This window comes from Rattus norvegicus, chromosome 1 (assembly GCF_036323735.1).
Source record: "Rattus norvegicus strain BN/NHsdMcwi chromosome 1, GRCr8, whole genome shotgun sequence".
NCBI lineage: Eukaryota > Metazoa > Chordata > Mammalia > Rodentia > Muridae > Rattus > Rattus norvegicus.
In genome coordinates this window covers 148954271-149098449 of record NC_086019.1, presented here as the reverse complement: position 1 = coordinate 149098449, position 144179 = coordinate 148954271, and the positions used below count along the sequence as shown (strand labels likewise).

At 36.9% G+C, this 144179-nt stretch overlaps 1 protein-coding gene and 2 pseudogenes across 2 annotated transcripts; all 3 read left to right on the top strand.

Moving 5' to 3' along the window:
- Positions 1-11829: 11829 nt before the first annotated feature.
- Vmn2r116l-ps1 (vomeronasal 2, receptor 116 like, pseudogene 1) lies at positions 11830-15189 on the top strand (annotated as a pseudogene).
- A 52797-nt stretch (positions 15190-67986) lies between these two features.
- Vmn2r116l-ps15 (vomeronasal 2, receptor 116 like, pseudogene 15) lies at positions 67987-90132 on the top strand (annotated as a pseudogene).
- Positions 90133-92167: 2035 nt separating this feature from the next.
- Positions 92168-137007, top strand: Vom2r42 (vomeronasal 2 receptor, 42). Of its 2 annotated transcripts, none has more exons than XM_039090204.2 (6): positions 92168-92373; positions 114065-114344; positions 116677-117483; positions 118196-118423; positions 118929-119052; positions 135737-137007. In XM_039090204.2, exons 1-6 carry the CDS (start codon positions 92168-92170, stop codon positions 136642-136644), a joined length of 2553 nt encoding a protein of 850 aa, XP_038946132.1. In that variant the 3' UTR covers positions 136645-137007. The 2 variants fall into 2 exon arrangements, with proteins under 2 accessions (XP_038946132.1, NP_001092981.1); NM_001099511.1 differs by having other exon boundaries at positions 114065-114292; positions 116616-117483; positions 135737-136644.
- Positions 137008-144179: the final 7172 nt, after the last annotated feature.

Genomic DNA, 144179 nt, shown 5'->3' with positions numbered 1-144179 from the left:
TAAGTAGAGAGAGAGTGGGCAGCCTTGTCTAGTCCCTGTTTTTAGTGGGATTGCTTCAACTTTCTCTCCATTTAGTTTAATGTTAACTACTGGTTTGCAGTTTATGGCTTTTATATGCTTTATGTGTGGGCCTTGAATGCCTATTTATTCCAGGACTTTTATGATGAAGGGGTGTTGAATTTTGTCAAATGTTCTAGCATCTAATAAAATGATCATGTGGTATTGTTCTTTCAGTTTGTTTATATAATGGTTCACATTGATGGTTTTCCATATATTAAACCATCCCTGCAAGCCTGGGATGAAGCCTACTTGATCATGGTGGATGATGGTTTTGATGTGCTCTTGGATTCGGTTTGCGAGAATTTTATTGAGTATTTTTGCGTTGATATTCATAAGGGAATTTGGTCTGAAGTTCTCTTTCTGTGTTGGGTCCTTGTGTGGTTTAGGTATAAGAGTAATCGTGGCTTCACAGAAGGAGTTCGGTAGCACTCTGTCTGTTTCAGTTTTGTGGGAGAGTATTGGTATGAGGTCTTCTATTAAGGTCTGATAGAATTCTGCACTGAACCTGTGTGGACCTGGGATCTTTTTGGTTAGGAGACCTTTAATGACTGCCTCTATTTCTTTAGGAGGTATGGGGTTGTTTAAAGGGTTTATCTGTTCCTGATTTAACTTTGGTACTTGGTATCTGTCTAGGGAATTGTCCATTTCTTGCATATTTTCAAGTTTTGTTTTTATACACTTCTGTAGCAGGATCTGATGATTTTTTTTGAATTTCTTCTGATTTTGTAGTTATGTCTCCCTTTTCATTTCTGATTTTGTTAATTTGGACAGACTCTCTGTCTCCTCTCATTAGTCTGCCTAACAGTTTATCTATCTTGTTGATTTTCTCAAAAAAAAAAAAAAACAACTTTTGGTTCTGTTGATTCTTTCTATGGTCCTTTCTGTTTCCACTTGGTTGATTTCAGCTCTGAGTTTGATTATTTCCTGCTTTCTACTCCTCCTCAGTGAATTTGCTTTTTTGTTGTTGTTGTTGTTCTAGAGCTTTTAGGTGTGCTGTCAAGTTGCTGATATACGCTCTCTCCTGTATCTTTCTGCAGGCACTCAGAGCTATGAGTTTTCCTCTTAGCACAGTTTTCATTGTGTCACATACATTTTGGTATGTTGTACCGTCATTTTCATTAAATTCTAAGAAGTCTTTAATTTCTTTATTTATTTCTTCTTTGTCAAGTTATCATTGAGTAGAACATTGTTCAACTTCCATATATATGTGGGCGTTCTTCCCTTATTGTTATTGAAGACCAGCTTTAGCCCGTGGTGGTCTGATAAGACACATAGGATTATTTCTACCTTTCTGTATCTGTTGAGGCCTGTTTTAAGACCAATTATATGGTCAATTTTGGAGAAAATAATATGAGGTGGTAAGAAGAAGGTATATCCTTTTGTTTTAGAATAGAATGTTCTATAAATATCTGTTAAGTCCATTTGGTTCATGGCTTCTCTTAGTCTGTCTATGTCTCTGTTTAATTTTTGTTTCCATTATCTGTCCATTCATAAGAGTGGGGTGTTGAAATCTACTACTATTTTTGTGTGAGGTGCAATGTGTGTTTTGAGCTTTAGTAAGGTTTCTTTTATGTATGTAGGTGCCCTTGATTTTGGAGCATAGATATTTAGGATTGAGAGTTCATCTTGGTGGATTTTTCCTTTGATGAATATGAAGTGTCTTTCCTTATCTTTTTTGATGACTTTTAGTTGAAAATTGATTTTATTCAATATTAGAATGGCTACTCCAGTTTGTTTCTTCTGACCATTTGCTTGGAAAGTTGTTTTCCAGTCTTTCACTCTGAGGTAGTGTCTGTATTTTTCTCTGAGGTGTGTTTCCTGTAGGCAGCAGAATGCAGGGTACTCACTGTGTGTCCAGTTTATTAATCTATGTCTTTTTATTGGGGAGTTGATACAATTGATGTTGAGAGATATTAAGGTATAGTGATTATTGCTTGCTGTTATATTCATATTTGGATGCGAGATTATGTTTGTGTGCTTTTCCTCTCTTTGTTTTGTTGCCAAGACGATTAGTTTCTTGCTTTTCCTAGGGTGTAGCTTGCCTTCTTATGTTGGGCTTTACCATTTATTATCCTTTGTAGTGCTGGATTTGTAAAACGATATTGTGTAAATTTGGTTTGTTATGGAATATCTTGGTTTCTCCATCTATTTTAATTGAGAGTTTTGCAGGATACAGTAACCTGGGCTGGCATTTGTGTTCTCTAAGGGTCTGTTTGACATCCGTCCAGGATCTTCTGGCTTTCATAGTCTCTGGTGAGATGTCTGTGGTGATTCTGATAGGTCTGCCTTTATGTGTGACTTGACGTTTTTCCCTTGCTGCTTTTAATATTCTTGCTTTATTTTGTGCATTTGGTGTTTTGACTATTATGTGACGGGAGGAGTTTCTTCTCTGGTCCAATCCATTTGGAGTTCTGTAGACTTCTTGTATGTTTATGGGCATCTCTTTCTTTAGGTTAGGGAAGTTTTCTTCTATGATTTTGTTGAAGATATTTACTGTTCCTTTGTTTTGGGTGTATTCACTCTCTTCTATACCTATTATCCTTAGGTTTGATCTTCTCATTGAGTCCTAGATTTCCTGTATGTTTCGAGCCAGTATCCTTTTTCCGTATTACATTATTTTTGATAGTTGTGTCGATGATTTCTATGGAATCTTCTGCTCCTGAGGTTCTCTCATCTATCTATCTGTTGTATTCTGTTAGTGATGCTTGTATCTATGGCTTCTTTTCTCTTCATTTGGTTTTCTATATCCAGGGTTGTTTCCCTTTGTGCTTTTTTTATTGCTTCTATCTCCATTTTTAATTCCTTCTCCTGTTTGATTGTTTTCCTGTAATTCTTTCAGGGATTTTTGTGATTTCTCTCCATAGGCTTCTGCTTGTTTATTTGTGTTTTCCTGCTTTTCTCTAAGGGAGTTCTTCATGTCTTTCTTGAAGTCCTCCAGCATCATCATCAAATGTGATTTTAAATCTAGATCTTGCTTTTCTGGTGTGTTTGGATATTCAGTGTTTGCTTTGGTGGGAGAATTGGGCTCTGATGATGCCATACAGTCTTGGTTTCTGTTGCTTGGGTTCCTGCCCTTGCCTCTTTCCATCAGGTTGTTTGTGGTCTTACCTTGTCCTGCTATTTCTGACAGTGGCTAGAGTGTCCTATATGCCTGTGTGTCAGGCGTGCTGTAGACCTGTTTTCCTGTTTTCTTTCAGCCGGTTATGGGAACAGAGTGTTCTGCTTTCAGGCGTGTAGTTTTTCCCATCTACAGGTCTATGCTGTTCCTGTGGACCTATGTCCTGAGTCCACCAGGCAGGTCGCTTGGAGCTGAATAGTTGGTCTTACCTGTGGTCCTGTGGCTCAAGTTGCTCGTGGGGGGCTGCTTTTGAGCTGTCAGTGAGGTTGGCAACCAGGAGGGCCTGTGCCACCTTTTCCCTGATCTGCTGTGCACCGGAGTCCCAGATGGCGTTAGGTGTTTTCCTCTGGAGTCTGAAATGTGGGCAGAGTGTAGTCTCTTCTGGCTTCCCAGGCATGTCTGACACACTGATGGTTTAGCTCTCCCTCCCACGGGATTTGGGTGCAGAGAACTGTTGACTGGGTCCCTTCAGGTCCAGGCGGTGTCTGGAATGCAGAGGACCTGCTGCTCGAGTGCCCCTATCTTCTGGTTTCCAGAGGCCCTATACAGTTTATTCTTGGGCCAGGGATGTGGGTAGAGGTGGGCAGTCTTGGTGTTCTCTCCTGCTCTGCAGTCTCAGGAGTGCCCACCTGTCTGGGTGGTGAGCTCTCTCTCCCAAGGGGTTTGGAAGCAGTGAGCTGTCTGCTGGGATCAGTGAAGTTCTAGATTTTTAATATTGGACCAACCTTGCATACCTAGGATAAAGTTTACTTGATCATGTTAAATGATAATTTTGATGTGTTTTTGGATTCAGTTGGAGAGAATTTTTCTGAGTACTTTTGAATTGATAGTTATAACAGAAATTGGTCTCAAATTTTCTTTTCTGGTTGGGATCTTGTGTGGTTTAGGTGTCAGAGTAATTGTGGCTTCATAGATTGAATTAGGCAGTGTTCCTTCTGTTTCTGTTTTCTGGAATAGTTTGTAGAGTGTGAGTGTTATCTCTTCTTTGGATGTATGATATAGTTCTTCACTAAAGCCATCTGTCCTTAGGCCTTTCTTAGTTGAGAGGTTTTTAATGAGATTTCTATTTACTGAGGAGATGTTGTCATGTTTTGATCCTTTATCTACTATTGATTTAACTTTGGTTTGTGTTAACTGTCTAGGAAATCAACCATTCCCCCTAACTTTTCCAATTTTTGTTCAGTATATATTTTTGTGGTATTTTTTTGGATTCCACCTGCTTCAGCTCTGTTACCCCTTTCATTTCTTTCTCTTTTTAATTCTTTTATTGAATATGGTTTTATTTACATTTTAAATGTAATCCACTTTCCTGGTTTGCCATCCAGAATCTCACTATCCCATACTCCCTCACCCCTACTTCTATGAGGTTGCTCCCTCACCCACCCAGCCACTCCTTCCCACCTCCCTGCCCTTCCCTGGCATTTCTCTACACTGGGGCATCAAGCCCTGACAGGACCAAGGACCTCTCCTCCCATTGATGCCCAACAAGTCAATTCTGTGCTACATATTCGAATGGAGCCTTAAGTCCATCCATCCCTGTGTTCTCTTGTGATGGTGGTTTAGTCCCCGGGAGCTCTAGGGGACTGGTTGGTTGATACTGTTTTTCTTCTCCTGAGGTTGAAAGCCATTAAGCTACTTCAGTCATTTCTCTCACTCCTTCATTGCGGACTCCATTCTCAGTTCAATAATTAGCTACAAGCATCTGCCTCTGCATTTGTCAAGTTCTGGCAGAGCATCTCAGAAGACAGCTGTATCAGGTTCCTGTAAGCATGCACTTCTTGGCAACTGTAATATTGTCTGGGTTTGGTAGCTCTTTATGGTATGAATCCCCCAGTTAGAGCAGTCTCTGGATTTTGTTCTTTTGGTTACTGTCTCTATACCCTTTATTTAGATTGTCTAGGGTTTTACCTAGTTTGCTAATTTTCTCAAAGAACAAGCTTTTAGTTTTATTGGTTTTTTGTATCATTCTCTTTGACTCTATTTGGTTGATTTCATTTATGAATTTTGGCTATTTCCTGCCTTCTTCTCTTGAGTGGGTTTGCTTCTTTTTGTTCTCAAGCTTTCAGTTGTGCAGTTAAGTTGCTAATGTTAGAAATCTCTAAATTCTGTACCAGGGCACTTAGTGTTATGAACATTCCTCCCAGAAGTGCTTTGTGACCCATAAGTTTGGTTATTCTGTGTAATTATTTTCAGTGAATTCTAGGATTGTTTAATATTTTTCTTTTTATATCCAGATCAAGTTATCATTGAGTAGAAGTTACCATTTGTATGTGGGTTTTCTTATTCGTTGTTGTTGTTGCTGTTCTTGTTATTGTATGTGGTGATCTGATAGGATGTGTGGGATTATTTCAATTTTCTTGAATCGCTTAAGCCTTGCTTTGTGACCAATTATATGGTCAATTTTGGAGAAGGTTCCGTGCGTTATTTTGTTTTAGAATGAAGTGTCATATATATATATATATATATATATATATATATATATATATAGACATTAAATCATAAATCAATTTGGTTCATAACCTCTATTCATTTCACTGTGTCTCTGTTAATTTCTGTTTCAATGACCTGTCCATTGGTAAGAGTACGGCATTGAAATCTCCCACTATAGTATGATGTTGGATGTGTGTTTTGAGTATTGACTGGCTAGTTTTTTGTGTCAACTTGACACAAGGTTGAGTTATCGCAGAAAAAGGAGCATCAGTTGTGGAAATGCCTTCGTGAGATCCATCTGTAAGGCATTTTCTCAATTGGTTTTCAAGGGTGGATGACCCAGCCCATTGTAGGTGGTGTCATCTCTGGGCTGGTGGTCTTGGGTTCTATAAGAGGGCAAGTTGAACAAGTCTGGGGAAGCAAGTGAGTAAGAAACATACCTCCATGGCCTCTGCATCAGCTAATGCTTCCTGGCCTACTTGAGTTCCCGTCCTGGTCCTGACTTCCTTTTGTGATGAAACAGCAACGCAGAAGTAAGCTGAGTAAACCCTTTCCTTCAGTGTGCTTCTTGATCATGATGTTTTGCAGGAATAGAAACCATGACTAAGACAAGTATTAATAAAAATTATTTTATGAATGTGATTGACTTTACATTCGGGACATGGATGTTCAGAATTGAGATTTACTCTTGCTGGATTTTTTCCTTTAATCTTGCTTGACAGCTCTTGGCTGAAAATCTATTTTATTGGATATTAGGATGGAATCTCCAGCTTCTTTTTTGGAACCATATACTTGGAAGACATTTTTCCAGCCTTTTACACTAAGGTAGTGTCTGTTTTTTTTTTATTTTTTATTTTTTTAATTGAGGTGTGTATCTTGTATGTAGGGAAAGGCTGGATCCTATTAGCATATCCGGTCTGTTAATTTAAGTCTTGTTATTGGGGAATTGTGTCTGTTGATGTTGAGAGATACTGAAGAGAGATGATTGTTAGTTCCTGTTATGTTTATTGCTGTAGGTGCATTATTTGCATGTGATTCTATTCTTTATGCTTTATGTGAGATGATTAATATCTTGTTTTTCTTTGATGCATGTATCCTGCTTTCTTGGAGTTTTTTTTTTTAATTGAGGTGTGTATCTTGTATGTAGGGAAAGGCTGGATCCTATTAGCATATCCGGTCTGTTAATTTAAGTCTTGTTATTGGGGAATTGTGTCTGTTGATGTTGAGAGATACTGAAGACAGATGATTGTTAGTTCCTGTTATGTTTATTGCTGTAGATGCATTATTTGCATGTGATTCTATTCTTTACGCTTTATGTGAGATGATTAATATCTTGTTTTTCTTTGATGCATGTATCCTGCTTTCTTGGAGTTTTTTTTTTGTTTTTTTGTTTTTTTTTTATAGAACCCTCTGTAGGGCAGGATTAGTAGAAAGATATTGTTTAAATTTGGTTTTGTCCTGAAATATTTTGGTTTCTCCATCATGTATATTGATTAAGAGTTTTTCTGAGTATATTAGCATTGGCTGGAATTTCGTATACTGTCAGGAGCCGCATGATCTCTCTCCTTAATATTATGGTTTAGTGTTCCTGTTGAGAATTCTTCCATATCATTGTCACAAGTCTACCTTCTCTTCCTTTATACTTTATCTGTCTTTTATAGTGAGGCTTTTCACTCCTTTATACCGAAAATTCTTGCTACCTCTTGCTTATACATATCCCTCAGGACATCTTCCATAAAGGAACTTACCAAGAAGAGGAAAAACTAAAAACATCTAGAATTAACTTTCAATGTTAATTCAAACTAAATATAAGCTAGGACTTATGTATATTGTAATAATGAATCATTATAGAAATAGCTCTTATATTATAATAGACTGGAATTCTTATTCAACATAACAGTAAAGGTTATTACACCTTGCAATCATTTAAGAATGATGTTAAGTGAACTCAACCTGTTGTTTAACCTGCCATGAAGAAAAATGAAATTTAAAACTTACTATCCTAAGATTTCCTAGGTAATCACCTTGCAAACTAAGATTATGAAAAGTTTAAATTCAAATTATACTTTCTAATAGAAAATGTTCCATGTCTTTTATTCTTCAAAAGTATTTGTGGCTACTCAAATGACAAAAAATAAAAGAATGAAAGAAAGAGAGAAAGAAAGAGAGAAAGAAATCAAAAGACAGAGATCAAAGACACCATCTCTTTCAGGTCTGCAAGATATCTACCCGAGAAAATATGCAGCATATTGAGTCAGATAGGGAAAATCTCATGTTTTAATTTTGTGTGAACTCATCCAGGTGTCACTTTTTTTTACTCTAGTTATTACTAAAGGACACATATAGTTCTCTTAGCAATTTACTTTTTGTTCCTTGTTTGCCTCTGGATTTGTGTGTTTCAGATATTTTACGTACTTACATTTCAAATGTTATCCAATTTATCACTCCCCCGTCCCTCTCCCCCTCCCTCTGCTTCTATGAAGATGCTCCTACTGCCACACACACACTCCCACCTCAACGCCTTGGCATTCCACTACACTGGTGAAATAAGCCTTTACATGATCAAGGGTTTCTCAAGCACTCTCTCTCCTTGGCCTTGAAATCTGAGTTCATATGTTCAGGTGACAAATAAGGGACAATAACGTTTATCATGGCTAACCTATTGCTTCATATCCCTAATAATTATATCCATGTCAGTAGACATGAATATCGGGCGGGATTTCTCTTGGACAATTTTTTTAATGTATGTTTATTGGATTTTTTTTATTTACATTTCAAATGTTATTCCCTTTCCCGGTGTTTCCCAACCTTAAGCTCCCCATCCCATCCCCCTTCCCCTTCTACTATAAGGGTGTTCCCCTCTCCAACCACCCCCTCTTCTGTCACTCCACCCTAACAATCTCCAAGGCCTTCTCTTCCCATTGGTGCCCAAGAAGACCATCCTCTGGTACATACGCAGCTGAAGCCATGGGTCTGCCCATGTGAACTCTTTGTGTAGTGGTTTAATCCCTGGGAGCTCTGGTTGGTTGGTATTGTTTTTTCTTATGGGGTTGCAAGCCCCTTTAGCTCCTTCAATCCTTTCTCCTACTGCTCTAATGGGTAACCCATTCTCAGTTCAATGGTTTGCTATATTTGCATCTTTATTTTTCATGCTTTGGCTGAGCCTCCCAGGAGACAACTATATCATTCTCCTGTCATCATGTACTGGGCTTCATCAATATTGTCTAGGTTTGGTGGCTGGATCCCCAGGAGGCACAGGCTCTGAATAGCCATTTCTTCATTTTCTTCTCCAAAATTTGTGTCCATATTCCTTCTTCTGAATATTTTTGTTCCCTATTTTAAGAAGGACATATTTGATGTGTGTTCATAGGCTGTATAAAACACCAGGAATTTATTTTGTAGGTATTTAGAAAATGTAATGTAAACTTATGTTATATTCCCTTTCCTGTCAGTTAAAACATGTACAAAACTATGGAATTTTTTGTTAATTTCCTCTCTGTATGCTAGATTTTTTTTTTCTGGCTGGAGATTTTACAGTTTTAGAAAATATACTCTCCACTGCTCTGTTCTCATAGTGACACGTAAAACCAACCATTTGATTTTCTCTGTTTATTTTGTCATGGAAGAAATAAATAAGAACCTTTATATTTTACCCAATATTTCTCTGCTAGTAAAGACTGAATGTGGCCCATAAAATCATGATGAAAAAAGAGAGTGGTCTGGTCTTGAAACAGGAACTTATTGCTAATTACTGTGGGGAGCAGGTGTGGTGGCAGTCCTAAGATGGTGCCCGGGACTGCAGCTAAGTCTCATGTCTAGCACTTCCTCACACACCTGAAACTAGCCACGTCCATTGTGAGAGCTGTTCAGGCACACCATGACGCAAGATCAGGCCATGTGACATGGACCTATGAACTGAGATTACGCAGTCTGGACTGAGGAGGCAGAGTTGAGGGAGGACATAAGGGAGTGTGCTCGGAGGTGAGGGGGAGGAGGAAAAGGAAAAGAGAGATTGCTGCTTGCATGCAGAAAGAAAGGTTCCTGAATAAACTGCTTTGAGAAGAACGTTATGGTGTCGCTCCTTTCTGTGGGAAGGAGACTGAGACGACAAGTGGTGGTCTGTACAGGGACATTTGTTCAGAACTCATCTCAGTCAGGGTGGCTAGCTGGTAAGTTCCCAGGTAAGTGGGATGAGAAAAACTCTCACATTGAGACTATAAGCTTCCTGGTTTGGGGACAAGTCGCAAAGCTCTCAAATTGAGACTATAAGGTTCCCGGTTTTGGGACAAGTTGCACCAAGCACAATGGGGAACTCAACATCAGCTCAGACAGTTCACCAAGCCCTCAAGGATTTGTTAAAAGCTAAAGGAATCAGGCTAAAGAAAGAAATAGAGAATTTTTTAAAAGCATTGGACCAGGTTGCTTCGTGGTTTCTGGTGACAGGACATCTTACAATGCCCAGTTGGAAGAAATTAGGGAAAGATTTGAGGTTTGCCAAGGAGCAGGGGGTTTTACCAAAAGGAGTGCTGTCAGTGTGGAAATTAGTGAAAAATTGCATAGGGGATGAGGAAAGGTGTGGCACAGAGCTCCAAAAGGGAAATGAGGCACTAAATCAGGTTAGGGAGGAACATTCTCAAAAATTAGAGAACGAAAGAAATTCTAGCAAGGGAGAAATGTCAGAAGACGATCTGGAGAGCATCGCCGACAGCTTGGGGAAGGTGAAACTGAAGGTAGAGCCATCGTCTCCAGGGCCGCATCATCTGCCTCTGTACGCTCCAGGCGGGGCAGAGGGATGTAGCTTACACCCGGGAATCTGGAGAATTTTTGGCATTACTGCAGCCACTGTTACTGTTATAGCAGTTTCTGCCGCCACAGCCATTGCTGCGGCCATATCCCTTATGTCCATAGTACAGACTGCAGCAGCTGTAAGTACTTTATCTGCAGGTGTTGCAGAAGCTTTAGATGTTCAGGGGAATATTAATAGTCAGTTGAAAGCGGGAATTTTGCTGCTGTATCAAAGGGTGGATTTGCTCCAGGAACAAGTGGATATTATGATGGAGTTAATACAATTAGGTTGTGAGTGGAAATATTCAGGACTGTGTGTCACCTCCATACCATTTGTGAATGTCAGTTGTGCTCCTCAAATAATCCTGTAATATATCTCAGTATCTTACCGGAATTTGGTCTCAACACTATGGACTAGTTCAAGAATTGAGACAATCCATCGTCCATATCAATTCCACTCGAGTGGATGGTCACTGTGGAAGTGGTGGAAAAGGGGAAGTTTAAAGGTGTCAGCCGGAGTTACAGGATCGCAAAGTCTGCTGCAGCACAAAGAGCCCTCTGCAGCCTCAAAGCTAACCAGCCTCTGGTTCCTAACAGTTGACACTTCCAGACTCACAGTAGGCAAGGCAGTGGACCAGAACATAGCAGCACACCACAAAGGATGATTCAAGTCGACACAGAGCATGTCCTTAGCTGGATGACTGGCCAATTAGATTGTCGCCGTTGCCTCACGGCTGAAAGAATGGGCTGGACTTGCTGGACTTGCCCTATGCCTGATTCTTATTAGCGTCCTGGCCTTTTGGTGCATGTGCTGTATACAGCTTCATCAGCACAGAACTCAAGCCTTAATGATACAGGCTTTTGCAGTGGTGGAGACGGGACAGTCTCCTCAAGTGTGGCTTGGCATGCTAGAGAAGTAGTCAATGACCGGTAAGACTCCCTGGGTGTGTCACCAACCTAAGACAGGGATCAAACCTAAACTTTTTGTCTCCCAATGACGGGTAAGGGGCATTGCTACCGGGGGCAACCTAAGACAGACATTCTCTCTGCCAAAAACATAAAGACAGGGGAGATGTGGGGAGCGGGTGTGGCGGCAGTCCAAAGATGGCGCCTGGGACTCAGCTAAGTCTCATGACTAACACCTGACTTCCTCACACACCTGAAACTAGCCACGTCCAGTGTGAGAGCTGCGCAGGCGCACCATGACGCAAGATCAGGCCATGTGACATCGACCTATGAACTGAGATTACATAGTCTGAACTGAGGAAGCAGAGTTTAGGGAGGATATAAGGGAGTGTGTTTGGGGGAAAGGGGGAGGAAGAGACAAGAAAAGGAAAAGAGAGATTGCTGCTTGCATGCAGAAAGAAAGGTTCTTGAATAAACTGCTTTGAGAAGAACATCGTGGTGTTACTCCTTTCTGTGGGATGGAGACGGAGATGACAAATTACTACTGCACAAATCAAAGAAGATGTTTAATTGTACTGACAGCACCTATATGGGCAGCATATACAAAACTTGGACCATTTCTGTAAGTCTCCAAAATTCCAGAAATAAGTCATGATGGATTAATTTTAATGAAATTCTGTCTCACCTCAGTCTGACTTTTTGAGTACAAAGGCAGGTTAAAGGACAGAGAAAGGGCTTATCTGGTCTGTCAAGCATAAATACACAAATATGTTTTGTGACAAACAAAACAACTTTATTGTAAATATGCATGGGAGACAGCAGTAATGTGAAATGTTATACCAGTAGATTTAGTTTACTTGTACTTGTTTAGAGGAACACAAGAAGTTGGATATAATTGTAATAATGAGATGAAGAATAAACACTTTCTAACATGACTAGCCTTTGTTCAAACACACACAGATTTAGGGGGATCCCTGGCATTCCATCATATTCATATTGTTGACTTTGTTCTATATCTTTCAGCTTTACAGTGGTAATTTTTATCTTCTTCTGAGTGATAAAGAACAATATCCTCATCTCTCCCAGATAGCTCCCAAGGAAACATCTCTACTACTAGCCATGGTGTCCCTAGCTGTTCACTCCAGAAGGAACTGGAAATGAGTGAGCATTACAAATGTTCACTATGGAATTCAATTACTTTCTGAATTAAGAGCAAAAATTCAAAGAAACACTGTCAGCTTAGAATTTATAATTATTATCCAAAATGTTAAGGAGATATTCTTTAAAGTATGTGGTATGTATTATAAACAAATTACAGTGTAATCAGCAAAAGTTGTGATAGTTTGTGGAAACAAAATTTCTACTGTACAGTTTAACTTCCTTATGAGGAAATTCGAAAACATTTGGTGAATCTATTTTATTTTGTCACAGTTCGATGTGATCACAACTAAAGGAGATTTCTTGATAAATTCCTCCCCTGAGACTTTAATTTTATCACACCAGCATCCTCACGTATCTGGTTCTAAACAATTAATCCAAACAATACACCTTTCAAGCTACAGTAGTAAATTTTCCTTTGCCAAACTATGGTGGAATTATTTTAGATATTCTTTGCAACGATCTAATTGTAAGAAGATGAAGAATTGTCCAACCCAAATTGTATTTAAATGGCTACTCAGGCCACCATTTCTAATGCCCATGGGTGAAACATGTTATAACTTAAACAATGCTGTGTATGCTGTGGCCCACTCACTCCATGAGATGCTTGTACAACAAGTAGACACGTGGTCAGAGAATGCAGGGAAAGAACTGGAATTTGACACTTGGAAGGTAATGATTCTTACACTAAATGGCATGTACATAATAGAGTTTGAATTCTTAATAAAACCACATGGTCTAAAACCACATAAATAAGTAATTTGTCCCAAAAATGTATATAGTTCTCTACTCTAACATAGCATAGGCTCAAATCATGTTAGTGTCATAAATTATGGCACAACCAACACTAGTATGCAAGTAAGCATTCATAGTCTAAACTCATGAAATTTTGTCCAGACATTTAAATCACACATGTGTCTCATGTTTTCATTTTTCTCATGAAATTATTAAATAGCAGTGAGAAAATAACTAGTCTTTTATATTATTGAAAAGTTGCTGATCAACTAAGTATATCGCAAATAATATCAAATACTTTTTCAATATTTCACCTATTAAGAATTTCAATTCCATTGTTTGTGATCAAATAACATTATCACAGGAAAAAATAGAGAATGTGTCATTAATCTCTGAACATAAAATTCAGGAGTGTTCATTATAGAGCATCAAATCCAGCAATAAAATTGTATTGGTAAACATAGTGCAAATTTACTCTAAATGAAATTTATTTTTTTAGTACTGAATACTTCTGGTAAAGTTAGATTTTTGTAAAGGATACTAAAAATTGGGGATATTCTGAACTTAGTACTTTCTGTTCTGTAGTAAGCAGAGTTAAAACTAAAATAACAAATATGCTTTTGATGTTCTCTTTTCTGAAGAGCTTACAATTTGTAAATCCTTCTGGAGACCTAGTCAACGTGAACCAGAATTTAAAACAGAATACAGAGTATGACATGTTTTATATCATGGATTTTTCTCAATGATTATGGACTGAAGATGAAAATAGGAAGATTTTCAGGCCATTTTCCAAGTCGACAACAGCTGTACATGTCTGAGGAAATGATAGATTGGGCTACAGATACGGATCTGGTAATTTAAGACTAAATTGTGATCTTAATTTTAATGCTTAACATGTAGCACAATTACTTAACATATCACCTACTTTTGCTTTGCCATGAAATAAATGTTTGATATTTCTTCATTTATTGACTTACTTTACACAGTGCTAGATATTCTCTCTTTCCTTACACTTTTTTGATGTTTCTTAATAAAAAACATCATACATTCATACATTTTTATCTGTACAAAACAAAATAGTAAAATTTAATATGGCACATGTGAGTTAAATGAGGTCTTTCCATGGATTTTTTTTGTGTGAATCACTGGATGTTTTATCATTATGATATTGTCCTTATTTATATAACACATATTATTTTCCCCAGATTATACCCTCAATATGTAGAATGCCTTGTAGTCCAGGACTCTAAAATTATCCTCAGGAAGGAAAGGCTGTCTATTGTTTGGATTGTAACTCCTGCCTAGAAAATGAAATTTCTACCATGAAAAGGATATATTTTATCAAAATAATCAGATTGGTTTTCTCCCATATTTATATAGTTTCTAAAAGTTCTTTGGGGAAAGGAAAAGGTATATGGTGCCATGAAGTAAAAATTATCAGAAATACTATTATTTAAAAAAAATCTCTCGGGGTTGGGGATTTAGCTCAGTTGTAGAGCACTTGCCTAGCAAGCGCAAGGCCCTGGTTTGGTCCCCAGCTCTGAAAAAAAAAGAAAAAAGAAAAAAATCTCTCTCTCTCTCTCTCTCTCTCTCTCTCTCTCTCTCTCTCTCTCTGTCTGTCTGTCTCTCTCTCTCTCTCTCCCTCTCCCTCTCCCTCTCCCTCTCTCTCTCTCTCTCTCTCTCTCATATATTTTTGTCTCATCATTCAAGAACCTGGGAACACAATATTCTTTCCTCGATTTTTCCTTAGGATACTAAAGATTGCAGCATCATCACGTTTGTACTTTTCAATTTTATTAAAACTATAGATGCTATGCATTTTTCAATACTTTAATTTTATTAACTTTACATTCTTATCACAGCCCCCATCCCTCCTCTTCTCACAGTCCCATTCACACAAATTCCTTTCCTTAACAACCCTCCCCTTTCCACCAAAGAAGGGCAACAGCCCCTTGGATACTACTCTACCTTGTGTCACCTGGTCCCAGCAGGACTAGCACTGAGGCCCAGTGAGGGACCTAAACAGGGAAAAGAAATCCAATGGCAGGGCACAACGATGGAGAAAGATGCCCCTTCACTTATGATAGGACCCGGATGAAGACCAAGCTATACATTTCCTATGAAGAAAGCCTAGTTCTAGCCTCAGCATGCTCCATGGTTTGTGATCTAGTCTCCACGAGTCCCTAGGGACCCTGGTTTTTTGACTGTGTAGGCTTTCTTATAACGTCTGTGACACTTCTAGCTCCCACATTTCAATTCCAAATTCTCTCCAATACTCCCTAAACTCAATCTGATATTTGGCCATAGGTTTCTGCATCTATTTCCATCTGCTGCTGTATGAATGATCTCAGGAGACAGTTATGCTATGTTCCTGTGTGCAAGCATAACAGAGTATTATTAATAGTGGCAAGGTTTGGCTCTATCACAGAAGTTGGGAAAGTCATTAGTTGGTTCTTCCCATAGTCTCTGTTCCATCTTTACCCCTATACATAACTGTAAGCAATAAAAATATTTGGTTAAATTTTTCTTAGGTGGATTGATGTCCCTTTCCTTCCTCTGGAAATTGGGCCTAGCTACAGCAGGAGGCCAATTAAGTTTCTATAATCCCACTACTTGGAATATCAGCCAAATCAACACTGTACATTCCCTGTATCCTCAACCTTCCCAGGCCTACATCTAGTCCCAGAGAAACTACTCCCCAATTTCCATTCTCACTCCCAGGCCTCTCCAACCCTATCTCCCGATATTGGCCCAAAATCCCTGTCTCCCACTTACTCCCCCTACACAATTCTATCTCAATGGACTCCCTAAGACTATTTAGTTGCATCATCTGTGTAATATTGGTACATTTTTCCTTGGGCACTCCTTATTACCCAGTTTCTTTGTGTATGTTTACTGTAGCATGGATATGCTGAACTTTATGGCTAATATCCACTTATAAATGAGTACATAAGATGCATGTCTTTTTACTCTGTCCTATCTCACTCAAGAGGAGATACTCAAATTCCAAACATTTGCTTGAAATTTCCAAGATGTGATTTTTTTTTGCTAGCTGAATAGTATTCCATTGTGCAGTTGTACCATATTTTCTTTACCCATTCTTCATTTGAGGGAAGCCTAGGTTATTTCCAGTTTTGGGGTATTATGAATAAAGCTTATATGAATATAGTTGAACAAGTGTCCCTGTGGTAGAGTGGGGCATCTTTTTGGTATATTACCAAAAGATGTATAGCTGGGTCATGAGGTAGAACTATTCCTAGTTTTCTGAGAAAACAGAAAATTGATGTCCAAGGTGGTTGTACAAGTTTGCATTCTCACCAACAATGGAGAAGTGTTTCCTTGCTACAATTCCTTGACAGCATGTGCCACCACTTGAGCTTTTGGTTTGTTTGTTTGTTTTTTTAATCTTACCCATTCTGACAGGTGTAAGATGGTGTCTCAGGATTCTTTGATTTGCATTTCACTGAAAACTTTGGATATTAACATTTATTTAAGTGCTACTCAGCCACTAAAACTTCCTCTGTGATAAATTCTCTTTTCAGCTTTCTGTATCATTTGTAATTGGGTAAAGTGGTTTATTGTTTTTTTAACTTTGTAAGGTATTTATATATTTATATATTAACCTTGTGTTGGTAATAATGCCTTGGAGACATTAACAGTTTAGGAAATTTTTGTTAGGCAATGTATGTCTATTTTGCACATTATGAGAAAGACCCATCTGTTTACTTCTGCTACATTAAAAAATAGAATAGATAATGTGAAGAATGTGATAGGGGCTTAAAATTTCAAAATATTCACATATAGTCTTGAACTTTGTTGTATTAAAGAATATTACTTGGCTACATGCAACCATATATAACTCTTAAGCCCCGAACACACCAAAAACACACACACACACACACACACACACACACACACACACACACAACCCAGAGTGCAATTTGGCAACCAATGAATTTTATTTGGATTTTATACCAGAATATGGGTGAGGAATTATTTATAAGAGCAAATACAACTCACTAAAGCACCCCAACAGTACAGATAAAACCACACAGAGTTGGGAACGTGGACCATACTGAACAACTTTCAGGACACTCAAAAGGTTGGATACTTCCTCCATGATGTTTTGTATTTTTGTCATTCTTCTAAGCAGCTGATCTCAAGAGTCTTTTTTGCAACTCTTGTTCACTGAGATTTTTTTCCTCTAAGGATTCTTTTCTCTGAGAAAAAACTCTCAGCTACTTTAATAATTATTTTATTTATTTACATTCCAGCCATTGCCTCCCAAATTAGGTCCCCCATTTCACAGTTCCCCATCTTACTCTTCCTCCCCACTTGCTTCCTAGAGGGTGCTCCCCATATCCAAGAAGTCTCCCCCTTCCCTAGGGCTTCAAGTCCCTGGACCATTAGGCACATCTTCTGCCACTGAGGCTACATCAGGCAGTCCTCTGCTGTTTAAGTACCAGGGGTCTGAGAGCAGCCCATGTATCCTTCCTGATTGGTGACTCAGTCTCTGGGAGTTTCTTGGAGTCCAGATCAGTTGAGATGGCTGGTCTTCCTACAGGGTTGAGCTCCCCATCAACTTCTTCAATCCTTCTCCTAATTCAACCAGAAGAGTGCTGGACTTCAGCCCAATGGTGATGTACATCTGTCTCAGTCAGCTGCTGGTAGACCCTCTCAGAGAGCAGCAATGCTAGACTCTTGTCTTCAGTCTCTTCTTCATTTTTGTCCCTGCATTTCTTTTAGACAGGAATAGTTCTGTATTGGAAGTGTTGACTGTGGGTTAGTAACCCTGTCCCTGCACTTAAAGCCCTTTCCAGCTACTGGAGGTAGAGTCTTCCAGTTCCTTCCCCCAATTTTTGGGCATTTTTGGTAAGGTAGCCCCATTGAATCCTGAGAGTATCTCACCTCCGGGGTCTTTGGTATTTTTTTAGAGGGTCACTCTATCTTTCATTCCTTCTCCGATCACTCTGGGCTTCTCTCCTGTCCCCTAACCCCCATACTTTATCATGTTTCCCTATTCCCTGTTTCTCCCTCCCTCTGCCATTCACGATTATTTTATTTCACCTTCTAAGTGGAATTGAAGCATCCTTACTTGGGCATTACTTCTTGTTAAACTTCATGCAGTCTGAGGGTTGTATAAGGGTATTCTGTGCTTTTCGGCTAATATACACTTATAGGTGAGTACAGACAATAGGTGGCATTTTGGTTCTAGGTTACCTCACACAGGATATATTTCCATACATTATTCTGGTAAATTCGTTAAATAATCATTTTAACAGCCAAACAGTATTCCGTTGTGAAAATGAACCACATTTTCTGCATCCATTGTTCAGTTGGGGGACATCTGGGTTGTTTCCAGCTTCTGACTGTTACAAATAAAGCTGCTATAAACATAGTGTAGCACATGTCATGGTATGGTGGAGCATCTTTGGGTATATTTCCAGGGGTGGTATAACTGGATCTTTAGGTAGAACTATTTCCAACTTTCCAAAGAAATTTAGTTCCAGAGTGGTTGTTCCAGTAAACAATTTCAGCAGGACTGGAGGGGTATAACTCTTTCTCCACATCCTCTCTAGCATGTACTATAACTTAAAGATTGTATCTTAGTCATTCTGATTGGTGTGAGATAGAATCACATGGCCATTTAGATTTGCATTTAATTCGTAACTAAGGATTTGAACATTTCTTTAGCTGCTTCTCTGCCATTTGAAATTCTTCAGTTGTGAATTCTCCCTTTAGCTCTGTATTCCATTTTTAATTAGGTTATTTGGGTTTTTGGTGGTAAACTTCTTGAGTTCTTTATATATTTTGAATGTTAACCCTCTAGTAGATGTAGGATTATCGGAGGTTTTTTTAAGTAATGTGCAGGTTGCTGATTTGTTCTAATGACTGTGTCTTTTGCCTCACAAAATCTTTTCAGTCTCCTCAGGTCCTATATATCAATTGTTGATCTTAGAGCATAAGCCATTGCTGTTCTGCTTAGGAAATTTACCCTTGTGCCAGTGAGTTTGAGGCTCTTTCTCATTTTCTCTTTTGTTGGATTAATTGTATCTGTGTCAGAAGTCATAATGGGACAAGATAATAACTAGCACTTGATATGCCTGAGATGGACTGCTTCAGATTATTTTATAATATGAGACAGGTTCACTCTTATGAAGAAAGAATGTAAAGGAATTAATTTTTTGAAAGATTCCTGCTATTAATATGCTTTTCCTGTTATTATTAAACATATGTAACAAACATTAAGTAATAGCCTACCCCTTTGGAACAGATCTCTGCAGATCTACAAAGATGTACTGTCTTGTAATGATGCTATATGACAAATAAATCATGTCTTGAATCTTAATGATGATCCTATAAGAATTCCTATAGGATATAAAATTATATCAGTGATTATTAAACTATTTTATAGTATGATTGTTATCAAGTCCATTTCTGCTAGTCAAACCTGCAATGAGAACTCTGCCTGTCTTCCAAGTGTGACCAGTTAATTTTTCTTCAATAATAACCAGACTTTCTCCTACTCAGAACACATTCCAAAATGATGTAAAACAATTAACCAATGGTCATAAAAAATGAGCTAACCATTTGTTATAGGTGCTATAACAGAAGACAAAATATTGCCTGGCTTTGTCTGTACAAAACTTCACTAATAACTGAGTTATGGTGTTAAACCTTCTGTGAACCTGTAGAGCTGTAACAGGTGATGGATTTTTAGCCAGATAATTATTCCTAATGGATATGCACTTGAGTATCCTCTGTTGTAAACATCTATTTCAATTTATGGTTTGATTTTGTGTGTGTGTGTGTAGGGGTGTGTGTGTGTGTGTGTGTGTGTGTGTGTGTGTGTGTGTGTCAACTTATGGTGAACTTTGAAACACGTGATCATGTATTTTGAAAGATGTGTAAGTATTCATACAAAGGAAAGATAGAAAAGAAATTTTTCGCTTAGAATTTTTTTCCTTTACCTCTCCTGGAAGAATTTTTCCCTTACTTGAATTTTTTGCCTTTCCCCACTTACAGAAGAATATTTTCCCTTTTTCCTGCTTAGGATCTTCTGCATTACCTCTGAGATAGCTTTCATAAGAGACTTTTAACAACTTAGTAATAAACACTATAATTACTTTTTAAAGTGTCCCTTTTTCTTTCTGTGACTTGCAACTAGCAAGCTGAAAGTCAGACCAGAAATTCCTGCTGAAATAGTACAACGGCTATTTATTTAATCCTTTGCTGTTTTAGGAAGAGATGTTATTGCCAGAGACTGCAGTTGCTGGACTCAGAGGAACACAGAAGGCAGGTCAGCTACCATAGTATAGTAATTTAGACTGATACAAGAAAACATTTTATTATATAGCAACTTTAAATATCTCTTCAGACACAGTTTTAACCTTTGCCAACACTCTTCCCCCTCTGCTGCCTCAAGGAGAACAAACAGGAAAGAAAACCCTGGCAGCGCTGGGTCCAGACATGTCTGGTTTTATGTTGATGTTCTAGATCCACTAGGACTTGAGCTTTGTGCAAGCTAATAAATATGGATCTTCTTTCATTCTTCTACATACAAACCACCAAGTAGTCAAGCACCGTTTACTGCAGATGCCTTTTTTTTTCTCCACTGTATGTTTTTGGTCTCTTTGTCAAAATTCAAGTGGCCATAGGTGAGTGGGTTTATGTCTGAGTATTACATTCTTTTCCATTTATTGAGCTGTCTGTCTCTGTGCCAATACCATGCAATCTTTATCACTTTTTCTTTTTAATATCACTAGAGGTCAGAGATAATGATTCCAACAAAAAATCTTTTATTGTTGAGATTTTTTGGCTCTCATGAATTTTTTGTTTGCCCAGATGAAGTTGAGAATTGCTCTTTCCATGTCTTTGAAGAATTGGGTTGGAATTTTAATTGGAATTCCACTGAATCTGAGGATTGCTTTTTGCAAGATGGCCATTTTCACTATGTAATCATAGCAATCCATTAGTATTCAGATCTTTCCATTTTCTGAGGGTTTTTTTCCAATTTCTTTCTTCAAAGGTTTGAAGTTCTTGTCATATGATCTTTTACTTTCTGGGTAAGGATTACAGTATGATATTTTATACTATTTGTGGTTATTATAAACGGTGTTGTTTCTAAAATTTCTTTCTCAGCCTTTTTACCATTTACATAAAGGAAAGCTGGTGAGAGAATATTAAAATCTGCCACTTTACTGAAATGGTTTATTAGCTGTAGAAGTTTCTCTAGTGGAATTTGGAGGTTTGGTTTTGTGAACTATCATATTATCTGCAAATACTGATACTATATCTTTTTCCCTTTCAATTGGTAACCCATTAATATATTTTTGTTGTCTCATACCTCTAGCTTGAACTTTGGGTACTATATTGAATAGATAGGGACAAAGAGAGTGTGCAGCTTTGTCTTGTCTCTGATTTTAGTGGAATTCCTACTAGTTCTTTTATGTTGGATGTTAGTGTGCTATATATTAATTTTATTATGCCTTGTATTCCTGATCTCTCCAAACTTTTAACATAAAGGGGTGTTGGATTTTATCAAAGGCTTTTTCAGCATTTAATCCGATCATTATGTGGTTTTTTTCCCCTTGAGTTTGTTTTTATAGTGTATTATGTTGATGGACTTTCTTATATTGAATAAACCCTGCATCCCTGGGACTAAGCCTACTTGATAATTATGAGTGATGATTTTGATGTGTTCTTGGATTTGGTTTGTGAGAATTTTATTTAGGATTTTTGCATTGATATTCATAAGCAAAATTGATCTGAAGTTCTCTTTCTTTGTCAGGTCTCTGTAGTGTTTAGGTATCAGAATACCTGCAGCCTCATAGAATGAATTAGAGTTCCTTCTGTTTCTATTTTGTGGAATAGTTTCAGGAATATTGTTATTAGCTGTTCTTTGAAGGTCTGATAGAATTCTGCACTAAAATCAGCCTTATTCTGTTAGGAATTTTTTATTAGATATATTTCTTTACTTACATTTCAATTGTTATTCTCTTTCCTGGTTTCCTGTCCACAATCCCCTAAAACCTAACCCTAAACCATATGGATATTACAAACATACATCCCCATTACTGCTCCCCCATATTCCCCTGCACTGGGGGTCCAACCTAGGCAGGACCAAGGACTTCCTCTTCCACTGATGCCACAACAAGTCTATTCTCTGCTACATATGCAGTTGGAGACCTGGGTCAGTCCATATATAGTCTTTTGGTACTGGTTTAGTCCCTGGGAGCTCTGGCTGGTTGGTATTGTTGTTCTTATTGGGTTGTAAGATGTTCAACTCTTTAAATCCTTCCTCTAATTCCCCTAAAAGGGGTCCTGTTTTCAGGTCCAATGCCTGCATTGACCTCTGTATACAGCATGCTCTGGATGTGTCATCTCTCAGGAGAGATCTATATATCTGGTCTCTTTTAGCATGCATTTTTTAGCTTCATTTATCTTATCTAGTTTTTAGTGGAGATATATATGTATATATGTGTATTTAGGGCCACATGTAGGGCAGGCTCGGAATGGCCATTCCTTCAGTCACTACTCTAAACTTTGCTTCCTTATCTCCTCCTGTGGATATTATTTACCCTTTTAAGATAGAGAGAGCATTTTGGTCATCCTTCTTCTTGAGCTTCCTGTGGTCTGCAGATTGCAACTTGGGTAATTCAAGCTTTTTTACTAATATACATTTATCAATGAGTGCATTCCAATTGTGGGGTTTTTTTGTGATTGGGTTACCTCACTTAGGATGATATTTTCTAGTTTGTTCCATTTGTCAATGAATTTCATGAAGTCATGGCTTTTGATAGCTGAGTAGTACTCCACTGTATAGGTGTACCACATTTTTTTAATCCATTCCTCTGTTGAAGGGCATCTGGGTTCTTTCCAGCATCTGGCTATTATAAATAAGGCTGCTATGAACACAGTGGACCATGTGTCTTTGTTGTATGTTGGATAATCTTTTGGGTATATGCCCAGGAGAGGTATTCTGGGTACACAGGTAAAGGAATGTCCAATTTTCTTAGGGACCTCCAGACTGATATCCAGAGTGGTTGTACCACTTTGCAATCCCACCAACAATGGAGGAGTGTTCCTCTTTCTCCACATCCTTGCCAGCATCTGCTGTCTCCTGAGTTTTTTTTTATCTTAGCCATTCTGACTGGTGTGAGGTTGAATCTCAGGTTGTTTTGATTTGCATTTCCCTGATGACTAAGGATGTTGAACATTCTTTAGGTGCTTTTTGGACATTTGATAATCTTCAGCTGAGAATGTTTTGTTTAGCTCTGTACACCATTTTTAATAGGGTTATTTGACTCTCTGGAGTCTACCTTGTTGAGTTCTTTGTATATTTTTCATATCAGCCCTGTATCAGAGGTAGGATTGCCATTTTGTCATAATGAATGTGTCTTACACAAGACTTGCAGTTTTATGAGGTCCCATTTGTTCATTCTTGATCTTAGAGCATAGGCCATTGGTGTTTTGATCAGGAAATTTTCCCCAGTGCCCATCTGTTCGAGACACTTCCCCACTTTTTCTTCTATTAGTTGGAATGTATCTGGTTTGATGTGAAGGTTCTTGATCCACTTGGACTTAAACATTGTACAGGGTGATATGAATGGATCAATTTGCATTCTTCTACATGCTGACCTCCAGTAGAATTAGCATCATTGTTCAAAATGCTATCTTTCTTCCATTGTATGGTTTTAGCTCCTTTGTCAAAGATCAAGTAACCATAGGTGTGTGCGTTCATTTCTGGGTCTTCAATTCTGTTCCACTGATCTATCTGCCCGTCTCTGTACCAATACCATACAGTTTTTTATGAATATTGCTCTGTTATGCTGCTTGAAGTCAGGCATGGTTATTCCCACAGAAGTTCTTTTATTATTGAGTATAGTTTTCAGTATCATGTTTTTTTTTTTTTTTTGGTTATTCCAAATGAATTTGCAAATTGCTCTTTCTATCTCTATAAAGAATTGGGTAGGAATTTGATGAGGATTGCATTGAATCAGTAGATTGCTTTTGGCAAAATGGTCATCTTTACTATATTAATCCTGTAAATCCTTGAGCTTGGGAGATTTTTCCATCTTCTGAGATCTTGCTCAATTTCTTTCTTCAGAGCCTTCAAGTTCTTGTCGTACAGATCTTTCACGTGTTTTGTTAATGTCACACAAAGATATTTTATATTATTTGGGACTACTGTGAAGGGTGTAATTTCCCTAATTTCTCTCTCAGCCTGTCTATTCTTTGAGTAGACGAAGGTTACAGATTTGTTTGAGTTAATATCATACTCCGACATTTTTGCTAAAGTTCTTTATCAGGTTAAGTAGTCTCTGGTGGAACTTTTGCTGTCACTTAATTACACTATTATATCATCTGCAAAAAGTGATATTTTGTTTTCTTCCCTTCAAATTTGTATGCCTTAGACTTCCTTTCATTGTCTGATTGCTCTTGCTAGGATTTTGAATACTATATTTAATAAGTAGGGAGAGAGTGAGCAGCCTTGTCTAGTCCCTGATTTTACTGGGATTTCTTAAAGATTCTCTCCATTTAGTTTGATGTTAGCAACTATTTTACTGTATATTGCTTTTACTATGTTTAGATGTGTGTCTTGAATTCCTGTTCTTTCAGGACTTTTATCACGAGGGGGGGTGTTGAATTTTGTTAAATGCTTTCTCCACATCTAATGAAATGTTCATGTGCTTATCTTATGTTGGTTTATATAGCAGGTTACATTGATGGGTTTCTGTTTATTAAGCCATCCCTGCATTCCTGGGATGAAGCTTACTTGATAATGATGGACGATCATTTTGATGTGATCTTGGATTCTGTTTGTAAGAATTTTATTGAGTTTATTTTATTTGTGTCAATATTCATAAGGGAAATTGGTCTGAAGTTCTCTTTCTTTGTTGGGTCTTTGTGTGGTTTCAGTATAAGAGTAATTGTGGCCTCATAGAATGAATTTGGTAGTGCTCTGTCTGTTTCAATTTTGTAGAATAGTTTGGACAGTACTGCTATGAGCTCTTCTATGGAGGTTTGATAGAATTCTGCACTAAAGCCATCTGGTCCTGGGCTCTTTTTGGTTGGGAGACTTTTAATAACTGCTTCTATTTCTTTAGGTGTTATTGATTTGTTGAAATGGTTTATTTGTTCCTGATTTAACTTTGGTAGTTTTTATCTGTCTAGAAAATTGTCCATTTCCTCCAGGTTTTCCAGTTTTGTTGAATGTAGGCTGTTGTAGTAGGATCAGATGATTTTTTTTAAATTTCTTTAGATTCTGTTGTTATGCCTCCCTTTTCATTTCTGATTTTGTTAATTTGGATATGACCTCTGGTTAGTCTGGCTAAGGGTTTATCTATCTTCTTGATTTTCTCAAAGAACCACCTCCTGGTTTTTTTGAATCTTTGTATAGTCCTTTTCATTTCTACTTGGTTGATTTCTGCCGTGAGTTTGATTATTTCCTGCCTTATACTCTCTTCAGTTTATTTATTTCTTTTTGTTCTCGAGCCTTTAGGTGTTCTGTCAAGCTGCTGACATATGCTCTCTCCTGTTTCTTTTGCAGGCACTCTGAGCTATGGCTTTTCCTCTTAGCACGGCTTTCATTGTGTCCCATACATTTGGGTATGCTGTACCTTCATTTTTATTAAGTTCTAAGAAGTCTTTTTAATTACTGTTTCCATTTCCTTAGTGTTTATGAGACTGTTTTAATATTTTACCTGATCCTGATTTGATTGTGGTACATGATATCTGTTTAGAAAATCATCAATTCCATTTAGGTTGTCCAGTTATGCTGAATATAGTCATGTTTAGTAAGATGATTTTTTAAATTTCCTTTGATTCTGTTGTTGTCTCCATTTTCATTTCTTATTAGATAAATTTGGATACATTCTCTGTGTCCTTTATTTATTTTGCCTAAGGATGTATCTATCCTGTTGATTTTCTCAAACAACCAATTCTTAGTTTTCTCGATTCTTTGTATTACGTTCTCTCTCTCTCTCTCTCTCTCTCTCTCTCTCTCTCTCTCTCTCTTTGGTTCTAATTGGTTTGTTTCAGCTGTGAGATTGATTTCTTGCCATCTACTTCTCTTGAGTGTGCTTGCATGTTTTGGTTCTAGAGCTTTCAGATGTGTGATTAATTTGCTAGTGTAGGATCTCTTCAGTTTCCTAATAAAGACACTTAGTGCAATGAGTTTTCCTCTTAGCACTGATTTCATTGTGTCCCATAAGTTTGGGGAAGGTGTGCCTTCATTTTCACTAAATACTAGAAAACCATTAATTTTCCTTTTTTATTTCTTCCCTGATCATTTGGTGCCATGAAGTGCTAATAAGAAGGTATACTCTTCAGCGGTGGCTGAAGAACCATTTTGGAGGCACAGATGCCATTGAGGGAACTAGGAATCAGGAATTTTGTGCTAGAACCACAGTTTACTGCTCAATGTGAATCTATGTTCACAAAAGATTTAAAGAAATGGATATTCCAGAAGAAACCATGAGACCAGTATGGAATAATAATGGCTTTTCTAAGCCCTTTCATGCATCAAGTTCTCTTTAATGTAGGAAAGACATTGGCTGATCTAAGTGATCATAGAAAATGGGTAAATATATTTGCTGGAGTGCTGGAAGACTAATGTGAGAAGATTTGTGTCAATCTGGAGTTCCTAAGGAGAAAAATGATAAAAAAAGTTGAATTCTGTGTTATGGAGCTTCTGAGGAGCATTTTAAATCCTAGGGAACAAATCTCATTTGACATCAATAATAAAATAAGTGAAGTAAATGTAATAAAGTATCTTCAGGAGTTGGGTATTTACCTCCCTTCTAGTTAAAAACAAGTACATTTCCTTCCAACAAAAAGTTATATTAGCCATGCAGATAATTTGTCCAGCTACCCTGTAGTGAAAAGATTAGTAATAGATACAGGTACAATGCTATCCCAGAGCCAATTTGATCCAGATAATCATCAAGTACAGCAAGGTTGATTATGGCCATATTGATCATTGTTGCTTACTAGGTCTGAATTGATTAAATGAAACTTCCTGAGTTGATTGGGTGGTGATGTATAGGAAGACTCTATATAACAAATCACAGATTACATTAAATGTAATGCCTCAGGCTGAAAGACTGAAGATTACAGGGAAGTAGTTAGGTTAGAACTGCTTACCAATGCTTTGTAACAAAACTTCATCTCTGAAGCAAAGCAATTGATAGAGCCCATTCAAATTTAGTATCTCATTAGTTCTAACTTTCTGGGATCACTTGACCTTTGCTGAAAATTGAGTAAAATGGATTTTCACAATGCTAAATGAAGGTTGTTTTTGTTACCCTAGTATTTGTTATGCAGAGGTGGTTTGGGATGTTTTCGTGTCCTGCCTATCTGCTGAAAATGACATAATTATATAGATGACATAATGTAAACCACTTAGTGATTTGCAGATTGGGAAAGCCTTTGGAGAAACAATTAAGTATATTCATTCTTCCAAATAACTTGTAAGAATATTGGTGCTAGTTTAAAAATGGTGTGCTATTTGGTGGAAATGAAATACTAATGAAGACCATCAGGTTATAAACTAAAAATACCTGTGCTTTGAGTAGACTGGCTTCCTATAAACTGTCAAGGAATCACCTGAAACAATACATATTATAAAAAGCTGTTCTTTGTTTTTTGCCAGGACTATATAGATGGTGAAACACTAGGGATAAAAGTAATGCACCCACAGATTTTGACTGAAGAACATGAAGAGATTAATCTTGCTCTAGACTGAAAATGTCTATTATCATGGCTTACTTTTACATTGTCAAGAAAGACCATGACGTCCCTTGTGATATGCCACCAACATTGCTCCTAGAATATTGACAGTGCATATTAAACTAAAGTACCAACATAACAGGCTTGCCTTTCCTTCTTGTGCAATAGTGTCTCAGTTATCAAAGAAAAGACCAACTCTTTCCAACAGAATTCAATGTGCACTCAACCAGAAGGAGTTTAAGTCTGGTGCTGTAACCCAAAGCAAAAACCTGAGGCTAAGTAAGCTACTTCTGTGGCTTTTTTTAGGTGATGTGATATGCCTGTAAAACTCTTTTTTATGTAAATGTGCATATACATATTCTTGAGTATTATTGTCAGCCTCAAGTCATAATCAATGGTGAAAATCATGAAAACAAGAATTTGTTCTTATGACACTGTGACCTCAATTTTAGCTATTTGTGGACATATATAGTAATTTCTTCTAAGGCACAGGGATGACTGATGAAGAGGAGTCAAAAATGTAAAATAAGAGGAAGAGCTGGGGTAATTTGTAACAGTGTCATTGGATATTAAAACTTTTCAACGAGCAGGAAGTTACTAGGCAGGAAAGTAAATAAAAAGCAATATCTTCAGAAGTTCCTGAAACTCAGCAGACTCACTAGGCACCTCCTTGTGAAAGGAAACTTTAAAAGCTGAGTCCTTCTCAAAGAAAAAAGAAACTTTAGATGAAAAGAACCCTCTTAATGAAGAAAAGTTGCAAATAAAGCTCTTGAGATCATACCATTCTGCCTGTCTCTCAGGAGGTCACATATGAGACTCCGGTCCAAATTCCCATGCCAGCTGGAACACGCAGAGACACCAGCTGACTCTGGACCCACCGGCCATTCTGCACAGCTCCACTTTCCTTGTGTTCTGATTCCCCACCCATGGATGCTGTGCCTCCCATGAGGTCTGCAGTAACCAGGTTCACAGGAGGTTACTTTAACAAGAGGCTCAATAATTTAGGCTGTCACCTCCATCTACACCTGTGGCATATCCTGCCTCTCATCCTCAGAGGAATCCCAGGAGTTTCACATGGCAAGGAACATAGGAAATCTGCCCTAAACAGGGACTCAGAAGGCCTTCTCTAACCATAGCTCTGGGGTCTCCCCATCTCCAACCAGAGACAACATTGAATATCTAACAGGAGACCAGCTCTCAGCTATCTCACAGAGCATTAACTGTCTCCTAGTAGGCCAGTTCTAATCACAGGCATGCAGGCCAGATAACACCAGAGATAACCAAATGAAGTCAGGCAAGTGCAAGAACATGTGACAGAAGCCAAAGCAATTTGGCATCATCAGAACCTAGTTCTCCCACCACAGACAGTCCATGATCCCCTAACAGGGCTGAAAAGCAAGTTTTTAACATAAAATCCCATCTCATCAAAACAACAGAGGCCTTTAAGGAGGACATAAATAACTCACAATGTTAAAGCCAAATTTATACAATATCTTTGTATTAATCCAACTCTATAGAGGATAATGGAATGGAAACCCCAAAACAGGGATTATAACTACACCCAAGGAAAAACAAGATATTAATCACCTCACAACAAATCCCAAAAGAGTACCACACAAACATAATACCACCTCTAACATCAAAAATAACATAAACTGACAATAATTGGTCTTTAATATCTCTCAACATCAATACCTTAATTCCTCAATAAAAAGACACAGGCTAATAGACTGGATATAGAAACAGTACCCAGCATTTCACTGCATACAGGAAGCACAAGTCAGTATGAAAGACAAACACTACCTCAGAGGAAAAGCCTGGAAAATGTTTTTCAAGCAAATGGTTCCAAAAAACAAGCTGGAGTAGCCATTCTAATATCATTAAAATAGACTTTCAACCAAAAGTTAACAAAAGAGATGTAGAAGGACACTGATACTCATCAATAAAAAAAAATCCACCAAGATGAACTCTCAATTCTGAACCTCTATGCCTCAAATGTAAGGGCACTCACATTTGTAACAGAAACTTTACTACAGTTCTAAACACACACTAAAACTCACACAACAGTAATTGGAGATTTCAATATTCCATTCTTCAGCTGAGGGGCAATTAGGTAGTTTCCAGTTTCTGGATATCATTTGCACTGGTAGAAAAGAAAACACTGAATAGCTTTCAACTAATTGACACAAGAGAAGACTTTATGAACAGAAGACTTTTAGTGTAGGTATGAACAATTAATGATTGGAACCTTATGATACTGAAATGCTTCTGTTTTGCAAAGAACAAATTGATGTACATAAATTGGCAGCATACACAATGGGAGAACATCTTTACCAATTACATATCAAACAGAAATTTTTATTTCAAATTTACAAAGAACTAAAAACTGAATATCAAGAAAATAACCCTATTTGAAAATGGAATACAGATGAATCTCTTGTTCAATAGAATGTTATCACAGTATCTTGTATCCCAGGTAAAACGCTACCAGAATCCAGCAATACTCCTTAAATTCTACACAGCTTCGAAAACAGTACACTCTCCCCTTGTCTCCTGAAAGTTATGGCAGGAATCAGAATCCCAGAGACTATCACCATTCCCAAGTAAGAACCTTTTTATAGCTGATGCTACTTCTTAAAAGCCTACCAGATTTCCATAAAACATACCCTCCACTATTCTTTATACAACAAGCTACATTTTAGCCAAAAACCTAGAGGCCATGCCAGTTCCCAAAATCCCACCGATCATATTGGCAACCTAGAAGGTAGATCATATTGACCTGAGGACTCACTTGTAACCACAAAGGCTACTTGTGACATAAGATCAGAAAACTAACAGAAAAGAAGGAAAAAATCTGTCCAACAGACATAAACTTAGAAATTTATATATAAACTTATACTTATCTCAATCATACCTGGAGAACTAACCAGAAACTGGACACAGCCCAGGTGTCCTTCAACTGAAGAATGGATATAGAAAATGTATTTCATTTGCACAGTGGAATCTAAAACAGCTATGACAAACACGGACATCAAGAATTTTTCATGCATATGGATGCAACTAGAAAATATTCTGAGTTTGATAACTCAGATCCAAAAGGACATTCATTTTATTTATTCATTTATAAGTGGATAGTAGCCAAAAAGTACAGGTTTGCAATGCTACAATCAACAGACCCAAAGAAGTTAAAAAGGAAGGAGGACCCAAGTGTGGATGTTTGAATCTTACATAGAAGTGGTAATAAAATAGTCATAGAAGTTGGAGAAAGGGAGAGAAATGAGTGGGAGAAGGAATGCAGGGGGAGAATGGGAAAGGTCAGGATCAGGTGTGGGGAGAGACCAGAGACAAGAGGGCTGGGAGAATGAATAGAAATCAGGAGTTGGCAGGTAGGGACATCTCTGAGACTGGCCAGAGGCCTGAGATGGTAGAGGCTTCCAGGACTCTACGGTAGAGATTTTAGCTGAGACTCCTAGCAGTGGGATATGGAACTGAAAGTAGCCACTCCATTATAGCTAAGCAGGACCCACAGTGGAGGAATTAGCATATCAACCCATCAACAAAAGTTGAGACAAAATCAGTCCTTTCTATATGCATTGTCAAAGATGGAGGTAATCTGTAATCTGCACATGTATAGGAGATGTGCAGCTAGGCCTTCTTGTTGAACACAATTGGAATGGGTGATATCCCTAATTCTACTTACTAACTCTGGATCTGTTTCCCTAGCTGGGTATTCATGCCTGACCTCTGTAGGTGAGAAAGAATGCACCTAGCTCTTCAGAGACTTGATTTGCCAGTGTGTGTGTGTGTGTGTGTGTGTGTGTGTGTGTGTGTGTGTGTGTAACCAAGGGCTTCTCCAAACACTCAGAAAAGAAGAGAAGGGAGACATTGAGAAAGAGACTTTGTGAGGAGTGGGCTGAGAGGAGGGGCAAGCAGGCATTGGATTGTAAAGTGAATAAATAAATAGCTTAATGAGAAAATATTCAACAATAGCCAAGGGAATGTCTTATTACTATACTGGCTAGACATTTCAACACATGTAAACCACAAGGAAATGACTGTCAATCCAATGTTTTGAAGAGGATAGCAGTCCTTAATAAGGAAGTGAAAAAAAAAACCTGAGCATGGAGGAAACTATGTTCAGAAATGAAGCCAACAATTATGGCAAAACAAGACAAAGCAAAAAATAAAAAAGGCAGACAATTAATTAAGCACTTAAAGATTGCCAAGAAAAAGCAGGAAATAATGTGAAGATAATGAATGAAAAACCTCAAGACACAAAAATAGAAATAAAAGCATAAAGCAAAATACAACCAGAGATAATACTAGAGTCATAAAACTTAGATAGGTGAACAGGAATTAGTGATGCAAACATCACCATCAGAATACTGGAGGTGGATTAGAAAATCTCCGAGTCATAGAAGATGCAATAGAAACAAAATGAAATATTAGCAGAAGAAAATGTTAAATCTAAATAATTCCAGACACAAAACATCCAGTAAAACTGGGACTATATGAAAAGACCAATCCAGGAAGGGGGAACATCCTTAAAGAAGATTAGAAAGGGGATGAAGTAGGAGGGTTATGGATGGGAAACCGGGAAAGGGAATAACATTTGAAATGTAAATAAAAAATGTCCAATAAAATATATTTATTCCTCTGAGAAAAAGTAAGACCAAACCTAAAATTAATACAAATAGAGGAAGGAGAAAAATCACAGCTTAAAGAGCAAGAAATTATTTTCTATAAATTCACAGAAGATAAATTTCCAATCCTAACAAAGAACTTGCCTATAAAGATATAAGAAGCATACAAAACACCAAAATTCACGCAGTATTCAAAATTTTAAACATATAAAATGGGTATGAACATATCAACAGTATTGAAAACTGCAAGAAAAATGTCAAGTAACATTTATGGCTGACCTGTTAGAATGACACCTGATTTCTCACTGCTGATTCTGAATCCAGAACACCCTGCACAGATGTCCTTCAGACACAGAGACCATAGATAGCAACCAAGCTTACTATAAGCAGAAAAACTTTGAATCACTGTGAATAAAGAAACCAAGGTATTTCATAGAAAACTTAAATTTAAACAATACTTACAAACCCAGCCCTGCAAAAGGTATTAGAGAGAAAATTCCATTCCACAATGACTAACTATACCAATGAAAATGCGAGAAATAAATAATCTTACACAATCAAAGCCAAAAGAAGGAAAGTATACACTCACTCACACTTACACACTCACTCACTTCTAGACACAAACACACTATCACCAGCAACACTAACAACAAAATAATAGGAACTTACAATCACTAGACTTTATTGTCTCTCAATATTATGGACTCAATTCTGCAAGAAAAAGAATGGCAAGAATTAATGCAAAAAACAGGATCAATCCTTTAGATACATACAAGAAACATATCACAACATTAATATAGACATTTCATCAGAACACAGGGTTAGAAAAACTATTTATCCAGCAAATGGATTAAACGAGCAAGCTAGAGTAGCCTTTCTAATAATAAACAAAATAAACTTTGAAACAAAATCAATCAAAAGAGATGAGGAAGGCAACTTAATACTCATCAAAACAATGATTTATCATAATGATATTTCAATCCTTAACATCTATGTGTGAAACACAAGAGCACACACATTTGCAAAGAAACATTAAACTTTAAATCACACATCAAATCAAAAGCATTAAAAGTTGAGACTTTCAGTGACGTTGAGAAATATTAGTGACCACCGATATTTTGATGCTGTTTTTGTTATTGGCAATGGAAGTGGTGGTGGTGGTAGTGGTGTGTGCAAGTGTGTGTGTGTGTGTGTGTGAGTGTGTGTGTGTGTGTGTGTGTGTGTGTGTGTGTGTGTGTGTGTGTTTTGAGGTTGCAAGATATCTCCCCAAGCTCTTCTAGCTTTTAGAATCTCGGCTGAGAAATGAGATGTAATTAAATTATGATAGGTCTGCCTTTGCATGTTACCTGTTTCTCTGGCAGCTTTCAATATTGTTTATTGTTTTGTAGATTTTGTATTTTGAGTAATATGTGGTGGGAGAATTTTATTTTCTAATCCATTGTAGTCAGTATCCTATAAGCATCTTTGTGTAATTATAAGCATCTTTTTCTGAAGTTTAGGAAAGTTTTCTTCTATAATTTTGTTGAAAATACTTTCTGGGCCTTTGAGCAGGGACTCTTCACTTTCTTCTATTCCTATTATTCTTAAGTTAGGTCTATTCATGCTATCCTCAAATTTCTGGACTTTTGTGTCAGGAATTCTTTTAGATTTAACATTTACTTTGACTGATATATCATCAATTTCTTCTAGTTTATTTCCTTCATCTTAGATACTTTCTTTATTTCCTGTATTCACGTGGTGATGCTTGCATTCCTGTTCTCTTCCCTAGACATTTCATCTCAAGGATTCCATCTTTATGTTTTCTTTATTGCTTCTGTTCCACTTTCAGGTCTTACACAGTTGTACTTATTTCCATCATCTATTTAATTGTATTTTCATGTGTAGTTTAATGGATTTATTTGTTTCACCTTGAAAGACTTCTATTTCTTTATTGTATTTTATTTTATTTCACTACGGAATAAATTAACTTCCTCTTGAAAGGCCTCTGTCATCTTTATAAAAAGGACTTAAGGTCATTTTCTTTGCATCAGTTGTGTTAGGACATCCAAGACTTGCTGGAGTAAGGTAGCTGTGCTCTGAAGTTGTCATGTTGCCATGTCTTATGTTGTTTTTCTTCTTCCCAGGGTTTTTAGCCATCTGGGTGATTTTAGTCATTGGATGGTCCTGTTGAAGTAGGTATTGTGAAGGAGGATAAACTTCAATGATTCTAGTGTGGCAGGCTTCTGGTGGGTGGCCTTGTGCTATGGAAGCTACCATCTCTGAGCCGACCTCTTGTTCCAACAATGGACAGAAAAGCATGCTCTTGTAATAATGAATCTGCAGTTGACTCTCTATACAACTGACACCAAAGTGGTCTTCTTGACAATGAGCATTATACCTGAGGGCCAACTGCATGGAAATTTCTGCCAATAACAACACTGCCTTCATAGCAGCCATACCTCCACATCTTTTGCAAGCATGACCATTATACCCAGTTGCCCAGCCACCAGCTCCAGTCCTACCCTTCTCTCTGTTCCAGAAAGAAGCAGATCCCCAAGAATCATTCCTGCCTTGAATCAAAGCCACCACGACAACCACCAGCAGCCACATGCAGCGCCCTAGTCTGTCACTTAATACATTTTGTGCATGTCCTATTTGTACAGTGGCAGCTGTGGCTCCAGCTGCCTGACAGTCAGCTATGCCAATTTATTCCAGAATTCATACTGTCCTATGTTGACATTTATCTTTCATTTCTTTCCCTTCATTCTCATGTCCAGCAATGGCTATGCCAGTATCCATCATTATGGTGGTACATCTGCCTTCCCCATCTACTAACTCCTTACAATGGTAATGGGAATGCAGACCATGTCCTAAATGGGCAATATATATTTGAAAGTTCAACTCATATTAAAGATGTCTGTGTGATTTTTTTCACTATTTGGTTACCTCACTCAAGATATTATTGAGTTCCATCCAGATGCTTACGAATTTCATGAAGTCATTATTTGTGATAGCTGAGTAATATTCTGTTGTGTAGATCTACCACATTTTCTATATCTATTCTTCTGGGTTCTTTCCAGCTTCTGGCAATTATAAGTAAGGCTAGTATGAACATAGTGGAACATGTGGCCTTATTGTATGTTAGAACATCATTTGGGTATATACCCAAGAGATGGACAGCTGGGTCCTCAGGTAGTACAATGTCCAATTTTCTTAGCAACCTACAGATTGATTTCCAGAGTGGTTGTATCCCCACCACCAATGAAGGAGTGTTGCAATCCCACCAACAATGAAGGAGTGTTCCTCTGTCTACACATCCTCACCAGCATCTGTTGTCATCTAAGGATTTGTTATCTTAGCCATTCTGACTGATGTGAGGTAGAATCTCAGGGTTGTTTTGATTTGAATTTCCCTAATGACTAAAGATGTTGAGCATTTCTTTAGGTACTTCTTAAGTATTCAATATTCCTCAGCAGAGAATTTTTTTTGGCTCTGTACCGCGTTTAATAGGGTTATTGTGAAGTCTAACTTCTTGAATTCTTTGTATATTTTCGGTATTAGTCCTCTATCAGATGTAGGATTAGAAAAAACTTTCCCAATCTGTTGGTTGTCATTTTGTCCTAAGGAGAGTGTCCTTTGCATTAGAGAAGGTTGGTAGTTTTATGAGGCCCCATTTGTGGATTCTTGATCTTAGAGCATAATTCATTGGTGGTTTGTTCAGGAAATTTTCCCAAGTGCCCATGTGACTGAGACTCTTCCCCACTTTTTCTTCTATTAATTTGAGTGTATCTGGTATGATGTGGAAGTGCTTGATCCACTTTGACTTAATCTTTGTACAGGGCAATAAGAATGGATTGATTTACAAAATTCCAATTCAATTCTTCATAGAGTCAGAAAGAGCAATTTGCAAATTCATTTGAAATAACAAAAAAAAAAAAAACAGGATAGCAAAATACTATCCTCAACAGTAAAACGACTTCTGTGGGAATCACCATCCTTGATCACAAACAGTAGTACAGAGCAATAGTGATAAAATCTGAAAAGTATTGGTATAGAAACAGGTAGGTAGATCAGTGGAATAGAATTGAAGACCCAGAAATGAAGCCACACACCTATGGTCATTTGATCTTTGACAAAGGTTCTAAAACCATCCAGAGGGAAAAGATAGCATTTTCAACAAATGGTACTGGGTCAACTAGAGGTTAGTATGTAGAGGAATGCAAATGGAACCTCATCAAATTCAGAAAAGAGAACTATTTTCCTACCTTAATGATAATGGACTGAACCTCTGAACCTGTAAGCCAGCCCCAATTAAATGTTATCTTTTATAAGACTTGCACTGGTCATGTTGTCTATTCACAGCAGTAAGAATCTAAGACAGAAGTTGTTACCAGGAACTGATATATTGCTGTAACAAGCCTCACTGTGCTTTTGTTTGGAAGTTAGGAAAATGGCAGCATCCAGACAGGCATGATGCAGGAGAATCTGGAAGTTCTACATCTTCATCTGAAGGCTACTAGCAGAATAATCAATTCCAGGTGGCTAAGAATTGGGTATGAAAGCCCACACCCACAGTGACACACATAGTGCAACAAGGCTACATCTCATAATAGTCCCATTTCCTGACCCAAGTATATATAAACTATCACACAAAAGAAGCAAACATACTCAAGAGTTGTAGATGACAGGAAATAATCAAACTCAGGGGTGAACTCAATCAATTAGAAATAAAAAGAACACAAAGACTAAACAAAACCAAAAACTGGTTCTTTGAGAAGATTAACAGGATAGACAAATCTTTAACCATACTAACTCAAAGGCAGAGTCATGGTATACAAATTAAGAAAATCAGAAATGAAAGGGGAGACATTACAACAGACACTAAGAAACAAAATCAGGTCTTATTTCAAAAGCCTATAGCCTGTGAAATTTGGAAATCCAAATGAAATTGATTTTCTGGACAGATACCACTTACCAAACTTCAATCCAGATCAGGAAAATTAAACAGCCTAAAATGCCTAAGGGAAAAGCAGCAGTTATTAAAATCTCACAACTAAAAATTCTCGGACCAGATGATTTTACTGCAAAACTATACCAGAGTTTCACAGAAGAGCTTATATCAACACCACTCAAACTATTCTACAAAATAGAAACAGAAAGAGCACTGCCAAACCCATTCTATGCGGCATAGTGCTCATAATATATAAGCCACAAAAGGACTCAATACAGAAATTTTCTGACCAACTTCCCATATGAATTTGATGCAAATATACTCACTAAAATTCAAACAACATCCAAAAACACATCAAAAACAGCATTCAATATGAACATGCAGGCTTCACCCCAGATGCAGAAATGGTTCAACATATGAAAAAAACATCAACAGAATCCATCATACAAACAAATTGAAATAAAAAAATCATATGATCATTTCATTACATGGTGAAAACAACCTTTGCAAAAACAATACAACAAACCTTCACGTTAAATGTCTTGGAGAGATCAGGGTTACAAGGCACATATCTAAACATAATTAAAGCAAGGCACAGTAAGTCAACAGCCAACAGTGATTAAAATGGAGAGAAACTCAAAGCAATACCATTATAATCAGGGACAAGATAAGGCTACTCAGTCTTTCCATAACTATTCAATGTAGTAGCTGAAGTTTTAACTGGAGTAATAAAACAAGAAAAGAACAAGGGGATACAAATTGGAAAGGAAGAAGTCGAAGTATCACAACAACCACAATTCTACCAGAGAACGTCTACAGATGAAAAACACTTATAGCAATGTGGCTGGACACAATGTTAACTCAGGAACATCAGTAGCCAGCATTTATACAAACAATAATTTGACTGAGATATAAATCATGGAAATAACACCCTTTACACATATAATATACTTTGGTGTACCTCCACTAAACGAGTGTATGAACTGTATGACAAGAACAGCAAGTCTCTGAAAAAAAGAAATTGAAGAAGACATCAGAAGATGGAAAGATATTCCATGACATAGTATGGTTAGATTAACATAGTGAAAATGGGCATTTTACCAAAAACAATATACAGATTCAATGCTATTTCCATCAAAATTCCAACACAATTTCTACAGACATTGAAAGAACAATTCTCAAATTCATGCAGATAAACAAAAAATGCAGTGTAGCTAAAAACATCCCTGTACAATAAAAGAAGTTCTTGGTATCACCTGTATCTCAAACTGTACTAAGAAAAATAAATGATATGATAGTATTAAAATATACATGGTATAGAAATAGACAGGTTGAACAATTGAAATTAATAGAGGACCTTTAAATAAACCCACATACCTAGAGAAGCTTGACTTTGGATCAAAGAGCATAAAACCATACAATGGAGAAAGATAGCATCTTCAGCAAATTGATGCTTGCATGTAAAAGAATGTGTATACATATATAATCACCCTGCACATAACTCAAGGCCAAGTGGATCAGAGACCTCAACATAAATCCAAATACACTAAATTTAATAGAAGAGGACTTAAGAAGTAGCCTGAAAAGCATTGTTAAAGGGTGAAAATTTCCTCAACACAACACCAATTGCTCGGGCTCTAAGATCAACAATTGATAAGTGGGACCTCATGAACCTTAATTCTTCAGTAAGGCAAAATGCAGAAGGAACGACTGAGACTGACTCTGCATAAACATCAGGGTGGCACTCTGCCATGGAGGCAACTCCTGCATTAGCACCTAATTGAGATTAAGGATTGGTGATGCAGACAATGCCAGCCAACCAAGAACTGCTGCTTGAAAAGATGCTTACTTGGGACCAAGGCAACAGGGTTAGAGGGTATAAAAGGCACCCTAAAGGCTTAATAAAGGAGGTTGCTTGCTACAGCATCAATACCAGCTTGCTTCAGTGTTCTTATCAGCTCCTAGAATCTGAGTCATTAATTCTGTGCCACGTCATCTCCAACCCCCAAGAGCACTGTACAGCAGCGGGCATTCTAGGGCACAAGTAGCATCTGCCACCTAACATGGTCTATAGACTACATTATCCTCCATTTGAGGCTGCATGTAAACCTCCTTTTCTGGGAGCTCATTTTGCTTGTTGCCACAAGGACTGTGTTCATGGGTAGACCTGATCTGTTGTTCTTTTTCTCCTGGAGGCACTGCTGTTGAATTGGTTGCTTGTTCCAACAGTTGGACCATTAGTATTTTATGCTGTGGATCCTGTGAAGGGCCTATTTTCTGTCTTCTTAGTCTTTTGTGTCCTTTCATCCTGGTGACTGTCACATTTTCACTTTCAGTTTTGGTTGGAAAGTGAGCATGCAGACACCCTTTCTTTCTTCTTTTCCTTTGTCTGGCTCTCCTGGCAACCAACATAGTTTCACTTTTGGTTTCAATTTGAGGCTGAGCAAGAGGACATCTTTCATTTCTTCCTTGTCTTCATCCACTTATATCTAAGAGCTATTTGCTTTCACTTTTTCTGTGGATTTATATTGGTGCCTCATAGAGAAGCTGTTTTCCTAGGTGGTGGTACAGGGGATCAGGTACTAAATGTCTTTTCTCTCCCAGGGACATCATACAAGCATAAGGCATTGGAGTAACACCCTATAGAGTCCTCTGTTTAGTACAAGACTTTAAACACCTCATCTGTCATATCTGTTGTTGCTTTGGGCTTCTCATCATTATGGTTTCCCTCCCCTCCACCCTCAAGGAACCTCTTTTGGTCACTGAACACACTTCAAGTGACACATGAAATTTAGGGTAATATAAGAGTTATTTTCAAAATGATGCATCATTGCAATGCACAGATGTCTTGGATTACCTATAATTAGAATTACAATTTTAAGTCAGTTCTAAATATTCTTAGTTACTAAAGTAAGGGAAATCCTCATTATAAGAAGACAGTTATGGCTGGGCACATAACTCAGTGACCATTTTTATTACTACTATCATTTGTTAAAATGTGTGCATTTTTACACTCAGTATCTTTAGGTTATTTTTCCCTAGTAGCTGGGTTATATTGCATTGGCTTTACTGTCATACTATACAAAAAAATACTAAATATGTTCATTTTTAGTTCTTTCATAGTCTTTATTTTTACAAGATGTGTCATAAACAACTTGTTCATTAAATATTACGATTATCCTATTCACTATCCTTCGAACTGTGTGACCTTTATATTTTAAGCTCTTCGAGAATATTTTATGGGAAAATTTGTTTTGGATAAGTGATCCTGAAATGAAGTTGAGTCAGATTATCAGGGTACAAATGTTCATTTTCAAAAATCCTTACTTTTCTTTTCCAGGATCTAAAATTTCCTGTAACCAATACCAATGGTGGAGTTGTGTGAGATGATGTCACAGGTGATGGGCGAAAAGGAAGTATGGGCAGGAGAAAAGTTTAAAGGAAGATGAGGAGACTGGAATGGAAAGGAGGAAGAGACAGGAGGGAGGGAGAGAGAAAACGTGGCAGGACAATATGGCAGGTGACGTTAAGATTCCACGCTCTACCTTTACAGGTTGTTACAAATGTTTTTAAGGGATGGATGGTACTGGGCTCCGTATGTTTAGGCAGGCAATTATATCTTATCATTTGGGTCAAAGGTTATTGTGTTGTGTGATTTTTCATGTGTATATTTAAGTGTAATGGAGTGTGGAGTGGATGGTCTGGGCCACCAAGGAATTGGAATGTGTGCTTCTGGCAAGATATACAAGAAGTTACTTGGGACACTGTGGTGCCAGATCTAGTGGGGATAAAAAACAACCCTACATTTTTAATATTTTTTATATTTTTACAATAGCAGAGTTGAATGTCCAGCTCTCATCTTTACACTTGAATGTAGACTCCCTTTGACTTGCAAGATTTGTTTTTGCTGCCCTGTGAGTTCATACCTGCTCATACGTGCTGTGTTTGGAAGACTATGTTTCCTTCTACTCATCTACCACCTCTGGCACTCATATTAATTCTGCTCTGATTTCTACAGTGGTTCTTGTGCTCCAAGGAACATTATTGAATAGGTTATCATAAGGCTTCAATATTACATGGATTCTACTTCTCTTCAGATCAAGCATTTATCTGTGTTAATGATCATATAGAAATAAACAGAGCTTCCCAGATATTATTTGGGTTATGGATATAATTAAAGAGATTTGGAATATGGGTAAATCTATATTGATAATAGTAATTTGCTTTTCTCCTCATGCCAATGTCCTGTTATCCTGAAACCTAGCTAAGTGAAAATGAAACTCAAATATTTGCTGGACATAGATAGTCTCATGTAATGCTCCATATTACATATACTGGTCTTCACTTGAACATACAACTATATCAATTCTGTATATGCACAAATACTTGCAAGTACATTCTGAAATCAGATCAACATGTGATGTTGGCGTCATTCCACATCTATTCACAGATAGTGTCTCTGACAGAAACTGTGTTTCTCAGGCTAAGTTCTCAATCTTGAAAGGTATGCATGTCAGTGCTTGAAGAATTTTCTCATGCCTTTCTAGTTCCCATTTTTATTAAGAAATGAGTTTTAATATCATAGGTTGAACTAGGGTTTGACTGATGTGAACAGACACCTTGACCAAGGTAACTCTTATAAGAATAACTTTTATTTGAGGTTGCTTACAGGTTCAGAGATCCAGTACATTATCATCATGGCAGCATCCAGGCAGTAATGGTACAGGAGGAACTATGAGTTCTACACCTTCATCTGAAGTTTGCTAGCAGAATACTGGATTACACATAGCTAGGATGAGAATCTTAAAGCCCACAGCAGTGACACCCATACTTCAACAAAGCCACACCATCTCCATACCATGAAATAGTGTCTCTCCCTGGGCTGAGCATATATAAACCCATAAAACCATAAAATCCACTCTCAGGTCCCCATAGACTTGTTGAAATATATGAGTCAATGGGGCCATACTTAAGGATAGCATATGTACAATACATTTAGTCATTCAAAATTACTTCAAAAATTCCCTATAGCAGTCTCAACAATGTTAAAATAAAGCAACTACAAGGGGAGAGGAAGGGAGGAACAGGGGAAGGAGAGGGGATGGTGTGGGGTGATAATGGAACATGATCTGGTTTTGGGTGGAGAAAAGGACTGAAGTCCTGAGGGTCAGCAGAAAGAGTGGAAACAGGAGCCCTTTGGAGGACGGAGTTTGGGAAGATCCTCCAGAATGAACCAGAGACCTGGGAAGTGAGAGACTCTAGGAACTCAAAGAGGGTGTGGATCCTAGATGAAATGCCCTACATTGGGGAGAGAGAAATTGTTGAGGCCACCTCCAGCCCAAAGACAGGCTGTCACATGAGGGATGGAGTTGTTATCCCACAATCAAAACTCTGACACATAATTGTTTCTGTCTGAAAGAAATGCAGGGGTAGAAATGGAGAAAACCCTAAGGAATAGAGAGAGAGTCCAGTGACAGACCCAAAGTGGAAACCAGCTCAAGGGGTAGGGGCTAAGAACTGACACCATTACTGAGGCTATGGGGCACTCAAAATAGGCACCTATCACTACTGCCCTCCAAAAAACACAACAAGCAGCTGAAAGAGTCAGATGCATATATGTGCACCCAACTAATGAAAAGAAGCTGCTGACACTTATGTTGAATTATGGAAAATCTGAAGGAAGTTGAGGAGGAGGGCAACCCTGTAGGAGGACCAGCACTCTCAATTAACCTGGACCTCTGAGATCTCTGCATCACCAACCAGGCAGCATACAGCAGCTGAGATGAGGCCCCCAACACGTATAGAGCAGAGGACTCAGAGGCCTGAGTTCAGTCAGAGATGTACCTAACCCTCAAGAGACTGGAGATGTCTACTGGCGTAGGTGGGGTGGGTGGAGTTGGTGGGATGGGAACATCCTCATGGAGATGGGATTGGGGGGGTGAAATGGTAGAATAGGATATGGAAGAGTCAGAGTGTGAACTGGGAAGGGAATAAAGTAACAATGCAAAATTTAAAGTCTCTTCTGATATTCATTCCATCGCTTAAATATAATCACCAAAGACAGAAAAACAGCTGATAAAACTACAACCTGTGTATCTCCATGACTGATGTAAAAGTGGTTTTAAGATCTCCAACTCATTTTTCAGCTTTGTTAATAGCAACAAACTTCTTTCTCCTGCATTGATTCAACACACTTTTAGCAGCTTTCCTCCACACATATATCATCTCTAATATCTTGGGACCTCAGAAACAACTTTAACATCACAGCTTTTATTCCATGTCTGGGATCCACACATGATCTTCTGGGAACCTCAAAAAGGCTGGCATCACTTCTACCACTCTGCCATCCACTGCACTGTAAATTCAAGATAATTCACTTCATTGCCAGTGATGTTCTTGGTGATCATTTAATGATACTGGCATCTCCAATACATGGGGGTCTTCTGCTGCAAATAGGCTTCAGCAATAGCCTCTCATTGTCTCTCTTCGTGGTCCCCAGCTTCAAGTCCTCTGCATGACCACTTCTGTTCTGTACTGTGAACTACAACTGAGACTATACCTTTACCAAAGACCTTCCATGCCCTATTACAGTGCCAAGCCTCAGCTGTTCTTATTAACACCATCAGGCCTTCAAAATAAGGACCATCTGGGTGACTCTTGCACATTTCCAAGTAGAGCTGCACCAGAAGGTTCATCCTTGACATTCTCTGAAACAAAGCTTTTCCATGTCCTCAAAAATACTTTCCAGAAGATATCATCTCAATTATGCTTGTCTATTCTTTTTGTTATTGTTGTTTGTTGTTGTTGTTGTTGTTGTTGTTGTTGTTACTCTTACTGTTACTGTTTGGGATATTTTTCTTTTACTTGATATTTCTTTATTTACATTTCAAATGTGATTCCTTTTCCTGGTTTCCCCTCCAGAAACTCCCTATCCCACCCCTCCCCCTACTCTATGAGGGTGCTCCCCCACCTACCCACCCACTTCCCCAATCCCTTCCTCCACCTCAACATAGCATTCCCATACACTGCAGCATTGAGCCTTCAAAAGACCAAGGGCCTCTCCTCACGCTGATTCCCAACAAGGCCATTCTCTGATACATATGCAGCTATAGCAATCAGTCACTCCATGTATACTCTTTCCTTGGTGGTTTAGTCCCTGGCACCTCTGAAGTGTCTGATTGGTTGATAGTGTTGTTCTTTCTATTGTGTTACAAATGCAGAGCTTTTGGGCTAATGTCCACTTATCAGGGAGCACATATCAGGTATGTTCTTTTGTGAATGGGTTACCTCACTCAAGATGATATTTTCTAGTTCATTCCATTTTCCTAAGAATTACATGTAGTCATTGTTTTAGTAGCTGAGTAGCACTTCTTCATGTAAATGTACCACAATTTCTGTATCCATTCCTGCTTTAAAGGACATATGAATGATTTTCAGGTTGTGGTTATTATGAATAAGGCTCCTATAATTATAGTAGAGCATGTGTCCTTGTAATACGTTGAAGAATCTTATGGGAATATGCCCAGGAGTGGTAAAACTGGGTCCTCTCTAGTACTTTATCCAATTTCCTGAAGAAATGTTAGACTGATTTCCACAGCGGTTGTACCATCTTGCAATCCAAGCCAACAATGGAGGAGTGTTCTTCTTTCTCCACATTCTCACCAGGATCTGCTGTCACCTGAGTTTTTAATCTTAGTCATCCTGCCCCATAAGAAGGGGAATCTCAGGGTGGTTTTGATTTGCATTTCTCTGATGACTAAGGATATGGAACATTTCTTTAGGTTCTTCACGGACATTCAATAGTCCTCAGTTGACAATTCTTTGTTTAGCTCATACCCCACTTGTAAAAAGGTTCTTGATTCTCTGGAGTTTAACTTCTAGGGTTCTGTATATATTGGATATTAGCCAACTACCTGATATAGGATCAGTAAAGACATTTTCCCAATCACTTTGTTTTCATTTTCTCCTAAAGACAGTGTCCTTTGCCTTACAGAAGCCTTACAGGTCACAATTGTCAATTCTTGATATTAGAGCATAAGTCATTGGTGTTCAGTTCAGGAAATTTTCCCTTGGTTTATGTGTTTGAGGCTCTTCCCCACTTTCTCTTCTATTAGTTTAAGTGCATCTGGTTTTAAGTGGCGTCCTTGATTCACCTGGTTTTCAGCTTTGTATGATGTGACAAGAACTGATATACCTGCATTCTTCTCCATGCTAACTTGTCTTCATACAATTTTAAGGTTATTGATCATATTCATGCTAACATTTTAAAGTTCTTGTGCTTCACCTTAATTGTTTATTATATGAGCATATTATACTGTTGTTGCTGGATTCTGGTAGAAGAATAACAAACGAGTTTTCCTCCCCTGCCTCACCCACTTAGCCCCTCTTACACATTCCCGAAATTCCCCTGCACTGGGGGTCCAATCTTGGCAGAACCAAGGACTTCCCCTTCCCCTGATGTCCAAACAAGGCTATTCTCTGCTACATATGTGGTTGGAGCCTTGAGTCAGTCCATGTTTAGTCTTTCTGTAGTGGTTTAGTCCCTGGAAGCTCTGGGTGGTTGGCATTGTTTTTCTTATGGTGTTGAAAGCTCCTTCAGCTCTTTCAATCCTTCCTCTAATTCCTCGAAAGGGTGTCCTGTAATCAGTTCGGTGGTTTGCTGCTAGCATTGATAACTGTATTGGACATGCTCTAGATGTGTCTATCAGGAGAGATCTTTATCTGGCCCCTTTTAGCATATAATTTTTATCTTCATCAATTTTATCTAGTTTTGGTGGCTTTATATATATGGGCCACATGTAGGGCTGGCTCTGAATAGTCGTTCCTTCAGTCACTGCTCTAAACTTTTCTTCCATGTCACCTTCTATGGATATTTTTCCCCTTTTAAGAAAGAGTGGAAGCATGCACATTTTGGTCATCCTTCTCCTTGAGATTACTGTGGTCTTTGGATTGCATTTTGGGTAATTTGAACTTTTTGGCTAATATCCACTTATCAAGGAGTGCATACCAAATGTGTTGTTCTGTGATTGGGTAACCTGACTCAGGATGATATTTTATAGTTCATTGCATTTGCCTATGAATTTCATGAAATCATTGCTTTTGATAGCTGAGTAGTACTCCATTGTGTAGATGTACCATATTTTTTTGAACCCATTCCTCTGTTGAAAGGCATCTGGGTTCTTTCCAGCTTCTGGCTATTATAAATAAGACTACTATGAACATAATGGAGCATGTGCCTTGTTATATGTTGGAGAATCTTTTGGGTATATGCCCAAGAGAGGTATAGCTGGGTCCTCAGGTAATAGAATTTCTAACTTTCTGAGGAATCTCCAGACAGATTTCCAGATTGGTTGTAACAGGTTGCAATCCCAACAATTGAGAAGTGTTCCTTTTTCTCCACATCCTGCTCAGCATCTGCTGCTACCTGAGTTTTTGATCTTAGCCATTCTGACTGGGGTAAAGTGAAATCTCAGTGTTGTTTTGATTTGCATTTTCGTGATGACTAATGATGTTGAACATTTCTTTAAGTGCCTTTCAGCCATTTGATATTCCTCAGCTGAGAGTATTTTATTTAGCTCTGTATCTCTTTTTGTAATAGGGTTATTTGGCTGTCTGGAGTCTAACTTCTTGAGTTATTTGTATATTTTGTATACTAGCCCTCTATGAGATGTAGGATTGGTAAAGGTCTTTTCCCAATCTTTTGGTTGCTGTTTTGTCCTAATGACAATGATTTTGTCTTACAGAAGCTTTGCAGTTTTATGAGGTCCCATTTGTTGATTCTTGATCTTAGAGTATAAGCCATTGGTATTTTGTTCAGGAAATTTTCCCCTGTGTCCATGTGTTCAACACTACCCCCCACCACTATTTCTTCTAATAGTTTGAGTGTATCTGGTTTGATGTGGAGATCCTTGATTCACTTGGATTTACGTTTTGTAAGTGGTCATAAGAACAGATCGATTTGCATTCTTCCACATGCTCACCTCCAGTTGAACAAGCACCTTTTGTTGAAAATGCTATTTTTCTTCCATTGGGTGGTTTTAGCACCTTTGTCAAAGATCAAACCACAGATGTGTGGGTTCATTTCTGGGTCTTCAATTCTGTTCCACTGATCTATCTGTCTGTCAATACCAATACCACATACCAATACCACATAGACCAACTTACACATTTAAACTCATTCTTTGTGTACATATCTGATCCCATCTTTTTCCAGTGAATTTTCTTTACTTTTGTTGAGATGGCCCATTCTTGCTAGCCAATTTGCTAACCAAATACGGAGGCTGTACATAACCAGAACCTAAAGCAAATGTGGTGGATCTAGGGTCTGGAAACATGAGTATTATGGATAAAAAAAATCAAAGAGGCCTAGAAGTGGGCTAGAATTAAAAGTTGAGAGGGAAGTAGGGAAGAACTGAGGGCATTAGTCTATAAGCATAAACAGTGCTCAAAAGTGGCTTCAGGAAAGATTCAAGCAGGCAAGCCAAAGTAGAACTGTGGATGAAGAGAGTGGAGTGTAAACCAAGAGAAGATCTAGATCACCCAAGTGTGTAGGTATTGCATTTGTATCCATTTCCCATTCCTAAAAACTTGAAAAAAGAATATGTTATCACATTTTTTACGCTATTATTTGATAATTTTCCACAAAATTCAACATAAGATATTGGTGTATGAGTACATACAAAATGTGATGTTTATTTAATGTCTTTGGCATTTTCCCTTTTTTGTTGAATATTTTTATTAACATTTCAAAAGTTATCCCTTTCCCATTTTCACATCCTCAAACATGCTATCCCATCTCCTATCCCACTGCTTTTATGAGGGCATTCCCACAACCACCAACCCATTGCTTTCCACCACCTGCCCTGACATTCCCCTACTTTAGGGTCTGGAACCTTGCACAGGACAAAGGGCTTCTCCTCCCATTGAGGCCTAACAAGGCCATCCTCTAGTATATATGCAACTGGGACAATAGGTTTGTCCATGTGTACTTACTGCATGGTGGTTTAGTTCCTGGGAGCTCTGCGTGGTTGGTACGGTTGTTCTTAAAGGGTTTCTAGCCCCTTCAACTACTTCAAGCCTTTGTCTAACTACTCAACTGGGACCCCATTCTCAGATAAGTGGTTGGCTGCAAACACTCACCTCTGTATTTCTCATGGTCTGGAAGAGCCTTTCAATAGACATACTTCTGTCAACATGAACTTCTTGAAATCAGCAATGTTGTCTGGGTTTGCTGGATATATATATATATATATATATATATATATATATATATATATATATATGTATACACACACACACACACACATATATATATATATATATATATATTTCCTATTTCCTCCTATGAATATTTTATCCTACCTTCTAAGAAGTAGAAGAACATCCATATTTTGGTCATACTTCTTGTTGAGCTTCATGTGATCTGTGGATTATATCTTGGGTAATCCAAGCTATTAGGCTTATATCCACTTATATGTGAGTATGCACCATACTTGTTCATTTGTGATTGGAATATCTCACTCATGATGATAGTTTGTACTTCCTTCCATGTTCCTATGAATTTTGTGGTTATTTTTAATAGCTTAATAGTACTTCATTGTGTAATGTACCACATTTTCTCTATCCATTCCTCTGTTGACAGGCATCTGGGTTCTTTTCAGCTTCTGACTATTATAAATCAGGTGGTTATGAACATAGTGGAACATGTGTTCTTGTTATCCATTGGACCATATTTTGTGTCAATGATCAGTAGTATAGCTGGGTACTCAGAAAGGACAATGTCCAATTTTCTGAGGAACCTCCAGACTGATTTCAAGAATGGTTGTACCACCTTGCAATTCCTAAAACAGTGGAGGAGTGTTCCTCTTTCTCCATAACCTTGTCAGCATCTTTTGTCACCTGAGATTTTTATTTTAGCCATTCTGACTAGTATGAGGTATAATCTAACGGTTGTGTTTATTTGCATTTACCTGATGACAAAGGATGTTGAACATTTCTTTAGGTGCTTTTGAGACATTCAATATTCCTCAGGCGAGACTTCTTTGTTTAATTCTGTATACCATTTTTAATATGATTCTTTGATTCTCTGTAATCTAACTTTGTGATTTCTTTATATGTTGGATATTAGCCCTCTATCAGATGTAGGATTGGTAAAGATCTTTTCCCAATCTCTTTCTTGCCATTTTGTCCTAATGACAAGGTACTTAGCCTTACAGAAGTTTTGCAATTCATGAAGTCCCATTTGTCGATTCCTGATTTTAGAGCATAAGTGGTTGGTGTTTTGTTCAGGAAATTATCACCAGTGTCCATGTGTTCGAGGTTCTTCCCCACTTTCTCTCTGCTAGTTTACCTGTATCTGGTTTTATGTGGGGGTTCTTGATCCACAGGGACTTGAGCTTGGTACAAGGCAATAAGAATAGGTCAATTTGCAGACTTCTACATACTGACTGACATGTGAACCAGCACCATTTGTTAAAAATGCTCTTTTTTTTCCACTGGATGGTTTTAGCTCCTTTGTCAAATATCAAGTGACCACAGGTATGTGGGTGCATTTCTGGGTCTAGGAATCTAGTCCATTGATCTACCTACCTGTCTCTTTACCAATACCATACAGTTTTCATCACTACTCCTCTTCAATACACCCTTGGGTCAGGGATAATGATTCCTTCAGAAGTTCTTTTTTTATTAAGGATAGTTTTCACTATCTTGTTTTTTGTTTTGTTTGTTTTGTTTTTAAATTTTTATTGTTGTCGTTATTCCAAATAATTTTCCAAGTTGCTTTGTCTAACTCTATGAAGAATTGCTTTGGAATTTTGATGAGGATCAGATTGAATCTGTATATTGCTTTCGGCAGGATGGCCATTTTTTACAATATTAATCCTGCCAATCCGTAGGCATGGGAGGTCTTTCCATCTTCTGATATTTTCTATTTATTTTTTCACAAACGTGAAGTTCTCATCATACAAATCTTGCACATGCTTAGTCATACCAAGGTATTTTATTTTATTTGTGACTACTGTGAAGGTTATCATTTTTCTAATTTTTTCCTTTGAGTAGAGGGAAGTACTAATTTGTTTGACTTAATTTTATAACCAGCCACTTTGCTGAAGTTCTTTATCAGGCTTCATAGTTCTCTGGTGGAACTTTTGGGGTCATCTGCAAATAGTGATATTTTGCTACTTCCTTTCCAATTTGTATTACCTTGGCCTACTTTTGTTGTCTGGTTAATAGGGCTAGGGTTTTGAGTACTATATTGAATACATAGTGAAAGAGTAGGCAGTCTTGTCTACTCTCTGAATATAGTGGGATTGCTTCAAGGTTCTTTCCATTTAGTTTGATGTTGTCAACTGGTCATCTGTTTATTGCATTTACAATGTTTATGTATGGACCTTGAATTCCGGATCTATCCAAGACTTTTAACATGAAAGTGTGTTGAATTTTGTCAAATGCTTTTTCAACATTGAATGTGATGATCATGTGGTTTTCTTCTTTGTTGATATAGAGGATTACATTGATGGATTTCTGTATATTTAGCTATCCCTACATCCTTGGGATGAAACCTACTTGACCATGATGGATGCTCACTTTGATAAGTTTTTGGATTCAGTTTGTAAGAATAACATTGCATAATTTTGCATTGATATTCAAAAGGGAAATTGGTCTGAAGATTTTGAATATTTTTTGGTCTTTGTGTGGCTGGCTTGGGTATAAGTATAATTGTGGCTTCATAGAATAAACTGGTTAAGGTTGCTTCTGTTTCTATTTTGTGGAATACTTTGGATAGTATTGGTATTAGGTCTTCTATGAAGTTTTTTTTTTTTTTAGATTTTACTGAATTCTTATTACGTTATGTTTTCTTTTTTTTTTAATCTTTATTGAGTTGAGTATTTCTTATTTACATTTCGCTTCTTATTCACTTTCCCGGTTTCCAGGCCAACATTCCCAAACCGCTCCTCATCCCCTTCTATATGAATGTTTCCCTCCCCCAAACTCCCCCCATTACCGTCCTCACCCCAACAATCACGTTCTGTTCTTGATCTTAGAGCATTAAGCCATTTTCTCCAGTACCCATGTGTTCGAGATGCTAACTCAATTTCTTTTTTACTAGTTTGTGTGTATCTGGTTTGATGTGGAGGTACTTGATCTACTTGAACTTAAGCTTTATACAGGGTGACAAGCATGGCTCGATCTGCATTCTTCTACCTGCTGACCTACAGTTGAACCAGCACCATTTGTTGAAAATGCTGTCCTTTTTCCATTGGATGGTTTTGGCACCTGTGTCAAAAATCAAGTGACATAGGTGTGTGGGTTCATTTCTGGGTCTTCAATTCTATTCCACTGGTATATCTGTCTGTCTCTGTACCCATACCATGCAGTTTTTATGACTATTGCTGTTTAATAATGCTTGAGTTCAGGGATACTTATTCCTGCAGAAGTCCTTTTATTGTTGAGGATAGTTTTAGCTATCCTGGGTTTTTGGTTATTCCAGATGAATTTGCAAATTGTTCTATCTAACTCTTTGAAGAATTGGATTGGTATTTTGATGGGAATTGCACTGAATCTGCAGATCGCTTTTGGTAAAATGGCCATTTTTACTATATACTCCTGCCAAATCATGAGCATGGGAGATCTTTCCATTTTCTGAGGTCTTCTTCAATTTCTTTCTTCAGAGGCTTGAAGTTCTTATTGTACAGATCTTTTACTTGCTTGGTTAAAGTCACACCGAAGTATTTTATATTATTTGGGACTATTATGAAGGGTGTCGTTTCCCTAATATCTTTCTTGGCTTGTTTCTCTTTTGTGTAGAGGACAGCTACTGAGTTTTTTGAGTTAATTTTATACCCAGCCACTAGGCTGAAGTTGTTTATCAGCTTTAGTAGTTCTTTGGTGGAACTTTTGGGATCACTTAAATATACTATCATATCATCTGCAAATAGTGATATTTTGACTTTTTCTTTTCCAATCTGTATCCCATTGATCTCTTTTTGTTGTCTGATTGCTCTGGCTAGAATTTCAACAACTATATTGAATAAGTAGGGAGAGAGTGGGCAGCCTTATCTAGTCCCTGATTTTAGTGGGATTGCTTCAAGTTTCTCTCCATTTAGTTTAATGTTAGCAACTGGTTTGCTGTATATGGCTTTTACTATGTTTAGGTATGGGCCTTGAAATCCTATTCTTTCTAGGACTTTTATCATGAAGGGGTGTTAAATTTTGTCAATTGCTTTCTCAGCATCTAATGAAATGATCATGTGGTTCTGTTCTTTCAGTTTGTTTATATAATGGAACATGTTGATGGTTTTCTGTATATTAAACCATCCCTACATGCCCAGGATGAAGCCTACTTGATCATGTTGTATGATTGTTTTGATGTGCTCTTGGATTCAGTTTGCCAGAATTTTATTGAGTATTTTTGCGTCGATATTCATAAGGGAAATTGGTCTGAAGTTCTCTTTCTTTGTTGGGTCTTTGTGTGGTTTAGGTATGAGAGTAATTGTGGCTTCATAGAAGGAGTTCAGTAGGGCTCCATCTGTTTCAATTTTGTGAAATAGTTTGGATAGTATTGGTATGAGGTCTTCTATGAAGGTCTGATAGAATTCTGCACTAAACCCATCTGGACCTGGGTTCTTTTTTGTTGGAAGACCTTTAATGACTGTTTCTATTTCGTTAGGAGTTATGGGGTTGTTTAAATAGTTTATCTGTTCCTGATTTAACTTCCATACCTGATATCTGTCTAGGAAATTGTCTATTTCCTGCAGATTTTCTAGTTTTGTTGAATATATGCTTTTGTAGTAGGATCTGATGATTTTTTGAATTTCCTCTGAATCTGTAGTTATGTCTCCCTTTTCATTTCTGATTTTGTTTATTTGGACACACTCTCTGTGTCCTCTTAGTAGTTTGGCTAAGGGATTATCTATCGGGTTGATTTTCTCAACAAACCAACTTTTGGTTCTCTTGATTATTTCTATGATCCTTTTTGTTTCTACTTGGTTGATTTCAGCTCTGAGTTTGATTATTTCCTGCCTTCTAATCTTCCTGGGTGTATTTGCTTCTTTTTGTTCTACAGCTTTTCAGTGTGCTGTCAAGCTGCTGACATATGCTCTCCTGTTTCTTTCTGCAGGCACTCAGAGCTATGAGATTTTTTTTTTCTTAGCACAGCTTTCATTGTGTCCCATAAGTTTCGGTATGCTGTACCTTCATTTTCATTAAATTCTAAGAAGTCTTTAATTTCTTTCTTTATTTCTTCCTTGACCAGGTTATCATTGAGTAGAGCATTGTTCAACTTCCATATACATGTGGGGGTTCTTCACTTATTGTAATTGAAAACCAGCTTTAGCCGGTGGTGGTCTGATAGATGCATGGGATTATTTCTATCTTTCTGCATTTGTTGAGGCCTGTTTTATGACCAATTATGTGGTCAATTTTGGAGAAAGTACCATGAAGAGCTGAGAAGAAGGTATATCCTTTTGCTTTAGGATAGAATGTTCTATAAATATCTGTTAAGTCCATTTGTTTCATGACTTTTCTTAATCTCTCTATGTCTCTGTTTAATTTCTGTTTCCATGATCTGTCCATTGATGAGAGTGGGGTGTTGAAATCTCCCACTATTATTGTGTGATGTGCAATGTGTATTTTGAGCTTTAGTAAGGTTTCTTTTATGTATGTAGATGCCCCTGTATTTGGAGATATTTAGGATTCAGAGTTCATCTTGGTGGATTTTTCCTTTGATGAGTATGAAGTGTCCTTCCTTTCTTTTTTAAGGACTTTTAGTTGAAAATCGATTTTATTTGATATTAGAATGGCTACTCCAGCTTGCTTCTTCAGACCGTTTGCTTGGAAAGTTGTTCTCCAGCCTTTCACTCTGAGGTAGTGTCTGTCTTTGTCTCTGAGGTGTGTTTCCTGTACGCAGCAGAATGCAGGGTCCTCATTGTGTATCCAGTTTGTTCATCTATGTCTTTTTATTGGGGAGTTGAGACCATTGATGTTGAAAGATATTAAGGAATAGTGATTATTGCTTCCTGTTATATTCGTATTTGGATGTGAGGTTATGTTTATGTGCTTTCCTTCTCTTTGTTTTGTTGCCAAGATGATTAGTTTCTTGCTTTTTCTAGGGTGTAGCTTGCCTCCTTATGTTGGGATTTACCATTTATTATCCTTTGTAGCACTGGATTTGTAGAAAGATATTGTGTAAATTTGGTTTTGTCATGGAATATCTTGGTTTCTCCATCTACGGTAATTGAGAGATTTACAGGATACAGTAAGCTGGGCTGGCATTTGTGTTCTCTTAGGGTCTGTATGATATCTGTCCAGGATCTTCTGGATTTCATAGTCTCTGGCAAGAAGTCTGGTGTGATTCTGATAGGTTTGCCTTTATATGTTACTTGACCTTTTTCCCTTACTGCTTTTAATATTATTTCTTTATTTTGTGCAATTGGTGTTATGACTATCATGTGAAGGGAAGAGTTTCTTTTCTGGTCCAATCTATAGGAGTTCTGTAGGTTTCTTTTATATTTATGGGCATCTCTTTCTTTAGGTAAGGGAAGTTTTCTTCTATGATTTTGTTGAAGATATTTACTAGTCCTTTGAGCTGGGAGACTTCGCTCTCTTCTATATCTATTATCCTTAGGTTTAATCTTCTCATTGAGTCCTGGATTTTCTGTATGTTTTGGATCAGTAGCTTTTTCCATTTTACAATATCTTTGTCAGTTGTGTCGATGATTTCGATGTAGTCTTTTGCTCCTGAGATTCTCTCTTCTATCGCTTGTATTCTGTTGGTGATGCTTGTATCTACAGCTCCCTGTCTCTTTCTTTGGTTTGTTTCCCTGTGTTCTTTCTTTATTGCTTCTATTTCCATTTTTAATTCCTTCAACTGTTTGATTGTGTTTTCCTGGAATTCTTTCAGGGACTTTTGTGATTCCTCTCTATAGGCTTCTACTTGTTTATTTATGTTTTCCTGTGTTTCTAAGGAAGTTCTTCATGTCTTTCTTGAAGTCCTCCAGCATCATGATGAAATATGATTTTAAATCTAGATCTTGCTTTTCTGGTGTGTTTGGATGTTCATTGTTTGCTTTGGTGGTAGAATTTGGCTCTGATGATGCCATGTAGTCTTGGTTTCTGTTGCTTGGATTCCTATGCATGCCTCGCCATCAGATTGTCTCTATTGTTACTTTGTTCTGCTATTTCTGACAGTGGCTAGACCATCCTATAGGCCTGTGTGTCACGAGTGCTGTAGACCTGTTTTCCTGTTTTCTTTCCGCCAGTTATGGGAACAGAGTGTTCTGCTTTCAGGTGTGTAGTCTTTCCTGTCTACTGGTCTTCAGCTCTTCCTGTGGGCCTGTGTCCTGAGTCCACCAGGCAGGTCGTTTGGAGCAGAAAAGTTGGTCTTACCTGTGGTACCGTGGCTCAAGTTGCTCATGGGGGCTCCTTTTGAGCTCTCCATGAGGGCAGCAACCAGGAGGGCCTGCTTCGCCTTTTCCAGGACCCCCCACCCTTGCACCGGGGTCCCAGATGGCATTAGGTGTTTTCCTCTGGAGTCAGAAATGTGGGTAGAGTGTAGTCTTTCTGGCTTCCCAGGCATATCTCCCCCTCTGAAGTTCTAGCTTTCCCTCCCATGGGATTTGGGTGCAAAGAACTGGTGACTGCATTCCTTCAGTTCTGGGTGGTGTCTAGAGCTTGTGGGACCTGCAGCTCCAGTGCCCCTATCTTCCATTTCCCACTTTCCTCTTGGGTCAGGGATGTGGGCAGGGGTGGGCAGTATTGGTGGTCTCTCCTGCTCTGCAGCCTCAGGAGTGCCCACCTGTCCAGGCAGAGAGCTCTCTCTCCCAAGGGCTTTTGGAGCAGTGAGCTGCGGGCTGGGATCAGCGAGGTTCATAAAGTTCTGATAGAATTTTCCATTAAACCAATCTGGTCATGGACTTTTTTGTTTGGGAAACTTTTAATGACTTCTTCTATTTCTTTAGAAGTTAAGGGATGGTTTACATGATTTATCTGATCCTGATTTAATTTTAGTAGCTGGCATCTGGCAAGAAAATTTTCCATTTCATCCAGATTTTTCAGTTTTCTTATTACAAGTTTTTTTTTTTAAATTTCCTTAGATTCTACTGTTATGTTTCTCTTTTCTTTCTTTTTTGTCATCTTTTCTCCATCTTTATTAAACTGGGTATTTCTTATTTACATTTCAAATGTTATTCCCTTTCCCGGTCTCCAGGCCAATATCCCCCACCCCTGGAACACCTACTTCATCCAGCAAGGAAGATGCAACACCGCTGGATTTCTCAACAGCCTTTATTGTAGGAACACCTCATTGTTGATACAGGGGACCCCAAGGAACAAAGGCACCAGCCTTATATACAAGACAGGCTATGGCTATACACTTGACCTCTAGGGATTGGTGGAGCATGAAATATCTCATTAGCATGAATATCACTCCAGCCTGAAGCTGCTGGAGAAATGCCAAGGACATGCGCTTTGTGGGTGTTAACCACAAACGACCACCAGATGTCAGCACCATCTTTTATCTATACGTGCCACTCCCTACACTCCCCCTCCTCTTCTGTGTGGGTGCTCCCTTCCCCATCTTCCCCCAATTACTGCCCTCGCCCCAACAATCTCATTCACTGGGACTCCAGCCTTGGCAGGACCAAAGGCTTCCCCTTCCACTAGTGCCCTTAGTAGGCTATTCATTACTATCTACGAATTTGGAGCCCAGGGTCAATCCATGTATAGACTTTTGGTAGTGGTTTAGTCCCTGGAAGCTATCGTTGGATGGGTTTGTTGATCATATGTGTTCTCAAGACCCTTCAGCTCTTTCAGTTCTTTCTCTGATTCCTTCAACCGGGGTCCCGTTCCTAGTTCAGTGGATTGTTTCTTGCATTCACATATATATTTGTCATAGTCTAGCTGTCTCAGGAGAGATATACATCTGGTTCCTGTCGGCCTGCAATTCTTTGCTTCATCCAGCTTATCTAATTGGATGGCTGTATATGTATGGGCCACACATGGGGCAAGCTCTGAATGGGTGCTCCTTCTGCCTCTGTTTTAAAATTTGCCTCCCTATTCCCTGCCAAGGGTATTCTTGTTCCCCTATTAAAGAAGGAGTGAAGCATTCACATTTTGGTCATCCCTCTTGAGTTTCATGTGTTCTGTGCATCTAGCACAACTCAAGCATTTGAGCTAATAGCCACTTATCAATGAGTGCATACCATGTGTGTTTTTCTGTGATTGGGTTACCTAACTCAGGATAATATTTTCCAGTTCCATCCATTTGCCTATGAATTTCATAAAGTCATTTTTGATAGTTGAGTAATATTCCATTGTGTAGATGTACCACATTTTCTGTATCCATTCCTTTGTTGAAGGGCATCTGGGTTCTTTCCAGATACTGGTTATTATAAATAAGGCTGCTATGAACATAGTGGAGCATGTGTCTTTGTTATATGTAGGGGCATCTTTTGGATATATGCCCAAGAGAGGTATAGCTGGGTCCTCAGGTAGTTCAATGTCCATATCTATGAGGAATCTCCAGACTGATGTCCAGAATGGTTGTACCAGTCTGTAATGCCACCAACAATGGAGGAGTGTTCCTCTTTCTACACATCCTCGCCAGCATCTTCTTTCCCTAGAGTTTTTGATCTTAGCTATTCTGACTGGTGTGAGGTGGAATCTCAGTAATGTTTTGATTTGCATTTCCTGTATAAATAAAGACATTGAACATCTCTTTAGGTGCTTCTCAGCCATTCAGTATTCCTCAGATGTTAATTTTTTCTTTCGCTCTCTACCACATTTTCAATAGGGTTATTCAACTCCCTTAAGTCTGATGTCATGAGTACTTTGTATATTTTGGAATAGGTCCTCTATCAGTTGTAGGATTGGTAAAGATCTTTTCCCAGTCTCTTGGTTGCTGTTTTGTCCTAATGACAGTGTCCTTTGACTTACAGGACCTTTGTAGCTTTATTAGATCCCATTTGTTGATTCTTGATGTTAGAGCATAAGCCATTGGTGTTTTGTTCAGGAACTTTTCTCCAGTAACCATTTGTTCAAGATTCTTCCCCACTTTTTTTTTATTAGTTTCAGTATATCTGGTTTGATGTGGAGGTCCTTCATCCACTTGGACTTAAGCTTTGTACAGAGTTATAAGAATAGATTCATCTGCATTCTTCTACATGCTGTCCTCCAGTTGAACCAGCACCATTTGCTGAAAATGCTATCTTTTTCCATTGGATGTTTTTGATTCCTTTGTCAAAAATCAAGTGACCATAGATGTGTGGGTTCATTTCTGGTTCTTCAATTCTATTCCACTGGTCAATCTGCCTGTCTCTGAACCAATATCATACAGTTTTTATCACTACTGCTGTGTAATACTGCTTGAGTTCAGGGGTATTGATTCCCCAGGAATTCCTTTCATTGTTGAGAATAGTTTGATATCCTGGGTTTTTTGTTATACCAGATGAATTTGCAAATTGTTCTATCTAACACTATGAAGAATTGGATTGGAATTTTTATAAGGATTGCATTGAATCTGTAGATCACTTTTGGTAAAATGGCCATTTTTACTATATTAATCCTGCCATGAGCATGGGAGATCTTTCAATCCTCTGAGATCTTCTTGAATTTATTTCTCAGAGACTTGAAGATCTTTCACTCACTTGGTATTTCATATTATTTGGGACTATTTTGAAGGGTGTTGTTACCCTAATTTTTTTCTCAGCTTGTTTATCTTTTGTGTAGAGGAAGGCTACTTATTTGAGTTAATTTTATACACAGCCACTTTGCTGAAGTTTATCAGGTTTACTAGTTCTCTCGTGGAACATCTGGGGTCACTAAAATACACTATCATATAATCTGCAAATAGTGATATTTTGACTTCTTCCTTTCCAATCTGTATCCCCTTGATTTCCTTTTGTTGTCTGATTGCTCTGGCTAGGACTTTGAGAACCATATTGAATGAGTAGGGAGAGAGTGGGCAGCCTTTTTTAATCCCTGTTTCTCATGGGATTACTTCAAGTTTCTCTCCATTTTATTTAATGTTAGCTACTGATTTGCTGTATGTGGCTTTTACTATCTTTATGGATGGGTCTTGAACTCCTGTTTTTTCCAGGACTTTTATCATGAAGGGGTGTTGAATTTTGACAAATGCCTTCTCAGCATCTAATGAAATGATGATGTGGTTTTTATCTTTCAGTTTGTTTATATAGTGGATTATGCTGATGGTTTTCCATATATTGAACCATCCCTGAATACCTGGGATGAAGCATACTTGATCAGGATGGATGAATGTTTTGATGTGTTCTTGGATTTGGTTTGCAAGTATTTTATTCAGTATTTTTGCATCAATATTCATGAGGGAAGTTGGTCTGAAGCTCTCTTTCTTTATTGGGTCTTTATGTGGTTTAGGTATAAGAGTAATTGTGGCTTCATACATGGATTTCAGTAGCAGTCATCTGTTTCAATTTTGTGGAATAGTTTGGATACTATTGGTATGAGGTCTTCTATGATGATCTGATAGAATTCTGCACTGAACCCATCTAGACGTGGGCTCTTTTTAGTTGGGAGACATTTTTTTTTATTAACTTGAGTATTTCTTATATACATTTCAAGTGTTATTCCCTTTCCCGGTTTCCGGGCAAACATCCCCCTCCCCCCTCCCCTTCCTTATGGGTGTTCCCCTCCCAACCCTCCCCCCATTGCTGCCCTCCCCCCATAGTCTAGTTCACTGGGGGTTCAGTCTTAGCAGGACCCAGGGCTTCCCCTTCCACTGGTGCTCTTACTAGGATATTCATTGCTACCTATGGGGTCAGAGTCCAGGGTCAGTCCATGTATAGTATTTAGGTAGTGGCTTAGTCCCTGGAAGCTTTGGTTGCTTGGCATTGTTGTACTTTTGGGGTCTCGAGCCCCTTCAAGCTCTTCCAGTTCTTTCTCTGATTCCTTCAACGGGGGACCTATTCTCAGTTCAGTGGTTTGCTGCTGGCATTCGCCTCTGTATTTGCTGTATTCTGGCTGTGTCTCTCAGGAGCGATCTACATCCGGCTCCTGTCGGTCTGCACTTCTTTGCTTCATCCATCTTGTCTAATTGGGTGGCTGTATATGTATGGGCCACATGTGGGGCAGGCTCTGAATGGGTGTTCCTTCAGTCTCTGTTTTAATCTTTGCCTCTCTCTTTAGTTGGGAGACTTTTAATGACTACTTCTATTACTTTAGGAGTTGTGTGGTTGTTTAAATGGCTTATCAGTTCATGATTTATCTTCGGTAACTGGTCTTTTTCTAGGAAATTGTCCATCTCCTCAAGATTTTCAAGATTTGTTGTATATAGGCTTTTGTAGTAGGATCTGATGATATTTTTGAATTTCCTCTGATTCTGTTGTTTTGTCTCCCTTTTCATTTCTGATTTTGTTAATTTGGGCACACTCTCTGTGTCCTCTGGTTAATCTGGCTAAGTTTCCTCTTTAATGGCCTCTGGTTGTTTACTTGTGTTGTCCTGTGTATTCCTTAAGAAAGTTATTTATGACCTTCTCCTCCCTCCATCATCATGATCTAATGTGATTTTAAACCTAGACCTTGCTTTTCTGGTGTGTTTGAATATTCAATGTTTCTCTTGGTGTGAGAATTGGATTCTGATGATGCCATGTAGTCTTGGTTTCTGTTGCCTGTGTTCCTGTACTTGCCTCTCCTTACCAGGCTGTCTCTGGCATTACCTTGTTTTACTATTTCTGATAGTGACTTGACCGTCCTATAGGCCTGTGTGTCAAGAGTGCTGTAGACCTCTTTTCCTGTTTTCTTTCAGCCAGTTATGGGAGCAGAGTGTTCTGCTCTCAGGCAGTCATTCCTGTCCACTGGCTTTCAGTTGTCCCTGTGGGCAGGAAACAGAAGGGCCTGCCCCCACTTCTCCTAGGTCCCTGTGAACAAGGAGCCTGGATGACACTAGGCGTTTTCCTCTAGAGTAATAAATGTGGGCAGAGTGTAGTCTCCTTTGTTTTCCCAGGCATTTCTGCTCATCTGAAGGTCTAGCTCTCCCTCACATTGATTTGGGTGCAGGGAACTGTTTGACCAGGTCCATTCAGATCCAGGCACAGTCTGGAACACAAGGATCCTGCAGTTTGACTGCTCCTATCTTCCTGTGCCCAGAGGCACTACACAGTTTCCTCTTGGACCAGGGATGTAGGCAATGGTGGGCAGAAGTGATGATCTCTCCTGCCCTGCAGTCTCAGGATTGCCCATGCTTCTGAGCTATCAACTCTCTCTCCCACAGGGTTTGGCAGCAGGTAGCTGTGGGCCAGGATCAGCGAGGTTTGGGTGCCAGCTAGAAACCAGAAGTGTTCAGTCTCAGAGGAATTTTGCCTTAGATTGTCCTGAGTCCACCAGTCAGGTCACTTGGGGCAGAAAAGTTGGTCTTACCTCTGGTCTCAGGCCTGAAGTTACTCCTCTGGGCTAGCTTTCAGCTCTCCATGAGGGAAGCAACCAAAAGGGCCTGCCCCTACTTCTTCTGGGTCCCTGTGCACAGGGCTCCCAGATGGCACTAGGCGTTTTCCTCTAGACTCAGCAATGTGGGCAGAGAGTAGTCTCCTCTGGTTTCCCGGGCACTTCTGCCCTTCTGAAATTCTAGCTGTCCCTCCCACAAGATTTTGGAGCAGGGAGCTGTGGGAGGTCTCCCTTTTCATTTCTGATTTTGTTAATTTGGATAAACTCTTCTTGCACTCTGTCTAATCTGGCTAAGGGATAATATATCTTGTTGATTTTTCTAAGAACCAGCTTCTTTTTTTTTGTTTGTTTGTTTTTTGTTTTTGTTTTTGTTTTTGGTTTTTTTTGGATACTTCTTTTTGTTTCTTCTTGGTTGATTTCAGCCCTGAGTTTGATTATGTCCTGCCACCTACTAGTCTTGACTATATTTTCTTGTTTTCATTATAGAGCTTTCATGTATGCAGTCAAGCTGCTAATGCATGTTCTCTCCAGTTTCTTTTTGGAGGCACTCAAAGCCATGAAGTTTCCTCTCAGCACTGCTTTCCCTGTATCCCATAAGCTTGTGTATTTTGTGCCTTTATTGTTATTAAATTCAAAGTCTTTAATTTCTTAATTTCTTCCTTTTCAAATTATCATTGACTAGAACATTCTCTGATTCCATGTGTTTGTGGGCTTTCTGTCATTTTTGTTGTTATTTGAGACCAGGCTTATTGCATGGTGATCTGATGGGATTATTTCAATTTTCTTTTTTTTTTTCCGTTGAGGCCTGTTTTGAGACTGATTATATGGTCAATTCTAGATAAAATACCTTGAGTGCTGAGAAGAGGAATGTGCTTTTGTTTTAGATTGAGATGTTCTATAGATATGCTAAATCCATTTTGTTCATAAGTGCTTTCAGTTTCACTGTTTCTCTGTATAGTTTCTGTTTCAATGATTTTTTTTACATTGCTGAGAGAGGGATTTGGAAGTCTGGCTCTATTATTATGTAATGTACAGTGTGTGCTTTGAGCTTTAGTAAGGTTTCTATTATGAGGGTAGGTACACTTACCTTTGAAACATAGATATTCAGGATTTAGTGTTCATCTCAGTGGATTTTTCCTTTGATGGATTCGAAGTGTCCTTCCTTATCTTTTTTGATAACTTTTGGTAGAATGTTGATTTTATTCGATGTAAGAATGGCTCTATTTCTCTTTCTCTACATCTTTGCCAGCATCTGTTGCCACCTGACTTTTTTTTTCGGAGCTGGGGACCGAACCCAGGGCCTTGCGCTTGCTAGGCAAGTGCTCTACCACTGAGCTAAATTCCCAACCCCACCACCTGAGTTTTTGAAGTTAGTCATTCTGATTGGCATGAGGTGGAATCTCAGGGTTGCTTTTGATTTGCATTCCCCTGATGACTAAGAATGTTGAACACTTCTTTAGGTACTTCTCAGATATTAGATATTCCTCAACTGAGAATTCTTTGTTTATCCCTGTATCCCATTTTAATATGGTTATTTGGCTTTCTGGAGTCTACCTTCTTGAGTTCTTTGTGTAATTTGGATATTAGCTCACTCTAAGATATAAGATTTGTAAAGATCTTTTCCCAATCTGTTGATTGCCATTTTGTTCTAGTGACAGAGTCCTTTGAAAGACATAACTTTGTAGTTTTATGAGGTCCCATTTGTCAATATTTGATCTTAGAGCATAATCCATTGGTGTTTTATTTAGCATATTTTCCCCAGTGACCGTGTGTTCAAGGAACTTCCCCACTTTTTCTTCTATTAATTTGAGTGTATTTGGTTTTACGTGGCATTGTTTCATACACTTGGATTTATGCTTTGTACAGGGCAATAGGAGTGCTTTCATTAGCATTCTTTCACATGCTAACCTCACATTGAACCAGCAACATTTGTTGAAAATGCTACCTTTTTTTCCACTGAATGTTTTTAGCTCATTTGTCAAAGATCAAGTGACCATAGTGGCATGGGTTCATTTCTGAGTCATCAATTATATTCCATTGATCTATCCTCCTATCTCTACCCTGTTATCTAAGGCTATGTTTATGTTAAAGGTTCATGCTGAACCCACACTCTTCTTCAACGAGATGGCACCAGTGGTAAAATGGGCACAGGAGAGCAGGCCTGCCTCTAAACAGGGTCTCATGTGAAACCTGGCCTTATGACATGGGTTTGGGAGAACTGGCCTTGCTCTCACATAGGAAGTGGTAAAATTCTGATACTGATGTCATAGTTTTGGAAGAAGTGTCAAGCTGAGAAATTCTACTATTACCTAGGTTACCTGAGGACTTTGAGCTAGCCCACCCAAATATCTAACTCATTTGAGTTGCTGGAATACATAAAGGGATGGATCCTGTAGAATCGAAGCTACAGGATCTTCATGAGTTAGGGCAATTGCAAGATATCAGAGAGAAATCTCATTGTAGTCTCAGTATTGTGAGCATAGCAGAAGCCACAGACCTGGAACAAGAACAATTACTCATTGCAATGAACATTTGCTGTTTGAAGAAAACACAATATTGTATAACACACCGAGACACACCATAGCTTCTACTGCAAGATATTTTATTTTATTTTATTTAAAAAAATTAATCCTTGATTTTTAATATTGGGGTGGTGCTTGCAAATTTTGATGACAGATTTGGGAGAAGGGAAAAGAGTGAGAGTGGGGTGCAAGATATAAAATACAAATAAAATCAATAAAATTATGAAAATATTCCACAAAACATAGTTGAAACAAATTGACCAATCCATTAAGGAACTGACTTTTCAGATCCCTACTGCTATGAATTACAATTACTCTATTTTGAATTGTTTTATGATCCCTAAATTCTTTGTGATGAGATTTTTTTATGGCTTCTATTTGGCAATTTGAAAAGATCATGTCAATATGATGATGCAGCTCAAATGAAGAGATAATAGTGTGCCTACTATGGCATTCTATAAAGAGGAGAAAAAAGCACTGAATAATAGTTTAGATAAGTTTACACAAATAGATTGCTAATAGCATCCAGTTCAGTAGCTCCCAGCTATGTTCCATGAATCCAGTTAATGTTTCTGTGGGACCCTGCCTTCTCTTGCATACTGACTCAACATTCAAATGGATATACTTTTGTCATGTAGAGTTTTGGACTAATACCATCTAAAGTAGGTTCTTATTTGTATAAGACTGTGGCACTCTGGTAATCTAATAAAAAAGAGCAACAATAGCTTAATTCCTTAGTAAAGTTTCTCCTTGACTTTATGGGTACCTTAAGCTATGAATGTCACTTAAAAAGTGAGACATATGAAAAGAATGTTCTCATAATTTTATGCCCCCGCAATTCAGAAAAATGTCTCTTATCTTTTCGGATATTGTGAGCTAGCACCATGCAGTAAGTAAAGATTCTGACATTCTTGAGGTTAATGTTATGTGAGTGCATCCTCTTTAGATTTTACAATGACACCACAGTGAAATCAGATTCTGTAGCCAAGAACTAGAAGAGGATATCCTCATTTGGTGATACAAATATTGCCATGGCACAAAAATTAGAATAAACACATCTGGAAAAGACATACATACCAATGCTTGTTGTGAGTACTTGAAGTAAGTTTCTCAGAAATATTTACAAAATAAATTTAACAAACTATTATAATGACCATTAACTTTAAGTGTTTGTATTCTGAGAGTCATAGATGAAACTTGAGTTGTAATTAGCTCTGAAAATTGAGCACATTAATACTTCTAGGGTAATAATTATAAGAACATAGCAAAAGACTGACAATTACAAGAAGCAGTTGAATATACTTTCATTATTAAGTCCTGAAAAATACTAGGTAAAGTGTGCTTATGACAAATGTATATCTGAAATGTTCAAAAACTGGAGCATGAAACAAAATTATCTTCAAATCATATGCATCAAGATAGTGTGACAAGTCCTTTCCTTACTCCTCATAGTGATAAAGAACTGTCTAGAACAGCAAAACATAAGAGACATAAAAAGAAGTCAAAGAGAAAAGTGAGGTTTACATTTTCAGTGTTTTCAGTACAGGACCAGAGTTCCTTGAAGACTTTAGATTTTATTACAAAATCTTTAGATTTGATAATTGCATTTGACAATGTCACAGAATTAAAAATAGAATGCTCTTTAGCATTTCTTGATATCAGCCATAAAAGATATAAGGAAGAACTCATTTATAATATTTTAAACAAAAAAGATCTCTGTTATAAATCTAAGAAGAAAAAGAAAGATCATGACATTAAAGTTGTCACATCCTTGTCAGGTGAACTGAACCTAACTGATATTCCCAGAACTTGGAATATGAAATGCACAGGATGGGGGTTCAAGGACAAACTAAGAAACAGCAAGTATAACGGCAGCCTGAATTAAAGGAGGTCCTTTCAAGTAGCAACTGAAACATCAATGCACTACAGAAAGAAATGTAAGGCTGTATGAACTGTAATAACTCCCTGTAGTGTTAACTCATCATTCCTAGATTGAAAAATGGTGAGGTTAACAAAGTAGTCTACAGATAAGGAAATTACCATTTAAATTCCAAACATAAAACACATAAAATGTAAAAATAACTCCAATACGCTAAGGGAACCATAAACACCTTACTAAACCATCATTATATTCTTAAAGAAAATTTTATTATTATATTAGCAAGCAGATCACTACAATCTTTGAAAATGCCACATTATTCCAAAAATAAACAGGTATTAAATGCTATATAAAAGAGAAAAAGTAAAGTAAACACATGCAACTATATATAAGCAAAATATGTCAAGTATTTCAATCAAATTTATTGAATAAAATTATTTCCAAAAATTAGTAAAAATCCACCTAACAATTAATATGTAAAAAGGTGCTGACACTAGATTTTTCCATTTTATCTTAGGAAAGAAAACATTTCCCTCCTGTAAGTAACAATTCCTACTACCTAGTATGTAGTATATATAGCAAAAGACCTTCAATAAGAAATCATCACAGACGAGGAAGATTTGCAAAGGTTTAGCATAAACCTTAAATAATATTCCAATCATAGGATCATCCAATACATCTGAACATCAATGTGGCTCCTTGCACTTGTCAGTTCATGACAAAATCAACTCCTTTGCCTTATTGTAGAAGTCTCATCCATTTCATATTACTGTGAAAAGCCTCCTCTTTTAAGATGAATCTGTACATCCTCTCCTTGGTAGTTGATAAAGCCATAATTACATATAGTTTCTTAATGAAAACAGAATAGTTCATTTATTAATTTTTGATGCACCCCAGATAACATGTGATTTAAATACAAGAATAAAAACTGGAGAAAACCAATGCTATGATGAAAAAGCTGATTAGAAGACTAACTCCTGGCTATTTTAGTAAATATTAATAAGAACACAAGTTTCCATGATCTTACTGAGATACTGAAGGTCATTTTGTTTTCAGAATGACTCGAATTGATTCTCTATTCAATACACAAAATTTGAGATAATTCTGTGTTGTTGTCAGGTACTCCAATGTGTATAAGTCATATAATTAATATTCTCTTGTTTGTGAACAGCAAATATTGTAGGCTGCTACTGTCTGTACTGAACATACATGTAAGTATTATTTGAAGACTTTAAAAAAGTATGTCATATATTTTCCATTTCTCAATTCCAACTTAAGCCCACTTTTGAATGAAGCAACCCAAGTAATCTAATTCAAATGGAGATCAGAGAAGTAGCTTAGTAAAGTATGCATTTCAGAATATTTGCCGAAACAGAGTCATGTCTTGGATTTCAATGTCCACTAACATATGTAGAATAGTGAGAGAAACTGAAGAGAAGAACCACAGTAAACAAAATATCAGCTCTTACTCAGATGCAGGGCCCCAGGCAAGATAATGCTAACAAATCCTCCAGGAAAGAAAAACAGTGTGAAAAGAAAAGTGTTGACAGTCATCAATATATTCTCTAGGTGAATGAACAGCAATAAAAAGAGAGACAATTCGGTACACACATGTAACATCCATTCATGGCATTTCATCATGTTAAACTTTTGCTAAGGTTCATAGTTTGGTTGATATGATAGACATGTTCTCCTTGATTTTTATCCTATTGGTCTTAAAGGCTTCCTTGCTTTTCTGCACTTTGAATGATCCTAAATGCTTTTTAAGAATAAAAGACAAGAAAAAGAAGGATGGTGATAAGGAAGTTGATTATTTTTTTCCATTTATGCTAAACATGGACATGTGAAGAATGATCACTTTAGAGGAAATCTAGACAAGCAGTAAGTGCTTCCTTCATTTATGTACTTTTTATTAATTAATTATGTGAAACATATGTAATGTAGCTACTAAGATTTCGATCACTGATCTCTGTCTTTGATTGTGTTGTTCTCCTTCTCTACCTAAGATCTAAGTAATTATTTTTCTCTTACTGGCGATGATTTCATTGTTTCTATGGGATTATAGAATATCTCAGATTTTATCCTCCTACATTCACATTTTTCAGATTAAATCCTGATAGAGACGTATGTTTTACCATGGTCCAATACTGACACACCTTTTTAGTAACATTTCCTATTTTTAGGTGTTATGCTTTCTCCTACAAATACACCTTCAAACACAAAATTTATTCATTTTGTCAGTGCTGAAGTAAGTGATGCTTCTGTGCTCTAATAGCATTTCATCTACCAAAAAAGAATGATGAATTCTTCAACATATAACATTTGTACATTCTGCCTAACCTATGGCTAAAAGTCTTGAAATGATACTTTGTATTTGAGCAAATAATCTACATGTTAAATCTCTTCTGATGCATGATTTTTGCAGATGAATTTGAGAATAGGAACAGAATGTTTTTTTTTATTATGAGAATTTTGTGCTTCCCTTTTCCTTTTGTTCTATTTCATAGCACAGCTATAATTTCCCATGTTAATGACAGAACTTAGTGTTCCAGTTTACAAACTGAAGAATCAGCAATTTCAAGTATTTCAGTAGAACCAATGTTTCTCTCTTAGAATAGGGGATGCTACTAGAAGCAATGACCTCCTCATTCCCCCCTTCAATCATTAGAATAAAAATCTTGCTTGTGATATCTGTTTACATATTAGAGAGATGTAAAAAATGTTTACACTTTTGGCAAATTCCCACCACCGAGATCATTGACTGATTTCAAATTGTCATATATCCTTTACACCTGTCTCATTTTTTCTTAGTATAGAATAGAGTTTATGGGCTGGAGAGATGGCTCAGCGGTTAAGAGCACCCAAATACTCTTCCAGAGGTCCTGAATTCAATTCACAGCAACCACATGGTGGCTCATAGCCATCTGTAAAGAGATCTGATGCCCTCTTCTGGTGTGTCTGAAGACAACTACAGTGTACTTATATATAATAAATGATTAAATCTTTAAAAAAAGAATAGAGTTTATTCAGGACATTGGGAGGGGAGTTAAGAGGGTAGTAGGGGGAGAGAGAGAGAGAGAGAGAGAGAGAGAGAGAGAGAGAGGGGGGGGGTGGGGAGGGTAGGGGAGGGAAGGGAAGGGAAGGGAAGGGAAGCGAAGGGAAGGGAAGGGAAGGGAAGGGAAGGGAAGGGAAGGGAAGGGAAGGGAAGAAAAAGAGAGTACAGAAATAGAGAATTAGAAAAGGGGAGATGATGCTGGCCACAAGTATGTGGAGAGAAGGGGGGAGGAAATAAAGAGAGAAGGGACAAAGGGGGAAGAGGTTCACAGCAAGAGAACAGGAGAACAAGAAAGGAAGAGCCCCTGTCTTAATTTTAGCTATGATATCTATTCCATGTTTACTTCCCTTTCCAAATTATGCTAAATATATAAAGGTGTATACTATGTGGATATGCACAAACTACACTCCGATTTTTATGTTTTATCATAATATTTTTATTAGTGAGTATATTGTATTTAAAATATGAATTTGTGTAATTCTAGCAATGTATTCTGGAACATGCCAAAAAATTGTCACAAATTACACTGTAATATTTGGTTACGGTAACTTCTCAACCTAAGACATTATTATATGCTCCTCTCGGCCTCAGTAAACATATAGTCTGAGACATAGTTGGGATTGTTTTCTAATAATATAACAGTGAAAGAAATTCAGAATTGAGCAGAATTCTCGAAACTGTAGAATAAATGAAAGAATATTCTCAAAGGAAATGAAGAGTGGTGAAGTGCCTTAAAATTCTCAATTGTCGGTTTATTAGGCAAAAGCACCTTTAAGAATATCGAAGAATGAAGAATTATGGGAAAGTGGGTCATATTATTATATTGATTAAACTAATAAAACAGTATACATAGTGATATGGAACGTTGAGGAAATGTTATATTAATTCAAAGTCAGGCATAAATGAGAATGATTCAAGACATTGTGAAGCATATTTAAACGTAAAATTTTCATCAAGAATGAGGCTTATAAGTATCCTGTCACTCAAAAGCATGTGACACCCTGGATATTAGAGGAAAAATTGGTCTTTCTGGGAGTCTAGTTGATGATATTTGTAAACTCTCCCTGTGTTAAACATTGAGTCCTTGTCAACTGATGTAACAAACAGTGTCAGTGATGTATAATCCTTGAGGACACTGAAAATGTTATGTGCAGTAAATGTATTCAGGGGTACAAAGCTATAAGGCACAGAATAAGTCCCAAAGAAATGTTTCTTTTTCTCCTAATCAATGAGCGTTCTATATTGCAAAACAAACCAAAAATTTTATATGTATATTTCTGCCATTGCCTGTTTGTAAATATATTCTTTATAAGTTTAATACTTGTTATAAAAAAAGACTAATATCACCATAAATGTCTTATGTGTACAGGAGATGAATAATCTAGATCATTGACTTATTTTGTTTTTAATATAAATTTATATTAATTAAATATAGGGTTATTGGATTTAGTTCACTGTCCTATTTATTTCATAAAAGATAATATATTGTTTCTAAAATAATGATATATTTTGTTTTTGTCTATACCGCAGAGTTTGCTATTTGGCTATTTAAAGTTAGTTTATTAGTTGTATTTTTCTATCATTATTAGGAACGTAATAGCATAGTTGACCAGCAAAATGAGTTTACGGAAACAAGTCTTAGAATGGAAATCAATTTACTTGTTGTTGTTTTCTGAATAGAAATAGAATTGTGTGTGAAAGGGGGGAAATCATGGCTTTCTAGAGGATAGTTATAATTCAAACAACATTATAAACCTTAATCGTGTCTAACAAATATCTGTTGTCAAATAATGTCAAATTATGGAAGAGCATTTTGTCTCATGAGTTACTAATAATATATATTATAATATTATAGAGCTTTGCCATATGAAACTAGCTACTATACTTTTAATTTAAAAGTTTTCAGCCATTGCAATACATAACCAACCTGTATGATTTATTATATATAATTTGCTCAATAGTATTTAGAATGATAGTAATAATCCATTGAACTTTGCAATTAAACTGTACATTACTTCAAGTGACTATCAATTTTACAGTATATTTTTTTTCTTTTTTATGCAGTGTTTACAAATTGCATAGGGTTATTTGATTCTATTTCACTCAACAAAATATTTCAGGATTCATTCTTTTCTCAAATATTTTTATATTTAAAATGTTAAAAAACAGAAGACCTTGGATTTTTGGAAGAATCAAATATTGTACTTCATATTTTTCTCTAAAATAGCATATGTTATTGCAATGGATCTAAACAAGTAGCTATATTCCAGTTCTAGTCCTTTCTATATTCCAGTTCTCGTCCTTTCTTTGCTGTAAGTAATATAGAACTTTAGGAATATATTTACTAAGAAATTGTAGTACTTACAATAACTCTTTCTTTGTGCATTTGCTTTTATCTTGAATATATAATCAATTTAATATGCCAGACCAATATTCAGTACCTGTATGTATGGGTTTACAGAACATTACTCATATAATTAGCCTTCCGAAATTAGGAATCGTTTCTTGGTATACAGTTTAACAAACTAGACTTCATATATTCCAACTACTCTGTTGACATTCCTGAAATAATTACATTGGGAGAACCTAACAAGTTACCAAGCAGGTTTTTGCTAAACTCTGAAAACTACAGGAAGATTAAAAGTGTTCTATCTCTGAGAGAAGTACAAAAGAGAGCATTATTATTATTTATAATTCATTTTTAATTATTATTATTTTTTGTAACTTACTGACTTTACATCCTACTCAGTGTCCTGCTCCTCCTCATCCCCTCCTACATTCCTTCCCCTATACTGTCTATACCTCCTACACTTCTCTGAGAAATTTGGGTGTCAGTATTACCACTATTTCCTCCCAGCATACCAAGTCTTGCTGAGACTAGGGTCTACTTCTGCCACTGAGAATAGACAATACAGCCCAGCTACAAACCATATCCCACACACAGGTTTTTGGGGGGAGTCATGCTCCAGTTTGGGACTCAGGCATGTGTGGATAGGGGTAGTTAGACAGTGTATGTTCTTTGAGTCTCAAGCATCTAAGTTAGTTGATTCTGTTCGTCTATTGGAACAAATGCTTTTTTTTCCTTTTGATGACAGAGAATGTCACCCTTTGTGACATAGGCAGCTGGAGCCATGGGTCCTTCCATGTGTACACATTGTTTGGTGGTTTAGTCCCTGGAAGTTCTAGCGGGGACTGGTTGATTGACATTGTTGTTTTCCTATCATGTTGCAAACCCCTTCAGCTCCTTCACTCAATAATCTAATTCCTCCATTGGGGTCCCTGTGCACAGTCCAATGGTTAGCTGCAAGCATCCTCCTCCATATCACTAAGATTCTGGCAGAGCCTCTTAGAAGACACCCACATCTGGCTCCTATCAGCAAGCACTTCTTGACATCAACAATATTGACCAAGTTTGGTGGCTGAATATGGGATGGATCCACAGGTGGGACAGTGTTTAACATCTTGAGCTCTTTATAAATTTTGGATATTAAGTTTGTCAGTAGTAAGGTTGGTAATTACTCTTTCTGTATCTGCTGACTTTTTGTCCTTTTGACAATAGCATTTGCTCTACAGAAGCTTTTCCGTTTCCTGAGGTCCCAGTTATCAATTTTTGGACTTAGAGTCTGAAGCATTGGTGTTCCATTCAGGAAACTGTCTACTGTACTTGTGTGTTAAAGGACATTTCCCACTTTCTCCAGAAGTGGCCATTAATGTTGGTTCAATAATTGAATAATAAATGAGGGTAGCTTGTCCAGTACTGAGTAGCTGCTGGTAGTATTTTTTAAATTTTTTAAAATTTATTTTATGTATGTGAGTACACTGTTGCTCTCTTCTGACATGCCAGAAGAGGGATCCAATAGGATCCTATCACAGATGGTGGTGAGCCATCATGTAGGTTGCTGGAATTGAATTCAAGACCTCTGGAAGAGCAGTCAGTGCTCTTGACAGCTGAGCATCTCTCCAGCTCAAGTACTCTTTTTTTGTCTCATATTTTATTTATTTATTTATTTATTTATTTAGTTAGTTAGTTAGTTAGTTAGTTATTTTTACTAGATACATTTCTTTACATTCAAATGTTACTCCATTTCCCGGTTTCCTATCCATAGGCCCCTATCTCCCCACAATACAAGTATTCCCCCCATCCATCCACTTACTGCCCCCCCATTTTACACTGCACTGGGGGCACAGCCTTGGCAGGACCAAGGGCTTCACCTTCCACTGATGCCCCAACAAGGCTATTCTCTGCTATATATGCAGTTGGAGCCCTGGGTCAGTCTATGTACACTCTTTGGGTAGTGGTATATTTCTAAATTGAATTGTTATCTGATGCAACCTGATAAAAACTGTACATTCAAAAGTTTTATTTTGGGGGTAGAATTGTTCATTTAAAACATTGAGATCCATCTTCTAAACACCTTGTCAATAGACTAAAACAAAATGGCACCACAGCCTATCAGCCCTATTCACTAAATATTCATAATTTCCATAGCTTAGAAGTGTCTTTATTTATGAATTGTAATGTGAAATTTGATTGGTAAAACAAAAAGAGGATTTAATTGTGTTTTCTCTTCAATTTCAGCATTGCTACAGTTAAGATATGAGACCTGCTCAAATGTTTTGCACCCCTTTTTTGAAATTCAGGTTGGCAGAGGCTTTCTCTGTGAAAGTGAGCAGGTTTCAGACACTCTCAATATATATACACCTTAGGAATTGTCTAATCCTAACTTTCACTATATTATTTCCAGATTTTCATAGCTACATAGCAAATGTTTGGGCCGTTTTCGGTCACATGTAGATGCATAGCAAAAACAAAGGAATGAAAGGAATCCATGAAACTTTTTAAAATTTTATTTATTTATTTATTTATTTATTTATTTATTTATTTATTTATTCTGACATTCCAGATTATATTCTCTTCCCATTCTACCCCACAACCGTTCCACATCCTGAATCCAAAGTCTCCACAATGATTTCCCTACCCCACCACCCCACCAGACCTGTAAACTTCCTGGGGCCTCCAGTCTCTTGAGGGTTAGGTGCATCTTCTCTGAATGAACTAAAGCCCTAGGAATCCTTTGCTGTATATTTTTGGAGGCCTCATCTCAGCTGGTGCATGTTGCCTGGTTGGTGATCCAGTGTTTGAGAGATCTTGGGGGTCTAGGTTGAGACTGCTAGTCCTCCTACAGGGTTTCCCTCCTCCTCAGCTTCCTCCGGGTATTTCCTAATTCAATCAGAGGGGTCAGCAGTTTCTGTTCTTTGGTTGAGTGCTCATATCAGCATCTGACTCTTTCACCTGCTAATGAGGTCTTTTGGTGGGCACTCATGATTGGTCCCTTTTTGTAAACCACCCATAAACTCTGTAAAGGTGCCAGGTATTGGGTTCACCCCTTGAACTGGATCCCACTTTGGGCCTGTTGCTGGACTTACTTTTCCTCAGGGTCTTCTCCATTTTCATCCCTGCATTTTGACTGTCGGATCAAAAACCCATCCCTCAGTTGATGACCTATCTTTCTGCTTGTGGTGGGTTCAGTACGTTCACTCTCTCCACTGTAGTGGTTTTCATTTAAGCTACCCTCTGTCTTGATTCCTGAGAATCTCTCACTTCCACAGGTCTCTGGTACATTCTAGGGTGTCCTCCTAACATCCATCAATCCGAAGTCACCTATTTCCATTCTTTCTGCTGACCCTCAGGGCTTCAGTCTTTTCCCCCACCCAATGGCATAGCATGTTCCCCTCTTCACAGCACCCCATCCCTTTTCCCTACCCTGTCCCTTCCTCCTTCCTGCCCCCCCACCATGTGATTGTTTTTTTCTTCCTCCCAAGTGGGACTGAGGTATCCTTTCTTGGGCCCTACAGCTTGTTGACCTTGATATTTTCTAGTTACATCATTTTGCCTGTAAAACTGAGGATTTCCTAATCCTTAGTGGCTGAATAATATTCCATTGTTCATGTAAATAAAAGACATTTTCTGTATCCATTCTCCGGTCATGGGACATATGGGTTGTTTATAGCATCTGGCTATCACAAACAAGGCTATGAACATAGTAGAACATCTGTCTCTGTGTCATCGTGGGGCATCTTTTGGGAATATTCCAGAGTGGTATTGCTATGCATCAGAACAAGTAGAGCTTTTGGGAAAAACCCCAGGGTTGCAAACTCCATTTATGTGGTTTGACATGATATGTGTGATTGATTAGTTGTGTCTATTACATAAATACACAAAAGTCTGGAAAACAGTTTAGACGTGTATTCTTTGAGATTAGTGCATAAGGATCAATATTGTATGACAGGAGCAGCTGAGGTTTGCATGCTCCATCTTATGTTTAGCTACAGAATCATGTGGGTCTAAGATGGCACTGAAATATAAGATTACCTGTGTATTTGAAGAATTGTAATAAAAGAAATAGTTAGCATCTTCTATCTTAACTTCTATCTGGCAGATAAATGAGCTAAGTGAGAGAATGAGAGAGATCGTAAATGTCATGCCATTGAAGATCTCAAAGTGATATAAGATCACTTAGAAGGAGAAATGCAAACAAAGACATTAGAAACAGCAACAACAACAAGATTAATTAATTAATTAATTAATTTAAAAAAGTAAATATTGGTGGTCCCAAACAGCCAGGTGGGAGCTTTTAGCATGGTCTGTTAAAAGAAACTAAAGAAATCAAGAAATATGGAAACACCTGAACTGTTGGAAATTAGAAAACCTTTTAATGGAGCACGTGTCTTTTTTTTATATGTTGGGGCATCTTTTGGGTATATGCCCAAGAGAGGTATAGCTGGATCCTCAGGCAGTTCAATATCCAATTTTCTGAGGAATCTCCAGACTGATTTCCAGAATGGTTGTACCAGTCTGCAATCCCACCAACAACGGAGGAGTGTTTCTCTTTCTCCGCATCCTGCCAGCATCTGCTGTCACCTGAGTTTTTGATCTTAGCCATTCTCACTAGTGTGAGGTGAAATCTCAGGGTTGTTTTGATTTGCATTCACTATGTTCATTGCAGCCTTATTTATAATAGCCAGAAGCTGGAAAGAACCCAGATGCCCTTCAACAGAGGAATGGATACAGAAAATGTGGTACATCTACACAATGGAATATTACTCAGCTATCAAAAATAATGACTTTATGAAATTCGTAGGCAAATGGTCGGAACTGGAAAATATCATCCTGAGTGAGGTAACCCAATCACAGAAAAACACACATGGTATGCACTCATTGATAAGTGGCTATTAGCCCAAATGCTTGAATTACCCTAGATGCGTAGAACAAATGAAACTCAAGACGGATGATCAAAATGTGAATGCTTCACTCCTTCTTTAAAAGGGGAACAAGAATACCCTTGGCAGGGAATAGAGAGGCAAAGATTAAAACAGACACAGAAGGAACACCCATTCAGCGCCTGCCCCACATGTGGCCCATGCATATACAGCCATCCAATTAGACAAGATGGATGAAGCAAAGAAGCGCAGGCCGACAGGAGCCGGATGTAGATCTCTCCCGAGAGACACAGCCAGAATACAGCAAACACAGAGGCGAATGCCAGCAGCAAACCACTGAATTGAGAATAGGACCCCCGTTGAAGGAATCAAAGAAATAACTGGAAGAGCTTGAAGGGGCTCGAGACCCCATATGTACAACAATGCCAAGCAACCAGAGCTCCAGGGACTAAGCCACTACCTAAAGACTATAAATGGACTGACCCTGGACTCTGACCTCATAGGTAGCAATGAATATCCTAGTAAGAGCACCAGTGGAAGGGGAAACCCTGGGTCCTGCTAAGACTGAACCCCCAGTGAACTAGATTGTTGGGGGGAGGGCAACAAGGGGGGAGGATGGGGAGGGGAACACCCATAAAAAAGGGGTGGGGGGAGGGGGATGTTTGCCCGGAAACTGGGAAAGGGAATAACACTCGAAATGTATATAAGAAATACTCAAGTTAATAAAAAAATAAATAAAGGAAAAGCCATCACTACTACAGGAAAGAGAATCTGTTTGAATGAAAAGGTTGTCGCACATGCATGTGATATGGCAAGCCTACATATCTAGAGCTTGAAGGCTGAGGCAGAAGAGTGGAGAGTTTGAGACCAGCCTGAGCTACATACAGAGACCTTGTCTCAAAAATAAAAAAGAAAGAGAAGAAAAGAGGAGACAAGACAGGGAAGAAAGAAGATGGGAGGAAGAGGGCTGATTTCAAGTGGGGGTAGCACTTAACAATTAATGCTTGAAGTCAATTGTAAACAGTGCCAAAGTCTACAGAAAGGGTAAGAAAATAAAAGCTAAATAAAGATTGGGGATTTGAACGTAAGAAAAAAAAAGAAAACCTTTTAAACCAGCAATTAAAGAGTATCGCAGAGAAATTAGTGACTTTGTAGAACGTGGAGGTGGAAGGTTATCAATGTCACTTTTGTGAGGGCAGAAAATTGAGTTCAAACAGCATAAATCAGGCCGAGTCTCTTTTTTCTTGCTTCCTACTTTTGGACAAATGCAAGCCTTAGCTATTTCTTAAAGATCCTGCATATCTACTTAATGACACGCTCCTAACCATGATATTCATGAACTAACATTCTTTATCTCTAAGTAAGTCCGCAATTAAATGCTTTGCTTTGCCTGGGTCCTGCTAAGACTGAACCCCCAGTGAACTAGATTGTTGGGGGGAGGGCGGCAATTGGGGGAGGATGGGGAGGGGAACACCCATAAAGGAGGGGAGGGGGAGGGATTAGGGGGATGTTTGACTGGAAACCGGGAAAGGGAATAACACTCGAAATGTAAATAAGAAATACTCAAGTTAATAAAAAAAAATGCTTTGCTTTGTGAGTTGTTTCAATAATGTTTCCTTCATAACCATAAAAAAGTAATTATAATGGATTTTATATTTCCCTCCTGCAAAATAGTATGCTAGAGAAGGAGATCATTTGACCAGATAGGAACCCAGTAACCAAGTAAGATAAATGGTGATTCAACCGCTAACACTAGGGAACTCATGAACCAAGGTAGTTAAAAAAGTGCAGCATGGCAATGTTCTTCCTTATTTCTGGGTAGAAATGAACAGATTATATCAAAGCAACTTAATTAAGCAGAACTGAAAAACTTTAGGAAAGCGCCATTGAAAAACTCTAGGATATATAATTGTGGTGTGTCTGAATGAATAGGGATTACCAAGAAATAGCAAAATTACTCTCTCCCATTTATGTTTTGTGACAGGTCTTGATCTGTACAAAAATAATTGGTATAAATGGATGCAATTTTTGCATTCTGTATTAGATGTTATTTTTTTACTTTATTTAATTCTTTTCTGTGAAAACTTAGGTAACCCCACAACTGTTCAGGTCAGATGACAATGGACTTCAATGTGATTCTCCAAGCTCTCCTTGTAAGCCCAGTATTTGCTACGGGTTCATGGTTCAGGATGTTTCTTTCTCATGTCAGTAGAAAAGGTTTTATTTAATAACCCTTTATCTGGTTATTTGTTCATATTTAGAAATCATCTAAAGGACATAAACATAAGATTAAAGGAAGGAGCTGTTGTGAAGAACAAGGAATATAATAAAATTGTGAAAGCTGCCATGTACTATAACGCTACAGAGCAATCCTCACAATGTTTATGACAAATTCTTCCAACAGTCTGTCTTTCTATATTAAGAAGCTACAGGAACTTTGAGGGTATTTTGTATAATATTCTTGTACGATAAAATAAATACCACTGTTTGCAGTACTACTTGTTCATTACTGGTAGAATTGACCCAAAGTTCCGAAGGATATAGCAGAGGTCTATTGATAAAGCAACCTTATCAAATGTTTTCTACATGATTTTGTCTCATTTCTGGAAAGAAGTAGAAAAATAAAATAAATAAACCATCAAATACACCATGTTATTAAATAAAAAACACAACAGATGGAATTTATAACTTGTCTCAACCCAATGAAGTTAAATACAGAATACTCAATAAAGTGCTGGACTAAAGATTTTCTAGATAAATCTCATGGTAGTGTACAAAATTTACTTTGCAAATGTGGCAGTCATACTTACACTAACAGTGTACAGTATATGAAAGCCATATCACCAATCTAATGCAAAATAACTTACAAACAGTCTCTTTAAATGCCCCCCAACCTTCACCTAGTAAATTAATCAGCAGCTAAACAGGGTGAATTACTTTAGTGCATAAGTCTCATTTAATTGGATGCCTGGTAGAGAAAGGGTGGTTACAGACATACCTAACAAAAATAAGTAACTGTAGCAACATGACTGAACAGAGGTTCATTGTGGCTAGAAAAGGAACAAGTAGACAATGGTCTGACATTAAGGACTACAAATAATAATAACTCATAATATTTGGCCCATGAAAATCTGTAATGACAGCTGGGTTATATTTAGCAGCATCACTTAATGGATGCCTGTGTATAGAAAGCAATATATAAAAAAGTTCAACAGGAATAAGAACCCTTGATAGTTTTCCTTGTAATTCTACAGGACATTATTTCCTGGGAATCAGAAAGGAGATATACTTATGAAATTACAGCCCATTTGCCCTCAAGTGCCCTTAGACGCTGCTCATGTAGTCCACATAGACTTGTCATGAGGGAACCAATGTAGGTTGACTAAAAGAAAATGTTAACGACTTTTCGTGAAATAGTTTGTTATTTTACTTTCCAAATATGTGAGACCTGTTGCTGATTATCCTAGTCGAATTGATACCCTGAAGGAATGCACATCTAAATCAACCTACTCTGTAAGAGATTGGCATGCAGGCTTAACAGAGCCTATGCCTGTCAGTGAGGGATGGAATTATTCCTAAATGTGTGTGGTCACATACACAATCCTCTTAAAAGCATTCCCATTGAGGTGATGAATATATCAAGTAACCATTAAGGTTTTCAGCCAATGAAATGTGTATACATACCCATATATTTGGTAGTGAATAAGGTTATCATTTCACTGAACTGGTACCTCCACATAACTTATAAGTTCATTGGGGCTAGATAAAATGAATGAAACAAAATAGGTTTTGAAACAACACCTAAAGTATTAAAACTTCTAGGTTGCCATAGGAACCCTATGGAAATGGACAATCCAAGAGCACATAAGCTGATTGAGTGTAATCTTATTTCCAGGGATGGTTTTCACCCCTATGAATTGTTGGCCAGGAAGTTCCTTAGGTTCCACAAACATGGAAGGTATTGCTTTTGATCTTGGTTTTATTAAAGAACTAGAAGAAAAGATCGTATTGCTGAAGACACTGCCCATTTTGACTGCAAATCTAAGACTGTACTGGGCAATCCCAATGTACTGATTGTTTTCATAACATTAGAGGAAGTAATGCAGGCTGAATGTGGGAATTGGCACCAATATTTTTGTTTAGATTTTACCCTTTCATGCTCAAAGAGTGACATGCTACATAGGATATCCTTGCATGAGTAATTTTGACTCATGTATCGTGGCTAAAATCAAGTCTTCCGATTGGATTTAAGACCCATTCCACACGATGAGATTTACATCGAGTATGGTAAACCAGAACAAAATTCATGCCTAGGAGGTTATATGTCCCAATAATAGATAATCTTATCTTTTTTTAAGAGATGGATGTGACACAATATATTCTTTGGATATTTTGTTGTATAATAAAGTCAACACATAAGATTAATAGTAAAATTAATTTTTATGGTCCTTGTATTTTAATTTGTATTTAAAACAAAATAAATTACTATACCAATATAAATCATTCAATAATTAAATATCAAATATTCAAAGGAAAACTACATTTTGTTACAATTCCCTATGTATATTTTCTTCATTCATAAATCTCTATGAAAATAGGCAATACGATTGAAATCTTAAGTTAAATTTATGTCTTGACAAAATGTCACTTCAAGATTTGTATATGAATATTGAGATTTGATTAACAGTGATTCTATACGTTTCTGTTTTACAAATCCTTTTTTCCCATACTTTGTCTCAGGAGAAAGCCTACTGCTTTTTCATCAGCTACTTTCTTTATTTATTTTTCTACATGTTAGAAAACATGACAACTGTGCTTTAATGTATGGCTTATGCATTAAATCAATATTCTACCTAAACCAATATTCTATACATTGTTTTCCAGTTGACAAGGCTGTATTCTTCTGAGTAGGGAAATAATGATCTTCTTGGGCCTGTACCATACTTTTCTGTCATTCGCCTGTTGGCAGTTAACATAATTCAACTTCTAACCAATTTGTAAAGTGTAGAATAAAGTTTCTAGGAAGTAATTGTATAGTGGTCTTGTTTCCTCTGTTATTATATGGAAGAGTTGTAGAGCTATATCACATTAGAGGTTTTTTTCCTTTTTAACTAAAATCGAAAGAATTGTTCAGATGTGTTGCCTCATGGATATACCATGATCACTGCATTAATGATCGATTTTGCATACATGTGCACAGCTTGTGCTATTTTAAAAAATTTGTAATATACTGTAACCAGAAAACCTTCAAATTCCTACCACAACTCTCCAATATTCGTCACATCCAAAACAACTCAACTATGTTTAAATGATTTTGTTTAAATGATTCATTCCACAATTTATATTTCCCAAATGGTACTGGATATGGTACCTCCCACAGGACAAAGGTTTTCTAATGAATGAAAAATCTAAAAAAAAATACTTGAGGGAAACAGACTTTCTGGCATCTATTAGCTCCCGAATTTCATCATTAGTAGTCAAATGCAGAAAGGATGGAAGGATGGTCTGCCTTGGAACCATATATGTATGAAAAACAACCCTCATATCTATCTCTCTCTCTCTCTCTCTCTCTCTCTCTCTCTCTCTCTCTCTCTCTGTCATATATATATATATATACATATATATATATGTGTGTGTGTATATATATATATGTGTATATATATATTAGAAATAGATATTATCATTTAAACATAATGAATTGTATGATTTCACAGAACATGAAGATAAAATTACAAGGAAAGAAGACATTCCAAACCAGCTTTTAAAACAAGGAACAAATTATTGAAAATGCAAACTTTGTACAAAACAGCAATATTGATGGTTTAAATGAAGAACTCAAATTAAAGGACTCAAAGTAAAAAATAAAACAGATCCTTCTCCCACACAGAATGTCAAGGAACTAAGCAGCAAACTATATATATACGTACATATATATATGTATATGTATATATATATATATATAGACAGAGAGAGAGAGAGGGAAATGGAGATATATACATTTATACATATATGTGTGTGTGTGCATGCGTGAATGTGTATGTGTATAAAATATAGATAATATAGTTAGTCAATTTGATACCAATTACATCCTTAAACTGTGCTTAGTTATGTGTATAAGTTATATAATAATCCGTCAAGGCAGAAATGCTGGAACAAAAGGCGGTAATGAGGGGAGGTTGGTGAGGGGAACACCCATATAGAAGGGGAGGGGGAGGGGTTAGGAGGATGTTGGCCCGGAAACCGCGAAAGGGAATAACAATCGAAATGTAAATAAGAAATACTCAAGTTAATAATGATAAAAAAAGCTTTACTACAAATGACTGAAATATAAAATCATTTAAAATAAGATTATGAAGATACTTTGTACAATAATATTATGTGAAATTTATCATTGTAAAATACCTTAAACAAAAACAAAGTAATCAAATACTAAATTATTTCATAAGAACAAAGGTGCACTATTCAGAAATAAGCTATCGTAGGCCTAGGACCAGAGATATCAAATCCAGTTAAATGAGTGGATGAAACATATTAATAACAATCCACCTTATATAATCCCACATTCCACCAGATCCTATACTCTGAATTGCATAAAAAGGAGAAAAGTGAAAGAAATAAAAGAAGTATTTTATTATTCTTGCATTATCTATGAATATATAAACTTCTACAAGGGGTTGAAAAAAGATCTTACTTCCCATTTTCTCATACTTACAACACTTTGATGGCTTTAGGCACTTCGTTTCTGTGAAATGAAGCACCAAGCATTCAGGAGACAGTGTATCTCCTTCACTGTCCACATATGTTAAACACAAGAATTCCAAGATTATGATAATACTATACAAGGAGTTAGCAAACACTGCCTTACATTCCATAATCTACTCATCATGTTCAAAGATAAAAAAAGTAAACTAGGAAAATTCCAGATGACAAAATACTTCTTTTGTAAAGTCAACACAAAGCCATTTTTAAAATCCTCCCACTCTCATAAAGTACAGTAACAGAATTTGTTTCACCATAGAAATATAAGTATATAGAGAAATGATTCAGAGCATAATTCACATTCAGAGTGATTTGAGATTATCACATTTATACCATAACCTTTAATGAATATTGTGATCTGTTTTAGGTTGACAACTAAGAACATACACTGATTTTTATCTCTTTATTTTGCTATTGAAGAAATCAATAGGAACCCTAAGATTTTACCCAATATTTCTCTATTGGTTAAAGTTGAATGTAACCTGTTGGCCGATTGGAGTAAAATCAGTTTATCCTCAAGAAGAGGTAATTATTTTCCTAACTTTGACTATAGAAACCAGAGAAGATACTTTATTGTATTTACAGGACCTACATGGCTACCAACTGCCGTACTTTGACCACTTCTCTACACGTCCAGAACTCCCGAAGCGAGGTTGGGTAGTTTGGGTTTAATGAAATATGACCTGCTTTAATGCTGGTTTTCTTAGTGCTTTAGCAAACTGGAAGCCAGAGTCTGAATTTATGTGTTATTTGATCGATAAAGTTCAAAGCATAAGCATTCATACGCTATATAGTGTATATATCCCAACTTTATTGAAAATAGAGAAAAGAAGCAGTGGGAATATGAAATGTTTTATTGGAAGAATAAATTCATTCATGCTATTCAAGAAAATCACAATGATTTGTATTTTAATAATAAGATGAATAATTTGCACCTTCCAACACTTCCAGACCTTTTAAAACATACATAGGTGTTAAGATTTATGTACTTCTTCAAGTTTAAATTGTTTATTTATTCATTTTAATGTCCTTCAGCTTTATTATGGCCATTTCACCCTCTTCTCAATAGCTATGAACAATTTCTATATGTGTACCCGATGGCTATCAAGATTACGTCTATAGCTATTGGTATGGTGTCGTTGGTGATTTATTTCAGCTGGTACTGAGTAGGATAGATGATTTCAGATGATGATCCAGGACTTCAATTTGCCTCTGAACTGAGAGAAGAAATGCAAAGATATGACATCTGTTTAGCCTTTGTCACTGTTATCACATATGACATAAAAATATTCTTCGCAATGGCTGATATATATTGTAACCAAATTATGATGTCCTTAGCAAAAGTTATCATTTATGGAGACAAAGATTCTCATCTACAAGTAATCTTTAGACTATGGCAGTTTGTAGCCATTCAGAGAATCTGGATTGATACCTCACAGTGGGATATAATTACAAGTAATGGAGAATTCCTCTTCAACTCTTTTCATGGTACCCTCAGCTTTTCACATCATTATTCTGAGGTATCTGGTTTTAAAGAATTTATACAGACAGTGCACCCTTTAAACTACAGTAACACTATTTCTCTTGCTAAGTTATGGTGGTTGAATTTTAATTGTTTTTGGCCTTCATCTAATTGTAAGAAACTGAAGAAATGTTCAAGAAAAATGCTACTGAAATGGTTATCTAACAACCAGTTCGAAATGGCCATGAGTGAAACAAATTATAATCTATACAATGCTGTGTATGCTGTGGCCCACTCATTCCATGAGTTAATTCTGCAGCAAGCAAATACATTGTCAAATAATGTTGAGAAAGAACTGGAGTTTGATTCTTTCCAGGTAATGTGTCTTTATTTAAATAGACACCCAAAGACAGCATGGCCCTTTTTAAAGATATATCATTCATTGATAGCTATCTGGGACAGAAATGGTTCAAAGCTACTTGGAATAGAAAGAAATAGCCTTTAGTAAATATGCTGAATACTACAAAATAAGAATCAATCCTTCATAAAGTTAAAAGGAGCAATTTGCAAATTCATTTGGAATAACAAAATACCCAGGATAGTGAAAACTATCCTCAACAATAAAAGGAATTCTGTGGGAATCACCATCCCTTACCTCAAGCAGTATTGCAGAGTAATAGTCATAAAAACTGTATTGGGGGTTTATATCCAAAATATACAAAGAGCTCAAGAAGTAATATCGCAGGGAGACCTATTAGGCAAAGATTAAAACAGAGACTGAAGGAACACCCATTCAGAGCCTGCCCCACATGTGGCCCATACATATACAGCCACCCAATTAGACAAGATGGATGAAGCAAAGAAGTGCAGACCGACAGGAGCCAGATGTAGATCGCTCCTGAGAGACACAGCCAGAATACAGCAAATACAGAGGCGAATGCCAGCAGCAAAACACTGAACTGAGAATAGGACCCCCGTTGAAGGAATCAGAGAAAGAACTGGAAGAGCTTGAAGGGGCTCAAGACCCCATATGTACAACAATGCCAAGCAACCAGAGCTTCCAGGGACTAAGCCACTACCTAAAGACTATACATGGACTGACCCTGGACTCTGACCTCATAGGTAGCAATGAATATCCTAGTAAGAGCACCAGTGGAAGGGGAAGCCCTGGGTCCTGCTAAGACTGAACCCCCAGTGAACTAGACTGTTGGGAGGAGGGTGGCAATGGGGGGAGGGTTGGGAGGGGAACACCCATAAGGAAGGGGGGGAGGGGGATGTTTGCCCAGAAACCAAAGAATTATTATTAAGTATTAAATAAATTTAAAAAAAATGTGGTTCAGAGTTGAAGAATTCACAGGTGGGGAATGCAGTATGGCTGAGAAACACCTAAAGAAATGTTCAACATCTTTAGTCATAAGGGAAATGTAAATCAAAACAACCCTGAGATTTCACCTCACCCCAGTGAGAATGGCTAAGATCAAAAACTCAGGTGACAGCAAATGCTGGCAAGGATGTGGAGAAAGAGAAACACTCCTCCATTGTTGGTGGGATTGCAGACTGGCACAACCATTCTGGAAATCAGTCTGGAGATTCCTCAGAAAAGTGGACATTGAACTACCTGAGAACCCAGCTATACCTCTCTTGGGCATATACCCAAAGGAAGCCCCAACATATAACAAAGACACATGCTCCACTATGTTCATAGCAGCCTTAATTATAATAGCCGGAAGCTGGAAAGAACCCAGATGCCCTTCAACAGAGGAATGGATACAGAAAATGTGGTATACCTACACAATGGAATACTACTCAGCTTTCAAAAACAATGACTTTATGAAATTCATAGGCAAGTGGATGGTACTAGAAAATATCATCCTGAGTGAGGTAACCCAATCACAGAAAAACACACATAGTATGCACTCATTGATAAGTGGCTATTAGCCCAAATGCTTGAATTACCCTAGATGCACAGAACACATGAAACTCAAGAAGGATGATCAAAATGTGAATGCTTCACTCCTTCTTTAAAAGGGGAATAAGAATAGCCTTGGCAGGGAATAGGGAGGCAAAGTTTAAAACAGAGACAGTAGGAACGCCCATTCAGAGCCTGCCCCACATGTGGCCCATATATGTACAGCCACCAAACTTGATAAGATGGATGAAGCAAAGAAGTGCAGGCCGACAGGAACCAGATGTAGATCTCTCCTGAGAGACACAGCCAGAATACAGCAAATCCATAGGCGAATGCCATCATTAAACCACTGACCTGAGAATGGGACCCCCGTTGAAGGAATCTTAGAAAGGATTAAATGAGCTTGAAGGGGCTTGAGACCCCATATGAACAACAATGCCAACCAACCAGAGCTTCCAGGGATTAAGCCACTACCCAAAGTCTTTACATGGGCTCCAACCCTGGTCTCCGACCTCATAGGTAGCAATGAATATCCTAGTAAGAGCACCAGTGGAAGGGGAAGCCCTTGGTCCTACGAATACTGAACCCCCGTAAACGTGATTGTTAGGGGGAGGGCAGCAATGGGGGGATGGGGAGGGGAAAACCCATAGAGAAGGGGAGGGGGAATATTTAGGGGGATGTTGGCCAAGAAACCGGGAAGGGGAATAACAATCGAAATGTAAATAAGAAATAATCAAGTTAATAAAGATGGAAAAAAGATGTATTGGGACAGAGACAGACAGGTATATCAATGGAATATAATTAAAGAACATGAACCCAGTAATTTACAGTCAGTTAATCTTTGACAAAGTATCTAAAACTATGCAGTAGAAAAAGATATCATTTTCTTTTTCTTTTCTTTTGGGTTTTTTTTTTTTTTTTTTTTTTTTTTTTTTTTTTTTTTTTGGAGCTGGGGACCGAACCCAGGGCCTTGCGCTTCCTAGGCAAGTGCTCTACCACTGAGCTAAATCCCCAACCCCAAAAGATAGCATTTTCAACAAATGGTGCTGATTCAACTGGAAGTCAGCATGTAGAAGAATGCCAATCCGTCCATTTTTAACACCCTGTACAAATCTCAAGCCCAAGTGGATCAAGGAACTCTACATAAAACCAGATATACTCAAACTAATAGAAGAAAAATAGGGGACAGCCTCGAACACATAAGCCCAGGAGAAAATTTCCTGAACAGAACACCGATGACTCATGTTCTAAGATCGAGAACCAACAAATGGGACATCATAAAACTGCAAAGATTCTGTAAAGCAAAAGACAAAACAGCAACCCACAGATTGGGACAAGATCTTTACAGATCTTATATCTGATAGAAGCTAATATCAAATATATGCAAAGAAGTCAAGAGTTTAGACTCCAAAAAGGCAAATAACACTCTTAAATATGGGTTAGAGAGCTAAACAAAGAATTCTCACCTGAGGAATATCAAATGGTTGAGAGGTACCTAATGAAATGTACAAAATACTTAATCATCAGGAAAATGAAAATCAAAACAACCCTGAGTTTCTACTGCACACCTTTAAGAATGGCTAAGATCAAAGATTCTGGTGACAGCAGATTCTGTGGAGGATGTGTAGAAAGGTGAACACTCCTCCCTTGTTGTTGGGATTACAAGCTGGTACAACCACTCTGGAAGTTCTTCAGAAAATTGAACATAGTACTACCTGGAGACCCAGTTATACCACTCCTGGGCATATACCCAAAATATGCTCCAACATATATCAAAAACCCATGTTCCACTATGTTCTTTTGAAGTATAAATAAATAAAAATAACCATATTTTAGAAAGAAAGAAAAAATAAAACCTAGCAGTAAGCTATAAACCTATTAAATCAACTAAAAATACTCTGGAAATGAACCTGTACCACTCTTGGACAAATGCCCAAAAGATGTGCCATCATGCCACAATGGCATGTATTCCACGATGTTCATAGTGGACTTATTTGTTATAGGCACGGCTGTAAACAACCAGGATGTGGACAGACAAAGGTCATTGGATAGTCATCTATTACCTTGAGATACAAGCAAGAAAACTACAGCTATTTGAATCTAGAATAAAAAAGGCGTTTGTATAATATGGAATATTTATATTCTCCACTAAATTGTCTCCTTCAGGCAAGGTAGCACAAGAAGAAAACCTGTGAACTGAATTTATAGCATAAGGCTCAAAAAACACTGTACTCTCCTAGCTCAATTAGTATATTAGGGAAGGACCCAATATCAACAATTTTGTATAGATTTGATGGCTCCTGTGTTATGTTACCCTCAGCTAACAGCATTGTTTAAACACATTCAAGAAAGTAATGGACATTCGTATTATTTCCAGATTGCTGAGGACAGCTGTGAAATCATTGTCCAGCTGGCAAGGTATGGGCTTTTCTTTCTAAAGAATACTGTTGTATACTCTTTTTTAAAAGATTTATTTATTTATTTTGATTACACTGTCACTCTTCAGACACACCAGAATAGAGCATTGGATGCCATGACAGATGGTTGTGAGCCTATATGTTGTTGCTGGAAATTGAATTCAGGACCTCTGTAGGAGCAATCAGTGCTCTTAACAACTGAGCCATTTCTCCAGCCTGGGCTTTCCTTATATGAAGTGTATTTGTGATTACAAAAACTGTTCAACCTACTCCCATTAAATAGACAGATACATAACTTATTGGTGGCTCATCTAATGGTGTAGGAGAGTGTAGCAGTGACTGGGCATACACAGTTTTGTGCTCCTAGTGGGTCACATACTTCCAGCCACCACTCAGGAACTCTCTGAATTTGTGAATAAAAGGTATACACACATTAGATTATTTTTTAAATGCCTTAGCTAACGCAATGATCGGGCACTCCTAAAACTTCCCCTGATAGACTAGGTCCAATCAGGAAAGTAGCCAGTGGCCACTCACTTGAATTTTCACATGGGTGGTTGGATTTCTCTCCTGAGCTCCTGTCTCCCTTCCTTCCCTGACTCATAGCAATCTCGCCCATCTCTCTCCTGTGACCTAGCCCATGCAACTCTAAGTGTCCTGTCCTGTTCCTTTGGCTATTGTCATCTGTATTGATTAAAATCCAGTTGGAGACAAGAATGTTTATTGTTTGGACATACAGATTCCTGACTGAATCAAAGCATTAGAACCAATCTGCAGCACCTCAAATTCTCTGTACAAATTTAAAAATAAAGAAAAAATAATCTCTTCTCTCAGACGTAAATTGACTACAACCAGAACAATAATGTAAATCACAGAGTATGATACACAATTAATATCCAGTCCAAACTAGTCAATAATAAATCAAGCACTCTATTATCATTCTTAAGTTAAAGAGTTTGTGATTATACACCTGAATTATGTTTTCATTTTAGACTGTAACACCATCTGAAAACCATGCTTCTAACTCTATATTATATCTCTCAATGCTAAACAATTTATGTTTGCTTATGGGAATAATTAATCTTCAACCCCATCAGAAATCCAAGAACAAATTAATTATTACCTGAATAAATAGGAAGCATAAAACCAAAGCTTCCAAAACTTAAACAATAATGACAGATGACTACCTAGACATTCCCCTAATTTTTTATAATATTGTAGTATCTGTCTTCACCCTTTTGGCAAAGAGCCATCTAAGAGACTCCAAAATAAAGGAGGAATATGAAGGAGTAGCTCACCCTCTGTTGGAAGAGATTAGTAGTCGACTAACCCACATCTGTTGTCCTTTTGAACAGTATTTTGTGTATTTTGTATGTATATAAAATAGACAATTTCTGCCCAGATGCCACCTTGCCACAATAATCAGCCTTGACTGGAGGTGAAGATCCTCAATATCTTCTTTGAAACATGAAACTGGTACTTTCAGAAGCAGACATGTTTCTAGCCAAACTTTCTAATAATGATGAAATGATTAAATATCAGAATCTGTGGACTTTGGATGTATTTGAAGACTGTATTCAAAAGCTGTATCTGACCTGTTAAACTTTGAATATTCTTAGCTATTGCTGTTTGAATAATATTGAAAATGCCTTACTTTAATTAAATAAGAATCTAATATAATCAAACATTTACTATCTAACCCTTAACTTGCATTATGCAATCATTCTAAACAGTTTAAAATAGAAACTATAAAGGGACTGGATCAAAGCCTTGTGTACTTATATGAGTTGCATAGGCACAATTCCTATCTAAGAGTAACAATATTAATTTCAAATTTTATATCAATATAGATTTATACCAATAAAAAACCTCAATTCTATGTCAATATGTAAATCCTGTAACAATGTAAGAAATAGTAACTTCAATTTTGCATCAGTTATAAAGAACACTTATAAAGGTAATATAAAGTGAAGGCTATTTTTGTTCAAAAAAATTTAGCAATCCAACCCATGTATTTCCTTTCTGTTCAAAAGTATGAATATTTCCAAATTATTCCTTAAACTCTATTTTCAACAAGAGAAAAAATTAAAACCGAAAATAATACTTCCTAAAAAGAAAAGGAAAAGAAATCCACATGTATTCTTTTATGACCAGAAAGAACTTATTCTAAAACTACTGAGTCCATTCCAGGTAGTACTCTATTCATATAAAAGAAAAAATAATGAGTAAAATTACTATTTCAGTTAGGGAAATGTCAGATCTTAAGATACCAATACACGGGAAATGAGACCCATATTATGCATAGAAGTCAAACTGCATTTTAGATTCTGCCTTGAAATTGAAAAGCTGCTAAGTATTTCTGATCTGATTTCAGGATGATGATTGGTTCTCTAATACCTCCCATTTTGTGAGATTTAGTTCAGTATAAGGGCAGTCAGGTATGAGTGAGTGTGTGTGTGCATATGTGTGTACATATGCATAAACATGTGTGCGTGTATGCATGTGTGAAAGATGGGAAGAAGAATGTAATTATTGTGGGTGTGTAGATGTCTGAATACCAAATACATGACAACATTCCATATGACAGATATTCTAGGGCATGGTACCTCTATGTCTATAGTACACTTTGTCTAGGAGTAGTTGTTTCTTAAGTTCCAACTCAAACTTGCTTAGTATGTCAGATATAATCTGCATCAAGTACTTAAAATTGGGACTTTAAATTTACCCTGGAGAATACTTGCCTGGAGATGTCAAGTTGACTGATATGTGCAGAATCATAAATAGTATTGAAGAATAATCCTTAAACAAAATTAGTGAATATGGCTTGCTCCTGGGCATAAGAACACAGATGCAGAGCCTGAGGCCTGAGAATGCTGATGGGTTCTCCAGAGAGCAAGTTGAGAAGAGTTCAAATAAATGCAAGTGATGAGTGAATTCAATAATAAAAAGAGGCATATATATGTATGTATGTGCCTATCTGACAGGTGCTTTTCTGTGTATCTTGCTTTTTTACAAATTATTTTTTCTTGGCGAAATGATAAAGATGTTCACTTTTCTGTTTGCATTTCTTGTCCTGAAGCTTTCTTTTCTTTTGTGCAGTTCAATTGACAACCGTTGTTTTTGGAGATTAAAAACCAAGACACCTTGGGAAGAAGACAAAGACATTGATTGCTTTTTTTTTATTTATACAAAGTTTGGTCATGTAAAGAATGAACAGTTCAGTGGTAATTTAGACAAGAGGTAAGGGCCTTTAATGTATTTCTCCTTAATTGTATATCAATGTAAATAATATATAGCATTGATATACTTTGCCAGACCTTAATACTCCATACTCTGTGTCTTCTCTCTTATTTGGTCTCCCTCACTAAGACATAACCAAGATTAATTTTGTTTTATTCCCGACGATTTCCATATTTATCATGCTTTTAGTTTATCTGATCCATCTTTTCAGAGGCATATTTTTTAATGCAATAGCCTACATGACATATATTGCCTACCGTTTTGTATATTCGTACACTTTATAGGGGCAGTTCCATTGCATAGTGTAAAGTGATGTCCATGATCTAAACTCTTCAGTATGGAATGGCAATTCTAATGAAGTGATGTATTAATATTTCCTTTTGGATTTATGTGCACATTTCTTTTTTCATTGGATTTTTTATTTATGTTTTAAATGTTATCTGCTTTCATAGTTTCTTTTCCATAAACCCTTATCCCATCCCCTACACCTTCTGTGATGGTGTTTCCCCACCCAACCATGTACCCCTCCTGCCTCCTGAGAGTCCCCTACACTGGAGGGTCCAGTTTTGGCAGGACCAAGGGCTTCTCCTCCCATTGATGCCCAGCAAGGCCATCATCTGCTACATAAGCAGCTGGAGCCTTGGGTCTGTCCATGTGTATTCTTTTTCCATTAAATCAATTTACTTTATTTTTTTCTGATCAATCCTTTTATTTTTTCTTTTTTTCTTTTTTATTAGATATATTTCTTTACTTACATTTCAAATGTTATTCCTTTTCCAGGTTTCCTGTCCATAAGTCCCCATCCCCTCCCTCTCCCCATACAGGTATTCCTCCTTCCATCCTCCTTACTTCCAGCCCATGTATATTCTTTGGGTGGTGGTTCAGTCCCTCACAGCTCTGGTTGGTTGTTATTATTGTTCTTATGGGATTTCAAGCACCGTCAGACCCTTTAATCCTTTCTCTAACTTCTCCAATGGGGACACCATTCTCAGTTCAACAGTTGGCTGCTAGCATTATCCCCTGCATTTGTTACATTCTAACAAATGAACCTCTCCGGAGACAGCTATTTCAGGCTACTATCAGCATGCACTTATTGTCATCAGCAATATTGTCTGGGTTTGGTGGCTGTATGTATATGGGCTGGATACATATGTGGGGTAGGCTCTGATTGGCCATTCCTTCAGTCTCTACTCCAATCTTTTTTTCCATATTTCCTTCTTTGAATATTTTTGTTCCCCCTTTTGAGAAGGACTGAAACATCTGCACTTTGGTTGTCCTTCTTGAGCTTCATGTGGTCCATGGATTTTATCTTGGGATATTAGCTTTTGGGCTAATATCCACTTATCAATGTGTACATACTATGTGGGTTTTTTTTTTTTTGTGATTGAGTTCCCTCACACAGGATAAGTTTTAGTTCCATCCATTTGCCTATGAATTTTTAATCTGCATATTTTTATTTTAAAAACGATGCTGCTTATCACACCTGTTAGCATTTGAGAGAGAAGTAATAAGTAATAACATCACAAATATGGTTATATTTACTACAGTTTTCTAGGAAGTTGAGGTAAAGATATTTGCAATTCCTCACATCTGATGAATTAACATACACCACTGATGTGATCTCCCCTGTTTTCAAGTATTGCTAGAACACTTTTCTATTCAATAGTGAATTATATATCATAAATTCCACAAACTACAAAAGTTACTGTAATAGTGTTGATCATTTCCTAAGCTTTGTAAATAAAAGCACAAATTTATTCAAAACTGAGGTTATTATATATAATCCTCAGTCAAATATCCATTTATAATATAAATTATTGTAGATCCATGTTTCTATACCTGCAATTTGTATTTATTCATATATTTTTCCAAAATATTTCAACGATATTTATAGCTATTTGTATACTTCTATTATGGTTAATAACATGAAAAAAGGAGTTAACAAAGACTGATAATACAAAAAATGTTGGAGCACACATTAGCTATATGTTTTTTTGTAAAATTTAGTAAGATATAATTTATGTAATGAGTGGAGTAATGATCATTTTGTAAACATAGCTACATTACAAATTATTTAGCTGAAATATATATATATATATATATATATATATATATATTAATCATTTCAATCATTTCAGATGTCTACATGTATGCCTTATGGAAAGTTTTTGGAATTATGAATAGTTATTCTGCCCAATTATTTTCTTTTAATATTTTATGGTATTTTATTTTATTTATATAGACAGTGAATATATAATATATACATATGTGAGCAATCTATATATTTTCAAACATGTTTATATAAATATAAACAAGTAGTCACAATAAGATTAATTTTTAATATTTCATATTTTTATACACATATGTTTTCTAAAATCACAATGCAAGGCAATAAAAGAAAAAATGTTAAAATAATATTTTCTTTTTATGTTTGGAAAATTTCACACATATGCAGAAGATTATAACATATGGATATGCTACTTCCTACCTCTCTCTTACAACACCTACTACCTAGCAGGACATCTCCCTCTCTAATTTTTGCTTTCCTTTTTGTTTTAAATCAATAACCCCTAAGTCCAATTAGTCTTACTCATATGCACAAGGATATAAAATCATCCACTTGTGAATGGGCTTCCTACCAATGGCCGCATGATCAGGGAAGTGACTCTCCCTCCCTCGACAGTTACCAATGGCCATCAGCACCTCTGCCAAAGGTGAGACCTGTGAAGTCCCTTACCAGTGAACATTGGAAGTTTCCTCTGCTTGACCTTGTATAAGTTTTATGCAGGAGACTGTTGTGAGTGGAAGAAATGTAACAGTCACATCATTTGTGTCAGTTGGTATTTATTTTACAGATTTCCTCTCTGTTCCCTTGCTATTCCATTTTTCTGCCTCCTCATACTTCATTTTTCTGAGCTTCACATGGGGATAAGTTAATACAGATAACTCACCTGCAACTGAGCACTCAGTGTTATTTGTGTTAGATACATTGAATAGCCATAAGTTTCTCAGTAGTTACTACTCACTGAAATAAGAAGCGTCTCTGACAAAGCAGAAATCAATACAAAATGCTGTAGAAACATCAATGTTTAAAAAGCAATTTGACAGTATGACCACTTGGCAAAACAGCTATCTCCCCAGTCAAGAACATTTGGCCATATTTACAGTACCAGGCAGGAACAAAAACTTGCAAAGTGCTTGGAAAATCCCATAAATATCCCACTACAATGTGACCAAAAGACACATAACAGGCAGGTCAGTATTAAGATATGCTGAGCACAGTGTTCAGTAAGACCTTTGCTGTCTTTCTTTCCAGATGACTATAGACAATTTTCTGGCACTGTGTAAGCCAGTCATCAGGGAATCTTTCCTGATCCATCAAGGTTGATTTATCTACATCCTACATTCACAGTGAGTGAGTGTAATTAGCAATAGGTACACAGCGGTAGATCCCACCATGTTATGGTGAACAGCAAAAAGTTAAGGCAATGGTCTATATTTTAAGAAGAAAAGAGTTTTGTTTTATTCTCAGTTCAGGAGAAATGATCTAGAACTATCAGAGTCTTGATGTTACTGAGGACGTCATGGAATATAGTATCACAGTGGTGAGAGCAAGTGCAAAGATATTGAAATGAAAAACAAGTAGCCAGAGAACCAAAAGAGACCAAGATCTCAAAAGAACTGTGTTAATCTTACATAAACACAAACCAATGTCGTGACATCTTAATGTATTCATCATTACTTCCTAGAATCAACTTGTGGACTGCTCCACCAATTGGTGGGTCTCTTGAATAAATTCAAGTCTAAACTGTAAGATCATGAACATAAGAAAATATTGTACAGTATTGAGAATGAAGCAACTTTATATATAGTTATTCAACAATTTTTTCTACATTAATTAATTAATCTATTTATTCATTCATTTTACATCCAAGTCACTACGATCTTCTGGTCCTCCATCATAGATTCTTTCTCCCAATCCCCTATTTCTCTTCTCTTCAGAGAGTGTTGGGACCACCTGGGCATTCCACCCACCCTGGCAACATCAAATTTCTGCAAAATCAGATTCATGACCTCCCACTGAATCTAGACAAGTTAGCCCTGTTAGGGAACAAATTCCAGCCAGGCACCAGATTTATAGGGATAGCTTTTGTCCAGTTGTTGGGGAATCCAAATGAACAGCAAGCTGAACAGCTGCTGTGTGTGTCCCAAGTACCTTTGTCCAGCTTCTATATGCTCTTTGTTTGGTGGCTCATCAGAGAACCCCCAAGGATCCACGTGGCTTGACTCTGTTAGTCATCCTGTGAGTTCATATCCAATACAGGTAATTCTTCCCTGAAATCTTCTATGAAAGTCCCTGAGGTCCACCCAAAGTTAGGGTGTGGGTATGTGCATCTGTTTCACTCGAACAATGAATGGAGCCTCTCAGAGGACAGTTATATTAGTGTCCTGTCTACAAGCTTAACAGAGTTTCATTAATAGAGTCAGAGATTGGTGTGTGCCCTTGGGATGGGTCTCGTGTCAAACCTGTTACTGCTTGGCAATTCCTTTTGTCACAGTTCCATCTTTGTCCATGCATTTCCTTGAAACAGGATAAATTGCAAGTTTTGTGGGTGGGTTGGTGTCCTTATTCTTCCACTAGAGTTTTTGCGTGGCTACAGGAGGTGATCTCTTCAGGTTTCATATCCCCACTTATTTGCATCTAGGCTATGGTCATCTGCCTTGATTCCTGGGAGCCTCCCAGTTCTCTGGCACTTCCGATAGATTCCCCCAGTCTCCAACACTGCCAGCCGCACATTTTCATTTATTCTACTGGCCCTCTGGCCCTTTTGGTTGTTTCTCCACACACTTGATCCTGATCCCCTGCATCCTGCTCCCCATTTCCTCTTACAAGAGATTTTTCTGTATTCTGTATTATATGACTATTTTATTCCCCAATTTAACTGAGATTCAATCATCATACATAGCACTTCCTTCTTTAGCTTCTTTAGGTCTGTAGAGTGTATGGCGAATATCCTGCACTTTATGGCTAATATCCATTTATCAATGAGTTCATAATATGCACATACTTATGGGTCTCAGTTTTCTTGTTCCAGATGATATTTCCTAGTTCAGTCCATTTGCTGGCAAAATTTATGGTCTTCTTGTTTCTAATAGCTCGTATTTCATTGTGAATGTGAAGTTCATTCTCTCTATCCATTCTTCAGCAGAGGGACATCTGGGTTGTTTCTAGTTTCTAGATATTACAAATAAACCTGCTATGAATACAGTGAATGTGTCCTTGTGCAATGGTAGATCATTTTGGGAGGTATATGCCCTGGATTTTTTCCAGGTTCTGTATCAACTGTTAATCTTCAAGCATGAGCCATTGGTGTTCTGTCCAGTAAATTGAGCCCTGTGCCAACGTGTTCATGATAATTTACAAATTTCTCTTCCATTAGACACAGTGTATCTCATTTTAAGTTGGGGTCCTTGATCCACTTGGACTTGAGCTTTGTGCAGGATGATAAATATTGATCTATTTGCATTCTCCTACATGTAGACCAAGAGTTATACTGGGACTATTTGTTGAAGTTTTTTCATTGTTCACTTTTGGCTCTTTGTCAAAAATGAAGTTTTCATAGGTGTGAGGGTTTATTCCCAGGTCTTCAATTACATTCCTCCTTCTGTTTCTATTATCAATAACATCCAGTTTTTATTCCTATTGTTGTGTAGTGTAGCTTGAGATCAGGGATATTGATTCCTCCAGAAGTTTTATTGTTCAGTATTATTTTTGTTAGTGTGGGATTTTTCAATTTCCATATGAAGTTGCTCTCTCAAGTTCTTTAGACTATCTTCGCGATTTGGGAAGAATTACATTAAATCTGTCCATTGCTTTTGGTATGATGGCCATTTTCCTTATGTTAATTCTACTAATACATTAACATGGAAGATTTTTCCACATCCCAATATCTTCTTCAATTTATTTTTCCAGAGACTTGATAATTCTTTTCATACAGGTGTTTCACTTTCTTGGTTAGAGTTAAACCTAGATACTTTATAAAACTTATTTGTACTGTGCAGGGTGTCGTTTCCCTAATGTCTTTCTCATTGCATTCATCATTTGAATAAAGGAGAGCTATCACTTTGTTTGAGTTAATTTTGCATCCTCCAACATTGGTCAATGTTTTATCCACAGGTAGGAGTTCACTGGTAGAATTTTGGGGGTTGCTTATGTATAATTTCATACCATCTCCAAATAATAATACTTTGACTTCTTTTCCAATTGTATCCACTTGATCTCTTTTAGGTTTTTTATTGCTCAGGCCTATAATGTATAGATAGGGGGCAATGGGCAGCATTATCTTGTCTCTGAATTTAGTGAGATTCCTTCAAGTTTCACTCTAACTTAATGTTGGTCATTGTCTTGCTTTATGTTGCTTTTATTATGTTTAGGAATTTGCCTTGTATCCGAGATCTCCCAGAGACTTTGTTTTTTTTTTAAATGAATGGTTTTTTTTAACATAAATGACATATCAAAAAATTAGATGCATTTAATGAGATAATCATCTGATTTCTTTTTTCTTTCAGGTTGTTTATATTGTGGATTATATTGAACTGTCCCTGTATCCCTATAATGAAGCCTATTTGATCATGCTGAATGATGTTTTTGATGTGTTCTTGGAATTAGTATGTGAGAATTTTTTGATTGTTTTTTTATAGATGTTCATAATAGATATAGGTCTGAAGCATATTTGAATGTGGTGAATGATGTTTTTGATGTGTTCTTAGAATTAGTATGTGAGAATTTTATTGTTTTTTCATAGGTGTTCATAAGAGATATAGGTCTGAAATTCTCTTTTCTCTTGAGTCTTTTTGTGGTTTAAGTATCAGGATGACTGTGGCCTTATAGAATATATCTGACAGTTTTCCTTCTATTTCCATTTTGGGGAAGAATAGTTTGAGGTGTATTGGTATTAGACCTTCATTTAAAGTCTGTTAGACTTCTGTGCTAAAACCTTTTGACACTGTGATTCTTTTCATTGAGAGACTTGTAATTACAGCTTGCATTCCTTTTGGGGACTATAGACTTATTTATTTGCTTGATCTTAATTTAATTTTTGTGCTATCTTTCTAGAATATCATCCATTTTGTTTAAAATTTGAATTTTGTTAAGTACAAGATTTGGAAGTATGACCTAATGATTTTTTTTTAATTTCCAAAATTTCACTTGTATCTCTCCCCTTTCATTTCTGACTTTGTTACTTTTGATGCTTTCTTTCTGTCTTTTGGGTAGTTTTGGTCATGCTTTTTCTATTTCTTGATGTTTTCAAAGAACAAGCTCTTGCTATTTTTAATTCTTTGTATTGTTTTCTTGTTCTCATTGATTGATTTTATCCCTGGTTTGCCTAGTTCTTGTCCATTGACTATGACATATCCATTCATAAAGGTGGGGTGTTGAAGTCCTCACTATACGTAATGTTCAAGATGTTGTAGGACCTTTAGTAACGTTTCTTTTATGAATATTGGTCTTGTTGCATTTGGGATATAGATGTTCAGAATTGAGATGTCATCTTGGTATATGTTTCCTTTGATGAGTATGAATTGCCCTTCCCCAAGTGTTTGGATTAATTTTGGTTTAAAGTCTACTTGATCAAATACTAGACTAGATACCAGAGCTTGTTTCTTTCATCCTTTTTCTCATAATACCCTTTTACAGTTTTTATTCTGAGGTAGTGTCTATCTTTGTACCTGAGGTATGTTTTATTTTATGCAGCAGGATAATGGCTCCTGTTTATGTATTCAGTCTGATAATCTGCATTGTTTTATTGGTGATTTGAGTCCAATGATATTGAGGGATATTAATATACAATGACTGTAAGTTCCTTTTGTTTTAATGTTGGTGTTTGCTTTGTGTGTGTGTGTTTCTCCTCTTGGCCTTTCTGTGCAATGATTAATTTCTTGTGTTTTTGTAGGTGTAGTTATACTCATTGTCTTGGCATTTTCCTCCTAGCATTCTCCGTAAGGATGGATTGGTAGAAATATATTGTTCAAATTTTTTTGTCATGAAACATCTTGGTTTCTCTATCTATGGTGATTGGGAGTTTTATAGAATATAATAGTCTGAGCTAAAATACCTGGATTTTATGGTCTCTGTTGAAAACAAGGTGCAATTCTCATATTTCTGTATTTATAAGTTTCTAATATGTTTCTTCTTTGTTCCGTATACCTAGTGTTTTGATTATTATGACGTAGGAGGATTTAATTTTCAAGTACAATATATTTGGTGTTCTATACGTGTCTTTTACTTTTGTAACCATCTATTTCCTTTTTTTTAAACTTTCTTAGATAACCATATTACCACCACATTTAATTTAAAACATTTTGACCATTTGTTCAAAAAGGCAAAAACTTGTTAGTATTATAAATGCCCACTTTTAGTATTTAGAATTAGCTAAATAGTGTGTGGAAGATTTATGTTTGTCCACTCATTTTAAGAGTTTAGCAGCAGATAAAATACTTTTTAATATTATCCTTTGTTTATTATGTATCTGTGGGCAGTGTTTACCTTGGCACCAGAAGAATCCTCTTCTGAGCCAAGCAGGATCAGAACTCACTTCCTCCTGGGTTTTGTGATTGCTTCAGAGCATGTAACCATGTAACAAAGGGACCTGCAACCAAGTGTTCACAGTATTCTGCCAAGTAGCTTACCAATGGAATTCTTACCCAGGCAAATACAGCATCAGTAGCATCTTAAAATCAGTTAATAGAATGCATTTACCTACCCCTCAATACCATCCCACTCAGTAAGTTTTATATAATCCCTGACCTTATGTAATAAAGGCCATAAACTATTTCACCAAGAATTGTCTTACACTGACTGTTTTTTAACTGAGCTCTAACTCTTAATGGAAGGATTTCTTTCCTCAAGCACTCATCATTGTCCCTTTGGCCTCACTTGCTTAGCCAAGCTTATATCACTTCACAGACCCCCCGCATCATAGTGTGAGTCCTTTGACATTTCCAACACTGCCACAGAATCCAAGACCCTAGCACCATCTGTCTGATGCTGTTTAGCTGGAACTTATATCTTTAACATATTGCATCAGCATGGTATTTTAAATCTTGCATGCACTCATATTTTTAAGCCCCAAATTTAGGGGTCATCATTTACTTATGATCTTATGAAAATACTAAGGTTTGTGGATAAATATAGTTCAATATTAATGGTGATAATCCTAATTTCTTATTTTCTTTTATTATCTGTATTTCTCTAAGTTTTTTAGGCTTTATTAAATTTCACAAATTTGTTCTGCTCTGAAAGTACAGTATGTATGAATAGCATAAATATGTAGACTCAAATATCCTTCTCTTTCTTTGTAAATAAATAAAAATTGATGAATATATGCAATTGAAATGTGCTAGGAGTCAGTTTTCTAGAAGGACATGGTTCATAGTGAAACAAAAAATTCCAAATTTTAGGTCCCATATGGCAAAAGAATGTTGGCAGAATGAATTACACTAGTTTTTCTTTTTCAGGAGGAAAGTAAGTACCATGGAAAAAGAATATAAAAAATTTTGTCCTGGATAACACTATGTACTATGTGGTAGAGAGCAATCATCAAAAGCATTCACAACATCTTTTTTTTTTATTAACTTGAGTATTTCTTATATACATTTCGAGTGTTATTCCCTTTCCCGGTTTCCGGGCAAACATCCCCCTCCCCCCTCCCCTTCATTATGGGTGTTCCCCTCCCAACCCTCCCCCCATTGCCGCCCTCCCCCCATAGACTAGTTCACTGGGGGTTCAGTCTTAGCAGGACCCAGGGCTTCCCCTTCCACTGGTGCTCTTACTAGGATATTCATTGCTACCTATGGGGTCAGAGTCCAGGGTCAGTCCATGTATAGTCTTTAGGTAGTGGCTTAGTCCCTGGAAGCTCTGGTTGCTTGGCATTGTTGTACTTTTGGGGTCTCGAGCCCCTTCAAGCTCTTCCAGTTCTTTCTCTGATTCCTTCAATAGGGGACCTATTCTCAGTTCAGTGGTTTGCTGCTGGCATTCGCCTCTGTATTTGCTGTATTCTGGCTGTGTCTCTCAGGAGAGATCTACATCCGGCTCCTGTCGGTCTGCACTTCTTTGCTTCATCCATCTTGTCTAATTGGGTGGCTGTATATGTATGGGCCACATGTGGGGCAGGCTCTAAATGGGTGTTCCTTCAGTCTCTGTTTTAATCTTTGCCTCTCCCTTCCCTGCCAAGGGTATTCTTTTTCCTCATTTAAAGAAGGAGTGAAGCATTCACATTTTGATCATCTGTCTTGAGTTTCATTTGTTCTAGGGATCTAGGGTAATTCAAGCAATTGGGCTAATAGCCACTTATCAATGAGTGCATACAATGTATGTCTTTCTGTGATTGGGTTAGCTCACTCAGGATGATATTTTCCAGTTCCAACCATTTGCCTACGAATTTCATAAAATCGTTGTTTTTGATAGCTGAGTAATATTCCATTGTGTAGATGTACCACATTTTCTGTATCCATTCCTCTGTTGAAGGGCATCTGGGTTCTTTCCAGCTTCTGGCTATTATAAATAAGGGTGCGATGAACATAGTGGAGCACGATCTCTTTTATATGTTGAGGCATCTTTTGGGTAAATGCCCAAGAGAGGTATAGCTGGATCCTCAGGCAGTTCAATGTCCAATTTTCTGAGGAACCTCCAGACTGATTTCCAGAATGGTTTTACCAGTCTGCAATCCCACCAACAATGGAGGAGTGTTCCTCTTTCTCCACATCCTCGCCAGCATCTGCTGTCACCTGAGTTTTTGATCTTAGCCATTCTCAATGGCGTGAGGTGAAATCTCAGGGTTGTTTTGATTTGCATTTCCCTTATGACTAATGATGTTGAACATTTCTTTAGGTGTTTCTCAGCCATTCGGTATTCCTCAGCTGTGAATTCTTTGTTTAGCTCTGAACCCCATTTTTTAATAGGGTTATTTGTCTCCCTGTGGTCTAACTTCTTGAGTTCTTTGTATATTTTGGATATAAGGCCTCTATCTGTTGTAGGATTGGTAAAGATCTTTTCCCAATCTGTTGGTTGCCGTTTTGTCCTAACCACAGTGTCCTTTGCCTTACAGAAGCTTTGCAGTTTTATGAGATCCCATTTGTCGATTCTTGATCTTAGAGCATAAGCAATTGGTGTTTTATTCAGGAAATTTTTTCCAGTGCCCATGTGTTCCAGATGCTTCCCTAGTTTTTCTTCTATTAGTTTGAGTGTGTCTGGTTTGATGTGGAGGTCCTTGATCCACTTGGACTTAAGCTTTGTACAGGGTGATGAGCATGGATCGATCTGCATTCTTCTACATGTTGCCCTCCAGTTGAACCAGCACCATTTGCTGAAAATGCTATCTTTTTTCCATTGGATGGTTTTGGCTCCTTTGTCAAAAATCAAGTGACCATAGGTGTGTGGGTTCATTTCTGGGTCTTCAATTCTATTCCATTGGTCTATCTGTCTGTCTCTGTACCAATACCATGCAGTTTTTATCACTATTGCTGTGTAATACTGCTTGAGTTCAGGGATAGTGATTCCCCCTGAAGTCCTTTTATTGTTGAGGATAGCTTTAGCTATGCTGGATTTTTTGTTATTCCAGATGAATTTGCAAATTGTTCTGTCTAACTCTTTGAAGAATTGGATTGGTATTTTGATGGGGATTGCATTGAATCTGTAGATTGCTTTTGGTAAAATGGCCATTTTTACTATATTAATCCTGCCAATCCATGAGCATGGGAGATCTTTCCATCTTCTGAGGTCTTCTTCAATTTCTTTCCTCAGTGTCTTGAAGTTCTTATTGTACAGATCTTTTACTTGCTTGGTTAAAGTCACACCGAGGTACTTTATATTATTTGGGTCTATTATGAAGGGTGTCGTTTCCCTAATTTCTTTCTCGGCTTGTTTCTCTTTTGTATAGAGGAAGGCAACTGATTTATTTGAGTTAATTTTATACCCAGCCACTTTGCTGAAGTTGTTTATCAGCTTTAGTAGTTCTCTGGTGGAACTTTTGGGATCACTTAAATATACTATCATGTCATCTGCAAATAGTGATATTTTGACCTCTTCTTTTCCGATCTGTATCCCCTTGATCTCCTTTTGTTGTCTGATTGCTCTGCGTAGAACTTCAAGAACTATATTGAATAAGTAGGGAGAGAGTGGGCAGCCTTGTCTACTCCCTGTTTTTAGTGGGATTGCTTCAAGTTTCTCTCCATTTAGTTTAATGTTAGCAACTGGTTTGCTGTATATGGCTTTTACTATGTTTAGGTATGGGCCTTGAATTCCTATTCTTTCCAGGACTTTTATCATGAAGGGGTGTTGAATTTTGTCAAATGCTTTCTCAGCATCTAATGAAATGATCATGTGGTTCTGTTCTTTCAGTTTGTTTATATAATGGATCACGTTGATGGTTTTTCCGCATATTAAACCATCCCTGCATGCCTGGGATGAAGCCTACTTATCATGGTGGATGATTGTTTTGATGTGCTCTTGAATTCGGTTTGCCAGAATTTTATTGAGTATTTTTGCGTCGATATTCATAAGGGAAATTGGTCTGAAGTTCTCTTTCTTTGTTGTGTCTTTGTGTGGTTTAGGTATAAGAGTAATTGTGGCTTCGTAGAAGGAATTCGGTAGGGCTCCATGTGTTTCAATTTTGTGGAATAGTTTGGATAATATTGGTATGAGGTCTTCTATGAAGGTTTGATAGAATTCTGCACTAAACCTGTCTGGACCTGGGCTCTTTTTGGTTGGGAGACCTTTAATGACTGCTTCTATTTCCTTAGGAGTTATGGGGTTGTTTAACTGGTTTATCTGTTCCTGATTTAACTTCGAAACCTGGTATCTGTCTAGGAAATTGTCCATTTCCTTTAGATTTTCAAGTTTTGTTGAATATAGGCTTTTAGAGTAAGATCTGATGATTTTTTGAATTTCCTCTGAATCTGTAGTTATGTCTCCCTTTTCATTTCTGATTTTGTTAATTTGGACGCACTCTCTGTGTCCTCTCGTTAGTCTGGCTAAGGGTTTATCTATCTTGTTGATTTTCTCAAAGAACCAACTTTTGGTTCTGTTGATTCTTTCTATGGTCCTTTTTGTTTCTACTTGGTTGATTTCAGCTCTGAGTTTGATTATTTCCTGCCCTCTACTCCTTCTGGGTGTATTTGCTTCTTTTTGTTCTAGAGCTTTTAGGTGTGCGGTCAAGCTGCTGACATATGCTCTTTCCTGTTTCTTTCTGCAGGCACTCAGCGCTATGAGTTTTCTTCTTAGCTCAGCTTTCATTGTGTCCCATAAGTTTGAGTATGTTGTATCTTCATTTTCAATAAATTCTAAAAAGTTTTTAATTTCTTTCTTTATTTCTTCCTTGACCAGGTTATCATTGAGTAGAGCATTGTTCAATTTCCACGTATATGTGGGCATTCTTCCCTTATTGTTATTGAAGACCAGTTTAGGCCGTGGTGGTCCGATAGCACGCATGGGATTATTTCTATCTTTCTGTACCTGTTGAGGCCCGTTTTTTGACCAACTATATGGTCAATTTTGGAGAAAGTACCATGAGGAGCTGAGAAGAAGGTATATCCTTTTGCTTTAGGATAGAATGTTCTATAAATATCCGTTGGGTCCATTTGGCTCATGACTTCTCTTAGTCTGTCGACATCACTGTTTAATTTCTGTTTCCATGATCTGTCCATTGATGAGAGTGGGGTGTTGAAATCTCCCACTATTATGGTGTGAGGTGCAATGTGTGTTTTGAGCTTTAGTAAGGTTTCTTTTACGTATGTAGGTGCCCTTGTATTTGGGGCATAGATATTTAGGATTGAGAGTTCATCTTGGTGGATTTTTCCTTTGATGAATATGAAGTGTCCTTACTTATCTTTTTTGATGACTTTTAGTTGGAAATTGATTTTATTTGATATTAGAATGGCTACTCCAGCTTGCTTCTTCTGACCATTTGCTTGGAAAGTTGTTTTCCAGCCTTTCACGCTGAGGTAGTGTCTGTCTTTGTCTCTGAGGTGTGTTTCCTGTAGGCAGCAGAACGCAGGGTCCTCGTTGCGTATCCAGTTTGTTAATCTATGTCTTTTTATTGGGGAGTTGAGGCCATTGATATTGAGAGATATTAAGGAATAGTGATTATTGTTTCCCTTTATATTCATATTTGGATGTGAGGTTATGTTTGTGTGCTTTCATTCTCTTTGTTTTGTTGCCAAGACGATTAGTTTCTTGCTTCTTCCAGGGTATAGCTTGCCTCCTTATGTTGGGCTTTACCATTTATTATCCTTTGTAGTGCTGGATTTGTGGAAAGATATTGTGTAAATTTGGTTTTGTCATGGAATATCTTGGTTTCTCCATCTGTGTTAATTGAGAGTTTTGCTGGATACAGTAACCTGGGCTGGCATTTGTGTTCTCTTAGGGTCTGTATGACATCAGTCAGGATCTTCTGGCCTTCATAGTTTCTGGCGAGAAGTCTGGTGTGATTCTGATAGGTCTCCCTTTATATGTTACTTGACCTTTGTCCCTTACTGCTTTTAATATTCTTTCTTTATTTTGTGCGTTTGGTGTTTTGACAATTATGTGACGGGAGGTGTTTCTTTTTCTGGTCCAATCTATTTGGAGTTCTGTAGGCTTCTTGTATGTCTATGGGTATCTCTTTTTTTAGGTTAGGGAAGTTTTCTTCTATGATTTTGTTGAAGATATTTACTGGTCCTTTGAGCTGGGAGTCTTAACTCTCTTCTATACCTCTTATCCTTAGGTTTGATCTTCTCATTGAGTCCTGGATTTCCTGTATGTTTTGGACCAGTAGCTTTTTCCGCTTTACATTATCTTTGACAGTTGAGTCAATGATTTCTATGGAATCTTCTGCTCCTGAGATTCTCTCTTCCATCTCTTGTATTCTGTTGGTGAAGCTTGTATCTACAGCTCCTTGTCTCTTCTTTTGGTTTTCTATATCCAGGGTTGTTTCCATGTGTTCTTTCTTAATTGCTTCTATTTCCATTTTTAATTCCTTCAACTGTTTGATTGTGTTTTCCTGGAATTCTTTCAGGGATTTTTGTGTCTCCTCTCTATGGGCTTCTACTTGTTTATTTATGTTTTCCTGGAATTCTTTCAGGGATTTTTGCGATTCTTTCAGGCATTTTTGCGATTCCTCTCTGTAGGCTTCTACTTGTTCTCTAAGGGAGTTCTTCATGTCTTTCTTGAAGTCCTCCAGCATCATGATCAAATATGATTTTGAAACTAGATCTTGCTTTTCTGGTGTGTTTGGATATTCCGTGTTTGCTTTGTTGGGAGAGTTGGGCTCCGATGATGCCATGTAGTCTTGGTTTCTGTTGCTTGTGTTCCTGCGCTTGCCTCTCGCCATCAGATTATCTCTAGTGTTACTTTGTTCTGCTATTTCTGACAGTGGCTAGACTGTCCTATAAGCCTGTGTGTCAGGAGTGCTGTAGACCTGTTTTCCTCTCTTTCAGTCAGTTATGGGGACAGAGTGTTCTGCTTTCGGGCGTGTAGTTTTTCCTCTCTACAGGTCTTCAGCTGTTCCTGTGGGCCTGTGTCTTGAGTTCACCAGGCAGCTTTCTTGCAGCAGAAAATTTGGTCTTACCTGTGGTCCTGAGGCTCAAGTTCGCTCGTGGGGTGCTGCCCACAGGCTCTCTGCAGCGGCAGCAACCAGGAAGACCTGTGCCGCCCCTTCCGGGAGCTTCAGTGCACCAGGGTTCCAGATGGTCTTTGGCTTTTTCCTCTGGCGTCCGAGATGTGTGTGCAGGGAGCAGTCTCTTCTGGTTTCCCAGGCTTGTCTGCCTCTCTGAAGGTTTAGCTCTCCCTCCCACGGGATTTGGGTGCAGAGAACTGTTTATCCGGTCTGTTTCTTTCAGGTTCCGGTGGTGTCTCCACAACATCTTTTAAATATAAAAGAAAAAATATCTTCAATCACAATAGAGGATACACACTATGACTAATTTAAAACTCATATAAGATATAGATATTCCCAAACTGAAATTCTATCATTCAATTTACATGCATTCTGAGACCATTAAATCAAACTATACAATATATATATATATACACTGATAGTAATCTCTCCTACTTCCATCTATCAAAAAATTACAAGTTCTTGATACTTTGGAATTTTTGCCTTCCAGGTGAATTTGAGAATTGATTTTTCCATGTCTTTCAATAAATGTGTTGGGATTTTAAGGTGATTGTATTGAATCTGTAGATTCCCTTTGGTAGGATGGCCATTTTTACTATGCTAATTCTGCCAATCTATGAGCCCAGGTGATCTCTCCATTTTCTGAGATCTTCTTGGATTTCTTTCTTGAGAGACTTGAAGTTATTGTCATATAGATCTTTCACTTGCTTGGTTAGAGTTACTCCAAGATATTTTATAGTATCTATGGCTATTGTGAAAAGAGTTGTTTCCCTACATTTTTGTCAGCTTATTTATCATTTGTATAAAAGAAGACTAATGATTTGAGTTAATTTTTTTATCTAGACATTTAATTGAAGTTGTTTTTGAGTTGGAGAAGTTCTCAGGTTGAAATTTTAGAGTCACTTATCTATACTACCCTATCATGTACAAATGGTCATACCTTTATTTCATCTTTGCCAATTTGTATCCCCTGATCTTCTTTGCTGTTGTTGTTGTCTTATTGTTCTAGCTAGCACTTTGACTACTATACTGAATAGATATGGAGCTATGGGCATCCTTGTCCTGTCCATGACATTAGTGGAATTGCTCCAAGTATCTCCCCATTTAATTTGATATTGGCTGTTGCTTTGTCATAAATTGCTTTTATTATTCTTAGGTCTGGGCCTTGAATGCCTCATCTCTCCAATTCCTTCATCATGAAATGGTGCTGTATTTGGTCAAATGACTTTTCTACATCTAAGGAGATGATCATGTGATGTTTTTCTTTGAGTTTGTATATATGATGGATTACATTAATGGATTTTCACATAGTGATCTAACCTTGAATCTCTGGAATGAAGCCTACTTAATTCTGGTAAATAATGATTTTGTTTGTATGTGATTGCAAGAATATTATTGGGTATTTTTGTATCAAGTGTAATAAGCAAGATTGATCTGAAGTTCTCTTTTCTTTCTTTCTTCTTCTTTTTTTTCTTTTTTGGTTGCATCCTTGTGTGGTCAAGGTATCAGAGAAATTTTGACTTCATAGAAAAAGTTAGTTATTGTTCCTTCTGTTTTTATTTTATGAAATATTTTCAGCAATATTGGTATCAGGTCTTCTCTGGAAGTCTGGTAGAATTCAACACTAAAGCAATCTTGCCCTGGGCTTTTGTTGGGTGGAATATTTTTAATGACTTCTTATATTTCCTTATGGAATATGCATCTGTTTAGATAGTTTCTGTTTCATTGACCTGTCTAGTGGTGAGAGTGGGGTATTGAAAGCTTCAACTATTATTGTGTAGGGTTCAATATGTGTTTTGAGCTTTAGTAAAGTTTCTTTTATAAATGTGGATGCCCTTGCATTTGGAGCATAATATTCAGAAGTCAGACTTTTTATTATTGCTTTTACCTTTGAATAATATGAAGTGTCCTTCCTCATCACACTTGTTAACTGTTGGTTGAACATCTGTTTTACTAGATATCAGGATGGTGACTCCAGCTTGTTTGTTTGTTTGTTTGTTTGTTTGTTTGTTTTTGAACTATTTGTTTGGAAGACCTTTTTCCATTTTTTTTTACTTTGACATAGTGTCTGTCTTCATTATTGAAGCATGTTTCTTGTATGCAGAAAAATGCAAGATGTTTGCATATCCAGTCTGTTACTTATGTCTCTTTATAGGTTAGTTGATTCCATTAATATTGACAGATTTTAAAGTCAGATGAATGTTGATTCCTGTTATATTTTGTTTCTGTAGAAGGCTGTATGTGTTTCTGTTTCTCTCCTATTTGATTTCTTGTGAGATGTTTAATATTTTGTCTTATCTTTGTTGTAGGTAACTTCCTTATGTTAGAGTTTTTGTTCTAAGATCCTTTGTAGTGCTGGATATGTAGATAGATACTGTTTGAATTTGGTTTCATCCTGGGATATTTTGTTTTCCCTATCTATGTGTATTGAGAATTTTCCTGGATTTAGTAACCAGGGCAGGCATTAGAGTTCTCTTACGGTAAGGATGATCTCTGTCCAGGCTCTTCTGCCTTTTATAGTCTCTGCTGAGAAGTGTGGTGTAATTCTGATAGATCTACCTTTGTATGTTACTTGGTCATTTCCATTTCAGCTTTTAATATTATTTCTTTGTTCTGTACATTTAGTGTTTTGATAATTATATGAACAGAGGATTTTCTTTTCAGGTCATATTTTTTTGGTGTTCTATAGTCTTCTTGTACATTTTTGGCCATCTCTTCCTTTAGCTTGGGAAAGTTTTCTTCTCTGATTTTCTTGTTCTCTATTCCAATTATTAGATATGGTTTTTTCTTTGTGTCCTGAATTTCCTAGATGTTTTGCAATAGGAGTATTTTATGGTTTGAATTTTATTTGACAGTTGGGTCAATCTCTTCTACAGTATTATCTACACCTGACATTCTCTTTTCTGTCTCTTGTATTCTGTTGGCAACACTTACATCTGTAATACCTGACCAATTTTCTAGGTTTTCCATTTCTGGCGATGCCTCCATTTCTGTTTTCTTTACTGTTTCTAGTTCTACTTTTAGGTATTAGACTGCATTATCCAATTCCTTCAACTCTTGTGTTTTTCTGTATTTCTTCAAGCTACTTATTTCTTTCCTCTTTAAGGGCGTCTACCTGTTATTGATTGTGTGTGTGTGTGTGTGTGTGTGTGTGTGTGTGTGTGTGTGTGTTTTACTATATTTTTAGTGAGTTATTTATATTCGCCTTAAAGGATTCTGTTAACTTCATGAGATAGGACTTTAGGTCAGTTTCCTGATTTTTAGGTCTGTTGGTGTATTCAGGGTTGCTGGGGTGAGAAAATATGGTTCTAATGAAGCCCACATATATTGGCTTCTGTTTCTGTTTGTCTTATGCTTTTCTCTCACCATCTGATTATCCCTGATGTTTGCTGGTCTGGGTGAATCTCTCTGGAGTCTGTCTCTTTTATCCCTGGTTTGATTCGGGTCTCTTGGTAGTCCTACAACCCTGGCTTTGTGGGGTCTTCTAACTGGAAGGTCTTCAGAGGAGCAGTCACACTGTTGTCCTGTGACAAGCACTTCTCTGGAGATGGGGTCAGTAGACTGTGGTTTCTGTTTCCTTGTGTGCAACCACACTCCAGGGAGGCTTTCAGTCTATTGGTTCACTTTCCCTTTACATGTCAGAGTTCCTGTAATGTCTTCAGACTGTCATGTCAATAGCTCAGTTGCTCTGTGTAAAGAGAAACAACTGGAATGCCTTCAAGCTGTTGTGTCCAAGTGCAGTAGATCTCCTGAGATGTCTCTAGTGATGGTGTCAGATGACCTGGGTGCAGAGATCTTCTGTGATGCCTCAGGATGTGATGTCAAATGTTCTGAGTGCAGTGGGTCTTCTGGTATATCTGAGGATATAGCCTCTGCCAGAGAGCAGACATGCTTGCATTCTCTCCCAGCATAAAGGACCAGTCAGTAGGGGATTGGTATTTGGCTTGGGGAAGATGGTGGTTCCCTGACTCCACTGGATCCCAGCAGCTACTTGACACTTGGTTTGGGGGTGTTCTTACCAAATGCTGAGTGCAGCAGATCCTCTAGTATGTCTGAAGATATAGCCTTTTCCAGGGAGAAAACTAGCTAACAGCATGTCCCAGCAGAAAGTACCACAGAAAATGGGAGTAGTATTTATTGGGATAGGATTCTGGGAGAGGCTAGGTCCCCTAGTCCATTGTGCTCCCATCTGCAGCTGTGGGACTTAGGGAATTTTCTTACCAAATGTTCTGAGTACAGGGGAATTTCTGGAAGGCATCAGGATATGGTATCTTCTAGGGAAGCAGACTAGTTGGCAGTCAGTTCCAGCTAAAAGGACCAGGAAGAAGGAGTGAATGGCTAAGGGAAACACCATCCTTGGCCTCAAATTCTGCTACAGAGCAATAGTGATAAAGCTGCATAGTATTGGTACAGAGTCAGACAGGATAATTGAAGAGAATTGAAGATCCAGATATAAAACCAGACACTTAAATACACTTGATCTTTCATAAAGAAGCCAAAAATATACAATGGGAAAAAAAGAATCTTCAATAAAGGGTACTGGTCTAACTGGCTGTACGTATGTAGAAAAAAGAAAATAGACCCATAATTGTCAGCTTGCAAAAATCTCAAGTTCATGTGGATCAAGGGCCCAAAATAAAGCCAGATAAACTCAATCTAAAGGAAGAGAAATGTAGCAGTTTGTTTGAATATGTAAAGCACTAAATTTTCAAAGATTTGATATCAAAACTTTAAGTAAAAAAGAAATAAATAATATGAGTTCACAGACACTGATGGTTTGATTGCATAAGTAAAACAAGTACAAATTATAAAACTGTACATGGGAGACAAAGATCTATGCAATTTAAGATATTGACATCAGAAAAAGTAATATCACCGGGTAAATTCTAGAGTTCAAATATAATTGTGAAGACAACAAACATTAATGAAATCCAATATAGTATGATAAGGCACTAGAAAACATTGCAGGATTAAGTATTTCTTAGTAAGACAGAAATGTTTAAGAAATAAAACACTCTAAAGAATCCTCTTAGTCAAACATGAGAATCACAAAATTATAAAACACATATATTTCCTTTTTATTTTTATATTAGCCATACATCTAACAAGCAGTTATATTTTAATGTATAACCTTCTTACATAGCAATAAAAATATGACATGAGAGAAATGAAAAACTGGAACATTAAAAAAGCAATAAAGTGATACACACTTTTTGACATGACTGTGAACATGAATAAGAAATTTATATCAAATGATGTATATCATATTATAATGTAAATGACTAAACTGTACAGATTAAAGCTGAGTGACAAAGAAGAAACATACCTTTATTTGTCAAAAAAAGGAGCAAGAATCACAGCCAAATTTGAGGTGTTCATACAATTGAATAAAGGCAAAATGCATCATTATAAATCAAAAGAATGATGGGAAGATATAAATAAGAAAAAGTTATTGTTACTATCAATAGCATAACACCAGACAGTGAAAATATCAACTAGAATAGGGAGAGGAAAAATCTACATATAATAGAAAGACTGAAAATAACAAAGCTATTTGTCTGAATCCAAAAGAATTTTCAGAGCTAGTGACATAGGTAGATATGTTTATCTATTTAATGCACTCATAAATAAATCTTGTCCTTGGCCAGTCCTGCTTCTGAGTAAAAGAAATATCATAGTTTAGGTAGAAGATTTATACCCCTGCAATTTTTGTATATGATAAGTATTAGAGTTCCAAAATAATGAGCAGATTCACTGTCTTTGGGGACATGCTTCCTACCATGCTAAATGACATGGTAATAAAATTGTATAAAAGTTGAATATTACAGAATCTCACTTGAATAATAATCTACTAAAATATTTTTTAGAATCCTTACATAATTACAGAGAAATTATATTCTAATACATCACAATAACAGTGCTTGTATCACCATAGTATTAGTTCAAGAAAACAAGCATTAAATATATAAACAATATTAGTTTTATTTAATATTCTTTTAAGAACATAATCTGTAATGATCCTTTTCTTCTGATTGCAGGTTAACAACCAAGAATATCCACTTGATTTTGACTCTTTATTTTGCCCTTGAAGAAATAAACATGAACCCCAATATTCTACCTAACATTTCACTGCTAGTTAAAATTGAATGTAGTCTCCTGGATGATTGGAGAATAAACAGTTTATCTTCTAAAAGAGAAGAATATCTTCCTAACTACTACTGTATAAATCAGAGAAGTTATTTAATTGTACTTACGGGACCAATGTGGTTACCATCTGTCATAGTTGGGCCACTCCTATACATATCTAAGCGGCCTGAGGTAAGTTTGAAGAAGCTGATGTTAATGAAGCATTGATTTTTTTCTTTCTGTAAAAATAACATATCTAACTGATATAATTTTATTCTTGTAAGCTTACAACTAAATAGGGTCTCACTTTCAAGTTCATTCTGACCTCTGCGTAGGTGGATCAACTCAACCCTATGGCCCAAACTCTTCCTGAAAGTCACTGATTGTATATGGCTTTATTTAGTTTCTCACTGGTGTGCTTTGCTTGAACTATCACTGCCAATTACTGACCAACATTGAACTGCATGAACTTACAAATTAACTCAACTCCATTCCACCGCGTTCTTTGCACCAAGTTTCAAAAGACTGGCATTGAACTCAACTGACAAAGTAGAACTCAGAAATCTTCATGCCTCTGATTCCTGAGTACCGGGATTAAAGGTGTGTACTATCACACCTGAACCTAAAGTTTTTCTATACTAGAAAATTGATTTACACTAGACTGACCTTGAACTAAGTGAACTGTTTGCCTCTGTCTCCTGCCATCAGAGGAATACTTATATCTCAGCAGGATACTATAGGCCTACAAGGTCTTTGGATCTGATCCTTAAGGGTAGTCATGTTGCTGGATTAAAAATCCTCTACAGATTTAATTTTCTGAGGCTAGTTGAAAGTAAGCAAATGAATTTGTCTATTTTGAGGGATAGAATTCAAAGCACAAATACACAGACATTTAGAGGCAAATGCCATTTCTTTAGCATGCATAGGATTTAAGAACAACAGAAATTTGATATGCTTCACTATCAGACTTAGCCTTTTCTGTACTTTATAAGACTTAAAAAATTATGTATAATTTTCATAATGGTACAGTTCCTAACATTCCCATTTTTATCACACTTTTTTAGACTAGAACTTTGTTATTTTTATTGATATTTTTATTTACATTTGAAATGTTATTGTTCTTTGAGAAAATAAACAAGATAGATAAACCCTTTAACCAAACTAACCAGAGGACACAGAAAGAATATCCAAATTAACAAAATCAGAAATGAAAAGGGAGACATAACAACAGAATCTGAGGAAATGAAAAAAATATATCACATCCTAGTACAAAAGCCTATATTTAAAAAAAATGGAAAATCTGGAGGAAATGGGCAATTTTCTAGAGAGATACAAGGTATCAAAGTTAAATCAGCAGCATGTAAACAATCAAAACAGTCCCATAACTCCTAAAGAAATAGAAGCAGTCATAAGTTTCCCAACCAAAATAAAGTCGAGGAACAGATAAGTTTAGTGGAGAATTCCATCAGACCTTCATAGAAAACCTAATAGCAATGCTGTCCATACTATTCCACAAAATAAGGACAGACAGAGCACTACCGAATTCCTTCTATGAAACTAAATTATGCTTATACCTAAACCACACAAAGACCCAACAATAAAATAGAAGTTCAGAACAATTTCCCTTTATGAATATCAATGAAAAATACTCAATAAAAATCTATACTTGTGAACAAAATCCAAGAAAGAACACATCAAAACAATCATCCAACATGATCAAGCAGACTTTGTCCCAGGGGTGCAGGGATGGATTCAATATATGGAAATCTGTCAACATAATCCACTGTATAAACAAACTCAAAGAACAAAAACCACATGAACATCTCATTAGAGGCTGAGAAGCCATTTAACAAAATTCAACATTCCTTCATTTTAAAAGTCTTGAAAAGATCAGGAATTCAAGGTCCATACCTAAACCTCATAAAAGCAATATGCAGCAAACCAGTAGCCAACATCAAACTAAAAGGAGAGAAATTTGAAGCAATCTCACTAAAATCAGGGTCTAGACAAGGCTATGTATCCCACTTTCTCCCTACTTATTCAATATAGTAATTGAGGTCCTAACCAGAGCAATTATCCTTGCTAGATTATGGTGGATATATTTTAATTGTTCTTTGTCATTATCTGATTGTAATAATCTGAAAAATTGTTCAAATAAAAACATATTTAGATGGTTATTCAGGCACCATTTTGACAACAAAAGGAGGTCAAACGGATAACAAATTGGAAGCAAAAGAAGTCAAAATATCACTATTTGCAGATGATATGATAGGATAATTAAGGGACTCAAAAATTCTACCAGAGAATTTCTACACTGGATAAACAACTTTAGCAAAGTGGGTGGATTAAAAAACTTAACTCGAGATCAGTAGCTTTCCTCTACTCTAAGTATAAATAGACTGAGAAAGAAAGGAAGGGAATGACACCTTTCACAATAGTCACAAATAACATAAAATAGGACAGTGAGACTAACACTTTGTATTCGAGATTTTTCATGTTATTTCTCACATTCTATGGCTTACAGCTTTACTATGGGCCATTTCACCCTCTCTTGAGCAGCCAAGAACTGTATCCATATCTTTACCAGATGGCTCCTAAGGACACATCTCTGGCACTGGCCATGGTTTCTTTGCTTGTCCATTTCAGCTGGAACTGGGTGGGAGCAGTTGTTTCAGATGATGACCCAGGTTATGAATTTATCTTGGAATTGAGAAGAGAAATGCAAAGGAACAGTGTGTGTTTAGCCTTTGTGAGTATCATCATTAGTGATGAAAAGTTATTTCTGAAAAGTATAAATATCTATTACAAGCAGATTACGATGTCATCAGCAAAAGTTGTTATCATTTATGGAGACAAAGACTCTCCTCTACAGTTGAACTTTAGACTATGGAATTTATTAGATATCCAAAGAATCTGGGTCACTACCTCACAGTGGGATATGATCATAAAAAATGGAAAATCCCTCCTTACTTCCTTCTATGGGACTCTCACTTTTTCACATCACTATTCTGAATTATCAGGTTTTAAAACATTTATCCAGACAGCATTCCCTTCAAACTACAGTGATGACATTTCCCTTGCTAGATTATGGTGGATGTATTTTAATTGTTCTTTGTCATTATCTGATTGTAACAATCTGCAAAATTGTTCAAATGAAAACATAGTTAGATGGTTATTCAGGCACCATTTTGAAATGTCTTTGAGTGATACCACTTATGACCTATATAATTCTGTGTATGCTGTGGCTCATACACTCCAACAGATGCTTGTGCAACAAGAAGATACATGGCACATAGATGATGGAAAAGAACTGGAATTTGACTCTTGGCAGGTAATTGCTATTCCACTACATATCACATGGAGTAATAGACTTAATTTTTCTGATGAATATTGTAGCCTTTAAGATTCTAAGTTCTTTTCTTTCAAATGCACCGATTGCTGTATTCCTTCACTGCTATCACTGTAAATCTTTTGTTTCTTAAACTCTAGTGCAGTCAACACTGAAACATCCACAGTTTTATTATTTGTTAATGTTAGTTTTCACCATAAATGTGTTTTAATATTTGAAACAAATATTGTGCTTTCTCATGAAATTCTTATTGGCAACAAGAAGGCGACTGGCCTTTTTAAATGATCAAGTAATTTATAATGTGTATAATGAGTAATTACCAAGTAACAATAATTCTGCCAATTTCTTGTTTAATGAGGACCTCAATTTCCTACTTTGTTTTCAGATAATACTATACAGAAAATGAGGTGGGTGAAGAATGTTTAACTACTCCAAGGCATGTTTCAGTTGTGCATATTTTAGAATACTAATTTCACTGAGAAGGAGGTATTTAGGAATTTTAATGTTATTGTACATATATATATATATATATATATATATATATATGTATAGTAATTTCCCCCTCTGTTATCAGACTACTTATAATTAAGACACATTATTAGGACAAGTTAATGAAAATCAGAGACAGATTAAACTTTATGTTTTCTTTCCTAATCTGTAGACATAGTTAAAACTAAATTAATAAATGTTTCAGATGGTCTCTTTCCTGAAAAATACCCAATTTATAAACCCTGCTGGAGACAAAGTGAACCTGAATCATAAAGAAAAACCGGATACAGAGTATGACATTCACTACACTATGGATTTTTGGCCAAATCTTGTATTTAAACTGAAAATGGAAACATTTTCCCAAAATCTGCAACATGGTCAACAATTGAATATGTTGAAAGAAATGATAGAGTGGATCACAGGCCATCAACAGGTTTGTTGGATTTACTTGTAAAACACTACATGCAACATAAGTACCCAGAATCTCAAGGTTGACTTGATCATACTCATAGGATACAGCATTTTAAAATTTATTTACAACCTCATTCCCTATATTCCTAGACTTGCTTTCAGGACAACTTATTTCCACTAGGAAAAGTATCTATCTTTATCTATCTATCTGTCTGTCTAGGTAGCTATCATCTATCTATCTATTTATCTATCTAGAATTTATAAATTTAGATTATATATGAACATATAAATGCACATATGTATATATAAGTCATGATATAATTATATAATTCAAAACAATTTTATAAATCACAATACAACTATAATTTTTGATCACAAAGTACAATAAGATATTTCTTCTTAATTTAATGCATTATGAAAACATCTTTTTCAGTTTTTCATTTCAACTTTTTCATTGTCTATGTCATTGTAACTACTTTCAGGTAGGTAAATGTTTTTATTTATAATTCATTTGTGATTTTCCTCAGTCTCCAACGTCAATTTGCAGTATTCCTTGCAGTCCAGGATTCAGAAAATCCCCTCAGCAGGGAAAGCCTGTGTGCTGTTTTGATTGTACACCCTGCCCAGAGGATGAAATTTCCAACATGACAAGTAAGTATTTAACTTACCAAAGGTTTAATTAGATTGACTAATTTCTCTCGTTTTTACATAGTTCATAGTGAGGAATTACCACAACTGTAAAGTTAAATCTCAACATAAAATAAAAAGAACCAGAAACTCTGACGATTGACTTAAAACTCTCCCAAGTTCTTTCAGTCCTTTCTCTAATAAAGATGGAGAAGAAAACTCTCCCAAATCCTGAACTACATTTTGATTCATTATTCTCAAAACATTGTACCTAGTACTTTCTTTTGGCAATTGCTTTAGAGTTCTAACAATCACTATAGCACTTCTCTTCAGTCTCAGAATCAGCAGGATGTAACATAGCACTATGTAATATACCTAAATTTAATCTTCTCTGAGATATGTGAGTTCCATATACTTATTTATCCAGTATACCACAAGCTTTAGGGCAAGATGTAGATGTTCAGAGATGCTGTACCCTCTTTGAAAAGCATGTAATTTATAGTGTGTCCTATCATAGATCATGCTGTCATTTCATGAATTGTATTTTCATTTGCACTCAATTCATAAATGAGTTTAGAAGGCAGATTAGAATTTTAAATCAAGGTTTTAGAATAATTTTGAAAAGAATTATGAAGTAAACATTTCATATTTAGAAGGATATATCTTCTTTGTGACAATGATCCTTTGATACATTGATACTGATGTCATTATTACTGCATCAAGTTATTGGAAGTTGGAAGTAATTTCTTTTGAAGTTATGGTGCATAAGTAAATAATAAATGTACATGTTCATTTAATCTACAGATCAACATCCTTTTGTTTCATATACTTTAAATTTAAGATGCATGTAGAATTCAGAGACAAAGCATTGAAATGATAAGAGCACAAGTGAATAGTAGATTAAATCAACTGCATGGAGAACTATCTAGAAAATATTGAAGAAAATTATGTTTTAAATATAATGGATTTTGAGTAATTGAAAAAAATATTGCCTCAGGAATTTTAAAATTTGATTGCTACTATTTGTATATTAAAAACTTGAAAATAAAATATTTGTAACAAGTAATAATTATAAATACTTGAAAATTAAAATATTTAACTATTTTTCCTAAGAAGTTAGATATCACTGCCTAGAAAAAAATAAGAAAAAATGATTTATGTAGTCTTTGGGTAGTGGCTTAGTCCCTGGAAGCTCTGGTTGGTTGGCATTGTTGTTCATATGGGTTCTCAATCCCCTTCAAGCTCTTTTAATCCTTTCTAATATTCCTTCAACAGGGGTCCTGTCCTCAGTTCAGTAGTAGAACCTCTTAAAGGACACCCATGTCTGATACCTGTCATCAAGCACTTCTTGGCATAAGCAATAGTGACTGGGTTTGGTAGCTGTATATGAGATGGAATCCCATATGGGGCAGTTGCTGGATGATCTTTTCTATAGTCCCTGTTCCAATCTTTGCCCCTGTATTTCCTCCCATGAGTATTTTGTTCTCCTTTCTAAAAAGGACTGAAGCATCCACATTTTGATCTTCTTTCTTCTTGACGTACATATGATCTGTGGTTTTTTCTTAAGTATTCCAAGTTTATGTTTTTCTTTCCTTTTCTGGAGCTTCCCTGTGTATTTTTAAATTCTTGGTATGAGAACTTTCTAATTTTTCTATGCAGACATTGCTATGAACCTTTCTCTTAGCACTGTTCTCATTGTGTCCCATAAGCTTTAATATGTTGTGCCTTCATTATCATTGAATTCTAGAAAAGTTTTTAGTACTTGATTTCGTTGATGTCGTGGAGATCATTGAGTAGACAGTCCTTTTTTCCATGCATGTTTACACTTTCTGGTGTTTCTGTGGTTGTTGAAGTACATCATTATTTCATGGTCATTTTATAAGGTACAATATAGTATTTCGATATTTTATACCTGTTGAAATTGGTTTTTGACTCATTATATGGTCAGTTTTGCAGTAGGATTCATGATGTCCTGAGAAGAAGATATATTTTTTTGTGTTTGGGTGAAATATTCTGTAGATCTTTGTTAAGTTCATTTGATTTACAATGTCTGATAGTTTCATCATTTTTCTGCTGCTTATCCTGTTGGATATGTCAAATATTGTGAATGGGATGTTAAAGTCTTCCACTACTAGGGTTTGCTGTTTGATGTGGCCTTTAAGCTTTATCAAATTATCCTTCACAAACATAGTTGCTTTTGAGTTTGTGGCATACATGTTTAGAATTAAGATAGCATCTAGGTAGATTCTTCCTTTGATGAGTATTAAGTTTCCTTTCTTCTTTGTTTCAATTAATTTTGGTTGAGAGTCTATTTTCTTAACTGTAGAATGGCTACTCTACTTTTCTCTTGTGACCTTTTGCTTGGAAAACATTTCTCCAGCCCTATACTCTAATATCTATCTTTATTGCTGAGATATGTTTCTAATGTGTAGTAGAATAATAGATTCTGTGTTTGCTTTCATCCTTTTAGCCAATGTTTCTTTATTGGATAATTGGGCCCATTATTCCATTGATGTTGAAAACTATTAATGAAAAATGATAGTTAATTTCTGTTATTTTAGTGATAACAGTATACTATGTGTGCATGTGCACATTCTTGTGTGTGCCTGTGTGTGCTCCCCTTGATTTTGCTGGTACAGAATTACCTTTTTTTTCTTGGATGTTACTATTCTCTTTGGAGTGGAATTTTCATTCTAGTATTTCTATAAGAATGCATTTGATGATATATAATATTTCAGTTTGCCTTGAAATATCACATTTTCTCTATCTATGATGATTGAGAGTGTTGTTATATATAGTAGTAGAACTGGGCATCTGTTGACATTTAGAGGTTGCAAGATATCCATGAAGGCTGGTATAGCTTTTAGAGTCTCTACTGAGAATTCATGTGACATGCTGCTAGGTCTGCCTTTGTTTGTTACCTGGCCTTTTTCTTTTGTCTCTTTTAATATACTTTTCTTTGTGTTGTAGACTTATGGGAAGATAACTTACTTCTAGTCCACTCTAATTTATTTTCTATAAGATTCTTGTATGTTTATAGGCAGCTCTTTGGTTGAGTTGGAAAAGTTTTCTTTTATAATTTTGTTGAAACTATCTCCTGGTCTATGGAACTAGAAGTTCACCTCATTTTTCCATGCATTATATTCCTAAATTAGGTTTTTTCTTCTTATCCCAGATTTCCTGGATTTTTTTCTGGGGGGTGGCATTAAGAATTTTTTAGATTTAATAGATTCTTTTACTGAGGTATAAATTTGCACTATTGTCTTTTCTATATCTAAGATTCTCTCTCCTATCGATCCTGTTGTGGATGCTTGCATCTGTTGTTCCTCTTCTCTTCCAAGGGTTTTTCATCTCTGGGATTACCTGTTTTTTTTTATTGTTCCTATTTCCATTTTCAGGTCTTAAACAGTTATATTTATTTCCTTCACCTATTTAATTTTATTTCCCCATACTACTTTAAGGGATTTCTTTGTTTCATCTTTAAAAGCCTCTACCTTTCGACTGTACTTTCCTGTATTTCATTAAAGGGCTCATTCATTTCCTCTTTAAAGGCCTCTATTATATTTACAAGATTGAATTTTTACTGATTATCTTGGGCATTGGTTATTTTAGATTCTTCAGTGCTTTATGCAGTAGTGTAGCTGTGCTGTGAAGAAATCATATTGCCCTGTTTTTTCTTCATTGTGTTGTTTCAAGGCCCTTTAATATCTGAATGATTTTAGTGCCTGAATGTTCTGTCAGAAAGGGGTATTTGGAGGAAGCCTAACCTCAGTGATACTTGCCAGGAACCTTCTGGCCTGGAGTGGGTTAAAATGGGATACAGAGTAGAACTCTGGTGTGACTTTAAAGACTGAAGGTCTCCACATATTCTAGCTCTCGAGCTACACTGAAATGTTCATGATAATATCTAAAGCATCCTAAACACTTTCTTTCTCTTTCTGAGGGTAAAAAGTGATGCTCTAACTTTCAGTCTGCTCACAGAAAGAAAAATGGACACTTTGAAAAGTGATTTTAGAGTTTATAATTAAATAGTCAAAATTTACTCTCTTGTAAAAAGGAAAAATTTGGATGAATGAAAAAGGTAGATAAGAAAAAATTCTTTGCACTCTTCTATTCGTTGGCAGTACTTATGAATTTTTCATAATACAGGATCACATTAAGAGTTCATCACAAGTTCACTCACTAAATCAAATAATAAATCAAATAAGATCCTTATAATAGTGAATGTTTTCATGAATATACACTAGGAATATTAATATGACTAAACATTCTTTAGCTTTCACAGCTACACAAGTTGATCAAATATTAAAAACTATAACTAAGTTATTAGTGGTTTTGTATTGATAAACCCAGTTGATAATTCATCTTCTGTCATAGAACCTATAATAAATCATCATTTCCCTTTTTATAACCTTTGGTTAATATTTTTACAATATCTGGGAATGTGTTCTGAGTAGGAGAATGTCTAGATATTTTATAAGAGGCAATTAACTGTTAATAAAATGGTAGACTAACAGAGTTGTCATTTCGGTTTTAACTATCAGAAAAGAACATAAGAGCAGTCCCACTATAAAAGAGCTTCATAAATACTCATATAGTTCTAGGAACTCTTATAAGATCATCATTAAAAATTAATGATAGCATCACTGCCAGATAGTAAATCTTCATAGTTCGGTAGAGATCTGCTCAAAAGCAATGGGCTAATACCTACTGATTGTTATATATTTAACAATAACCGGAAGAGCATATTAATAGCAAGAATATTTTTAAAAGGTTTTTCTCCAGAGCCTGCCTACCAGAGTTCATCATAGATAATAATTTAAGGCAAAGTCATTTCAGGACGATCACCTGCCAGATATTAGTTTGTAGGTTACTGGCAGATCCTGAGGCAGCAGGTCTCTGATGGGATTCCAGATCAGGAGGTCTGATGAAGGTGTCCAGAGAGTTGACAAGAAAATGAATGCCAACCAGGGATAGCAGAATGCTCAGGGCAGCTGGGAAAATAGGTGCATCAAGAGAATCTCTCCTGTATAGTTCCAGATCACTATGTCTTCTTCCTTAAAATAGATTTATTTAATTGCAAAAAAACTTAAGACACAGAAATATGAAACATTTAATTATTCTTTATACTTACACAGGTGTTGAAGGTAAATATCCATATAAATGTGCTTTCACATGATGTTAGGGGAATCATTTAGGAGAAAGCACTTTTGATGCCAATGACACTGGAAGAGTGATCTCATTTGGAGACAAAAGTCACAATAACTCTTTTTTTTTTCTTTTTCTTTCTTTTTTTTTTCGGAGCTGGGGACCAACTCCAGGGCCTTGTGCTTGCTAGGCAAGCTCTCTATTACTGAACTAAATGCCCAAGCCCACAATAACTCTTTAAAGGCTTTGATCCAAGGTCTAGTTTGCTTCTCTCTCTTTTTTTAATTTGTTATTTTTTTCATTATTTTAAAACTGGGTATTACTTGTTTACATTTCAAACATTCCCTTTCCTGGTTTCCTGTAAATCAGCCCCCTAATCCCTCCACCTCCCCTTCTATAAGAGTGTTCTCCACACCCACCCCACTTACCGCCCTTCCCCCAGCAATCCTTTACACTGGTGGTCCAACCTTTGCAGGACGAAGGGCTTCTACTTCCTTTAGTGTCCAACAAGGCAATCCTTTGATACATATGCAGTTGGAGCCATGAATCAGTTCATGTATACTTTTGGGACTGTTGTTTAGTCCCTGGGAGCTCTAGTTGGTTGGTATTGTTGTTCTTATGGAGTTGCAAGACCCTTCAGCTCTTTCAGTCCTTTCTCTAATTCCTCCAACGGGGGTCCGCTCTTACTTCAGAGGTTTGCTGTTAGTATTCACCTCTGTATTTGATATGTTCTGGATATGTTTCTGAGGAGAGATCTATATCTAGTTCCTGTCAGAATGCACTTCCTAGCTTCATCAATCTTATCTAGTTTGGTGGCTGTGTATGTATGGCCACATGTGGGGCTGTCTCTGAATGGCCATTTCTTCAGTGTCTGCTCTAAACTTTGCCTCTATATCCCCTCCTATGTAGATATTTATTTCCCATTTTAAGAAGGATTGAAGCATTCACATTTTGGTCATCCATTTTGAGCTTCCTGTGGTCGGTGCATTGAATCTTGTGTAATTTGAACTTTTGGGCTAATATCTACTTATCAGTGAGTGCATACCCTGTGTGTTTTCCTGTGATTTGGTTACCTCACTCAGGATGATATTTTCTATTTCGATTCATTTGCCTATGAATTTCATGAAGTCATTGTTTTTGAAGCCTGAGTAGTTCTCCATTGAGTAGATGTACCATATTTTCTGTATCCATTCCTATGTTGAAGGGCATCTGACTTCTTTCCAGCTTCTGGCTATTATAAATAAGGCTGCTATGAACATATGCATTTCATAAAGCCATTGTTTTGAAAGGTGAGTAGTACTCCATGGTGTAGATGTAACATATTTTTTAATCCATTCCTCTGCTGAAGGGGATCTGGGTTCTTTCCAGCTTCTGGCTATTATAAATAAGGCTGCTATGAACTTAGTGGAGCATGTGACTTTGTTTCATGTTGGAGCATCTTTTGGGTATATGCCTAGGAGAGGTATAGCTGAGTCCTCAGGCAGTGCGATGTACAATTTTCTGAAGAACCTTCAGACTGGTTTCCAGAGAGGTTTAACAGTTTTCAATACCACCAATAATGGAGCAGTTTTCCTCTCTCTCTACATTCTCACCAGCATCTGCTGTCACCTGAGCTTTTGATCTTAACCATTCTGACAGGCATGAGGTGGAATCTCAAGGTTGTTTTGATTTGCATTTCCCTGATGACTAAGGATGTTGAACATTTCTTTAGGTACTTTCCAGTCATTTGATATTCCTCAGCTGTGAACTCTTTGTTTAGCTCTGTACCCCATTTTTATAGGGTTATTTTTCTGGAATCGAACTTCTTGAGTTCCTCGTATATTTTGGATATTAGTCCTCTTTCACATGTAGGATTGGTAAAGATCTTTTCCCAATGTGTTGGTTCTCATTTTGTCCTAATAACAGTGTCCTTTGCCTTACAGAAGCTTTACAATTATATGAGGTCCCATTTTGTTGATTATTGATCTTAGAGAATAAGCCATTGGTGTTCATTTGAGGAAATTTACACCAGTACCCTTGTGTTTGAGAATTTTCCTCACATTTCTTCCATTAGTTTGAGCGTATCTGGTTTGATGTGGAGGTCCTTGATCCATTTGGACCTAAACTTTGTACTGGGTGATGAGAATGGGGCAATTTGCATTCTTCTACATGCTAACTTCCAGTTGCATCAGCACCATTTGTTGAAAATCCTATGTTTTTTCCATTGAATGGTTTTGGCACCTTTGTCAAAAATAAAATGACCATAGATGGGTAGGTTCATTTCTAAGTCTTCAATTCTATTCCACTGATCTATATGCCTGTCACTGTTTCAATACTATACAGGTATTAGCACTATTTCTCTGTAATACTGCTTGAGGTCAGGGATGGTGATTATTACAGTTCTTTTATTGTTGAAGATAGTTTTAGCTATTCTGGGTTTTTTGTTATCCCAAATGAATTTGCAAATTGTTCTTTCTAACTATATGAGAAATTGAATTGGAACTTTTTTGGAATTTTGATGGGGATTGCATTAAATCTGTAGATTGCTTTTGACAAAATGGCCATTACTATATTAATCCTGCCAACTCATGAGAATGGAAGATCTTTCCATCTTCTGAGATCTTCTTCAATTTCTTTCTTCAGAGATTTGAAGTTCATTTTTCTCATGCTTTCTTTATTGGAAATATTGTTTTATATTCATAGCCATCACTATGGCTAACAGACGATTTGTAAATGTTTACACCTAGTTGAATAGCACTTTGAAGTCCATTAACTTCTCAAACTGTCAGGCAGAAGGTTCCTAAGGAGTTTACAAGAGTAAGCTTAAAATGGAAACATCAGCTCATTAATGAAATATTTTGAAAATGTTTGACTTCATCTCTGTTGATGGCCATATAGAAAGGCTGGAAAGTCCAGTGTGTCATCTCTGAGTCACTTTTATTTATTATTAATGCAAAGTAATCACAGTCATTTAAATTTACATAGGCAGGAACAATAAAGTCACACTTAGTTTTCCAAGGCAAAGATTTCAATTTATTTTCCTCATTACAGGACCATGCTTTTGTGTATGCATAATGCATATATATATATATATATATATATGAATAGTATACAAATATATATTATATGTGATCATGTGATATATAATATACATTATGTATAACATATGTATGGAAAATATATTACCTATATATTGAATTACACAATACATGGGATATATTATAACTTTATGATTTTCTATACAACCTTATTATTTATATATAACATATACAGAATATGTATGCATGCATTTTATTCCAACATTATTATTTTTTAATTTTTGTTTCATTAGCTCAGTAGTGCTTTGCTTCTTCATAGCTTCTTAGATTTCTTTATGTTTCTATTTCTTTCTTTTACATTTTTTGTGAATCATCTTGTTCGTATTTGATAGAGGTTCATTGAATTTGTATGTTTCTCAGGATAGTATAAATACTTTAACTATAATCCTTCCAATCTATAAACGTGCATATTTATGTGCATTTATCATGGTTTGTGTTTTAAATACAGAAATTTTCATCATATTAACTAAATACAGGACTTTTATCTCTGTTTTGTCGCTACCAGGAATGAAATTAACCTCATGATTTCTTCCCAAGGAAATAAAAATTAGAAAATTATTGAGGTTTAATGTGTGTGGGTGAATGTATGTGTGTGTGTGCGTGTGTGTGTGTGTGTGTTAACCTGTATATACACGTGTTCATGTATATTAGCATGTGCGTATATCTGTATATACTGGTGCATTTTGCTGTTTACAGGTATCCACGGGTGTATGTGTATCTGCATAATTTTTTAGTATGTAGATGTACTTTTGCATTGTATGTAGCTGTGTGAATTTGTGTATGTGTGCATATGTTTGTGTAAATACATGTGTATGTACGTTTCATTTGTTTGTATATACATGTGGATATATATATATATATATGTGTGTATATATATACATATATATGTGTGTGTGTATGTATGGCTATGTATATTTGAATGTATGTGTGTATGTATGTATATATGTGTGTGCATGCCTGTGTCTACAAATTTGGTTGTGTCCTGAAAACTCCTAGTTCCTAGTTTTATTAGCTCAGTAGGTCACGCAGAGTTGGACCTGAGTCTGAAAATGTATTTTTTTTTCTGGACAGTTTTTGTTTGGTTGGTTTGATGTTTGAGACAGGGTCACTCTTTGTAGCCCTGGCTGTCCTAGAACTCACTCTCTAGACCAAGCTGAAATCAAACTCACAGTGATACTCCTGCCTCTGACTCCTGAATGCTGGGATTAAGTTATATGCTGCCATGCTCATCTCCTGAACAGCTTTGAATCATTCTGGAGTCTCAGGTAACCTAATCTAAAGGTGTAGGTAATGGTTTGCAGTTCTCCAGGCTTTGGCAGGCACATTTTTTTAAAAGGAAAGTTAGGTTAGATAGACTTGACTGTAGCCCCAGGCTAAGTTTCTATTTGCCACAATGCAAGCTGACTTCACATGAGGATTATCCCACCTCCACTTCAGGGCCACCACATGTAACATGTAATTTCATTCAATTTTCTGCTTTAGCCTCACATTACATAACACTAGCTGCATTAAATCAAATGCCATCATTAAACCACTGAACTGAGAACGGGACCCCTGTTGAAGGAATCAGAGAAAGGACTGAAGGAGCTTGAAGGGGCATGAGACCCCATATGAACAGCAATGCCAACCAACCAGAGCTTCCAGGGACTAAGCCACTACCCAAAGACTATACATGGACTGACCCTGGGCTCCAACCTCATTGGTAGCAATGAATAGCCTAGTAAGAGCACCGGTGGAAGGGGAGGCCCTTGATCCTGCCAACATTGAACCCCCAGTGAACGTGATTGTTGCGGGGAGGGCGGTAATGGGGGGACGATAGGGAGGGAAACACCCATAGAGAAGCAGGGAAGGGTTAGGGGGATGTTGGCCCGGACACTAGGAAAGGGAATGACAATCGAAATGTAAATAAGAAATACCCAAGTTAATAAAAAAAAAAAATCTGGTGATACAGTTCACCATAAACTCCTTAATGATAAAAAGGACATGTCTTTTAGCTGGCTTTTAAAGGAGTAATAGTTGCTGGTAGCATTTTCTGAGAAAACACATTCTCTAAGACTTGGAGTTTTTATTTTACAGATCTTTTACTTGCTTGGTTACCATCACACGAAGTTATGTTATATTATTTGTGACTATTATGAAGGGTCTCGTTTCCCTAATTTCTTCTCAGCCTGTTTATCCTTTGAGTAGAGGATGGGTACCGATTTGTTTGAGTTAATGTTATACTCAGCCACTTTGTTGAAGTTGTTTATCAGGCTTAGTAGTTCTCTAGTGGAACTTTCATGGACATTAAATTATACTATCATAGCATCTGCAAATAGTGATATTTTGATTTCTTCCTTTCTAATTTGTATTCCTTTTACCTCTTTCTGATGTCTGATTGCTCTGTCTAGGATATAAAGAACTATATTGATTAAGTAGGGAGAGAGTGGTGAGCCTTGTCTAGCTGTACAAGGCTAATACTATGTTTAGGTATGGTTCTTGAATTCCTAATCTTTCCAGGACTTTTATCATGAAGGGGTGTTGAATTTTGTCAAATGCTTTCTCAGCATCTAAAGAAATGATCATGTGGTTTTTATCTTTGAGTTTGTTTATATACTGGATTACGTTGATGGATTTCTGTATACTGAACCATCCATGCGTACCTAGGATGAAGGCTACTTGATCACGATTGATGATCATTTTGATGTGTTCTTGGATTTGGTTTACAAGAATTTTATTGAGTATTTTTTGCACTGACATTCATAAGGGAAGCTGGTCTAAAGATCTGTTTCTTTGTTGGGTCTTTTTGTAGTTTAGGTAGAAGAATAATTCAGGCTTCATAAAAGGAATTTGGTAGTTCTCTGTCTGTTTCTATTTTGTGAAATAGTATGGACAATATTAGTATCAGGTCTTCTATGAAGGTCTGATAGAACTCTGCACTAAACCCATCTGGTCCTAGGCTCTTTTTGGTTGCGAGACTTTTAATGTCTGCTTCTATTTCTTTAAGAGTTATGGGGTTGTTAAATGGTTTATCTGTTCTTGATTTATCTTTAGTACAAGGTATTTGTCTGGAAAATTGTCCATTTCCTCCATATATTCAAGTCTTCTTGAATATAGGCTTTTGTAGTAGGATATGACTTTTCAGAATTCTCCAATTCTATTCTTTTGTCTCCCTTTTCATTTCTGGTTTTGTTAATTTGAACATGCTCACTGTGCCCTCTCATTAGTCTGGCTAAAGTTTATTTATCTTGATGATTTTCTCAAAGAACCATCTCTTGCTTTCATTGATTCTTTGTACAGTCCTTTTTGTTTCTACTTGGTTGATTTTAGCCCTGAATTTTATAATTTCCTGCCTTCTACTCCTCTTGGGTGTATTAGTTTATTTTTGTCAAGAGCTTTTAGGTGTGCTATCAAGCTGTTGGTGTATGCTTTCTCCTGTTTCTTTCTGCAGGCACTCAGAGCTTTGAGTTCTCCTCTGAGCACAGTTTTCATTGTGTCCCATAAGTTTAGAAATGTTATACCTCCATTTTCATTAAATTCTAAGACGTCTTTAATTTCTTTACTGATTTCTTCCTTGACCAAGTTATCATTGAGTAGAGTGTTTTTCAACTTCCATGTATATGAGTGCCATTCTTTCCTTAATTTTGTTATTGAAGACTAGCCTTAGTCTTGGTGATCTGATAGGAGGCATGGGATTATTCCTATCTTCCTGTATCTGCTGAGGCCTCTTTTTTGACTGATTATATGGTCAATTTTTGAGAAGGTGCCATGAGGTTCTGAGAAGAAGGTGTATCATTTCCTTTTAGGATGAAATTTTTCTATAAATATCTGTTAAGTACATTTGGGTGAAAACTTTTGTTAGTTTATCTGTGTCTCTGTTTAATTTCTTTTTCCATGATCTGTCCATTGATGAGAATGGGGTATTTAAATCTTCTACTATTATTGTGTAAAGTGCAATGTGTGCTTTGAGCTTTAGTAATGTTTCTTTTCTGTATGTAGGTGCCCTTGTATTTGTAGCATAGATATTCAGTATTGAGAGTTCATCTTGATGGATTTTTCCTTTGATGAATATGAAGTGTCCTTCCTCATCTTTTTTGATGACTTTTGGTTGAAAGTTGATTTTTTTTTCGATATTGGAATGTCTGCTCCAGATTGCTTCTTTGGATCATTTGATTGGAAATTGTTTTTTCAGCCTTTTACTCTGAGGAAATATCTGTCTTTGTCTCTGAGGTATGTTTCCTGTATGCAGCAAATTGCTGGGTCCTCTTTACATATTCAGTCTGTTAATCTATTTCTTTTTATTGCGGAATTGAGTCCATTGATGTTGAGAGATACTAAGCAAGAGTAATGGTTGCCTCCTGGGTTTTTTTGTCTTTTTTTTTGTTTGTTTGTTTTTTGTTTGTTTTTTTTTTCGTATTTAGAGGTGGCATTATGTTTGTGTGTTTTTTCTCTTTTTGTTTTGTTGCAAAGAGATTACTTTCTTGCTTTTTCTATGGTGTAGTTTCCCTCATTGTGTTGGGCTTTTCCATCTATTACCCTTTGTAGGTTGGATTTGAAGAAAGATATTCTGTAAATTTGGTTTTATCACAGAATATCTTGGTTTCTCCCTCAATGTTAATTGAGAGTTTTGCCGAATATAGTACCCTGGGTTGACATTTGTCTTCTCTTACAGTATGTATGACATCAGTCCGGTATCTTCTGGCTTCATACTCTCTGGTGTGAAGTCTGGTGTAATTTATATGTTACTTAGCATTTTTCCCTTACTGCTTTTATATTTTCTTTGTTTTGTGCCTTTGGTATTTTGACTATTATGTGACTGGAGGAATTTCTTTTCTTGTCCAATCTTTTTGCAGTTCTGTAGGCTTCTTTTATGTTTATGGGCATCTCTTTCTTTAGGTTAGGCACGTTTTCTTCTATAATTTTCTTGAAGATATTTATTGGCCCTTTAAGTTGGGAATCTTCATTCACTTCTATACCTATTATCCTTAGGTTTGCTCTTCTCATTGTGTCCTGGATTTCCTGTATGTTCTGGGCAAGACCTTTTTCTGTTTTACATTATCTTTGACAGTTATGTCAATGTTTTATATGGTATCTTCTGCTCTTGACGTTCTCTCTTCCATCTCTTGTATTCTGTTGGTGATGCTTGTGTTTATGCCTCCTGATCTCTTCCCTAATTTTTCTATGTCCACGGTTGTCCCCCTTTGTACTTTCTTTCTTTTTTTTTCTATTTCTATTTCTAACTCCTGATGAATTTGTTCAATTCCTTCCCCTATTTGGTTGTGTTTTCCTGTAGTTCTTTAAAGGAATTTTGTATTTCCATTTTAACGGCTTCTACTTATTTACTTGTGTTGTCCTGTATTTCCTGTAAGATGTTATTTATTACCTTCTTAAAGTCCTCCATTGTCATGATACAATGTTATTTTGAATCTATATCTTGCTTTTCTGATGTGTTTGGATATCCATTGTTTACTTTGGTGGGAGAACTGGCCTCTGATAATTCCACATATTCTTGGTTTCTGTTGCTTTGTTTATTGTGCTTCTTCTTGCCATCAGGTTGTCTATGGTGCTAGCTTGTCTTGTAGTTTCTGATGGTGGCTTAACCATCCTGTAGGCCTGTTTTCCTGTTTTATTTCAGCCAGTTATGGCAACAGATTGTTCTGCTTTTAGGCATGTAGTAGCTCCTGGTGGCTGGCTTTCAACTCTCATCAAGGGCAGCAAATGGAACAGTCCTGCCCCTATTGCTTCTAGGTCCTTTGTGCATGGGGGCACAGATGGCACGAGGCCTTTTCCCCTTAAGTCAGGAACACGGGAAGAGAAAAGTATCCTCTGGTTGCTTAGGAGTGTCCTCACTTCTGAGGGTCTAGCTCTCCCCAACTCCCATGGGATTTAGGTACAGGGATCTGTCTGACCAGTTCAGTTCAGTTCAATCCTAGGCACAAACCTTAACCAGAGGTACAGGCTGCTGACTGCTCCTATATTCCTGTGTCCAGAGGCACTATGCAGTTTCCTCTTAGGCCAGGGGTGTGGGAAATGTGGGCAGAAGTGGCTGTCTGTCCTGCAGTCTCAGGGTTGTCCATACTTCTGGGTATGGTGTTCAGCTCTCTCTCCCATTGGATTTGGGAGCAGGGAACTGTGGGACAGGAACAGAAAACTTCCTGGCAAAGCCAGAAACTGGAAGTGCCCAATTCCACAGGACTTCTGCCTTTGGGTGTTCTGAGTCCACCAGGCAGATCACTTGGAGCAGAAAAGTTGCTTTACCTCTGTTCTCAGGCGTGTAGGCGCTCCTGGTGACTGGCTTTCAGCTCTCAGCGAGGGCAGCAACTTGAAGTGTCCTGCCCCTACTGCTCCTAGGTCCCTGTGTACTGGGGCCACAGATCGCACTAGGCATTTTCCTCTTGAGTCGGGAATGTGGGGAGAGACTAGTCTCCTCTGGTTTCTCAGCAGTGTCTGCACTTCTGAGTATCTAGAGCTCTTTCTGATTCTCATTTTAAACTTAAAAACTGTATTGTAGACTGGGAAAACAAGAAAGATTTTACATAATTTTATTGGTAATCAGAAGGATAAGAAGGGCAAAGACTCACCATTTCAGCTATTTCTCCAGGTCATTTTCTTCCAAGTATCTCATGAAGTGGTGCTTGGTAAACAAGACTACAAGCAGTACTTCAAATAAATCACTAATGGATTCAGTAATTTATAATAATTTGTCTTTTATTTCTTATTCTACTTTAATGTGAGAAAGTTTCCTTCCTTCAAGGAGTGAATTAGAAGTATTTGGATATCTAATCCTTAGTGCAGAATGGATTCTTTGATATCATTTTTTAAATTGATTAAATAATTTGGATCTTATATTTTGAGGAAAACTCTAATTTTGAATTTTAGTTGTCATGTGTAAGGCTTATATAACACAATATATTGTTTTTTTTCAAAATGACCAAATTTCTATGAATGTAATTAAACAATTTTGCATCAAAAATGTTTGTAAATATTTTGGAGAGCACTGAAAGCAAATACCTGTAAATTGGTAAAACTGATATGTACAATTTCTTACTAAAATTCATACATTTAATACTAATATTGATGTTTTAAAATGTAGAGATTTTAACTGAAAAAATTACTTAGGCAGTTTCTGGCTGGTTTTAATTCATATTCATGAACTCTTTTCTGAAATATATGGTGTTTACATACTCAATCAATTACAGAAATAATTTAGTGTATGGTTTTAGCTTATATCTGACAGATGAATCAAAATATACAATGAAGAAGCTGATTTTCTATTTTTGTATTTTGGGGTTTACAGAAATGTTAAAAATAAGAGGGTGCCTCTGTGATTTCCACTCAGAAATATATTTGGTCATAAAAATATCAATAGTCTATCATATTCTATTATTTTCCAGGAAGCTACTGAAATTTTCTTGAATATGCAAGATAAATAAAATCAAGATGTTTGCATAACTGTACAAAGACAATAGATTTTGAAAATTCTCCTCTAATTCTTTTTTGTTTGTTTGCTTTTTATGGTTTTGTTTTGTTTTAATCAATCATTGTATGAATTTACATTTAAAATGATATCCCTATTTCCAATCTTCCCTCCACAACCTCCCCTCCCACAACCCCTCTATCCCCTCTGCTTTGCCTCTTTGAGAGTGCTCCTCCACCCATTCAACCACTCCCACCTCATCCCTCTAGTATCCCCTTATGCTGGAGCATCAAGCCTCTCTCTCCACCCATTGATGTTCAAGAAGGTCATCCTCTGCTACACATGTAATTGGAGTTCTTTGTCCCTCCATGCATACACTGTGGTTGGTGGGTCAGTAACTTGGAGCTCTGGGTTGTCCACTTAGATGATATTGTTCATCTTATGGAGTTGCAATCCCCTTCAGCAGGGGATCGAGAATTGCTAGTAACCACTAGAAAGTCATATACTCCAAGGATTGAAAGATTTCCAGGAGCCAATGACAAATGACTTTAGCCAAAATATCCAACAAAGGGAAAATACAACCTGTACAGACCATTTCCCTTAGACAGGCATCGTCCCAAGATAAGAGATGCGGCCAGTCACCCTTCAAAATTTTTAATCCAGAAATATTCCTGTCCTAATGAAGGACAAGAACAAAAAAAGGAACAGAGATTAAAGGAAAGGCCATGCAGATATCATTCCCCCCACCCAGGGATCTATGCCATCTACAGAAACCAAACCCCCATATTATTGCTGATGCCAAGACATGCTTGCTGATTAGAGCTTAATATGACTGTGCCCTGAGATATTCTACCAGTACTTGACCAACACAGATATAGATACTACCAAGCATAGGACTGAACCCAGGGACACCAATGGAACAGCTAGGGAAATGGCTGAAAAAGCCATTAATTCATAAACAGCAACCAAATATAGTGTCTCACTTATCACAAAAGCTAAGGCCATCCTGACCATAAAATTCTGATGCATTAATATGTCATGTGAATAAAAAATAATTATTAAACCAATGCTATTTTTTCTGTCCCAGACATGAATCAATGTATCAAGTGTCTAGATGATGAGTATGCCAATCCTGGAGGAACTAACTGCTTCAAAAAACTTATTGCATTCCTGGGTTATGAAGATCCATTGGGAATGTCTCTGACTATCTTGGCTTTATGCTTCTCTGCTCTCACAGCTTTTGTATTTGGTATCTTTTTGAAACACCAAGAATCACCCACTGTCAAGGCCAATAACAGAACTCTCAGCTATGTTCTACTCACCTCCCTCATCTCTTGTTTTCTCTGTTCCTTGCTCTTCATTGGTCATCCCAACTTTGCCACATGTATCATGCAGCAGACCACATTTGCTGTTGTGTTCACTGTAGCTGCATCTACTGTATTGGCCAAAACAATTATTGTAATATTGGCCTTCAAGGTTACTAATACAAGTAGAAAAATGAGGTGGCTGCTGGTATCAGGGGCACCTAAATTCATCATTCCAATTTGCACAATGATTCAACTGATTCTCTGTGGAATTTGGCTGGGTACTTCTCCTCCATTTGTTGATGCTGATGGACATGTTGAAAAAGGCCACATTTTGATTTTCTGTAACAAAGGTTCAGTTCTTGCTTTCTATTGCATCCTGGGATACTTAGGCTCCATTGCCATTGGAAGTTTCACCCTTGCCTTCTTAGCCAGGAATCTGCCCAACACATTCAATGAAGCCAAGTACCTGACATTCAGTATGCTAGTATTTTGCAGTGTCTGGATCACCTTTCTTCCTGTCTATCATAGCACCAAGGGCAAGTCTATGGTGGCTGTGGAAGTTTTCTGTATATTGGCCTCTAGTGCAGGGCTGCTTTTTTGCATCTTTGCACCAAAGTGTTTCATTATTTTGTTAAGGCCTGAGAAAAAATCTTCTCAGAAGTTTCAGAATATACATTCTAAAATGTAAAACATTCATTAAATTTTACTGACACATTTGCTAGATCAAACATATTCACAAGGCTCCACCAACACTCCTAATTGACATCAAATTTTAGGTCCAAACATGTAATTTGTTACCAATAAACAAAGGAAAGGAGCACTATATATTAGAATTTAAAAACGTGACTTAAATCCTGGTTCTCATGAATCAAACTCCATGATGAGTCATTTCAATAACTGAATGCTGTATTTCTTTATGCTTATAGTTGAAGAATGTAAATGCTGGGAATGAGTTCTTGGTTTTATTGATTAATTTCTAATTTCACTTTTCTTCGAAAAATATCTATTGTGTATTATTCTTGTGCTCCATAATAAATAGTGATGAGCTAAATGTTTATGGATATTTGATAAATTAAGGGATGCTTTATTTTGGTATGAGAGACAGATACATTATAGAAGTATGGGTGATATAAAGAAAGATGTTTAACATAAGAAAATACATCTTCTTTCATTTTAAATCCTGGCAGTATGACAATGATCCACCAAATCATCCCCCATATGTGCAAATGTATTAATGTGAAGCATTAAAAGGACATTGTGAATAATTATAAAGCAACATTAAAAAGTTGAAAAACTAGTGTTTGGGGTGGATAATAGTTAACTTGTATGGGTTAAGAAATTGTATGTTTGATCGCATACTGTTTTCTAAAAGTCTCACCCAGAAATATAACCAGTACCATAGTGGAACAAGAATGAAATCACAAGACAAAGGGAGTAAATTATGAGTTGTTGAATGACCACTACAAGTATTAAGGAACACATTGCGAACAATAACATAAAAACAGAGCAGGTCATTTACAAAATGAAAATGATTTCATGGAGGTAATGAATGTAATTTTGATTACTTTCACGCACTTTTAGTTACTATAGTCTGAATAATAAAGATAAAGAATGTAGAATCCTAAATTTTCTAAAGTCTAATTAGCCTTTATGAGAAGAACTTTGTTCCTTCTTTTTCTTTCTATATTTTAGCAATAGTGTCTGATAGAGTTCTCCTCTACCAGGATTGAAGTGAGCATGGTTTTGTTACTTTAGTATATATCATTTCCAAAGGAAACAGAGACATCCTTATTCCCATTAGATTCTTTATTTTTTATCTACTCACTTCACATCCTGCTCACTACCAATCTCCCAGTCAAATACTACCACAATCTTTTGCCTATAAGCCCCTCCTCTTGTCTGATGAAGTGCTGCCCCCCCCTGAGTATGCTGTACCCTGGCACATCACGTCCTTTTGGGTCTAATACACTCAGGGTGATATTTTCTATTTCTGTGCATCTGCCTGCAAATTTCAGAATATCTTTTTTCTTAAGAGCTGAGCAGTATTGTATTGTATAAATGAACATTTTCTGTATCCACTCTACTCTCATGGGTGATCTGTTTTGGGTGCCACATATCAGCTGATGTAGACAACCATGTTGGAGGTCCAGTGTCTGAGCGATCTCCAGAGTCCAGGTAAAATTAAGAATGCTGGTCTTCCTACAAAACTTCCCTACTTCTCAGCTTCTTCGAGCTCAACAACAGAGGTCACCAGCTTCTGTTCTTTGGTTGAGTGAACATATCTGCATCTGTCTTTTTCAGCTGCTATTTGGGTCTTTCCAAAGGCAGTCATGATAGGTCCCATTTGTGAGCTCATCATAGCCTAAGTATGTGTCCGGCCTTGGGGTCTCCACTTGAGCTGGATCCCTTTGGGCCTCTTGCTGGACATTCTTTTCCTCAAGATCTTCACCTTTTCAATCCACACAATTCTTTCATACAGGAACAATTATGGTTTAGAGTTGTGACTGTGGGTTAGAAACCTCATCCCATACTTAATATCCTGTCTTTCTGCTGGAGATTGGCTCTACAATTCCCTCTCCCCACTGTAGGGCATTTCATCTAGGGTCTTTCCATTTGAGATCTGAGAGTCTCTCAACTTCCAGGTCTCTAGTACACTCTGGAGGGTCTTCTGAAACTCCTAAATACTGAGGTTGCCCGTTTCTATTCTTAATGCTGACCCTCAGGACTTCTGTCCTTTTCCCCACCCAATACCAGATCAGGTTCACCTCACTCTTTTTCCTGTCCCCTTTCCCCTTTCCCTACTGGGGTTGCTTTCTTCTCTCTGCCAAGTAGAACTGAGGTGTCCTCACATGAACCCTTGAGCTTGTTGAATTTTTGAGTACTGTGGACTGTATCTTGTGTAAATTCTACATATTTTTGGCTAATAACAACTTATTAGTGAGTATATAACATGCCGGCCTTTTGGGGTCTGAACTACCTCACTCAGGAAGATATTTTCTAGTTACATTTCTATTTGCCTGCAAAATTCAGGATCTCCTTGTTCTTTATAGATGAGTAGCATTCTACTCTGTAAATGAACTACATTTTCTATATCCATGCTACTTGCATGGGAAATCTGGGTTGTCTCCACTTTCTAGATCGTATAAGGAAAACAACTGTGAGTTTGGGGATTTAGCTCAGTGGTAGAGCGCTTGCCTAGCAAGTGCAAGGCCCTGGGTTCAGTCCCCAGCTCTGAAAAACAACTGTGAATGTAATGAAACTCTTGACCCAGTGCAAATTGGAACATCTATTGGGTATATTCCCAAGAGTGGTTTGCTGAGTCTTCAAATAAATCTATTTCCAATATTATGTGTAATCTCCAGATAGATTTCCAGAGTGGTTGTACAAGTTTGCAATCACACCAGCAATTGAGGAGTGTCCCTCTTTCTCCACATCCTCGCCAACATGTGTTGTCACCTGATTTTTTTATCTTAGCCATTCTGATGGGTGAAAAGTAGAATCTCAGGGTCATTTTGATTTAAATTACCCTGATCACTAACATCTTTGAACATTTCTTTTGTTGTTTCTCGGCCATTGGAGATTACTCTGTTTTGAATACTCAGTTTAGTTCTATACTCCATGTTTTGATTGGGTTGTTTGGTTTTGTGGTGGTTAGCTTCTTGATTTCTTTACATATTTTGGGAATGGCTCTATATAGGATCTAAGGTTAGTGAAGATAGTTTTCCAAGTTTGTACATTGCTGATTTGTCTTATTGACTAGGTGTTTTACCTTACAGGGGCTTGGCAGTTTCATGAGGTTCCATTTATCATTTCTTGATCTTAGAGCATGAGCCATTCAAGTTCTGTTTAGGAAATTTCCCCAGAGCCAATGAGTTCAAGGTTCTTACCTACTTTCTTTTCTATTAGATTCAGTGTATCTGGTTTTACTTTGATGTCCTCAATGACTTGGATTTGAGCTTTTTACAAGGTGATAAATATGCATCTATTTTCATTTTTGTACATAGAGACAGCCACGTAGACAAGCACTACTTATTTAAGATTATTTCTTTTATCCATTGTATATTTTTGGCTTTTTTGTCAAGATCATGTGTGTGTAAATGTGTAGTTTTATTTTTGGGACTGCAATTCTATTCCATTGATCAACTTCTCTGTTTCTCTACCAATACCATGTAGTTTTTTTATCACTACCTATCTGTAGAATAGCTTCAGGTCAGAGATATTGATTCCCCCAGTCGTTCTTATATTCTTAAGAAATCTTGTCACATATTCTCTTGGTTTGTTTGTTGGTTTATTTTAGGTTTCTGGGTTTTTTGTTTTGTTTTGTTTTGGTTTGGTTTGGATTTTTCATTTCCAGATGATTTTGAGAATTGGTTTTTCCATATCTTTGAAGAACTGTGTTGGGATTTTGTTGGGGATTGCATTGAATCTGTAGATTGCTTTGGTAGGATGGCCATTTTTAAAATGTTATTTCGCGAATCAATGAACAATGGAAATATCTCCATTTTCTGTGATCTTCATTTTCTTGATTGAGAGACTTGTAGTAATTGTAATACAGGGCTGGGGATTTAGCTCAGTGGTAGAGTGCTTACCTAGGAAGCACTAGGCCCTGGGTTCGGTCCCCAGCTCCGAAAAAAAAAAAAAAGAACCAAAAAAAAAAAAGTAATTGTAATACAGATGTTTCACTGCTTTGTTTAGAGTTACTGCAAGATATTTTATATTATTTTTGACTATTGTGAAGGGAATTGTTTTCCTAATTTCTTTCTCATCCTGTTAATCATTTGTATAAAAAGCTACTGATTTATTTGAAATAATTTTCTATCTTGCCACTTTGTTGAAGTGATTAATCAGTTGGAGAAGTTCTCTGGTAGAATTTTGGCATTCACTTTTGTATACTGTCATATCACCTGCAAATACTAATACCTTTATTTCTTCTTTGCCAATTTGTATCCACTTGATTTCTGTTTGTTGTCTTATTGTTCTAGCTAGCATTTCAAGTACTATATTGAATAGATATAGGGAGAATGGGCATCCTTGTCTTGTCCCCAATTTTAGTGGGATTGCTTCATGTACCGCTCGATTTAATTTGATGTTGGCTATTTGTTTGCAGCAAGTTTAGGCATGGGTTTGGAATTCCTGATCTGTTCAATACTTTTTAACATAAAGTATTGTTGAAAATATTGTAAAATGCTTTTTCTGCAACTAAGGAGATGGTAATATGATTTTTTTCTTTGAGTGTGGTTATATGAAGGATTGCAATAATGAATTTTGGTATATTGAACTAACCTTGCATCCCTGGGATGAAGTCTACTTGTGTGTGGTGAATGATTGTTTTGATGTGTTCCTGAATTCGGTTTTCAAGAATATCATTGAGTATTTTTGCAACAATACCCCTAAGCATGTTTGTTCTGAAGTTCTCTTTTATGATTGGGTTCTTCTGAGGTATAAGTCTCAGAAATCTTGGCTTCATAGCATGAATTATGTAGTCTTCCTTCTTTTTCACTTTCATGGAGTAGTTTGAGTAATATTGGTATCAGGTCTTCTTAAAGGTCTTGTAGAATTGTGGACTAAATCCATCTTGCGCTAAGCTTTTTTTGTTTGGGAGGTTTTTAATGATTTCTTCTATTTCCTTATGGAATATGGGCCTGTAAAGCTAGTTTACCTGCTCTTGATTTAGCTTTAGTATATTGTAGCTGTCTAGAAAGCCATGAATTTCATCTAGATTTTCCAGGTTTGTTGTGTATAGGCTTTTGTAATAAGATCTGATTTTTTTTTGAATTTCCTCCATTTCTGTTGTTATGTCTCTTTTTTCATTTCTGATTTTGTTAATTTGTATTCTGCCTCTAGGCCCTTTATGTAGTTTAGCTAGAGGTTCATCTATCTTGTTGATTCTCACAAAGAAATAGTTTTAGGTTTTGTTGATTCTTTGTATTATTCTCTTTGTTTCTATTTGGTTATTTTATTTATGATCATGGCTATTTCCTATATCTACTCCTCTTAGTAGAGTTTGTTTCTTTTGTTCTATAGGTCTCAGTTGTGCTGTTAATTCGTGAGTAGATGATCTCTCCTGTCTCTTTACCAGTACCCTTAGTGCTATGAATTTTCCTCTTACCATTGCTTTCATTATGTCCCATAAATTTGGATATGATTTATCCACATTTTCATTAAATTGCAGGATGTTTCTAGTTTCTTTATTTCTTCCCTGACCAAGCTATAACTGAGTAGAGAGTTGGTCAGTTTCCATGTGTATGTTGGATTCCTGGTGTTTTTACTGTTATTAAAGACCAGCCTGGGGGCTGGGGATTTAGCTCAGTGGTAGAGCGCTTACCTAGGAAGCGCAAGGCCCTGGGTTCGATCCCCAGCTCCGAAAAAAAGAACCAAAAAAAAAAAAAAAAAGACCAGCCTGATGCCATGGTTGTCTGAAAGGATGCCTGGGATATTGTCAATCTTCTTATATCAGTTGAGGATTGTTTTGTCATCAATTATAAGTTTAATTTTGGAAAAGTTTCCATGAGATGCTGAGTAGAAGGCATATTCTTTTGTTTTAGGGTGAACTATTCTGGAGATTTTTGTTAAATCCATTTTGTTCATAACTTTTTTAGTTTCACTCTGTCTCTGTTTAGTTTCTCTTTTAATACCTGTCCATTGGTGAGAGTGGGCTTTTGAAATATCCCCCTCTTATTGTGTGGGGTTCAATGTGTGTTTTGAGCTTTAGTAAAGTTTCATTTATGAACGTGTGGGCTCTGGCTTTTGGGGCATATATTTTGCACAATTGAAACATTTTCTTGGTGGATTTTCCCATTGCTTAATATGAAGTCTCCTTATTCATCTTGTTTGATAACTTTTGGTTGAAAGCTTATTTTATTGGATATTAAAATATCAACTCCAGCTTGTTTCTTGGGACCGTTTACTTGTAAGAACTTTTTCCATCCTTTTACTCTGAGATAGTGTCTGTCTTTATTAATGAGATGTGTTTCTTGTATGCAACAAAACGCTGGACTTGTTTCCATATCAAGTCTGTTAGCTTATATCTCTTTGTGAGTTGAGTCCATTAATATTGAGAGATATTAAAGCCAGATGGCAGTTGGCTCCCATTGTATTTGATATTCTAGGTGGCCTTATGGGCTTATGATTCTCTCCTTTTTGCTTTGTTGTGAGATGCTTAATATTTTGGCTTTTCTTTCATATAGGTATCTTCCATTTGTATTCTTTCTAGGATGCTCTGTAGGGCTGTATTCTAAATAGATACTGTTTGGATTTGGTTTTGTCCTCAATATTTTCTATTCTCCATTTATGTTGATTGAAAATTCCCTGGGTATAGTAGCCTGGGCTGGTATTTGTGTTCTTTCAGTGTCTACATGACTTCTGACCAGGCTTTTCTGATTTTCATAGACTCTGCTGAGAAATCTGGTGTAACCTGATAGGCTTACCTTTGTATGTTATTGACCGTTATCCTTGCAGCTTTCAGTATTCTTTATTTGTTCTGTGTGAAGAAGATTTGCTTTTCTGGTCCCTTTGCTTGGTGTTCTATAGGCATTATGTACCTTTTTGGTCATCTCTTTCTTTAGGTTGGGGAAGGTTTTTTTCTATGCTTTTCTTAATAACATTTTCCAAGCCCTAGAACTGCAACTCTTCACTTTCTTTTATTCCAATTATTATTTGATTTGGTATTTTCAATCTCTCCTAAATTTCTGGATGTTTTGGGGTAGGAGTTTCATGATTTGAACTTTATTTAACAATTGTGTTGATCTCTTTTATGGTATTTCTATACCTGGGATTCTCCCTTCTATCTCTTGTATTCTGTCGGTGATACTTAGGTCTGTAATTCCTGACTTCTTTGCTAGATTTTGCATTTCCAGGTTTGCCTACATCAGTATTTCCTTTATTGTTTATACTTCCAGTTTGAAGTCTTGGACTGTTTTACACAATTCTTTTGCCTGATTGTGTTTTCCTGTATTTCTTTAAGGGATTTATTTGTTTCCTCTTTTAAGGTTTCTACCTTGTTATCTGTATTTTCCTGTAGTTTTTTCAGTGAGTTATTTATATCTCCTTGATGGCTCTATTTTATTTAAATGACAAGATTTTAGGTAAACTTTTTGATTTACAGGTGTGTTGGTGTATTTAGGACTTGCTGTTGTGGGAAAACTGGGTTCTAGTGATATACAAATATATTGGTTTGTGCTGCTTATGGACTTGTACTTGCATGGGCTACAATAGGTCTGGAGG

Coding starts and splice junctions, on each gene's coding strand:
- Vom2r42 (NM_001099511.1), top strand. CDS start 92,168: ATGATAAAGATGTTCACTTTTCTGTTTGCATTTCTTGTCCTGAAGCTT. Junction 118,424..118,928: donor GGATCACAGGCCATCAACAG/GTTTGTTGGATT, acceptor GATTTTCCTCAG/TCTCCAACGTCAATTTGCAG. Junction 119,053..135,736: donor TGAAATTTCCAACATGACAA/GTAAGTATTTAA, acceptor TTTCTGTCCCAG/ACATGAATCAATGTATCAAG.